This window comes from Uranotaenia lowii, chromosome 2 (genome assembly GCF_029784155.1).
Source record: "Uranotaenia lowii strain MFRU-FL chromosome 2, ASM2978415v1, whole genome shotgun sequence".
In the NCBI taxonomy this organism is placed as follows: Eukaryota; Metazoa; Arthropoda; class Insecta; order Diptera; family Culicidae; genus Uranotaenia; species Uranotaenia lowii.
This window is the reverse complement of record NC_073692.1, coordinates 37,081,390-37,225,568: the sequence shown is the minus strand read 5'-3', so window position 1 is coordinate 37,225,568 and position 144,179 is coordinate 37,081,390. Positions and strand designations below refer to the sequence as shown.

General features: G+C 36.3%; 4 protein-coding genes across 4 annotated transcripts; 3 read left to right on the top strand and 1 right to left on the bottom strand.

Annotated features, from left to right (window-relative positions):
- The first annotated feature begins 35,588 nt into the window (after window positions 1-35,588).
- On the top strand, window positions 35,589-36,564 carry LOC129749413 (dynein regulatory complex protein 9-like). The gene has a single exon (XM_055744389.1). It carries the CDS (start codon window positions 35,632-35,634, stop codon window positions 36,541-36,543), a length of 912 nt encoding a protein of 303 aa, XP_055600364.1. The 5' UTR covers window positions 35,589-35,631; the 3' UTR covers window positions 36,544-36,564.
- Window positions 36,565-42,572: 6,008 nt separating this feature from the next.
- On the top strand, window positions 42,573-76,415 carry LOC129745798 (uncharacterized). The gene is made up of 5 exons (XM_055739150.1): window positions 42,573-42,937; window positions 43,002-43,835; window positions 74,967-75,164; window positions 75,223-75,354; window positions 75,445-76,415. The coding sequence occupies exons 1-5, from the start codon at window positions 42,908-42,910 to the stop codon at window positions 75,640-75,642; spliced, it is 1,392 nt and encodes a 463-aa protein (XP_055595125.1). The 5' UTR covers window positions 42,573-42,907; the 3' UTR covers window positions 75,643-76,415.
- Window positions 76,416-77,017: 602 nt separating this feature from the next.
- LOC129748384 (microfibril-associated glycoprotein 4-like) lies at window positions 77,018-107,403 on the top strand. Its single transcript, XM_055742987.1, has 7 exons — window positions 77,018-77,129; window positions 77,188-77,246; window positions 77,320-77,392; window positions 105,826-105,981; window positions 106,042-106,176; window positions 106,243-106,866; window positions 106,941-107,403. The coding sequence occupies exons 4-7, from the start codon at window positions 105,827-105,829 to the stop codon at window positions 107,062-107,064; spliced, it is 1,038 nt and encodes a 345-aa protein (XP_055598962.1). The 5' UTR covers window positions 77,018-77,129; window positions 77,188-77,246; window positions 77,320-77,392; window position 105,826; the 3' UTR covers window positions 107,065-107,403.
- A 7,548-nt stretch (window positions 107,404-114,951) lies between these two features.
- Window positions 114,952-117,351, bottom strand: LOC129741287 (ficolin-2-like). The gene is made up of 4 exons (XM_055733012.1): window positions 117,209-117,351; window positions 116,965-117,150; window positions 116,316-116,906; window positions 114,952-116,250 (listed from the first exon to the last, which is right to left on the bottom strand). The coding sequence occupies exons 1-4, from the start codon at window positions 117,349-117,351 to the stop codon at window positions 116,130-116,132; spliced, it is 1,041 nt and encodes a 346-aa protein (XP_055588987.1). The 3' UTR covers window positions 114,952-116,129.
- Between the last annotated feature and the right edge of the window lie 26,828 nt (window positions 117,352-144,179).

The window sequence follows — 144,179 nt, the reverse complement described above, 5'->3', positions numbered from 1 at the left end:
TTCCAAAAATTCTTTTAAATTCTGTAAAATTTTTGGAATTCATTTCATTTTTGTTTAATCTGTAGATCTCATGAAATTGATGTAAATTTAAAAAAAAAATCTGTTCAGTTCTAAAAATTAAGGATAAAATCAGTTTAATTGTGAAAAATTCTAACAAATTCTGGAAAACTCTGTAAAAATCTGTGAAATTCTGTAAAATTCTGCGAAATTCTGTAATTACTGTAAAATTCTGTAAAATTCTGTCAAATTCTTTAAATTACTGAGAAATTCTGTAAAGTTCTGAAAAATTCCGTAAAGATCTGTATGTATTATGTAAAATTTTATTGTATTCTGTAAAATTCTGTAACATTCTGTAAAACTCTGTGAATTTCTTTAAAATTCTGTAAAACTTTATAAAATGCTGTTATATTCTGAAAAGTTCAAAAATAATTCTAAAAAGTTCTAAAAATGTTTGTTAAATTATGTGAAATTCTATAAAATTCTGTAAGCTTTTACAAATTGGGAAAAAATCTGTAAAATTTCGTCAAATTCTATTAAGTTCAGTTAAATTCTTTTGAATACTGTAAAACTCTGTAAAATTCTGAAACAATCTGTAAAAATTTGTAATATTTTGTAAAGTTTTGTGAAATCAGTAGAATTCAGAAAAATTCAGTAAAACTCTGTGAAATTCTGTAAAATTCTGTGAAAGTCTGCAAAATACATAAAATTCTAAAACATTCTTTAAAATTCTATAAAATTTTGAAAAATTCTGAAAAATTCTGAAAAATTCTGTAAAATTCTGTTAAATTCTGTCAATTCTGTAAATTCTGTTAATTATGTAAAGTTCTGAAATTTTTTTTAAAATTCTGTAAAATTAAGAAAAATTCCGTTTCATTATGTAGAGTTCTGTAAAATTCTGTACAATTTTGTTGATTTCTTCAAAATTCCGTAAAATTCTGTAAAATTCTGTAAATCTCAGTAAAAATATGTAAAAATCTGCAAATTTCTGTAAAATTTTGTGAAATTCTGTAAAATTCTGTAAAATTCTGTGAAATTCTGAAAAATTCTGTCAAATTCTGTAAAATTCTGTAAATTTCTGTGAAATTCTGTGAAATTCTGTAAAATTCCGTTTAATTCTGTAGAATTCTGTAGAATTCTGGTAAATTCAATAAAATTATGTCAAATTCTGTAAAATTTTGTGAAATTATGTAAAATTATGTAAAATTTTGTAAAATTCTGTAAAATTCTGTAAATTCTGTAAAATTCTATAACATTCCGTAAAATTCTGTTAAATTCTGTAAAATTCTGAAAAATTCTGTAAAATTCTGTAAAATTCTGTAGAATTCTGTAAAATTCTGTAAAATTCTGTAAAGTGCTGTAAAGTCTGTATAACTCTGTAAAATTCTGTAAAATTCTGTAAAATTCTGTAAAATTATGTGAAATTCTGTGAAATTCTGTAAAATTCTGTGAAATTCTGTAAAATTCTGTGAAATTCTGTGAAATTCTGTAAACTTCTGTAAAATTCTGTAAAATTCTGTAATATTCTGTCAAATTCTGTAAAATTCTGTGAAATTCTGTAAATTTCTGTAAAATTCTGTAAAATTCTGTAAAATTCTGTAAAATTCTGTAAAATTCTGTAAAATTCTGTAAAATTCTGTAAAATTCTGTAAAATTCTGTAAAATTCTGTAAAATTCTGTAAAATTCTGTTAAATTCTGTAAAATTCTGTAAAATTCTGTAATTTCTGTAAAATTCTGTAAAATTCTGTAAAATTCTGTAAAATTCTGTAAAATTCTGAAAAATTCTGTAATATTCTGTCAAATTCTGTAAAATTCTGTGAAATTCTGTAAAATTCTGTAAAATTCCGTTTAATTCTGTAGAGTTCTGTACAATTCTGTTAAATCCAATAAAATTATTTCAAGTTCTGTAAAATTTTGCAAAATTCTGTAAAATTCTGTGAAATTCTGTAAAATTCTGTAAAATTCTGTAAAATTCTGTAAAATTCTGTAAAATTCTGTAAAATTCTGTAAAATTCTGTAAAATTCTGTAAAATTCTGTAAAATTCTGAAAACTTCTGTTAAATTCTGTAAAATTCTGTAAAATTCTGTAAAATTCTGTAAAATTCTGTAAAATTCTGCAAATTTCTGTAAAATTTCGGGTGGATGTTCCAGCCAAACTTACATTTTATTCTTCCGACAAATTTACACGGCAATTTATTATTTCCTGGGCATTTGCAGCTGCGGCAAAAAACGAAAGTTTTCGTTACAAATCAGAGCGCATTCAGTAGCAAATTGACAGCATTCATTACTAAACATGTATTTTTTTTTTAAACTTTTGTTTGCTTCGCCTTCGAATAATGTAAAAATGAATTATTGCAGCTTAATATTGTCTGACAGTCATTTTTAAGTTAAGTTACGCTCAAAACTATATATTTTGTAAAAATCAGTTGAGAAACAAGAGAGATACAGTTTTAGTCAGCAGTGTCAAATTGACACTCCTATAACGCCAACGGGAAAAAATCTGGGACAGATGTGTGATAATAGTTTTTAAACGATTTTTTCTTGAATCATAAATATATTTTTTGTTTCTTCAACGTATTTGTAAAGCACAGTTAAAAAAAACTTCTAAAGAAACATTTGCTTAGAAAAGTCTCTTCCCTCCTCAGGGTGCTAAGCGCCTTGCCAGTATCGAACAATTTACATAAAATTGACTTCGATTAAATTACCACGTCCCATCATCATGCCCCAGCAGCAGAGAACCTTTTCAATGTCCTACGTCGGTCTTTTTCCTTCCAGGGTCGACAGTTGTTAGATGCTAGTAGGTAGTTGGTCTTTATGACTCTAAAACACTTCCAAGTGCCCGCTCAGTTTCCTGTCCGTTATTGACGGTTTTTATTATTCACCTCGGCCTTTTTTTTATCAATAAATCGAGCAATATGCTGTGAGTTAGGAAAAGGGAATGCAAAGAGCTTGAAAGTGATGCTTGCTAATCAAAGTGTCCTCCAGCTAAGACCACTTCCACTTGTCTTTGGGGTGTCTTCTGCATAGGCCTCATGGTGGACTTGAGAGGTTTGCAAAACGGGAGCCATCAGTTCGGTCTGAACGAGGCGGCGTGTCTAGCAATGAGACAGACACTTTGATACTTACGTTTCGAGCCCCCTCTGGACCGCTTCACCTTCTTGCAGTCAGGGTCCTCGCGGCAAAATACGCATCAACATATTGAGAGATGATGATCAGGCTCGGCCGGACCCGGGCCAGGAGAGCTTTGACAACCAGTCAGCTAGCGTTTTTTTTCCTTCTTTTCTCCTCTCAGCTACTGATATCACAGAAGAGTTCGATTCGATGGACAGTTGAACTTGCTACTGGACATGAGCGCGGCACCAGGCAAGGCCATAGGCAAAGTAGCCATCACTACCGAGAGCGTCAGGGGCAGAATGGCATTAAGAAGACGAAGAAAAAAGTCCGCCAAACACACTTGAAGATAACAGAACGGCACCGCGCATATGAACAGCCAGTTCAGGCCAGTTGTCGTCTTCGGGATCGATTCTTGGCTGCTGCTGTTGTTGCTCCAGGGGATTCATCGAAGATCGATGAGATGCGAGGAGGGCTGCGGCAGAAGAGGAAGAAGGGGTGCGACCGTAGACAGATTATGAATTTTAATGTGACAAGAGCTACTCGTGTTACGCACTGTCTCTCTTGATGGGTCCGTTCCTTGTGAGGAGACTTCAGTCGGTTGACTTTGAGACAGCGAAGTTGGAATGTGTTTCGGTGAAGCAGTATTGGAAACTAGACATTAAGATTGCAGTATGATTAATTTGTTCAGTAAAATTTTGGAAAACATAAACTGATATCTATATTTTTATTCAAATTTTTCAAATAGTAAAAAAAAAATTGTTTGTTTGCATCTCCAGACAGACAGACAGACAGACAGACAGACAGACAGACAGACAGACAGACAGACAGACAGACAGACAGACAGACAGACAGACAGACAGACAGACAGACAGACAGACAGACAGACAGACCGACAGACAGACAGACAGACAGACAGACAGACAGACAGACAGACAGACAGACAGACAGACAGACAGACAGACAGACAGACAGACAGACAGACAGACAGACAGACAGACAGACAGACAGACAGACAGACAGACAGACAGACAGACAGACAGACAGACAGACAGACAGACAGACAGACAGACAGACAGACAGACAGACAGACAGACAGACAGACAGACAGACAGACAGACAGACAGACAGACAGACAGACAGACAGACAGACAGACAGACAGACAGACAGACAGACAGACAGACAGACAGACAGACAGACAGACAGACAGACAGACAGACAGACAGACAGACAGACAGACAGACAGACAGACAGACAGACAGACAGACAGACAGACAGACAGACAGACAGACAGACAGACAGACAGACAGACAGACAGACAGACAGACAGACAGACAGACAGACAGACAGACAGACAGACAGACAGACAGACAGACAGACAGACAGACAGACAGACAGACAGACAGACAGACAGACAGACAGACAGACAGACAGACAGACAGACAGACAGACAGACAGACAGACAGACAGACAGACAGACAGACAGACAGACAGACAGACAGACAGACAGACAGACAGACAGACAGACAGACAGACAGACAGACAGACAGACAGACAGACAGACAGACAGACAGACAGACAGACAGACAGACAGACAGACAGACAGACAGACAGACAGACAGACAGACAGACAGACAGACAGACAGACAGACAGACAGACAGACAGACAGACAGACAGACAGACAGACAGACAGACAGACAGACAGACAGACAGACAGACAGACAGACAGACAGACAGACAGACAGACAGACAGACAGACAGACAGACAGACAGACAGACAGACAGACAGACAGACAGACAGACAGACAGACAGACAGACAGACAGACAGACAGACAGACAGACAGACAGACAGACAGACAGACAGACAGACAGACAGACAGACAGACAGACAGACAGACAGACAGACAGACAGACAGACAGACAGACAGACAGACAGACAGACAGACAGACAGACAGACAGACAGACAGACAGACAGACAGACAGACAGACAGACAGACAGACAGACAGACAGACAGACAGACAGACAGACAGACAGACAGACAGACAGACAGACAGACAGACAGACAGACAGACAGACAGACAGACAGACAGACAGACAGACAGACAGACAGACAGACAGACAGACAGACAGACAGACAGACAGACAGACAGACAGACAGACAGACAGACAGACAGACAGACAGACAGACAGACAGACAGACAGACAGACAGACAGACAGACAGACAGACAGACAGACAGACAGACAGACAGACAGACAGACAGACAGACAGACAGACAGACAGACAGACAGACAGACAGACAGACAGACAGACAGACAGACAGACAGACAGACAGACAGACAGACAGACAGACAGACAGACAGACAGACAGACAGACAGACAGACAGACAGACAGACAGACAGACAGACAGACAGACAGACAGACAGACAGACAGACAGACAGACAGACAGACAGACAGACAGACAGACAGACAGACAGACAGACAGACAGACAGACAGACAGACAGACAGACAGACAGACAGACAGACAGACAGACAGACAGACAGACAGACAGACAGACAGACAGACAGACAGACAGACAGACAGACAGACAGACAGACAGACAGACAGACAGACAGACAGACAGACAGACAGACAGACAGACAGACAGACAGACAGACAGACAGACAGACAGACAGACAGACAGACAGACAGACAGACAGACAGACAGACAGACAGACAGACAGACAGACAGACAGACAGACAGACAGACAGACAGACAGACAGACAGACAGACAGACAGACAGACAGACAGACAGACAGACAGACAGACAGACAGACAGACAGACAGACAGACAGACAGACAGACAGACAGACAGACAGACAGACAGACAGACAGACAGACAGACAGACAGACAGACAGACAGACAGACAGACAGACAGACCGTGGGGTAGCGGCACAAGAATACTATCCCTGGGTCACTGGCCCATGTCGTAAGAGGCGACTAAATCCAGCAACCCCCCTCTCGATGACGACAACGGCAAACGAAATTGGATTACCCTACCGGACCTATTGGAAAGAAACAACCCAATGTACCCAAGGTGTGCTGCTCATGGGAGCGCTAAAACGGTCCCATGCATAAGACCGTGCTTATGAGGTGGAAGGCTGGCGGGTTGTAAATGTGTCAGTCGATAACGGTAGCCTGTGGGGCACCGGGACAAACCCCACAGTATTGCAGTCCTTGCTGCGCTAAAGCAGGGCACTGGCGCAGTCGACCGTATATTTCCCTAGCTACTCGTGGGATTCACTAATGATTCAAAATACTAAAAATAATGATAAGAGGAAGAAGGAGGAGAGTGCGGAGACGGGTGCAAGCCCTAATCCGTTCGGTGGCAGGAGTCTAAGGCGATCTCCAGCTCGGCAGCTTGCTGTCCAACTGGTAGACAATCCAGAAGGCTCCATAGCGGAAGAAAGAGGAGAGTCTGTCAGCTCTCCAGAGAAGAAGGATGTTCCTATGCCAAAGGCAATGAAGGAAGCGATGACAGAAATGAAGGCTTAGACTAGCTTGGTTTTGAGCAAGCAAAACATTCATAAGGAGGTCAAGGACAAGCTTGTGAAGGCTATGGCTCTTTTTACAGAGGCAAACAAAGCAGTCCTAGAGATGGTTAGAGCGCTAAATGGCAGCGCTACTAGCAGAGGAACAGAGGCGGAGAAACCCTCTAAGGCGAATGTCAGTCGCCCGAAACGGATCGATGCCTTCGTTCAAACGGTGAGGAATGAGCTTATTACTCCAAGAAGCTCTCAGAGTGTAAAGAGGAAACGAGGGTCGCCCGGTGATCCAAGACCTGGCACCCTAAAGAAGAGGGCCCGAGACCCGATGGTTCGACAGAACCCTGGCCAACTGAAAGGCAAGAACGACAGACCCAATGAGGGAGCGTCCTCCGAATGGCAAACAGTGACGCGCAAACACCGTAAGGAGAAAGCTACGAAAGCAAACCCCAAGCCCAAAAAGCAGCGAAGCCGCGTAAGGGAAAAAGGTGAAGCTATCGTAGTTAAGGCGCCAGAGGGTACGTACGCGGACGTGCTTCGTCAGATGCGGACCGACGACAAGCTTGCTGGACTAGGTGAAAACGTGAGGAGGATCCGTCGTACTCGTTCCGGTGAGATGATCCTCGAGTTGAAACGAAGTTCAGCAACAAAGAGTGCATCCTTCAAGGTGCTGGCGGAGGAAGTTCTAGGCGAGAAGGCGGAGGTGCGTGCGCTATGTCACGAAGTTACCATCCGTATCAAAAACCTCGACGAAATAACGACAGAAGATGAAGTCAGGACAGCGCTAGTTGACCAGTGTAAGATCGGCGAAGATCAGATCTCTATCCGATTGAGACAGGGTCCTCCTAGATCCGGAACACAGGTTGCGATTGTGAGGCTTCCGGTGGTAGCAGCCAACGCAGCACTCGAATGCAGGCGGCTAAAAGTGGGATGGTCAGTTTGTCAGATAACCATCTCCCAGCAACCAGAGGTATGCTTTCGATGCATGGAGTACGGCCACAAGTCGTTTGACTGCAAGGGAGTTGACAGACGATGATTATGCTGGGGGTGCGGAGAATCCGGCCACATAGCGACTAGCTGCAGTAAGCCGGCGAAGTGTCTTATCTGCACTGGTGACCATGTAACTGGCAACCCAAGGTGCTCTGCCTACCAAAAGGCGCTAGCAGCGATACCAAGGGCTTGGAAGTAATCCAAATCAACCTCAACCACTGTCACGAAGCACAACAGCTTCTGCGACAGATGGCGGTGGAAGAGAAGCTAGACATTGCGTTAGTAGCAGACCCCTATTTAAGGGCCCTGAATGGCACAAATTGGGTGACCGATAGTGCCAAACTGGCCGCAATAGGGGTGACAGGAAAGTTTCCCATACAAGAAGTGGTCACATCAAATGAAGAAGGCTTTGTGATAGCCAAAGTCAATGGAATCTTCTTCTGTAGCTGCTACGCTCCACCGAGGTGGACCTTGGAGAAGTTTAGCGCTACGATGGATAGGATAGTCGATTTGCTCACAGGCCGAAGCCCCGTTATTATCGCGGGGGATTTCAATGCGTGGGCCCAGGAATGGGGTAGTTCCCATACGAACGCCAGAGGACAGAGTTTACTTGAAGCACTTGCAAGGCTGAATGTGGACCTGGCGAACGTAGGTAATACTAGAACCTACCATAGAGAGGGACGTGAATCGATTATAGATATCACATTTGCTAGTCCCAGATGGACAAGTAATTGGAGGGTGAGCGAAGACTACACTCATAGCGACCACTTTGCGATCCGTTATCGTGTGGGTGAAAGTGCACAGTCAGTCAGAAGAGAGGTAATGACAGGTGAACGACGCTGGAGGACACAACAATTTGACCGGAATGTCTTCGTCGAGGTTTTGAAGTGGGAGCAAAACCTGTCAAACTTGTCGGCGGAAAACCTGACGAAAGTACTCACACGTGCTTGTGACGCAGCAATGACGAGGAGAGTTAATCGTAGAAACCCACATCCACCAGTTTATTGGTGGACTGAGGAAATCGCGAATTTGCGTGCCACCTGCCTTCGCGCTAGACGAAACATGCAGAGAGCACGAACTCAAATGGAGAGAGACGAGCGTAGGCCGCTTTTCAAAAATGCTAAAAGAAACCTATGCAAGGCAATTAAAGAGAGTAAAAAGGCATGTTTAAGGAAACTTTGTCTTGATGCCAATGACTGACCATGGGGCGATGCCTACAGGATAGCAGGCTTCATTTTGCTCATCTTGCCCAAAAGGAGACAGTGAACTTTTTCGCTCCTAATAATTGTGAGGGGATTTTAAATGAGCATTTCATCATCTGCTGCTGAGAGAGCCAAGAGAAATTTTTTCTCTAACGAATGATCACTCTTCTACTGTCAGAGCACTGTTCGTTTGTGACTCTGAAAACATCTCATCAGCGCTACGTGTGATCAATGAAATGAATTGCTCAGTGAAGGCAAGGGCATAGTTTTACTATTCTCATCGCTTCTAAGAGAAAAAGATATGCAAATCGCATATGAAATTTGGCTGTTTCACCAAATCACGTGGACAGTTTTAATGTGTGATTGAACCGTCCTCTTTCTATATGAAATTATTCAACATTGGCCCCAGCAAGTGCTGAAATAAACCACAACCGAAGCGTCCATCTCTGTTCGGTCGTTGATTTCTCAGCCAGTAACTGAGAAGCTGATGAACATTTCTCCCTTCGAGAATGAAATTGGGTGACTGCGTTTTTGAAATGCTCTGTAACAAACGTGGGCTGCTTGATCGGTTTAAGTGTGATAAAGCATGTTTCTCTTAGGCGTTTGACAAGCAGATGAGAAAAAGTGAGCAAAAATCAAGAGAATCGAAGAAGCCTGCAGGATAGTCATGGCAAAAAACAAAAGCGGTAGCACACCACCTGAAATGTGCCCCAACAAACTGAGGGAAATAACGAGAGAGCTGTTTCCTCATCATATTATTAATAGCTGGCCGCAAGTCCCGTACGACTGGGATACGAGCGATGAGGAGTTAATATCGTTGGAGGAACTGCGGGACATCGCCAAATCCCTACGGCTGGAAAAGGCTCCGGGTCCAGATGGTATCCCGAACATTGCAGTTAAGACCGCGATTATGGAATTTCCCGAAATGTTCCGATCGTCACTGCAAATTTGTATAGAGGAAAGGATGTTTCCAGATATTTGGAAACGACAGAAGCTGGTTCTGCTGCCCAAACCAGGAAAGCCATTGGGGAACCCATCGGCATACAGGCCAATATGCCTACTGGATACGGTTGGAAAGATTCTGGAAAAGGTGATCTTGAATCGTATCCAGCGGTACACCGAGGGCGAAGGCGGATTGTCCAACAATCAATTCGGCTTTCGAAAAGGGCGATGCACAGTCGACGCCATTCGAACTGTCATCGAAACGGCTGATAAAGCCAGACTCAAGAAGAGAAGAGGGGACCGTTTCTGTGCGGTAGTAACATTGGACGTGCGTAACGCCTTCAATAGTGTCAGCTGGGCAGCGATTGCTTCTTCGCTTATAAAAATGAGGATACCGAAATATCTCTACAAATTAGTGGAAAGCTATTTCCAGAACCGCAAGCTTCTATACATGACGAGCGAAGGATTTCAGGAAATAAATGTTACAGCTGGAGTACCGCAAGGGTCGATACTGGGCCCGGTTCTGTGGAATATTACGTATGATGAGGTGCTGACATTGAGCCTGCCAGAGGGAGTAAAGTTGGTTGGTTTCGCGGACGTTGTCGTGCTACTAGCGACGGGTTACTCTACAGAAATCGTCCAGCTAAGAGCTTCAGAGGCTGTAGATGCGGTAGAGAGCTGGATGCACTCCAAAAGTTTGCAGTTGGCTCACCATAAAACCGAGATGGTCCTGATATCAAACCTGATTTCACCGCAAACAGGCAGGATTACAGTTGGATCATGCACCATCGAATCAAAGCGTGAGCTTAAATATTTGGGTGTGATGATTGACGACCAGCTCAGCTTTAAAAACAACGTTGAGTATGTGTGCAAGAAGGCGGCAACAGCAACGGCCGCACTCACGAGGATAATGGCGAACAACTCGGGGATCCGAAGTAGTCAGCGAAGGATAATTTCGAGTGTAGTTTCGTCAATCCTTCGATATGGAGGGGCGGCCTGGAAATTTGGTCTTAACATCCAGTGTAACCAGCAGAAGCTGAACAGTGTACAGAGGCGAATGAATTTGCGGGTCATCAGTGCATACCGCACCGTTTCGTCGGAGGCTGCATGCGTTGTAGCGGGAGTCATGCCCATCTCGGTTTTGTTGGTGGAGGACTCATATTGCTACGAAAATAGAGGCATGCAAAACGTGAGAACACGAGCCAGAGATAGCTCCATGGCCAACTGGCAGCAGCTGTGGGACAGCTCGGAAAAAGGGAGGTGGACCCATCTTTTGATCCCAAACATCAAAGAGTGGATGGAGAGAAAGCATGGCGAAGTGGATTTCTACATGACGCAATTCCTGACTGGTCATGGATGCTTCATGAAGTATCACCACAGGTTCGGACATGGGGCCTCGCCGGTCTGCCTAACATGCGGTGACGTGGACGAGACACCCGAACACGTGGTAGTCTATTGTCCAAGATTTGAAGAGGAACATGCCAACATATTCGCCGCCTGCGGACCAGAAACGACAGCGGACAACATGTTGCAGAAGATGTGTGATGACATTAACACATGGCAGGCAGTCAGTGATGGGCTCGCTCGGATAATGGCTGCTTTGCAAAGGAGTTGGAGACTGACGCAAATTGCAATTGACGAAGGATAACGTAGGTTAACTTTACTAAGCTTAAAGAGTCCGAAGCTATGGAATGAACTACGCAAAACAATCAGCGTAGCCGATGGGACGTGAAGATGATGTTGGGCGGTCAGGATGATATTTAATTAAAATATGAACTTCTTGGCGAGTGTTGCGAAAGTAGCGCTATGCGTGAATTAGACACCCCCTTACCGAAGTATTGCCTTAGGGCAGGTACCGGTTTGGGAATTAGTCTGACGCCCCAGGTGGAGTTTAGGGCATATGTATATACGGATGAGTGTATAACGAGTTGACCCATTGTTCCCATTTAGACACGGCACTCGACGTGCATTGGGAACAATTCGTAAAATTCCTTCTTCGAATTTACCACCTGGGTAACCAAAAAAAAAAAAAAAACAGACAGACAGACAGACAGACAGACAGACAGACAGACAGACAGACAGACAGACAGACAGACAGACAGACAGAAATTTTTTGTAATTTTTTTAATTCTAGTAATTTTTGTCATTTTTGTCATTTTTGTCATTTCTGTCATTTTTTTCATTTTTGTCATTTTTGTCATTTTTGTCATTTTTGTCATTTTTGTCATTTTTGTCATTTTTGTCATTTTTGTCATTTTTGTCATTTTTGTCATTTTTGTCATTTTTGTCATTTTTGTCATTTTTGTCATTTTTGTCATTTTTGTCATTTTTGTCATTTTTGTCATTTTTGTCATTTTTGTCATTTTTGTCATTTTTGTCATTTTTGTCATTTTTGTCATTTTTGTCATTTTTGTCATTTTTGTCATTTTTGTCATTTTTGTCATTTTTGTCATTTTTGTCATTTTTGTCATTTTTGTCATTTTTGTCATTTTTGTCATTTTTGTCATTTTTGTCATTTTTGTCATTTTTGTCATTTTTGTCATTTTTGTCATTTTTGTCATTTTTGTCATTTTTGTCATTTTTGTCATTTTTGTCATTTTTGTCATTTTTGTCATTTTTGTCATTTTTGTCATTTTTGTCATTTTTGTCATTTTTGTCATTTTTGTCATTTTTGTCATTTTTGTCATTTTTGTCATTTTTGTCATTTTTGTCATTTTTGTCATTTTTGTCATTTTTGTCATTTTTGTCATTTTTGTCATTTTTGTCATTTTTGTCATTTTTGTCATTTTTGTCATTTTTGTCATTTTTGTCATTTTTGTCATTTTTGTCATTTTTGTCATTTTTGTCATTTTTGTCATTTTTGTCATTTTTGTCATTTTTGTCATTTTTGTCATTTTTGTCATTTTTGTCATTTTTGTCATTTTTGTCATTTTTGTCATTTTTGTCATTTTTGTCATTTTTGTCATTTTTGTCATTTTTGTCATTTTTGTCATTTTTGTCATTTTTGTCATTTTTGTCATTTTTGTCATTTTTGTCATTTTTGTCATTTTTGTCATTTTTGTCATTTTTGTCATTTTTGTCATTTTTGTCATTTTTGTCATTTTTGTCATTTTTGTCATTTTTGTCATTTTTGTCATTTTTGTCATTTTTGTCATTTTTGTCATTTTTGTCATTTTTGTCATTTTTGTCATTTTTGTCATTTTTGTCATTTTTGTCATTTTTGTCATTTTTGTCATTTTTGTCATTTTTGTCTTTTTTGTCGTTTTTGTCATTTTTGTCATTTTTGTCATTTTTCTAAAATTTCAATAAATCTGGTAAAACCTTGAGGGAAGGAAAGGGTTAAATTTGAATAAATTTTTGTTTTTTTAGAAAATTATTTCAAGGTAGCCAGTAGCGTTAAACATTTTCGGATTTTTTTTATCAAATTGTCATACCAAATACACCTTAGAGACGTCTAAAACTTCGCGACCTATAAATCAAAAACACAGCAATTAAACTAGATTTTCCACATGGTGGTGGCGGCCCAATACTCAAAGTTGCAAGTTTAGCACACAGGGTTCGAGTTCGGGTTCTTTGGTCGTTGGCCGTTGATGTCGTCGCTCTAGCTGAACCACAAAATCCCTGGAGGTGATCTAAAATATCAATTACGGTTCAATAAATTGAAAATCGTTACAGCCGTTAAGGTTTCATTGGTGGAAAAAAAAAACTCTGTAGATATAGGACAGGGACTCCACCAGCCAAGGGATTCGGGCTTTGGGATTTCGGGGGCGCGAAAGGGTGCCAGGTGTAAATAAATCGCCAAGGCATTTGTCCACACACTCGTAAGCTGTCAATGTCACTTGGCGTGCAAAATGTGGGGACCTGAGCTGAACCTTCTAAGGCCTTTCGTCGTTGTCGTAGTCGCCTTCTTTGGGGGACCGGCTAGAAGACCTGTTGCCCGGCGATGTCGCGTTTTTCTGTTCAATAGGCCGCCAGGGCAGAGCAAACAATGCCATTATAAATTTAAAATCGCTCCAGTCAATGAGACTGGGGGGTAAAAAGGGGAGGCTGAAAACATAGGCCAACGCTATAACATATTCACATATTATTGATCGGAGCGGTGTGAAATTTATTGCGTGCATATGTTCGCGATATCCGCGGGATCAGAGTGCTAGGCAATTCTTCTCTCACTTTGAGCCCGTTTTATACCGTTTAATTCACCGGATAACATGTGCCAGTTTGTTCTCCGGGTGACACTTTTGCGTGGATCCATTATGGTCAAATGAAGCGGATAATGATTTCAAATTCATCCCATGCTCCGGGTCGGATTTATGAATAAGCGCGTGTCCAATAATTGAACCTTTCTCCCCGAACAGGTAGGTATCATTTGTGTGACAGCAGAAGAAGCGACATAAAAAAAACCCTCCAAATGAAATCGAATGAAATTCGAATAAATAATACACATCCGGTGTCGCTGTCCGATCATCCCCTGGAGCATTCCAGCTGAAGAGATCATGTAACAAAGAATCACACGCGAGAATCTGTGCGCTTCGTTTCGAGTGATCCGGCAGCTAGTATTTAAATGCAGTAAGACATGTCAGAGTCGGAGACCCCTCCCGGCCCGGCCATTGATGGCAGCCGAAGTCCCGTCATGGCCAAAGGAGATCCCTCTCTGCTGATGCTCCTTGTGTACGGATGATCCCGACAATTGTCAATGAACGAACGAACGAACGAACGAATGAATGAATGGGATCCAACCGTGTGGCTGTTCGCGTGTAAGGAACGGGAAATTCTGATTTGCGCTGAAGACGCACGACAAGTCAAAAACTCGGTGCCACTTGCTGTCTTCAGGCTTCGGGTTGGAGTACATATTTGCTTTTAGGGTGGAACTTTGCTGTTTTATCGACATACCTAATATGTTTTTTAAATTTAGCTCGAAAAAATTAGATTGGTTCATTACGAGCGTAATTCTGTATTCGATTTATAAGCTGAAACGGTCTCACGTTGCGCAAACTGCTACGTCCTTCATTTGGAGAAATTTGTGATACTAAATATGGCGAAAAGTACTTTCTACTGGTCAAGTCCTTTAAAAACAGCGCATCTGTTGATTTCCTCCGAGTTTCGAGTGACTCCAGTCCAACTAACATACACAAGGATCGGTATTCCGGCATTTCTTCTTGCCACCCGAGGTTCCTTAAGGCGTATTTCAGAAATCTTTTTTGAACCCTTTCAATCCTGTTTTTATGAACGTTATAATACGGCTGCCACACTATACTGGCGTATTCAATAGTGGTTCGGATAAGCCCAACATAAATAAAGACAATAGTGTAAGGATTGTCCAGCTCGTTACTAATCCTGCTTACCATTCCGTACATAGAGTTTGCTTTGGCTACGACTTGTTCAACATGTTTTGAGAAACTGAGTTCTTCATCCAACTCGACTCCCAGATCTTTCACGGAGGATTTTCTAGCTATGGCACAGCTGTTCTCGAAACGATATTCGTGCACAATATTACTCACTTTCCGGGAGAAGGTTATCACATTACACTTTGAGGCATTGATTTTCAATCCGAAATTGCTGCAACACTCTGAAAATCTATGAAGCGCATTTTGTAGGGTCAAACAATCCTTTGGGTGTCGCACAGGGAGGAACAGTTTTGGATCATCTGTGTATATCAACACAAACACGTCATGCAGCACTTCGGCAAACTCGTTCATAACAGTGACAAAAAGAAGGGGTAAAAGTGATTCCCTTGTGGTACGCCGCTGTTGACCGAGAATACCCTGGATCTCGCATTCCCTATCTTCACAAATAGGACTCTTTCTTTCAGGTACGAACGAATCCACTGAAGACAAACTCCGGTGATTCCATTTTTAAACAGCACTGACAGGAGAGCATTTAGGTAAATCACGTTAAAAGCCTTTGACATGTCGGTATATATAGCGTCGACTTGAAAACCCTGCATTATTCATTGTGAAGTTCGAGAGTCGAACTCTGCCAAGTTCGTAACCGTTTCGGTTTTGATTGAATACCTCTTTGAAGTTCATTCAAATAGGTGATACGTTTATCCAGCAGTTTTATCCGGGAACACTTTCTATTGCTAATAGCTCATTTACTAGTGATCGGACATTCAAATTTTTGACAGCATTTTGCTGTCTGTGAAAAGTACTTTAAGACCTATTGTTTCCAAAATTTTGAATTCTCACGTTTTTAAAATATTTACGGTGTTAGAAAAAAAAGAAAGAAAATGATTTTGCACAGTTTCTTTCAAAATCCTTCTCTATCAAATCGATAGCTGTCAAAACCGTTGAATATTCAAAAAATTACTGGATTGATGGAAAAGTATGCAAACACAGTCAAAAATGTAAAAAAAAAGTTCAAATCAAGCATTGGAGTGAAGCACATGATCGGCAACTACGGTTAAGGGTCATCAGGGAAGTCAAGTCTCACACCGGCATTTTTAATATTGAATAATCGAAAATCTAAGTGTAGATCGCTGAAATGTCCAAAAATATTTTCTCCGATAAGCTGAAAGTGTTGCCTTGTTATGAGTCATTCAAACAAAACTTCAAACAACACATTTTTGCTTGTTCCAGAGCTCGTAATCTATATTGCAGGTACCGAGGCTATGTGACAGATGATTCCTGATGAACGACAAAAATTATGAAAAACCCTTAACTTCGCCTATTTCAAACAAATTCCAGCGTTTGAATTCTGTACCAGGTCTGCTCGTGGCAAGGTCCCTAGCATATTATAGTAGGGGAGAGGCGGGCTATATGCGCATATTACGGAAACATCAATTTTCTCCCATATTCCAATAGATAGGAGCCTGAAAACTATATACACGTGAGTGGACATCTGTTTTATATATGTTAGAGCAATTTTCTGTTAAAATCTCTTACTGTGTTTGTGAAAATAATTTTATAGTAAAAGAAGTCAAAATAGCCGATTTCCGAAACTGGCGGGCTAAATGCGCATATTTATGTTTTCAGCTTTATTTCATTAACACTTGCAATATTTTGATATTATTTGATTCAAAATGGTAGAAACGGATGTTAAGCAAACGTCTAGGCTGAAATTTTGTTGAAATTTTAGACATCACTAGTTCTTTTGCATGAAACATAGTTAGGTATGCCATATGGCCATATTTCATGGTAATATTTTGTTAATATCGTATATTTAACGGATCAGTATGAAGATCTTCTTTCTTCGCTGTAAGATCTTGATTTGAGCGTAGACTAAATGTTTAAATGATAAAAAGTAAAAAATTCATAAGACCAATCTTTTTTTCTTGATAAGGCTATGATCATTTAGTATCCGGGCACTTTATTTCGGTGATAGCTTCGTTATTGGAGCTCGGATATGCAAAACTTTAGCAGCGTTGTGTTGGTTATGAAAAGGACTATCTTGCCATTTTTCCAGATTTTTAAGTTAATGTGTGTTTGAGATATTTACGATGCAAAAAGACATTGTAAAAACAATTTTTCACAAATTTGCGCCTTTTGCGCATTTTGCGCCTCGGAAATTCTTCATTGTCGACTTGAAAACTCATAAACTGTTGATTTTTTTCTGATTTGTTTTTGGACCGAATAGTTAAGAAGTATAAGGAGCCACTCTAGAATCCACACGAAGTTCAAAACAAGCATCGGAATAGAACCCTTGATCTTAAATATGGTAAAAAGTCTATGGTTATTGGGGATAACTAAATGCAGACCCCTCAAATAATGCAATTAATCCATTTCCGTCAGTCAAAAAGTGTTGTCTGACTAGTAGACACCAAGATAATGACTAATAGTGAACAGTTCCTTAGATTGCAATATGTGCAACCGGTTTTTACGCAATGTGACAGATGTGTCCTGATGAACGAAGAAATTTTTGCAGAATTTTTAAGTAACGTTTACATAAGTAAATTTTTTTGCTAAACGTTATTCAGCAAACGATTTTGAACATTTAGTACAATCTATCCGACTTATTTTATGAAAAGATTTACACATGTTCATTTTTAAGATTTTTTTTTTCAATAGGGACGAATGTCTCCTGTCGCGTTCAAATTCCTTAAAAAAATATTATTTTCAGTAAAAAAGTTTTTATTTTTTTCTTGATATTCTAATAATTTGTAGTTTCTTTAAAAAATCATACTTGCATCGCACTAGAAAGGAAGACGAAATACAATTGACTTAAAATAATATTTTTATAACTAGGCATTGAAAATGAGAACTCAAAATTGGAATGCAAATTATAATTCGAAATTCACCTACGGAATCGGAAGCAGCGGAAAAGATTAAAATCGGCTGATCAATGACCAAATCAGATGATGCTAAATAATTTGATAAATTGATTCTTTCGGAACCGTTGAAAGCCGACCATCTCGATGGCAGTCGGGCAGCCGGGGACACAATTCGATTCGCGTAAGCTCGATACCTATCAGCATCAATGACTTCCTTTTTTAAACGGGACTCACGAAAGAACAGCCAAATGCAATTCCAAGCAAAAAATCGAATCCCATTCATAAAACTGCGCGCGGCACTTGTTATTTCTTCGGGTCCGTTTGATGCCGATTTATTGGGTCCACCCCCTTGCTTCTTCAGCTGCCGATTTCCGCAGGTTCCTTCGGACAAATCAACGAAACCCACTGAACATCCTCGGTGGGAGCAACCTTTTTCCGCTTCATTAATTGAGGTAAAATACGCTGCTTTTGTTCCTACCCGAAGAAATGCCCTTTCGGGTTTCGGGATTTCTCTCCGTCTTTCGTCACCACCGTTTTCTTGCCGCCTTTTCCTGCGGGAATTCAGATTTTTACGCAACCGAAGTGCACTTCGGATTAATCCGTCTCGAATCGATTATTGTTTCGGGATATGTCCGAGGAGAGGCTCGTTTCGGTACACCCCTACGCTAAGCGACTTCAGGTACCCACATATGTATTTAGCGCTCGATTGTGACCGGAAGAATGTAGTTCATTACTGATTTTTGAGACAACGAAGCGTACGATGCATTTGTCTGATGGTTTACATTCACATGTACACAAGATATCTTGTTTTTTTTTGCTTTGTGTCTGATTGCTATCATATAGGGGAGAATGAGGATTAGGGTGTCCCAAAATTGCATAACTTCTGGGAATCTGGGGGCTCACCCTGAAAATGGTAGATTAGGATGTGCAAAACAAACTTTTGTATGGGGCCGACTGAAAAAAATTATGTTTGGAGGTTCCGCAAGCGCGATCTTTGAAAAAAGTCCACTTTCGAAAGATTTGATTTTAAATAAATTCTGGGTCCAAAAATTTTCAAAAAATGTTTATATTTTATATATTTTATATATTGATTTTAAAGTAGGTATTTATCAAGACAAATTTGATAAATCAAATAAAAAATATCCTAAATTGTGATTTTTATTAAGCATTGAACCGTAAATAGCTCTTCACACGATGATACAAACAACATGCTTTGTTCAGCAAAGTTTAAGTGCACAAAAATCCTCATGTTTTGATGGCATTGGTATCAAAAATATTTTACGCTTGGTACACATTTTGGTCAGTTGAATTCAAAATTTTTGGACCGAAAATTTTTTTTTCTTGGAAATAGCTTGCTTGTTTTACATTTTGTTACAAATTTGGTTCATTTTTCATTGTTTACGTGTAGTATTTAACTCGGACAAAATTAAAAAAAATATAAAATATATACATTTTTTGAAAATTTTTTGACCCAGAATTTATTTAAAATCAAATCTTTCGAAAGTGGCCTTTTTTCAAAGATCGCGCTTGCGGAACCTCCAAACATAATTTTTTTCAGTCGGCCCCATACAAAAGTTTGTTCTGCACATCCTAATCTACCATTTTCAGGGTGAGCCCCCAGATTCCCAGAAGTTATGCAATTTTGGGACACCCTAATGAGGATACTTGATCCCTGAGGATACTTGATTCCTTCGCTATATCTCGAAACAAGAATGTCTTACAAATATCAAATGTTCTAGAAGAGTGTACCAAATAGAATAAAATAGCAATGCTGTTATCTCAACAAATTTAAGATATTTTATTTTTCGAGTTAGGCCGGAACAAATTTCAAATCCTTCTTTTGTCACTCGGAGTTGGAACATCGCGAGGGGGGGGGGGGGACAATAAAAAATAATGCGAAAAACAAATAAATTTGAATAAATTGCATGAAATCTTGTATGGAACAAAATTACAAACTATATCATTGCACAAAACCTACAAATGAAGTAATTTTTTATCAAAAACTTCAATAAAATCAAAAATACAAACGATGAAGTAACTCTAATCTTTCAAAATTTAGTTTTTTTGTCTTGTAATCTTTCTGAATCTTGATTTTTTTTTTACGAAATTTACATAAAATACTTCAAACTTTATTTATTTCCCCCTTCGGGTTTTTGGAAATTTTGAAGGGGGGTGACAAAAGAAGAAATTGATATTTGTTCCAGCCTTATTGAACATTGTTTGAAAAATTTAACAAAATGTGATTTGAAGATCTTTTTTTGATTTTCCAGTAATTATCTGTTTAAATGACTGAAAATACAGAATTTAACTAAAAACTAGAAAATTGCGCCTTAAAGTATGCAATGATAATAGGGTAGTAGACAAACTTTTAGAATTCTCTTTGTCAGATACTTGCAAACTGTGAAATAAGAAATAATATGGCAAAAAATAATCATCGTACAATTTATCTTCGGATTTTACAAGATTTTCGCCTAGGGTTAGGGCACCTTGAATAAAGGATCAAGTCTCATTTAGTAAAGGATCAACTCTTCTGTAACTTTAAAATATCGCCTTTTTTTAAGTCTCACGAAAATGTTTCTAGTTCATCTACAAGTTGATATATCGTTCTAATATTTGGAGCATATAAACTTGAAGTTACACGCTGTTAGAAAATGCAAAAACGGCGAGTTGATAAGTTTTCCCAAAAAAATATGATGAAAATAAGAAAACGGGATCAAGTATCCCCATTCTTCCATACCTACTTATAAGATAGCTTCGAAATTATGGTATAAAAAATCCTCCAAAAAAAGAAATTTTTAGCCTTTAATAATTGCAAAACTCGTATAATATTTTTCAATGGTTGCAGACAAGGCTGGTAATTTTTAGTTCATAAGAAGCTAAATCAAAACTTTTAACAAACTTTTCCAAAAGTTCATCGGAATTTTAACCCTCCTAAGCTGTTCGAGTCAATATGACCCGAAGCGCACATTTCAAACATCTTTATCATCATTCCAACATACTGATGAACTTGATTTTGACAGACCACGTATGTTCTATGAAAATAATGATCAAGTTAACGCCAAAAAAATTAAAATTTGAGTTTTCAATATCGGTTCATTGGGAAATGAAATACAGCTTAGCAAAAATAGGATGTCGTGTTTTTAAAGTAAGTTTTTTTTCTACCGGAAGATCTGTCATAGCGGTAAAAACTTTCATTGGACCCCAACATATCTATACATTGTCGGAAAAATTGATTCTTGACAATTTCAAACATCAATGAAACAGTTAAATACAGAAAAGCTGTCAGAAGTTATGAGTATTTTTTAAATAACATTGATATTTTGGACTGAACCTTTCTTATAACCTGGTAATACACATCGACTTTATTTTGAAATGTTGAGTGATAAGAATAAATTTCCACACAATGAATATAATATCAAGAAAATCGGTTAACATTTACAGCCAGGAGAACGAAATCAAACTTCAACTCAAATTTCCCCGAAACGGATATTTTGCGAACGACTTTGGAAGGTAAAATAAACCATGTAAAATATAAAAATATAAATCAAAAATCCCAATTTAATAAACTTAACAGTGAATTGCAGCCTTTCTTAAGGTCTGTTAATTATATGTGAATACAAATTATACAAAATCATAAACAGATGGAAGTTTTCCTTTTATCAAGTTTTTTTAAAGGAAGTTTCTTTGATCTTCAAATAATAACTAAAGAATTTCTAATGCAGGTTATCCAAATCTTTTTGAAAATATTAAAATACAAAATTGTTTATTAGATCTATGTATTTGAAAATTATAATAACTTTCATATAAATAACTTTATTTGCTACTAATTGGTGATTTCTAAATTACTGGTTTCTGGAATATCCCGTATGATCCCGTTTCTATGATTTTTTTTGAACGTCCGGATTGACCTATGAAGTGAAGAAATCGAGTATATTGAAAATATAATTGGGTAAAATTACATTCACCGCCCACCGGATTAAAAAACGATTCAATTTTGTTTTCATTGAATTGAATTGAGAATTGAAAAATTTTAAATTTTAAATAAAACATCAAAAATTTACAAAATAAGCGAAACAGACAATTAGCCAAATAGTTAACATAATTAACAAATACGAAAAAAAAAAATTCAAAACCAACATGAATGATGATATAACTCCTTAATGCATGACTTTTTTTTTAAATAAAAATAACATTCAATGAAATTGATTCAGTGAAATAACATATTTTTGATTCGAATAATACAAATAAACAGGTTTGAAGTCGTTATTTTGAGTATTTTGAAAGTTTTGACCCTTCAAATTTGAAACATAATTTTTGAAATTCTTTAATCATTTCAATTTCTTCCAAACCTTGTGAATTGGGTGCACTGAGGTGTTTGTGATTGATTGGGATTAAAAAATTTGTTAGAATTTGCAAATCAGACGAAATAACAGCGATTTTCGAAAAACTACTTTTTTCAAAAAGATTAATAAATTTGATTTTCAACATCAAAATATCGCAATAAAAATTTCATAGGCTAATTTCTTGTTATCTCTAAAATATTTTTTTCTGATTACATCACTCAAAAATATCCACGCGTTTCCGAGATATTTGGATTTTGATTAGAGTTGTTTTAAAAGAACTCTCTGCATTAAAAGGATAAACCAAATTGACAAAATTAACATCAATGACAAAACTGACAAAAATGACGACATTGCACAGTGGTCCAGGACGGTACTTTTTCGTGACAAAATTTATTACGAAGATACTATAAGAGACAGACAAAAAGTGTCTTCAGCAAAAATGCTCATCAAACCACGTGTTTCACTGATCTGAAATCAAATATTAGGGTGTGTCATTTTTGCATGATTTACACTTTAAAACATTTTCCAGTGAACAGATAGAGCCAGACTGTCTTCTACAAAAGTTTTGCCAAAAGTTTTTGATGCTGTAACCTTTGTGAATGAATTCATACAATTAAAATATCTGCTAAGCATCAGTACGAAATAAAAAATCTCATTTTTTCTCTCAGAGCGCAAACTTGTATATGGAGGCGTTCATTAGATATAAGGGATTTTATAGCAAAAACTTGTGTTTTCTAACCTGTCATATCTTGGATTTGTGCAAACCCAAAAGAAAATATTTAACGACGGCATTATATAGTTCAAATATCAAATATTTGATTGTTAAGTTTTGGGAGATAGATTATTTTTTAAACTCGAGAAAAACAACTCCAAAATTTGATAATTTTCAATACAAATTCACACATTTGAAGACCCTGTGAAAGAGGTTCTCCCATAATTTAAAAATCAAATATTTGATATTTGAACTTAATAATGCCGTCGTGAAAAAATTTTTTGGTTTGCACAAATCCAAGATATGACAGTTTATAACTAACTAGCTGACCCGGTGTGCATTGCTACACCTTGCAAAAATAAATGTAATTTGTAAATATTTATTCAAATTTAGATTTTTGTAAGCATTTTTTTAAATCAAACCTCATAATGGTTTAGAACCAACAATTTTGAAATGAGAGCTGCAGCTGGAGTTCCGAATTGCAATTCAAAGATAGTATATATTATTTATTGAAGCTTGATCTCTAAACTTGTTTTTCAAGATCTGAAATTTGTACTCTGTTTTTAAAGCTTCATAATGACTCAAGTAATGTCAATATTTATGGATTTTTCACCTTTTTTCCCAAAGTGGGAAGTTTCGAACTCCCACAAAAACATTTGTCAAATCTATTTTTGAGTTATGCCAAATATCCGTACGCAAAAAAACCCTCTTTTAAAATATGGTCCCTTCTTTGAAAAGCTCTTTATCTTAAACTTACATGGGAGCTCCTCCATCTTTTCCAATTTAGTCCCCCATTGCTTGAAGAAGGTAGGCTGTTTTACCTGGCTCGAGTTTACATAAATTTCAAATTGTAAGAAAACGATTCTCATATTGGAATTTATTGCATATTGTACTTTATGGAAACAGAATTTTCAAAACCGATTAATAGCGTGAAAAAAAAAACTATGAAAAGGATTTTTAATAGACATTTTCAAACAGCCTTTTTCACCATCCTCGCCCTTCGAAGCGAAAGTCAAATATTCAAAATATTCTAAGTTAACATTTGTCCCGTATATTGGGGCAAGCAATGCAAAGCTTATTTTCAGATGCGTCAGATTTGATACGTATATCTGTTTTTTTTTATCAAGTTTCATTGATAATTTTGCAGTATTCCAGCAGTATAAAATTATGTTTGAACATTTAAGAATTTAAATTACCCGCTTCAGTTTCAACATTCGGAATACCTTTCCAACATATTGAATCATTTTGAGGATGAATTTCTTAAAAGTTCGACGTTTGCCCTTGCCCCACCTGTAAGTTGACAGGTGGGAATATTGTTTTGAACACTTTAAAAGTATACTAAAAATTTCTCATAAAAATTTTGCTTCCAGTTGAATATCAGTTCTAAAGTCTCACTTTTCAAAAAAGAAGCGGATCAAAAGTCTCTTTTATGCAGCCATGTAACACAAAAACACTTTTCATGTTAAGTACGCACTTGAATTGGTATGTAAGCAAAAAGTACGATGTTTTTTCAGTACTATTTAAAATAAATAGCTCCCATTTTCATTTCTAAATTCGTTTCAGTTGTGTATTTGGGCCGAAGTAACAATTTCTAGGAAACATTATTTTTTATTTTTTTGTAACAGAGAAAAGTTGAACATTTGAACATGCTCTAGTGTTCCTTGAATGAAAATTCTTTCGGAAAATGAATTCCCTCACTTTTGGTCAATAAAAATCAGTTTATTTCACTGATACCTTTCACTTATGCACACGACAGTCCTATCTTATCTAATTTAAAGAAAAGGCTCTTGATCAGTTCATGTGTCGGTTCGGATTTTTTATCTTCTTTTTCAGTTAAGTACATTTTTACATGTTCAACTAAATGTTTCCGATCTACCTCTGTAGAAAACATCTTATTCATATTTCTGTTATCAATATGATTCAAAAATAACCTTGTAGGCAAAATGGGTTAAATAATTGTATGTAAATTCTGTACTTTCAGTATTTTTTTTTCAATTGTCCGCAAAGTGTCATACCATTATTTCATTAGCATCAGAACTAAATTTATAATGCTATATGGACAACAAATATGGAAGTATTTTTGCAAATCTTTCAATTGCTTTTGATTCGATTGATAAAATACCAATCCGTGTCACATCTAGGCGTCATTTATTTCCACTTGTTGTGTACAATAAAGCAAGAAAAACCATATCTAGGTTGCATATCGCCCCCACGTGCATAAGAAATATAGGTATTTGGTTGAGAAAGAGGCGCCTAATTATTAAATTTTTCCAGCGATCAATGAACAGTATGCTTTGGTTACTATCTACTTGCGACGACGTTTGCTTGACCATAGAGACGAAAAACAAACCCTTCAAAGAAAAGAAAATCTCTACAAATGGATATCATGCCTTTTCAATTTCAGATTTTGGCAAAAAAATGTAGATGTTTCATTCGATCGGCAAAATATCAATCTGGGTCACATCTAGGCGTCATTCATAACCATGTGCTGTACAAATGAGGAATGAAGTAGAAAACAAATCACATCAAGGCTTCATATCGCCACCCTTTGCATTGAAAATATGTTTAGTTGAGAAATACGCGCCAAAAAATTCCCACTGACCAGTATGCTATGCCATGGTTACTATCCTCTTGCGACGTTGGCTCGCGACGCCTCGACCATGGAGACGAAAAACAAACCGCCCAAAGGAAAACAAAATCTCGAGAAAATGGATGTCATGACTTTGATTTGTTTCGAAAAACTACAAATTTTGTAAGGGACCCCTCCCTCACTTAAGTCGGATGGGGTTTTAACTATTATAGAAACCATCTCCGGCCCCAAAAACCCTGAGATGCCAATTTTGACGGTGATCGGTTCAGTAGTTTCCGAGTCTATAGGGAACAGACAAACAGACAAACATTCATTTTTATATATATAGAAGATGAACGTCTCCAGATACAAGTTTGCGATCTGTGAGAAAAATGTTCGAATTTTTATTTCATACAAATGCCTAGAAGGCATGTTTAATGTATCAATTCTTATTGCTGTTAAGCGGCTGTTAAATAGCACTCTAGTCGAACCAAGCGGTTCGGATCACATCGTTCAAATTGCAGTCCGAATTATCAACGACAGTTCTTCGATCTTCGTGTGTGCGATATATTTGTCACCAAATACTGCACTATGGATTTACGAACGACATGCTGCTTGCCTGCAAGAATTAAGTTTGCTAGTAAATGTACAAGACAAACTTAAATTGTTGCCGGGGACTAAATTTACCGAATTTGAGATGGCAATTTGATGAAGATGTATGCGCTTGCTTACCCACGAATCCTTCTAGTGAGCAAAAGCTTATTCTAGTCGAATTTGTGCTACGGTAGGATTACAACAAATGAATCATATCACAAATAACAACATGAGAATGCCTGATCTAGTTTTTTGAATGATCCTGTCAACATAAATATCTTCGTTCCTCCGAGGCCTCTACTCGATGTCGACTTACATCATCCTCCTGTTTTTCTAATGTTTATGTTTGAAGCTGAAATGCCACCACCAATGCTGGACGAATTGGTTATCGATTTCAAACGATGCGATTTCGGCTCTCTGAATGAGTCTTTAGCTACTGTTGATTGGCCATGTGTTTTATATGGTTCAATCGAGCATGTGGTAGAGGCTTTTTATGGAAAATTGAATGAAGTATTCCGAGATATTGTTCCTGTTAAACAAAACGGTGTTCACGTACTGGAGTAAGTCAACCTTGGCTGAACCCCAAACTTCGTAACCTTCGCAATCGTTTCAGGAAACCGAGAAAAAGATTCCGCAATGGCTATGATATGACTGAATTTCTTGAGGTACGTAACTTAGAGAGTGCCTACAACACATTACACGTGATAAGTTTCTGTGACTACATCAATCGCATTCAGGATAACGCTCGCACCAATCCCTTATCTTTTTGACCATACGTGCGTCAAAGAAAGGGAACTCAGAGTATACATCAAGTGACCACATACAACGATGAAACTGCCGAAACGCTAAATGCTGTTGCAATCCAATTCTAGACATTCTTCCAGAGTGTTCTTAGCACTAACTCACCACCTTTATGCGAACCATACATAAGTAGCTTGCCAAATCGTGACTTCAACCTTCCTCCGTCGAATTTCTGCTCGAACGACTTCTTCCGAAAGCTGTCTACGTTAGATGGAACAAAAGGACCTGGACCAGATGGCATTCCTCCAATTCTGTTTAAGAAATGCGCCGATCAGTTATCCGTAGGGGAGAGTGGGGATACTTGATCCCCTTTTCTTATTTTCACCATATCTTTTTGGAAAAATTTAGCAACTCGCCGTCTTTGACATTTTCCGACAGCTTGTAACTTCAAGTTTCTATGAACCAAAAATTAGAGCGATACTTGAACCCGTTGATGAACTAGAAGCATTTTCGTGGGAGTAAAAAAATTGCGATTTTTCTGAAGTTAGGGGAGACTTGATCCCCTATTGAAGATGACTTGATCTTTTATTCAGGAAGCCCTAATCCTTGTGTGAAAATCAAACAAAACCCCAAGATTTAATGTTAATTGACTATTTTGGTCATGTTTGTTCGCATTTCACAGCTTATAGCAGACATAAGAAGAAAATTCTCTAACTTTGGCTCAACGCTAAATACATTGCATACTTAAAGGCGCTTTTTTATAATTAAGAGAAAATTAATTATTTTTGCTCTTTTCTTCAGACAATTGTTTGATAAATATTAGTATTTGGATAAATATTAGTAGTTTCGTGATCAGCAATCATAACGATCAATTCAGAGGAAGAATATGCCGTTTGGAAGGGGGATCAATTGTACCCAACTCTAGGGGATCAATTATACCCATAATCAACATTTTAGAAAACTTTTTCTGAAAAAAGTTGAGAGTTTTCCATTGCTTTGAAAATATGGCATTATGAAGTTCATTTTACGCTCGAACGATTGATACATTGGAACAAATATTTTTTTCATAATTTTCCCATGTAACGAACATTTAAAAGTGATGAAAAAAGATCTTCAAGTTACATTTTGTGAAATTTTTCAAACAAAGTTCAATTACTCAAACAATAATTTTGTTAAAATTTTTTAAACTACAAGCAATGTTATTTTGCTCATTTTGGCACATTTTTCTAGAACATTTGATCTTTGTAAGACATTCCAGTTTCGAGATATAGCTAAGGAATCAAGTATCCCCAGGGATCAAGTATCCTCATTCTCCCCTACCAATTTCAATCATTTTTAACCAATCGTTAATGGAAGGTACTTTTCCCATCGCATGGAAAATCGCATCGATCACTCCAATCCGGCGACTCGCATCGAGTGGAAAACTATCTAGGGATTTCGATTCTAAGCTGTTTGCCTAAGGTATTCGAGAGGATTGCCCGATTGGCTTTGAAAATGGATCAACTATTATCTCGTAGACCGGACTGCTTACGTACTACTAAACAACGTGAACTCGACGCCTTTTCGAATCACTTTTGGAGTTCCACAAGGAAGTCATCTGGGACCTTTGATCTTCGTTCTTTTTATCAACGATCTATGCGCTATCATTGAATCGGAGAAGTTGTTGTACGCCGACAATCTAAACATTTTTTCGTACCATAGCTTCACTAGTTGACTCCTGTGCTCTTCTAAAAGACATCGATTCAATTCTAACGTGGTGTCATCAGAATGGTATGGCTGCTAATATTTCCAAATGTAGTGTCATATCTTTCACTCGTAAACATCAACCTTCGAACTTCGAGTACAAAATGTCACCGACTACCTTAAGCCGCTTCTCCATCGTCAAGGACCTTGGCATAATTTTGGACACCAAGCTAACTTTCTCGCAGCATATCTCGACTACAACAGCTAAGGGCTTTGCAGTTCTTGGCTTCATTCGACGAAACACGCAATTTTTCAACGACTTCTACAGCCTAAAAGCTGTAATTTTTATCATTTTTATCATTTTTGTCATTTTTGTCATTTTTGTAATTTTCGTCATTTTTGTCATTTTTGTCATTTTTGTCATTTTCGTCATTTTTGTCATTTTTGTCATTTTTGTCATTTTTGTCATTTTTGTCATTTTTGTCATTTTTGTCATTTTTGTCATTTTTGTCATTTTTGTCATTTTTGTCATTTTTGTCATTTTTGTCATTTTTGTCATTTTTGTCATTTTTGTCATTTTTGTCATTTTTGTCATTTTTGTCATTTTTGTCATTTTTGTCATTTTTGTCATTTTTGTCATTTTTGTCATTTTTGTCATTTTTGTCATTTTTGTCATTTTTGTCATTTTTGTCATTTTTGTCATTTTTGTCATTTTTGTCATTTTTGTCATTTTAGTCATTTTAGTCATTTTTGTCATTTTTGTCATTTTTGTCATTTTTGTCATTTTTGTCATTTTTGTCATTTTTGTCATTTTTGTCATTTTTGTCATTTCTGTGATATTAATTTCGGTTATTTTTTTTACATAAGTTTTTTTTTTATTAAGGATCACCTTTGGGGAAAATTAATGAATCTATCGATTGAAAAATTAGTTTTTAATTGTTTTGGAAACCAGATGGGTCAGATGAGTTAAACAAAATGGGTTATTTTTGTCCATTTTACAGAATATTCCTTGATCATTCCATAGTTATCTACGTTACTTACTTACTTACCCAAGTAACAATTTAAGTTTTATTCCAACCTTAACAGTTCGCTTAAGACTATTTCCTAAAGCTACTTTATAAGCCAAAGCGCATTCTACGCTATTAGCACAACTACTTTAAAGTTAACATATGGCCAAAAGGGACCATTTTGTTAACGTTTTTAAAGCTAATTCTATACGCTATAATAAAACATCCAACAGAATAGTTTTATTCGACCTTATAGACATAGCTTTAAGAAACCTTTCAGAACCCTCTTCAGACTATCCACAGCTCTTTTAAAACTACGTCGTGGAATCTGATAGGATTTTTACTGTGGGAGCTGTGAAATCTGATAGGAATTTTACTGTGGCAGCTGTGGAATCTAATAGAAATTTTACTGTGGGAGCTTTCTGTTCCGTTTTTTTCTCGTTTTATCACTTACTCTCCCAAGCATTTGATGATAGATAAAGATTCAATTTAAAATATTTTAAAAATATTCTCATTCTCATTTTTAATATATCTAAGCAAGAAACTTCCTGCAACCTCAGATTTCTGGTGAAGTATATACGAAATAGCATCAAAACTTAAGCGCGCCTCAAAGAAAATCAAGGTTGACCATATTTTAAGGATTTTTTCAATAAAAACATTATAATTAAAGGAAAATATAAATTGGCTCAAATGATGCAATTTTTGTTTTACATTGAAATTCATCACCTATACAACAAATAGTACCGCCAACATTGTCAAATTTGATGAAAATGTCTAGTTTTTAGTATTAAAGTATTATTTCCAGCAAAATGGCGTCAGTAATTTCGATTCAATTTCACAATCAACATGGCGTTCAGTAAATTAATATTGAAAATCTTAAGGCAGTTGTAAAACAGTGTTAAAATGGTTTTATGCCGGTTAGAAAAATGTGGTAATAAAACAATTTCAATAAACAGTTTTTAAATGGTTTTAAGAGACCTTGAATCACAGCTTCGTTTGACGTTTCTCTAAATGGAATACACGCTCATGATGGATTTATCCATTTTTGAGAAAGAGAAGTTTTTCGCAATAAATGAAAACATTTCGATTTGTTGCTTGGCAAAAAGCATTCATGCAACTTTTTGTTTTGTTTCCTTTTGACTATGAGGATGGTCAATTATCTTTAAATTACAAATAGGTATTGCCATCAAATAATCTCAAACTATTTTGGAATAGAACATTTTCTGTCATCAAAACCCTGGCCTCAAAGCTAAATAATAACCCGCATAAATGAGGATTATAACCAAATGATTTTTGAAGCGTAATAAAACGTTTAGCAAACGATTATTGAAATTGTAAAAACATTGCCTGAAGCGTGAATTCCGAAATGATTGAATTTTGAATTTGTAGTTAGGTTATGTGAAACAGTTAAAAACTGTTCAAACAGTTGTATGGGAAAACAATTGGAAGCGATAAAACAATTCTTTAAAACGTCCTTCGGATGTTTTGCTCAATATTACCAGAACTGCCTTACGCTTTAAATAAATCATTATTTTCAATGATTGGCCAATGCTAGTGGTCTTCATTCTGAATATATCATCTGAAACTTGTTGAGGCTGATTTAGAATGAGCATTTTCGATTGTGATGAAACTCAATTTCTCCGTCTTTGCTGAGTTGAAGCCGGTTTCTGCAGTCTTCTAGAAATTTTCAAGGACGGTTTATCTGAAAATAATTTTGTTAGCTTTGGATTGGATGACGTAAATAAAGATCAACTTCGCATTGAGAGACAGAGATGGATAAATAAAACAAGTAGTTTAATAGGCGTACTTGTTAATGAATTTTCTAATACATTTATTCTTATCGAATCACAAAAACCGTTTATTCACAGTGGGCTTTTATTCGAACCCTGAGAACTGAGCGAATAATGATGTGGACTGATTTGCGGTTGTTTTGAAATTTGAATGCGGATACAACAAAGTTGTTTTTATTTTTAAGATGAATTTAGCTGTGTTAATTTATATCATTTGATAGGACGTTTTTCTCAATTTTGAGTGATAATCCTTTCAAAACAGGTTATGCTATCTCAAAAAGAGGTAAAAAAGTTTAAGCGTGTATACGTTCTTCTCGATTGTCAAATCATCTGTCACTTAGTTTTATCATGCCTACATCCAATGTTCCAATAAATCAGATTTTCAACTTGGCTTGAACGCTAGTTTTAAAAGCGCATTGAGCGCATTATTAAAACTGGTACCAAAGCTCTAATAAAAACAGTAAAGTATGTGTTTTATTGAATCTTTAGCAATACTTTTGCAACTATTTTACAACACTCTTAAGATAGTGTTTTATTCAAGTTTTAGCAAAACTTTTAGGGCTCTTTTAAAACACACGATAAATGAAGCATTTCCTATGTTACAATAAAACCGTTTTAAAAATGGGATGCTATCGAAAAGTCTTCATAAAACAATATTAAAACTCAAAAAAGCCAATTGGCTTGATCTGTGTTACTTGGGTTACTTACATACTTACTTAATGATCCCGCGCCGATCCTCCGGTGCACAGGGCCGTGGTAAAAGACCTCCACTGTTGACGATCCGGAGCCAGCGTCTTCACCTGGTCCCAGTCAAGATTCTCGTCGACAGTTCAGATTTCAGCGGCTAGGCTTCGCCGCCACGAGTTTCTGGGTCTGCCTCTTCTTCGATGACCTTCTGGATTCCAATCTAGCGCCTCTCTGCAAATCTCGTTTTCATCTCTTCGCAGCGTGTGCCCAATCCATCTCCACTTACGTTCCCGAATCTCGATTTCTAGCGCCCTTTGATGACACCGGGCGATGTAGTTCCTCATTCGAGATCCAGTTGCCAGGCCACCAAGCGCGGATGATATTCCGCAGGCAGTGGTTTACAAATACTTGCAGTTTTCGCGTCGTAACCACATATGTGCACCAAGTTTCGCACCCGTACAGCAATACGGATTTGACGTTTGAGTTGAAGATTCGGATTTTTGTTCGTAGAGAGATCTGGCGTGACCACCAGATGTTTCGGAGACTCGCAAACGCAAATCGGGCCTTTCTGATCCGTGTTTCGATGTCTTTTCTGGTACCACCATCAGGCGTAATCTGGCTACCAAGATATTGGAAGCACTCCACTGTCTCAACTTGTTTCCCAGCTACCATGAAACTGGAGGGATTTCCTGTGTTGATCTCCATCGACTTGGTCTTTCCGACATTGACTTTGAGACCTGCTGCCTTGAAACTTTCGGTGAGGTCGTCGAGTTTGCTCTGCATATCCGGTTGCGTTTGGGCGAGCTAAACAATATCGTCAGCCAAGTCAAGGTCGTTCAGTTGCTCCATTGTTGAAGGATTCCACGGCAATCCTCGGTTCGGCACAGTCAATCGATCCAGTCAGAATCTCATCCATTACGATGAGAAAGAGTAGCGGTGATAAGATACATCCTTGTCTCACTCCAGCAGTTACCGGGATTGGTTCGGACAAGACATCGTCGTGCAAGACCTTGCACGAAAATGCCTCGTATTGTGTTTCGATGAGATGGACTAGTTTCTCTGGAACCCCTCGTCGCCTTAGAGCCGCCCAGATGTTTTCATGGTTAAGTCGGTCGAATGCTTTTTCGAAATCAACGAACACCAGCAGAAGAGAGTCCTGTAATTCGTTGATTTGTTCCAGTATGATTCGTAGCGTTGTGATGTGGTCCACACATGATCGTCCGGATCGGAATCCAGCTTGTTGCCGTCGAAGTGTAGCGTCGATTTTCTCCTGGATCCTGTTCAGGATCACTTTGCAGAGTACTTTGAGGGTTGTACAGATCAAAGTTATGCCACGCCAGTTACCGCACTCTGTCAGGTCTCCTTTCTTCGGGACCTTTACGAGGATGCCCTGCATCCAGTCGGCCGGGAATGTTGCAGATCCCAGATGTCAGCGAAAAGACGGTGCAACATTTGTGCTGACAGGGCAGGGTCGGCTTTCAGCATTTCAGCAGGGATGCAATCGATCCCAGATGCTTTGTTGGATTTCATGTTTTTGATTGCCGCTTCTATTTCAGCCAGCGAAGGCGCTTCCGAGTTGACGCCATTTATGCGACCAACTCTTGGCGCTTCAAGCTGCGGGTTCTGTTGGCCATCGCTATTCGTGACTCGGAAGAGTTGTTCGAAGTGCTCAGTCCATCGTTTGAGCTGATAACTGATCTGCTCGGTCTTTCAGCGGCATTCTTGCATTAGTCCTTGCACCACTGAGGCGGCGAGAAATGTCATATAGTAATCGGATATCTCCATTGGCGGCGACTCTTTCTCCCTCTTCGGCTAGGGAGTTTGTCCAGGCTCTCTTGTCTCGTCTACAAGCTCGTTTAACTGCCTTTTCCAGCTCCGCATATCGTAAGCGGGCGGCTGCTTTGGCTGACCCGGTACATGCCTGCTCAATTCCGACTTTCGCCTTTCTCCGATCATCGACCATCCTCCAAGTTTCATCCGACATCCATTCACTTCTTCTTCTACAAACTTTACCGAGAGTACCATGGCTCGTCGTGATAAAGGCCACTGTTCATCGACTGTTCCGTCTGTCGGCAGCTCCGAGTTTCGGGATTCTAGCTGTTCAAAGTATTCCCTTTTCACCTCTGGATTCTCCAACCGGCGGACGTCGTATCGACACACGACTTTCTCCTCGCATCGTTGGACACGCGCAACTCTCAGTCGTATCTCGCCAAGGACGAGGTGATGGTCAGATGCAATGTCTGCGCTTCGCTTGCTGCGGACATCAAGAAGGCTCCTTCTCCATTTTCGACTGATGCAGATGTGGTCAATTTGATTTTCTGTTTGGCCATCTCGGGATACCCAAGTGACCTTATGTGCTGGTCGATGGGGGAAGAGCGATCCACCGATCACCATGTTGTTGTAGCCACAAAATTCTACAAACAGCTCTCCGTTTTCGCTCATCTGTCCTAGACCATGGCGCCCCATGATGCGCTCAAGGTCGCCCAAATGGATTTGAAAGTCGCCCAAATGGATTTGAATGTCACCCTTCGGAATTTTCTCTACCACGCTGTTCGGTTGACTGTAAAACTGCTCTTTCTCCTGCAAGTCGGCAACGTTAGTTGGTGCATAACACTGGACCATTGTAAGGTTTCTAACCCGTGTTCTAAATCTGGCTACGATTATTCTTTCGTTTATCGGTTCCCATCTAATGAGGGCCGCGTAGGCCTGCGGGCTTAACACTCCACTCACTCCTCGTTCCCGAGTAGCATGTTTTCCTCGTATGCCAGAGTAAAGCAGGACTTGCCCGGACTGTGTCTTGTGTTCTCCAGTGTTAGGCCAACGGACTTCGCTCAGTCCCAGAATTTCAAGCTTGAGGCGGCTAGCTTCTCTAGCAAGCTGAGCCAGCTTGCCTTGTTGAGCAAGGGTTGAAACATTCCAGGTTCCAAAGTTCCAGATCGCTCATTTCTTTCGGATTCCGTAACAAGTTTATGAATCGGGAGCAGTAGGTTGTTAGCCTAAAGTTCCTATCCCGCGATGGGGCTGCCATCTTGGACTTAGCTGGCGGGAGCCGCATTTCATAAGTTCAGCCGCTTGCTGCAAGACAGACGCTGTTTGAGCCGCTCCTGACCTGGAGAACAGACGCTCGGTTGTTGTTGCACGCCGCCCCTGACCTGGGGAACAGACGCGTGCGGCCACCTTCCCAGTCTGCATGCGACCAAAGCATCCACCGGGGTTGGGTACCCGATCTCCGCTTAGGTTAGATAGGAGTTGTGAATAAGAGGTGATATGACCACTGTGGGGTCTCGTGTTGCACATTAAATATCCATCGTTTACCAGCCATAGTTATCTACCGGTATTTAAAAAAACATTTATGTCCCAAAAAAGTCGATTTTAGTTATATTTTCGAATTGTATATGGTCGGTTCTTGAAATTCGACATGAGCTTTTTGGCTGCCACCCTGATGATCATAATTGACATCATCGAAGTAATCCGTTTCTGTACACATACAAAAATGAAAACGATAGAATCCTGACTTCATAAATGGACTCTCTCAGTGCTCTTGAACAAAATGTCGTTAAACATTTGGTTAAAGGTGCGCTTACAAAATTATACTACCTCAAGCTGGTTCCGAAAAATGGGAGCACAAAGGACTCAACTGGAAGCTACAGTATTGGGCAGCTGCTGGGGCAGCGCATCGCCCTGTTGAAACAGCTCGCTGAAGGACGAACGAAAGAATTGTTGAACCTTTCCGAAGAGGAGCGAGTCGTATCGTTGCAATCTCGGGACTCCTTCGGTCACTGGTACTTTCTTGAATTGAGTTTCGAACTGGCAACTCTGGGCCAGAAATATCAGGAACTAGCGGATAAGCATGTCTCGATGCACCAAGAACTTCATCAGCGGCGGCAGCTGAACATTGCCAAGTACCGTTTCAACGCCAAATGGGAACAAGTTCGACAGGAACAGCAGGTACAGTTACTGTCCATTCCCTTGAAGGAGCATCGCAAAGAGTCGGATAAGCAACTGTATGAAGTTGAGAAAGGGTTGGAGGCTGCCCGAATCATTGATGGATTTCTGCGGGATCAGCTGGATAAAGTAGAAAGCGACATAGACGAGTGGATGGATCGTGTTGATCGGGAGAAGGAACAGGTTGAGAGTCAATTTCAGAAACTGCGAGCTCGCAAACGTTACTGGGACGAGCTGAAGGCCGAGGTCAAGCAACGGACAACCGAAATCGTGCAGCTCGAGGAGCTGGAACGCAAGTATGAGGAGGAACACGAACACAAGCTTCTGTGCAGGAGATACGCAACCAAGTTGCAAGCATGGTGGCGCGGAGTTATGGTTCGACGACATCTCGGAAGATTTGGTGATGCCAAGAAGAAGGGCAAGGGCAAAGGTAAAGGAAAAGGGAAAGGGAAAAAGGAAGGCAAGGGGAAAGGGAAAAAGAAAAAATGAACAAGGATAACAATATTAGTACTTAACGATTTTTTACAGTTTGAAGTGAATTTTGATATGCGTAAATAAAATAAATTTTAACAGTAGTGCATAGTTACATTTGATTTCATATGAATAATAAAAAGATTCTTGATTACTCAACTAACAAAGATTATGCTTGTTCAGGTTAAAATATGGTATTTTTGGTGCAGCTGGTTTATTTACTGTTTTTGTACAATTCTAAAAAATACCGGAATCTCAATTTTTCGGCCCGCTACATTTAACCCTTTTGTTTTAAATCACTTAACGCTATTTTTTAACTCAAAATTAAGTATGACCGGGGTTCAAAACATAATTTGATTCTATAAACTTAAAGTTAAGTTTCCTTTTTCCTCCTTGCGATGATTCAAAACGCAAACTGCAAACTCAAAACTTATCTCTTTTTTTCCTTCGGCGAGGGAGTAAAGCTGATCAACCACTTAGCAAAATTTTGTCGTTCCGGAACAATAACCGGAAGACTATAAAAGAACGTCATAATGGAATGTCCGCGTTGTCGGCTTTAAATTGTGTCCGTCATTGTTATCTATAGTGAGCGGATTGGAAAATCCGGAAATTTCCGAATGTTATTTACTTTCCACGGGAAGTATTTAACAGCCGAAAGTTTCCTTTGTAGTTTTGACCGGGAGTGTCAAAACATTCCACCGCTTTGTAATTACAATGCAATGTAACAAGCAACAGTAACATTCGGTTACCAAAAATCTTAACCATCCTTTTATTCCCTAGAAATTAACAGCCTTCGAATGAAAAGGATAAATGTGAGTTCAGCTGCCGAACTTAGTTTTGAGTATGCCTGTCAGAACTAAGTTTTGCGATTGCCAAGTCGAACTCAAATTTACCACTGAAGTGCTGTTTTGAAGCAAAACTACCTAATTTTAAGTTTAAAATAAGGAGCGTGTTCTAAAAGTTCTAAAAAGCAAAAACTAAATGTCTACATGTTTTGATTTTACTCTTTCATTGACCTGATCCATTTAAACTCCAAAAAAAAATTCTTTTTAGAGTGCTTCTTGCCTTTTTGCATGCTTCTGAGTACGCAGTACTTGATTTAAATAATTAAATCAAATCAGGACACGCTCATGTTTGATTTCACATTTTTGAGAAAGGCATCCTATTTTTACACATTTTTGAGAATGTTGCATTTGAGTTGCATGAAAAGTTTCACATTTGTTAAAAATACTTCTAATCACAGAAAGAGAAACAATGAGTAGAAGATACAATTTATTTTTAAATTATTTAACGGCTTTATCGGTGATGGTTAAAAAGTTGAAATGAAAGACGGATAGAAGTTCAGAGGAAAATTTTAACTCCTTATGATAGCACCTGTTTGCAACTTTAAACGAAAATCAGCGTTTGATCACTTCTTTTCGATAAGCCCCAATAAAATGAAGCCGGCAATTAAAGTGGGTCGTTCGCTTCCAGCTCGAATAATTTCACGCCCAATCCGTGTGCTCGCCATTTTCACGGGAAACGATTAAAATTAAACCATCCATAGGTCTAGGTCTTATAACGGGAGAGATGTGTCCGATTATAATTAGGTACCTGAGCGCACTGCTGCTGTTAAGTTGGTGACATTAAATTGTCGTCGTTAAAAGTGTTTAAAGGTTCTTCCAGATCGTTGATGTTTGTTTGCTCTAAAGTGCCTCCAGGATTGGGGTCTATTCTGTGAAATGATTTCGGAAGAAGTTATTACCACGCACTATGGATTCACAAAATCTCTTTTGCGCACAATGAGCTGTCACCATCATGATCCATTAGCCACACGACAGAGAGAGATAGGGACAAAATCAACAGGAAGTGGGAATTCTTACGCGACGTCAAACGATCATATGCGCTCATTGTGCCTTAAGGTTCACGGTAGTTTTGAAGAGATGAAAAATAAACTTCCCGAAAAAAAAACTCGGACACGCCAAATTGTCCACGGTAATTTGTTTCATAAACTCGACACACGCAGACTATTCGTTAGTTATCAGGTCCGTGTCAAAAGTGATGATCTTTCGAGATGCGGACAATTGAAGAAAAAAAATCATCCTCCAGCCACTTCGGTCCAGTCACCAGTTGACGTTTTCTTTAGGTTTTTTTCATTTATTTCGGTGGTCCCCTTGAGTGGACGCAAAAGTCCGAAACCGAAGCTCCATCCCGTAAAGCTGTGCGCCTATATCTAAACCGTCCAGTAATTACGGTAATTTCATTTCCGGTACGTGGAGCTATTTGAAAATTGGGTAGCCTCCGGAGGCATCAGTTGGATGAGGGGACCGAAACGGCTTGGCATTTATTGTGATTTGGAACGAACATTACACGTGAAAAAAACTAAGCAATAAGAAAACTCTGGAAACTGAAAACTCAACAATGTTCATAAGGGTTTTTTTTAATATGTCTTTATTTGAACCAATTCATATTACATTGTTACATTAAATTAGGTGTTCAGCTCAATAGTTAACTAGACTATTAAAAAAATATTTATAAGACTTAAATTTGCTGAGCGCAATCAAGTATTGATGTAGGAGAACATCCTATAATGTCAAAAATATTTTAAACCTTAAACTAAAAACTTTCCAAAAATAAAACTAATTATAATGAGAACGAATGCGTTGATTTTCCTCTGAAGTTAGATATGATTTTGTTGGTCATCTCATCGATCGATTCAATGCCCGCAATCCGATGAAGATCTTCGGTGCCGTGCCAAGGTGGAAGCCGCACAGCTTTGATTTCCTGTTGATGAGAGTGTTTAATGTATTCATTACATTTAGATTGAATATCTTCAATGTGATTTTTAAAAGTAAGATTCCGATCAAGTGTGAGTCCCAAGTACTTCACGTGATCAGACCATTCTAATGAAACCCCATTAAAAGTTATGAAATAATTTTCATTAGGTTTTAAAAAATTTGCTCTTGGCTTATGGGGAAATGAAAGCGTTGGGAGAAATTTTCCACATTTTCAAGTAATTCAAAAAGGAAGATTGCAAATTTTGTTGCAGTCTACTGCGTACCACCCGTAAATTCCGAACTTTGGCTGAAAGCAAAGTATCGTCAGCAAATAATCCTCTACCTTTTCCTTCTGGAACATCAGGAAGATCAGAAGTAAAAATATTGTATAAAATTGGCCCAAGTACACTGCCCTAAGGGACACCAGCTCTAATGGGTGTCCTTTCAGAGCATGAATTTTGATAGCTTACTTGTAAGTTTCGGCTAGTCAAATAATTTTGAATAATTTTGGTGAGATATACAGGAAAATCAAATCGAGCTAATTTAGCTACTAAACCTTTGTGAAAAACACTGTCAAAAGCTTTTTCAATATCTAGAAGAGCAACACCAGTTGAATAACCTTCAGATTTGCTAGTGTTAATCATATTAGTTACATTAGTTGATGTGTAGTAGAATGTCCATGACGAAACCCAAATTGTTCATCAGGGAAAATAGAATTCTGATAAATGTGAATCATCATTCTATTCAAAATAACTCTCTCAAATAGTTTACTTAAAGAAGGAAGCAAACTAATTGGTTGATAACTTGAAGGCTCTGAAGCACTTTTAATTTTCAAAATTGAAGTTACTTTGGCATGTTTCCATTGATTGAGAAAATAAGCCAAGTGAAAACATTTATTGAAGATTTTAACTTAAAAATTCAAACTGCTTTCAGACAACTTTTTTATAAGAATATAGAAAATCTCATCCTCCCCCGGAAAAACAAAATTGGATAATGATTTGTCCCCCAGTAGAGCCTCGTCACTTTTCTGGAACCTAGAGAAATCTGGTCAGAAAATCAATTTTTTTGTTTGCTTTGTTTGCTATCTTCCCTCATCTCAAAAATGCATAATGTCTTCGGAGGAAATGATCATAGAGCATACATCTTTAAAACAGGGTTTTTGGAATTTTTTTCCGTGTTTGCTGTTATTTTTATTCAGCTGATAGATTTTTTTATTATTCGTTTTTTCATTTCATTCATTTATTTAGTTTCTAAGTTTTTAATAATTATTATCTATCTATCATGTGGGTCGACGGGCTGCCTTATCCAATTTTGTATTACGAGTCGGCCAAAGGGGTCGTTCATATTACCTTATCACTGTTTTTTTTTTGCTGTTCCACATCAGGATTTTAAGAAACGTTTAAGTGAATGGACGTAAAAATTAGCACACGGGGTTTTTGAGGGAAGACGAATCGATCCGTAATGTCAAATTATGAGTTAAAAGTTAATGCATAGGATCTATGAGGAAAATTTGTGCACAGTTATTTATTGAGAATTGAGGGTATACAAATTCTGATAGTCATGTAACGAAAAAGCGTCATTCTCATAAACCAGCAATAGCTTTCGCGACATTTTTGTGGGAATTATACGGTAGACATACGAATTAAAGAACGGGTTTTAGAAAGAAACAAATTCGTTGCAATTGTGAGGGTTTTCCATCTTTTTAATAAAAATGCTCTTACTGAATAGTTTTTGTTTATTCAGTGTAGGGAATTTCATACTAAGTTGGAAAAACACAATTTTATTTAATCACATTTTTATAATTGCTTGCGAAACGAAGTTCGCACGGGATCAGAATAAAAAAAAATTAATAATAAATGTAAAATAAAACCCTCCGAAAACAGTTTTTTTAGTTATGCTCAAATTTTTAAGTTTTGCCAAGAAAAAAAACTGCTTGTGCATAAATCTAAATATCTCGGACTACATAGCATAAATTTGAAATTTACATTTTTTATAAGGTATGTATTTATTTTCTCATAGTTTTTTTGAAAGCCTTAACTTTCTTGAACTACTTAAAACAAAAAAAAATCATTATTTTATATTAATTGTTTATTGATTCTTGTCTATATGATAGGTAAGACATTCTTTCATGGCCTTTGATAAGTGGAAAAATAGTTTTTGCTTTTTTTTTTGCAATTTCCAAATTTTATAAGCTTTTTTTGCACATATGAACGTTTGGTTTCATGAATAACCTGAAAATACAATTAAATGTTTGAAGAAAACTTCATTAAGGTCTATAGAGATACTTTTCTTTTGGTGAGAGGAAGAATGGCCATGTTGGTTAAAATCTTCTCTAAATAAACAAATTAGACAATTTGAATCTCTTTGGATTCTATCTCCAAATTATTCCGATCTTTTGTACATTTACTTCTTATACATTCTTGCTAATTTGTTATTTCATTTTTTAAAATATTTTAATTTAATGATTAATGGCATTTCGGTGAATTATACATTCTAATAGGAAGAATTTCAAATGAAATTAATGAAAATTATAGACGGATAGATTAGATTAGGAAGCATGAAAGGTGTTGAAAATGAGCCAAGAGCGTGATTTGAGAAAACTTCTTGCCGCACAAGACCATTTGTCCCGTATTCCGATCGGGGTACGAAAAACACGTGCTTCGATCCATCCATGTATCATTGTATAGATCAATGCAAAGTCAGCCTATCGACTTTGCTTCTAGACAATAATACGATGTGGGACAAATGGTCTTGTGCGGCAAGAAGTTTTCTCAAATCACGCTCTTGGCTCATTTTCAACACCTTTCATGCTTCCTAATCTAATCTATCCGTCTATAATTTTCATTAATTTCATTTGAAATTCTTCCTATTAGTATGTATAATTCACCGAAATGCCATTAATCATTAAATTAAAATCATAAACCAGCGGTGATAAACTGTTAACACAAAATCAATTTTTTTAAATATATATATTATTTTTTTTACTTTGTATTTTTTTCATGGACAATTATCTTATTTCAGGAATTTGGCAATAGTATTTTTTTGTTTTTTAATTTTTGTTTTATTGCTTTTTTGACGAGAGCAAGAGAGAGTAACCACGAGTAACATTCAAAGAGAAAGGCTGCTCGCACATTTTGATGCCAGTTTATCAGAGCCGCGTTCACAAGTGAATTAACGCAACAGCAACAACAGCAAAACCAAAACAAATCGAGGGGAAGCATTGAGCAGCCAGAATGTTGCTGTTGACGTTGTTGTTGTTGTTGTTGATAAATAGTGTATCCGATACAAAAAAAAACCAAAACAGGAACAAGGGAAAGGAACCACAATTCGGTATCGGCCTCGCTCGGTTGCAGTTATGTTTCTTTTTTGATTATGCTGTTCGGTGGGGGATTCCATAGAGGAGGTGATGAAATGAAGCTTCTCAGGAGAGTGAGGGAAGTTCCTCGATGAGGGTAACGTAGCTTAGGGACGATGAATGAAACCAGAGGCACGGCCGTTCGTTTATTTTAGAAATCAGATGGTCGAACGAGGGGATCGCAGTTGGCGAGGCGTACGGTACGCGATAAACAGTCAGTATTGGTGTCGTGTTGTGATGTATGGTTTAGTTTCACTGGTGCTGTTCAGTTATGACCGAAATACAAAATCTGCCGGTTGAGGTGAGTATTGTGCTTGTTTAAAGGTTGACCAATTTGAATTCTTACATGAATCTAACCTCAACAGATCATGTGCTGCGTGTTTGACAAGCTTTCGGCCCATGAAAGACGCCCTCTGCATCTGGTGTGTCGAAATTGGTATGAAATGTTGACCACCAAGCACTATCTTCTACAAAGGCGCCTTCGAGTGGATCCCGACAATGTGGACGCTATCGTTGAAGACTGGCTGGCCAAGTTTCCTTGCATTACAATTCGCGACGTTGACGCTAGCCCCAAGTCGCTTATTCGAAAAAACTTTCTAAATTCTTTAAGAAAGATAGTGTTCAAAGCCGACGTCATTCCTCAGATAGAAGAGTTAAGTCTGGAAAGCGTACAAAGTGACCTGCTTATAGAATTATTCGGGGAAACATGTGAAACAACTCGATTTCCAAATCTCACAAGACTCTCCATTGATTGCATAGAATATGGCCACTTATCGAACAATGTTTGGAACTTTCCTGAAAACCTCATTCATCTAACAATACACCTTAGTAGAAAGGAAGAAATTACATTAGTAGAAGCGCTCGCCAAACAGCTGCATGAATTAAAAATCGAATGTACGAATCTTCCAATCTTGCTACAGTGCTGTGACATTCCCGATTTTCATCGCCTGCACACCCTCAAGCTAGCTTCGGACACTTTTTTCCCGGAGCGATTTTCCCCTAGCCAACAGCTAGGGGACAATTTCGTTCGAACTTTGCGCAGGCTACGGTCTCTGGCACTTGTCTTTCGTCACAACGATTTCTTGCATGGATATACGGCCGTGCTGCAGAACTGCCAGAAGCTGAAGGCGTTATCGATTTTTGGAGCGGACTTGAACCTGGAAGCGTGCAATAGGATAGCTGAAATAGCAAATTTGAAGGTAGGCTATTGCATAAAATTCATATCGGGTGTTCAATTTTGTTCCACTTGAATTAAATATCGCTGTTTTAAAGGAAATTTGAATATGCTCATTAAAATATTCCATTTTTCTCTTTAATCGTTAATTTTTTTTTACTCACATTTTCATCGAAATATGGAAACTTTATGTAAGTTTGAACGTCTGAATATTTAAAAATGGATTTATGTCTGTCATTTCCCTATAAACTCGGATGACGGAAACATCTGAATTCATCTGTGTAAAACTTGACAAAGTAAGGTGTCAGATTCCAGCAAAGGATTCTATTATTGTTATTATATGTATGTATGTATGTATGTATGTATGTATGTATGGTAGCCACCTTGGGTGCGCGGTTGTACCGCAGTTGTGGCTAAGGCTTGATCAACAAGTCACCGTAAGTTACCATATATCCAGTTAATAACAGCTGGATGAGACGTTCAAGGGAATGGATTCGTAAGTAGAGTAACTAACGATATCCGAAGGGTTAGGATCGATTGGTCTCGAGATGTTATTGCCGAATATACAAATAACACATTCTTTTATTGTTATTATATCATAGGATATTACACCTTTCAAAAACAAATGATATTTTCAAAAATTATTCAAATTTTTATGTTTTTTATTGGCATTATTTTAAATCAAATTATAACATGATACGTAAGCAACCACTGGAGTTTCGAATTGCAACACAAATGTGTAATTAAGGTCTGATAATTTTAATCTGTCTGGAGGGTCTCAAATTAATCGTACGCAAATAATATGGTTGATTTTGCTTCATATGTTCTGGATTTATGCTAAAAACTGATAGGAGAGCCCCTCCCCCTGTCCTTCCCTTTATCCCCTGCTGAATGGAGGTCGTGATCTTTAATAATCATACCCAATTTATTTTCGTTCCCAAAAATCCTCTTATATCAAATATAGTTCCATTGGTTGATAAGTTTTAAAGCTTTACCACAAAATATATATGTATATGGAACCCCTCCTTTCTTCTCCCCTCTACACTGTAAAGCGTAAGGGTCTATAACAATCGTAGAAACATATCTCGTAACCAAGTACCTTTCCATGCCATTTTTGTTTCCATTTGTTGGCTTCGTTAGCATAAATTGAAAACTTATGCTAACAAAATTGTATTGGGCTCACCTCCCTCCTTCTATGTACCTTCTCACTGAAAGGAGGATGATGTATTAAATAATCATAGACTAATACCAATTCATAATTCAATTTATAATAAAATCATTTGTCGTATCCAAATTTTCTCACATGCAAAATATGGTTCAATTCGCTCGATCAACTCTCCAGTTGTACTGAAAATTGTAAGGGAGACCTCTCCTACCCCTTTTCATCCACCTCTTTGAAGGAGTGAGGGATACCAAGTATTAATGGAAGCATTTCTCGTACCCAAATATTGTTCCATGCTAAATTTGGTTCCATTTGCTGTTGTAGTTCTTGAGTTATGCAGTCAAAATTGTATGGAACTCCCCTCCCTCTTTCTTTTCTCCACGCTGGAAAAAGGAAGGGGTCTCAAACAATCATTAGATCATGTCACGTTTCCAAATACCCTCCCATGCTAAATTTGGTTCCATTTGCTTTATTAGTTTTTCAGTTATGTAAAAAAAATATGAAAGAGGCCCCCTCCCCTTTCTACTGGAAAGAGGGAGTCTCAAATTATCAGTGAAATATTTTTCGTATCCAAATACCTTCCCGTGCCAAATTTGGTTCCAATATTTTGATAAGTCTTCAATTTATATGAAAAATTGTAAGGTGGCTCCCCTGCCCCTTTCCTATCACCCCATTGAGAGGAGGGAGGGGTACCTAATATTCAAAAAAATATTCCTCGTTCCCAAATATCACCCCATGCCAAATTTTATACCATTTGTTTGATGGGTTCTCGAGTTATGCAAAAAATTGTCTTTTTTGAGAGGCCCCTCTCCCCCTTCATGAAAGAGGGAGGGGTCTCAAACCATAATAGGATCCTTCCTGTGCTTTCAATACCCCCACCTGTCAATTTCCGCGCAAATCGGTTCAGTAATTTCCGAGTCTATAGGGAACAGACAGAAATCGTTATCTAATATTATTATTATTATTATAATTTATTTGAGACCTTTTAACCACCCGGGTCATTCGGGTCTATTCTTTTTTGTTTTCACAATTTTTACAATTTGTATTTTCATAGAGCCCTATTACATAAGACGAATCGAGTAACTCGACTCGACTCCAGTCACTGTCAAGTCGAGCAAAATATCGTATTACGGTAGTCGAGTGAAACAGCTGAGTCACGAACTTTCAAGCAGTCGACTCAGTCGAGGTACTCGACTGAAATTCGACTCGACTCGACTTCTGTAATACCAAAATAGCTCACTCGAGTAAAATGACTCGTGACTCGTCTTATGTAATAGGGCCCATAATTGATGAATCAGTCTTGTTTGTTTGAGAAAGGAGATTAATCTGTCTTCATTTTCGGCGGTATTTGAGAGAACTTCGCTGATATCTCCATTGATGAGTAGGCTTGCTCTGGCGTCTTCGTATTTCCGGCAATCAAGAAGTATATGTTCAGTAGATAAAGCAATCCCGCAAACCTCGCAGGTTGCTCTGCATCTTTCTCTGCTAAATAGTCCAGAGTGTGTTAATCGTGTGTGTCCAATTCTGAGTCGACTTAGAGCGCGGGTTTCTTCTCGGTTCGTTCTGTCTTTCCAGGAAAACGTTGTGCTTTTTATTTTACGAAGGAATTTTTCCTGTTCCTCTATCCATTCGTCCTCCCATACATTTCGGATACTCAATTTAGTTTTTCTGGTTGCATCTGCGGCAGGTATTTTCATGTCATTCATTTCTTTAGATCTACCAGCATTAGCGAGTAGGTCGGCTTTTTCATTACCGGAGATTCCGGTGTGTCCAGGGATCCAACAGAAGACCACGTTTTTCTGTCTAGATTCAATTTCAATGGCTTGAATCCAAGGATGTTTCGAGGATCCGTTTTCGATCGCGGTGATGCAGCTGGCTGAATCGGAGAAAATGATTGTTGGTGTGTTGGGTGATGCTATCATTTTTACTGCGTTCAAAACTCCCCACGCTTCGGCTGAAAATATTGAGCATCCGTTTGGCAGTCGTTTGCTTAGTTCGAAAGATTCGGACCATATTCCTGAACCAACTTGATTTCCAGTAACTGACCCATCTGTAAATATTTGTTGGAAATGCTCATATTTCCGAACTACGTGTTCCTTGAAGACTTGGGTTGCTATAGCCGAAGATACGCCAGCTTTAAGAGATTTTTTGAATGTCCAGTCGATTTTCGGGGAACGCAAGTACCAGGGGCGATGACCATGTTGCAGCACTAACTCGATGGGAGTTATAGTCCCTAAGTGGAGAGTTTCTAGCATTTTATTTGTACGATCAATCAAAGGGTGGCCAAAAAAATCATTATCTTCGTGGGTCTTTGTCCTCTGATACAGTTGAATCGCTTTAAAGCTGAGCTGTTCGATGTATGTATGTCGAAATGGTAGAAGGCCTGATTCAGCATATATGGATAAAACTGGACTGGATTTGAATGCACCTGTTATGCTTCGAATGATGGAGTTGTATGCTGGCTCTAAGGTTTTTAAGATTCTCTCACCACCAAGGCTGTACATTCCGACACCATAAAACATTTTTGGTATTGTTAAGCTACGGTGTAGTTTCATCATAGTGCGTCTGTTAGCTCCAGTCACGCGATTTCCGATCATTTCTAAAAGTCTGCTGGTAGTACCCAAAGCTTTTTTACAATCTCTGGCATGCGCCCCAAAGCGGAGGCGTCGATCAATTGTTAAACCAAGGATTTTAGCTGCTTGTACTTCTTCTATTCGTTGTTCATCGATTATAATACTAGGGACATCTATATGTTTATTTTTGCGGCAGACGTGAAGTATTTGGGACTTCGTAGAAGACAGCGTGAAACCCACTTCTTTTGCCCAGCAATTAGTAATTTCAACAGCATGTTGAATTTTCGCTCGTAATTCTTTTTGATCTTTTCCTTTGGCAGCAAGAAGGATATCGTCTGCGTATATTAAAGATTTTACGTTTACTGGAATTCTGCAGATTAAAGAGTTCATGGCTATTAGAAACAAGGTCACTGATATAACAGCGCCTTGGGGTACTCCATTTTCTTGAGTTTTAGATTCCGATTCCTTTCCATTCACCGAAACCACAAAAGTTCGGTTTTTTAAAAAGCATTCAATGTATTTTCCCATCTGTCCTTTCACCCCCCACTTGTGCAAAGTGGACAGGATTAAGTACCTCCATGCTTGGTCGTATGCCTTACTAATATCCAAAAGAGCCATGTCGCAATGAGTACTTTCCTTCAATACTGGGTGGAGTAAAAGTTCTAGGTCCCCGAAGTAGGCATTAGTCCCTTTACCCGATAGGAAGGCGTATTGTTCTTTCTTGAGAAGATTGTTTTTGAAAAGGAAATTAGTTAGTCTTCTGTTCACCATTCTCTCCATCACTTTTCCGACACAATTTAACAAGGTAATGGGTCGGTTGTTATCTGGTATTCTGTGATTTTTACCTGGCTTAGGAATGGGAATAACGATCCCGTGTTTCCATTCAGGTGGTAGCTGCCCGGAATTCCATATACCATTGAATGTTTTAAGGAGGGCCAGTTTTGCAATGTACGGTAGGTGTTTTAAAATTGGGTAACTAATCGTGTCGGATCCAGCAGATTTACCATTACTTCTATCTAAGGCCCATAGGAGCTCTTCGATTCTAAATTCAGTGTTAAACTCAAGATTTTCGCCTCCCTCGAAAGACAACCAATTTCTTTCGGCTTCACGTTTACGTGCTTGGAAATCTTCGGTGTAATTTTCGGTTGCAGAAACTCGGGCGAATTGATTTGCAAAAATATTGGCAACTTCCGAAAGATTCTCGATTATGTTTCCATTGATAAGTAATGAGGGTTGGTGCCGCCTACGTTGACCTCTCAATGTATTGACTCTTCTCCAGATGTCCTGTGTGGGTGTACTTGGGTTAATCCCTTCCACGAACCGTTCCCATGACGATATTTTAGCTTGTCGAATTGCAGATCGTGTGAGGTTTCGGATGGTTTGAAATTCGTTGGGGGTTCGGGGTCGTTGATTGATAGTTTTCTAAGCACTCTTAACTTTTTACGTCGATCTTTTATAAGCGTAGCTACATTTGGATTCCACCAAGGTAGAGATTTTTTACCGACGCGTCCGGATGTTCTTGAAATACTTTCGTGAGCGGCCTTTTTAATAATTTTGAGTAGTTCACCATTGTTAAAATCTGAATCTAGTGATATAGCTTCCTGAATGCTTAACTCAAATTGTGCCCAGTCAGCTTCCTCTAATTTCCAGCGGGTTCGAATGCTTATGGATTGGAATTCTGCGAGTATCGATAACTTTACTGGAAAGTGGTCACTACCTCTACAGTCCTCGTCTACGCTCCAGATAAATGTATTCACCAAACAATTGGATGTTAATGTTAAATCCAGTGGAGCCGTTGATCCAGAAACTGGGTCGAGACGTGTATGTTCCCCAGTATTCAGAAGGGTGAGGTTGTGTTCGGCGATAAACTGTTCAATCATTTCTCCCATAGTATTTGATTTAGAGCTGCCCCATATGGGACTGTGAGCGTTGAAATCTCCCATCAACACGATAGGTGGAGGAAGTGCTTCCATCACAGCCTGGAGGTTGGTGAGTAATTGATAGGGAGAACCGTTAGGCGATAGGTATATTGAAACAAACGTTGCTTTAACATGATGATCTAAAGACGCTGCCACTAGCTGCAATTCGGTCTGTACGTCTAGAAACGAGTGGGGTATGTCGAACCGAATGCCTAGCGCTACCCCCTGCTGGGAGGCACTCGAGGAGCCAGTCTTGAGTTTCCAGAAGTAATCTTTTTTAAGGTTGCATGCAGGGAAGTCGTTGGCACTGCATTTTGTTTCTTGTAGGGCTATGATAACGGGGTTATCGTTCAGGATGAGGTTTTGTAGTTCCGCAAGACGTCCTCTTAGGCCACATATGTTCCAGTGAACAGCCATAACTCGCGGTTTCCGATTGTTGTCGATCTCACGGTTACTGGTGGACGATTGATCCAGCGAACGATGCTGACTGGTCTGTTGAACGATGTTGGGTGGTGCTGATGTTGAGGTGTTGCTAATTGCTATTGTAGCTGGTGGTGGGAAGTGTCTCGTGCTGGTGCCTTCGCCGGGGTCCCAGTTAGGTGACAGTGTCCTCAGACGATGGTTGTTGGTCGATGTACTGAGAGCATTGAATCTGTAAAGGTCAACAGCGTTGGGATCTGTTCGTTTGGAATGAGGATCGGTACTTACGAGTGCCCCCAAGTTACCAGCCTCATGGAGGGTGTAACTTGGGGTGGAAATGGGTTGAAGCGTTTCATGGTGTGATTCTCGTGGATCAGGATTTGTTGGAGCGATTTGTAGCATGTCCGGTGTCAGGCAGTATGTTGAAGGTAGACATTGTGTTCCATTCCGGGTTTTTCTTAGTTTGTTGTTGATTTTCTGGGCAGATGAATGGGGTTGGATGTGTTCAGGTCTTGTGAACGTGGGGTCGTTATTCACGTTCAAGTCGAAATAAACTATTTTCGCTTGAGCTTCTCCCTATGGTTATATTTCCAGCAGTTCCGGGTGTTTCGGGTATTTCATAGTCGGAAGAGTCGCTATTTGATTGAATCATGATTGAGTCGCAGCTTTCCTTATTGCTTGCATCACTGATGAATTTTTTTGGCTCTGTGTCCAGGGGGGAACGGTTACCGCGTTTGCCTTTGCTGATGTTAGAGGTTTGGTCGGTTTTGGGTATGGTAATGTTGGCCGATCTTGTTTTACTCTTAGAGCGCGTGTTAAGAGCGATTTCCGGTGCAGATATGATTGCAGTTTTTTTAGTGGATTGAGAAAGAGGCTTCTTACACATATTTGACTCATTGATTTCAGATCGTAGAGCGTTACACTCTGTAACTCTCCTTTCGTTACGCCCGCTCAGTCACAAGAGATTCCCCAAAATTCCCAGGGTCGGCTCAAGCTTGCCGTAATTAGGATAGTGATAAGAGGAGGTAGAAATCACACTTTAGTTACCGAATTTCTGGATTTATTCGGCACTTCGATCCCTATCGTTCCCTAACGTCCCTAGCTAAGATTTTACATTGAAACTTACGTTTTTAAGTGTATGATGTCAGTGTAGGGGCCCGCCGCTGCCGATGACTTACTAGTATTTCCTCGAGGATCCGATTCGCCGATCGGGAAGATTATGTCCGCTTAGGTTAGCTCGGATTCGCACCTGAATCCTTCGGATGGAATCACCACCATGAGGCCGTCGGGATATTGGTTTTACCTTTGCAGGGTTGCTGTTGTTGTCGGTTGGGCCACCGATGGAGGATTACACACCAGTCTTTGGTCAGTCCGACCGCGAGTCTGCAGGAGCGTATGTTGATAGACGCTCTTTCGGAATATCCGGAAAATGAGGTATGCCACCTCAGCCTTCTTCGGGACCAGACAGTTCACCAAGGCTTATCCTGGTAGAAATTGGCGCTACCCACGGATTAAGCCAAAGGTTTTGGTCAACGATGTCACTCAACACGGATAGACACTTCCGGAAATAGTTGAGGGACGATTTCGATGTTAACTTTTTCAACACTTTTTGGTAACGTTAAGTGTTTCTTCTTTGCTGGTCCGAAACGAAGTGGAAGATCAGCGGAAGTCTCACTTTTTCCAACTCCGTTTTTCCCTTTTTTGATGAACTTTTACCATAGGGCAATATTATACCACTTTGGTGAAGTTCTATGGTGTTTTGTGGAGAGTGTGGTGTTGTTGCTGCTGTATACAAACCTAGCAGTGTACTGTGTTTTCAAATTTGAAAAGAACGTTGTGCCGCAACCTACTCTTTTCTTTTTCTTTAATTGGACTTTGATTTTATTTTATTTGTTTTATTTTTAGTGGATTTTTGAATGCATTTTTAGTTTTTTGGTTGGCTTTTTATTCTTAAAACTACCCTATTTATCTTACTCGGTAGAAGTGTGATTTCACCTTATATTTAAAAATAATAATTTTAAGAAAATTGAGGAATTTCAAATAAACGAGTGATCGTTCAAATATGGACGGTTACACTACCCCACGGCGAAGGAGAAAAAAATTGTGGAAGCAATTTTTTTCATAGGGAGACTTTCAAATTTCCACCGTAGTACCGCACCTGTACCACTCTATTAGAAACCTCCAATCAATCTTCAAACAACACTTCACTTCAAGTTTAGCAAAGCCAGTTATTTTTTTGTGGCTAGATATTAATTAAACTAATTCAAATAAATAAACGAAGAAGAACAACTATATACAGCTCTAAGACAAAAAGAAACTGTACGTAACTGCACATAAATAAATAATGAGACTCGATAATCATATAGTAAACAAATGAAGAAATATTTGAAAAACGTAAATAAATAACAAAAGAATAATGTTTTTTTTCACCATTGATCAGATGGTTGAAAATTTCAAAACGAAAATCTAAAGAAAAATCGCGCGAGGTGCATTTAAGTATTGAAGGGTATACTCCATTTTGTTTTTGCTTCCAATATTTTTTTTTTTTATTAGAAGAGATTTTGTTTTTTTTTTCAGAAACATCATAAATATCGATTCGATCTTCAAATAAACCCAATTACTTCGAGGGAAATAAGACAGTATCATTTTTTTTAAAGTTGGCCAAATGATCATTAATGTTCATTTATTGTCATTATTTTTCAATTCATTCGGCATCATAAAGCAAGCAAATCAAATAAACACCGGTTTCAGCTAAGTGACGTCATTTTATATATTTTTCATATTCAAAGATGGAACAAAGAACAAAACTGCTCGAATTTTTGTTTAACCGCGTTCATAATACAAAATGTGTTTTTAACTATATTATGTTCAGCAAAATGATGAATAAGAAGAACAAAAGCATTGTTTTGTATGGAAAATAATAAATGTGTAAATATGTTTTCTTTTTCAAAGGTACCTTTAGTAAACTGCAATCTATCTGCACATGCACGTCTGCATTGCTTGCACATCTCGATCAAGAGGAAACTGCTCGAATACGAAGAGATAATTGGTATTGAGAAACGGTTTTGAACAATGCCAAAACTCTGTCGGAGTTTCACATTTAGATCAACGATGCACTTTTCGATCCCTTTTCGAAATTGAACTAAGCCCGGAGGTCTCCTGCAGAAAACACTCCCAGACTTTTCCCTTTTTCGTCTCCCACCTCGTACGCACATGTCCCTTTTTTCGCGATTATAACACACGGCTCGTACACTTCACCCAACTTGGCATTGAAATTTCCCGCAGCAGACGATTGTTTGAACGTTCGTTTAAACACTCGCTGGCCAACTGAGAAGGTTGGAGCATATCGCTTATGACGCAGGTCATACCTACGCTTAGTACTCTCGTGAGCTTTCTGTAAGAATTCGGTAACCCTATCGTATACTTTCCGGTTTACTACACGCATTCTAGTAATTCTCTCTTCTTCTGAAAGAGTATCTCGATCTTGGAAACGATGTTCACTACCTGCTGTTAGTATCTCATGACCGAATATCACATAATAGGGAGTATATTTAGTAGTTGTGTGAACAGTATTGTTCAACACAAACTCTACTTCGGAGATTCGAGAATCCCACACTCGCTGGTTTTCCCTAACGTAACTCCTAATCATCGCGTTTATTGTGCGATTCAGTCGCTCTGTTGGGTTCGCTTGTGAACGATGTCTGGCACTTGCCCAGTGTTTTACCTCGTACTTAGCGAGGAACTGTTGGAATTCCTTCGATTGGAAAATGGAGGCGTTGTCCGATATCAGAAATTGGGGAACCGAAAGACGTCGAAACCAAAACTGTTCCAGAAGCTCACAAACGCTACTCGAAGAAATTTTTCGTACAGGAATCAAGTGACAATATTTGGAAAATACATCCATTAAAACCAATAAATGTGCATTGCCTTTGGAACTTCTTGGTAGTGATTGAATGTAGTCGATTGTGAGTATCTGAAACGGTTTTGTTGTGACTCTTTGGTTTCCCATTTCTGGAACGACAGATATGGTGGAATGTTTGATTCTTTTACAGGTTTCACAGTTCAAAACGTGCTTTTTAATGTCAGACGCCATGCGAGGCCAGTAGAAGCGCTTTTTGATATTTTCTACGGTTTTTTCGTACCCCACATGAAACGAGTTATCGTGTTCTTGTGCAAGGATTTCCATTCGCTTTTCCGTTGGCACGCATAACTTCCATTCAAAAGCATAGTCGAGAACGTCGGACTGGGCCGATACAAATTTATATAAAAGATTGTTATCGATCTTAAAGTCAGGAAATTTTTCCGGGTTTTCTTTCACCGAGGCAAACAATTTCGAATGCCAGTCCTGATTTTCGACAAGTTCCGAGACTTCCATAGACCTGGACAAAGCGTCCGGAACTATGTTATCCTTTCCTTTTCTGTGTTTGATGAGCATGTCATACTGTTGCAGTTGTATGCTCCATCGAGATAATCGGGATGAGGTTCGCCATTTAGATCTCATTATAAAGGTAAGAGCGGAAGAGTCAGTCACTAAGGTGAATCGAGTCCCTTCGATGTAACATCTGAACTTATCGATACACCTCAGTGCTGCTAATCCCTCTTTCTCGGCGGCATGATAATGAAGCTCTGCACCTTTGAGCTTCTCAGAGTGATAGGCTATAACCTTTTCATCCCCATTATGCACTTGGGTCAATACTCCTGCAACAGCATGATCGCTGGCATCTGTCTGTACCGTAAATGGCAAACTATAGTCGGGATTTGCCATCACTGGTGCGCTGATAAGCCTTTCTTTTATGCGCCGAAATGCCTGATCCGCTTCAGCCGACCACTCTACCTTCTTAGGGCGGTTCCTAAGAAGGTCCGTTAGTGGTGCGGTAAGTGCACTAAATTGAGCAATAAATCGCCGGTAATAATTGCACATACCGATAAATCTTCTTAATGCACGAACAGATTTGGGTACCTCATAAGTCACGATCGCATTAATACGATCTGGGTTAGGTCTCAAACCGTCTGTTGATAGGATATACCCTAAGTAGGGCAATTCAGGTACACAAAATCTAGACTTTTCTAAGTTTATTCTAAGATTGGCCCTTTTGAGTCTTTTTGCTAGCTCTCGTAACATATTTGCATGCTCTTCGAACGTTCGACACACGACAACTATGTCGTCCAAATATACAAATATGTGGGGCTCGAGCTCCCCGAACCCTAGCGTGATGTCCATGAGCTTAGAGAGACTAGAAGGACTGTTTGAAAGACCGAAAGGAAGGCAAGTGTATTGATACAGTCCTCTCCCAGGGACGGAAAAAGCTGTATACTGACGTGATTTGGGGTTGAGTGGGATCTGTAAAAAAGCTTGGCTGAGATCGACCGTTGAGATGTAGCGAAATGAGCCGAGACGACTGAGGATCCGGTCTTGATGGGGAAGCGGGTACGCGTCGCGTTTAGTTCGTTCGTTGAGCTTCCTCGCATCAAGACACAGACGAATAGCATCTACGTCTCGTTTTGCCACAGGAACAACTGGCAGTGCCCACGAAGATTGTGAGCGCTCAACAATGCCATCGCGAATCATATCGTCTAACGCTGTGTTTATTTTTCGCTGCGTGTCTGGACTCCACGGGTATGGATTCTTGCGGATTGGAGGCAGACTTTGAAACTCATCGGCTATCTCTATTGTATGGGTGAGCAGGCTAGTGCGACCTATATCACCAGGTTTTGGAGTTAAGAATAGATTTTTAATGTCTTCCAGTTCGGACAGTTCTTCGGGACTCAATTTGAGCTCTACATCCATCGGCTCGACCGAGTCATCCATTGTTTCGATGAATGTTTCGCGAAGCGATGGGTAGATCCCAAATTGATCCCAGAAGGACATGCCGAGATAACACTGTCTGTTAAGTGACGGTGCAACAACGAAACTTACGAGTTTAGTTGTTCCGTTGAAATAAACGGGTATTTCAACTTCTCCTAATACCTGAACTGGGCTACCTCCTGCTGTAATTAAAGTCAAATCAGTAGATGACAAGTTGATGTTAAGATTGGAAATTATTTTATGGGCGCCTTTTCCTAGAATGTTTTTATTTGAACCGCTGTCTAATAAGGCAATGAGCTTGATCCCGAGCAACTCGATTTTCACATAAGGTCTGTTGTCATAACGCTGTGGGTGGAGAAAAATTGTATTAACCTCCTGCTCACGTTGTGGATGGCAACAGACTTCATGGTAACCAAGTTGGCTTAGGATAGCTGTTGTGTGTTCGATTTCTGATTGAGGACTTTCGAGAAGTGACACTTGACCACCCCGCCTCATTGGGTAGTCTTGGTCACGTTTTTTGTTGGACAATAGGGACAATCTGTTCCGAAAAAGCCGGGAAAACCACATGCTTCGCAAAACGTCAATCGTTTTTCCTTACACTGATTGTGATTGTGACCGTAATTATGACAATTCAGACAAGTACCTTCCTTCGGTGGGAGGTAACTTTTCACGATTCGTTCCAGAGGAGTCAAAACTCGACTGGGCCCTGGCTTCGGGTTATCAGATTTCCCAATATGGTCTGATCTGTTATCAGGTTGGATGGTTTTAGTAAACTGAGGTTTGTGTTTCGGCTGATGGTCGTTGGAGCTGTTCCTCGGATTTGGGTACCGTTCTGAGTTCCTGAACTCTCTTTGAGATTTCTCCCCTGATTTCCACTGTCTATTGTTAGTGGACCTACTATTAGAGACGATTTCGTTAACCTGCCGATCGGAGACTCGATCGCGTTCCGGCCTCACATACCACTGCCAGTTGATGGAATCAAAGCTCTTCCCGAATTCCCTCATACTGTTTACTGTAGTGATATTTGCGGATAGCATGGCGCTCTTGTACTCCGAGCGGAGGTTACGGAATAGAATCTGGAACTTTTTGTGCTCGTCGAGCTGGATAGACATATTTCGGAATATGCGAGACATTTCCAAGTAGTAATCTTGGAAACGCTCTTTTGAGCCTTGTTTACGTAAGTGTGCCTGTCTCTCATATTGGTAGTCAAGATCAGCTGGTAAAAATTCCCTCTTGAGTTCTGAAACAACTGCTGACCAGGATTGCAACTCGTTATGGGCATTGACCTCCATATACCAGGTACGAGCTTTGCCTGTGAAAAAGTGATACGCGGAAAAATAAAGTTCGTTATCGGAAAATCCCTCAGATCGAGCGGTAAACTCTACCTCTCTAAGGAATTCGTTAAGACGTCGGCCATTGTCATTACCGTCGTATTTAATATTCCATTTATGAATCGGATATCTTTTTCCCGAGGGTTCGCGAATCTGTGAATTGTGGCTTAAATAATCATCTACTTTAGCGGATTTCACCACATCTATATTCTGGTTAGTACTCTTTTGATTTTTCGAATCATCCCGGTTAAGTGTATTCAAATTATTCGAAGCATATTCTTTTTCTAACCAACCTAAAATTTCTTTATAATTGGACTTAGGCCCAGTTGGGCTAGATAAACTAGACTCCTGTATCGATTCTGTGGGGTTTTTACGATTTTGTGTGGAAATTTGTTTTTCATTATTTAAAGCGACAATTGGTTTTTGAACACGATCTGCTTCGAGACGTTCCATACGCGATAATACATTTTCGAGCAGTGCTTTTAGTTTCGAATTCTCTGTACGTAATCGGTGCATTTCTTGATCAACAGACGGATCAAAGGAACCACCAACTGCTCCGCCCACTTCTTCTTCTTCCTCGCAGTGAGATGGAGTTTGTTCTACATGATCTTCTTCTCGCTCATCATTATTTTCTTCTAGGATTTCTGAACAATTTGTGGGATTTTGAGTATCAATGGGTTCGTTTTGATTAATTGAATTCGAAGATTCATTACGCATGCGGATTAAAGTGTCATTTATGCTGTCGTTCTCGGCTCTTCGAACTGCCGGAAAAGGTGAAACTAATGAAAAATAATTGTTTAACAGTTTAACGCAAAGACTTGCTGTTTCGGAAATATTAGACAGCTCGAATTCATCTCCCGTATGCGGTTTCAATCTCAAAACTCGAAAAAGATAATGCAGAAGACGCGATTTGTATTTCTGATCAGGAACTTTTTTGTTCCGTCCCGGTTCTAGAAAATTTGTGATTTCTGTGATTTTCGAGTCGCACAATTGCAACTCTTCTTGAACTGAGTTCCAACACGCTACATATTCGATATCGGATTGACCGTCTATTTTTTCTTGTTTTAATGCATTTCTGCAGTTTCGCTCTTGCGAAGATCGAGAGTCACCTACAAAAGCGATGCGGCGAATGATCAACTCGTGGATCAATTCATCGTCGCTGAGATGTGCTACATTCATAGTGAAATACTGTGGGATGATGTTTTCCATTGTGGATTTTTTTTTATGGACGGTAAAAAGATGCTTTTGAAAACTGAATCTAATAATTTGGAAAATAAATAATTTGCTGATTTAATTTAGAAAAATTTGATTTGCTTGTTGATTATATTGATCTTGATCTATTTTTTGTTGATTTTTGCACCATATAATCGAACGCGAGATCGAATCGTTGAACTATAATAGAAGTTTTTCTTCGAAGGTGAGGTTAACTTTTACCTCGTGTTTTTACATTTAACACAAAAAACTTTCCATTACATGAAGTTCACGTCAAGATTTTTGGTAACTAAACATGGATTTCTCAGAAACACCGATGAAAACGATGGTCTTAATCGTTCTCCCCCCTCAGTTATCTTAAAAACAGGGAAGCTGTTTTTCACGTTAGTCGCCAAAATGTAACTCTCCTTTCGTTACGCCCGCTCAGTCACAAGAGATTCCCCAAAATTCCCAGGGTCGGCTCAAGCTTGCCGTAATTAGGATAGTGATAAGAGGAGGTAGAAATCACACTTTAGTTACCGAATTTCTGGATTTATTCGGCACTTCGATCCCTATCGTTCCCTAACGTCCCTAGCTAAGATTTTACATTGAAACTTACGTTTTTAAGTGTATGATGTCAGTGTAGGGGCCCGCCGCTGCCGATGACTTACTAGTATTTCCTCGAGGATCCGATTCGCCGATCGGGAAGATTATGTCCGCTTAGGTTAGCTCGGATTCGCACCTGAATCCTTCGGATGGAATCACCACCATGAGGCCGTCGGGATATTGGTTTTACCTTTGCAGGGTTGCTGTTGTTGTCGGTTGGGCCACCGATGGAGGATTACACACCAGTCTTTGGTCAGTCCGACCGCGAGTCTGCAGGAGCGTATGTTGATAGACGCTCTTTCGGAATATCCGGAAAATGAGGTATGCCACCTCAGCCTTCTTCGGGACCAGACAGTTCACCAAGGCTTATCCTGGTAGAAATTGGCGCTACCCACGGATTAAGCCAAAGGTTTTGGTCAACGATGTCACTCAACACGGATAGACACTTCCGGAAATAGTTGAGGGACGATTTCGATGTTAACTTTTTCAACACTTTTTGGTAACGTTAAGTGTTTCTTCTTTGCTGGTCCGAAACGAAGTGGAAGATCAGCGGAAGTCTCACTTTTTCCAACTCCGTTTTTCCCTTTTTTGATGAACTTTTACCATAGGGCAATATTATACCACTTTGGTGAAGTTCTATGGTGTTTTGTGGAGAGTGTGGTGTTGTTGCTGCTGTATACAAACCTAGCAGTGTACTGTGTTTTCAAATTTGAAAAGAACGTTGTGCCGCAACCTACTCTTTTCTTTTTCTTTAATTGGACTTTGATTTTATTTTATTTGTTTTATTTTTAGTGGATTTTTGAATGCATTTTTAGTTTTTTGGTTGGCTTTTTATTCTTAAAACTACCCTATTTATCTTACTCGGTAGAAGTGTGATTTCACCTTATATTTAAAAATAATAATTTTAAGAAAATTGAGGAATTTCAAATAAACGAGTGATCGTTCAAATATGGACGGTTACAACTCATTGCACTTACGTTCATACATCTGTTTAAGTTGGTCGAACTTGGCTTCAAGATTGTCAAATACGGTTTGCAATTGAGTTAGTTTTTCAATCTTTTTTGTCAATTCTGCGATTTCTGCGTCCTTACGAGCAATATTAGCCACGGCCGCTCCGACCACTGTAGTAGCATAGGATGGTTTGTTGGACATCTTCTATATATATAAAAAGCAATTTCTGTATGTTTGTTTGTTTGTTTGTCCTCTATAGACTCTGTCGTCTTAAGAGCTAGAGGTCTGAAATTTGGCATGGATGCTCATTAGGACCAGGAATGATGAAAAATGTTTTTAGATTTTCGGATGACCTCTTCTGAAGGGGGTCGTCCATAGAAGACAAATATTGTTTTCGCGATATTGACGTTACTTTTCGTCGGATCGTGTTGAAAATTTGCACATGAGTGTTTTGAAAAACGAGAAATCGATTGTAGATGTCAAATTTTGTGTAAGCGGTCGGCCAAAGGGGTCGTCCATATTAACTTTTCGCTATTTTTGCGATATTGACGTTATTATACATCGTATTCAGATGAAAATTGGTACACGATAGTTTTGAGTGACGTGCAATCGATTTGAGGTATCCAATTTAGTGTAAGGGGCTGGCAAAAGGGGTCGTCCATATTAAGTTTTCAGTATTTTAGCGATATTGACGTTTTTATACATCGGATTAGGATGGAAATTTGCACAAAGGAGTTATTAGGGACAAACAATTGATTTCACTTATCCAAACTAAAATCAAGGGTCGGCCAAAGGGGTCGTCCATATTTACTATTCACTGTTGATACGATATTGTAGTTATTAAACATAGGATTCAGACGAAAATTGGTACACGGGAGTTTTGAGAGACGAGTAACAGTTTTTCAGGTATGAAATTCTGTGTAAGGGGCCGGCAAAGGGGGTCGTCCATATTAACCTTTCAATAAACCTATATCGTCGCTATTATATATCGGATTGGGATGAAAAATTACACAAGATAGTTTTCAGGGACGGGCAATCGATTTCAGATGTCAAATATTTTGCCAGGGGTCGATAAAGGGGTCGTCCATATAGATTTCTTTTTCACTGTTTTTAGCTATTTGGCGTTATTATACAATGGATTGCTTTGAAAATTGGCACACGTGAGTTTTGAGGGAAGGAAAATCGATTTCAGATATCAAAAATTGTATAAGAGGCCACCGAAAGGGTTTTTATATTTTTGGCAATAACTGCGTTGTTATGCAACGATTGAGTCGAAATTTATACACAAGGTTTTTTGGCACATTCAATTGATTCCTGATTTCAAATTTAGTAGCAGACAACAGACAAAGTGATCGTCCAATATGATGTCCAATGATTACTTAACAATCAATTCAAAAGTGCATCTGAAAAATGCTTGGCAATTGACTTTTAAACAAGTTGAAAGTGAAACGGAGTTCGTATGGGATCAGCTAGTACTTGAATAAATTCGCTTTCGTGCTTCAGACCAGGTTAAGGATTCGTCTGTTTTCAAGCGGATGATGACTTCCTCTTCCCGGAACTTGGGGCATTTTCTGCTGATTGCAGAGTGATCGCTTAGAGCCTCTGGGCAGTGTGGGCAGTTGAACGGGAGTTGGCATGGGTTATCGAGATCAATAGGGTGGTCTTTAGCACAACGGAAACATTTGGCTTTGTTCGTGCATCTCTTTTTTGTATGTCTATATTCGAGACAGTTTTTGCACACCATCGGAGATTCGTAGTATGTACGAACTGGAACTCTTGTCCAACCAAAATACACTTCTGTCGGTAATCGTGTGCCCGAAAAAGAAAGGACGATCAGTGGAGTGTTGACGACATTGCCGTTTTCTCTGCGTGTGATTCTACGAACAGCTAAGACGCCCTGAGGTTGAAGTTCGTTTAAAAGTTCATCAGGTGATAGGTCTGTTGTTTCCGCCTGATAACACATTCCCTGAACCTTGTTCAGAGTCGGGTGGTCGACCACCTAGACAACGGTGTTAAGATCCAAACGGGTTATTGTTTTCAAGAGCTCGAACAATTCCACGTTGTACGTGGAAATGGAAAAGCTCTTTCCGCCGTTTTCCATGTTGAGTTGAAGTTCTTTTCTGAGTGATCCCTTTTTTAGTTGGTTTTCGATCGCGCTGGCTACGAAGAATGGATTTTTGGGTAGATCAGCAGGGTCAACTCCTGGTCTGCGTATTTGAAGCCATCGTTTCTTCCCATCAAAATCTGATGTCCGCATGTAGTGGGGAATAGGTGAACTATCCACTTCTGGAACGTTCCCCCCACCCCCGGGGGGTGCATCTGTCATGGTCCACCAGGACCAATGTTTTGGTTGATACTATCGCAGAGAGTTTATGATAACTGATATGTGATTTAATCACAAACAGATGAGCGCGTGTGTACGTTTGTTAGGTTAACCAAAACAAAAGAAAATTCTAATCCGAAACATTCGATAAAAATAGTTTAACGCTTTTGTTTCTCCTTTTTTTCTATCGCAGAAACGCCACGGCGGCTTTATCCCCGGATATAATCCACTTTGAGTAGATAAAACTCCCTTTAAACGTTCAGAAACCGATTATTTTCCACGACAAGATAGCCGCACATTAGCTTCCAATGAAGGTTACTTTTTGACTGAAATTGTTATCTATGTATATAGATAACAATAAACCTTTTTTTTAAACATACAAAAATAATTGAAATAAATGTTTGGACTCGTCTAACGATGTATTCAACTAAAAACAAGTAAATTTATAAGGAAAAAAATGATTATGAATGAAAATAATTATTGGTCAAAAATTAATCTCGTTATCGATTTGAATTTCCAGAAATCAAACAACATCCGCTGATGAAGAGAATTCCCTTCTCTGAACAAATCTATTGCGCATTGTGTTGAGGAAACATCTGAGAGCTAATACAGTTTATTCTTGGTACGTTCACGAGAAAAGGCGCTGCTCTCCGAACCAAGAGGTGCCAGAGGTTTTCTGATTTTACAAGATTTGTTCTGACTCTCGAGAAACCGTCCTGATTTTTCAAAAACTGTCCAGATTTTTGAAAATAAATCTTAATTACAGTTGAATTTGTAAGAAAACAGTTTAACCTCACCGATGGAAATCTTCGTTTCAGGTGATATTTAAATGGCTTTATTTCGATATACACTACAAGCCAGCATACTTCTAATCTTTTCTGTTGCGTAAATTAAGACGTACCGTAAACTGGAGGGACTTTGATCAACATGAAATTTTTGCAGATAATCATCATTAACTAAGTCTGAAGTTAACACTATTTTCTATGTTTGAAAACCCTATAAATTAAGTTTCAAATTGGCTTAATTCGGTTTGTAGTTGGAGATATTTTTCTATTACTCAAAATGTAGTTTTAAAGTTTTAAAATATCTGTATTTTCGAAGACTCACAAACAAACACCTCTCCTGATGAAATAATAGCATTTAGAAGCAAATGGGTTGTTTTATATGAAAGTTTAACATTTTTGCTTTGTATAGGTATAGTTTTAGAGCTATTTTTATGGTCATAATATGATAATTTTTGTATAAGAAAAAAACATTGAATAAATGGCTAAAAACCCTATCAAATGGTTAAGTTATAAAAGAAAAATGAACATAGCAACAATGGGAGAACTTAGGGAATGACATGATGGTAAAATTTCATCTGTTTTTGAGTCCAAAAAATATTGATAAATGTTTGTAATTTATGCCTCTAAATGAATGCAGCAAAATTGTCCATCTTTTGAGAATATTTGTCTTTGAAAGAAAACGTTGAAAATTCAATTGAGTCCAAACAAAAAATTACTGTGATTGATATTTTGAGTCTTCTATGCTAATTTCATCAAAAATAATAATTTTGAAGATGTTGAGATACGTTAAAACCATAGTGATCAAAGTTATCACGAAACATGAAATCTGTTTTTGTAATAAACATTTAGTTATAGCCACTTTTTTCGTTTGAATATTCTGCTATTAATGATCATACGTTATACTTATTCTTTACCTTAGTGAGTATTTAAAAAAAAAAATTGTATTACAAAAAAGCAATCCCATCCAAAATATTCGAAAATGATTAAAAAAAGAGATTAATGCTCCCCCAGTTTTCGGTATACATCACCGTTATTTCGCCTTAATTTATGCAATCAAAGAAGAGCTACATTTGATTTCCACCAATCTAATGGCAAAGATACCGTCACTTCAAGATAAAGAAGTGGGCTTTGCCGCGAACATTGATTCTTCTATACTAGGGTTACCATATCCTTCAACGCCAAAAAGAGTACGTTGAAATTATATTTAAAAATATTTAGGAGAAACGGGAGAAACCAGGACATTTAAGGCCATTCAAATAGTTGAAAAAAGTTGCTTGTTATGTGACTTACCTGGCAGTTGTGATTTTTCAAAAAAAAATACAATTTGAAAGTTATTGTTTTTAGTTTTTGTCCATTTTCTTGCAGATTTCTAGTGAAAAGCCCTTTGGTCGTTGGATTATTCGAAGAGATAGAGATCAGAACATCGCAAACATGAGAAAATGTTGCATTTCAAAAAGAGTTTAAATTGCTGTTGTGCTCTTCACCAACTGTTTGGGCGCTAATTGCATATTCAAAGGCGCTGATTGCCTGCACAGTTTATATCGACGCCTGAAAGAAGCTTTTCTCAAAAGCGGTTTAAAACTATCGAATTTGTTGAAATTTACTTATAGAGAAGTACTAATGATAAATAAAAAACTTGTTTTTAACAAAAAAAAAATAAGATTTTAATCGATTTGTGATGCTTTCCATTTAAATTCATCGTTTGAAAAACTAATATCGTGCCATGATTGCATAAAGTGTTGCATTTCTTTCGGACTTCTTGAACATATAGGAACACAAACTTAAGAACTGGAAGAAATAAGTTCGTTTCTCTGATAAAATGTATTTCAACAAAAAAAGAGTACAAACCGCAAGATTTCACAAAAAGAAGAGTACGCTCATTTCTTGATCGAAAAAGAGTACATGTACTCTTAAAAGAGTACGTATGGTAACCCTATTCTATACGGACTTTCGATGTTCGCAACGCCACCTTAAGAGTTCGGGCAACAAGATTCATGCATCAAGCCATGGTAACCAATGTGTGTCTTGGAAAAAACAAATCTGCTTTAAAAGTATATCTGTTGGAAGTGCCATCTCCAATGCTTTAAATGGTAACAAAAAATATATTTTGGTTGACCTTTTGGACGAATTATTAACCATATATTGCCATTCGGCGTCAGTTTACTCACAGCCTTCGTATAGAACGCATCGTTATTTGAGTCTATAATCGTGTGATAAAACTTTCGGAATGTCGAAGCCGGCCAAGCGTATCTCGGCCATTAAGTTGTCTAACAAAATCATCGAAAAATTTGGTCCTGAGTATTTAAAAGCTGTTTCTCTGTCCAAGCGCAAAGTTAAAGTGCTTATGGGCAATCGTATGGCGGCGAATGCTTTAATTTCTATGGAAATTGGAAATGTGAAGTTTTCTATCCCACAAAGGCTTACTGAATGTCTGGGAATAGCTTACATGGACATTGAAATTACTGACGAAGAATTAATGTTGGCCCGTTCCTTCAACAAACAAAGCTTGGTTCAATCCAATAATCCAGAGATTCTCGAAGTGCGTCGTATGACAAAAAAAATTGATGAAATTGACAATCCGCTATGGACAGTCGTCTTCACATTCGAAGGCACTGTTCTGCCATCCCACGTGGAGTTTGGAAATGTTTTGTACTCTGTGAAACAGTATGTGTACCCAATACGGCAGTGTCGTAACTGCTGGAAATTGGGTCATGTTGCTCAAAATTGTAAAAGTGAAAATTCGGTGATCAAGGGTGCAAACTGCGCAGGTCCTCACCAATCGGATGATAAGAGCTGCCCGCAAATAATAAAGCGTAAAGCTGAAGAAAAATCGCGCCAAACAACCTTCTCACAAGGAACAACCGACTGGTTCACTGCGTTGGCTGCTGTGGACGCGGTCGAAACTACAACACCTCCAACTCTTGACATAGACATTTCTTAAAATATGATACACCGGATCAGCTAGTAACGTAGTAAAAAAGTTTGTGTTATGTTGTGAAATGTTTGACTATGGATTTTGAAAATTAGATAGATGACAAAATTATTCAAAATATACCACCGACATAGAAAAAAATAACACACTGTTGTGATTCCTGGTATAATCTGCAAATTATGTTTGATATTTAAATGTGAAGATTAATTATAATAATATTTAGACAATATTAAAAGTGAAAAACGGTAAACATTTCTTTAAATAAAAAAAACACAAAAACGAAATGGCAAAAGTCGATTCAATACTATTGTTTCTAGTTAACAGCTTAAACGCAATTAAATAATATATTTTGTCGCTCTCTAAACAAATCATTATGCCAAGTAAAATTAAAAAAATGATTAAATGTAAACATTATTTTTCTTTTTTTTTCAAATAATCACACCGTGGTAGCTAGATACAAATACTTAAATAAATGTAAAAGTGTTGAGAACGTGTAATAAAAATTACTCCATTTGGTATAATAATATTGAACCATAAACTCATAAAAATGAAAAAGAAATAATTCGGCAGTGCTGTAATTATAAGTTATGTCATAAAATATACAAAAGTGTGCTTAAATTATAGTGATAGTGTTCGAAAAACTATACATTTTCTAATAATTGAGATGCTGTAAATGTTGATCCTTTCTGTTATCTTTGGTCTTAGTATGCTGAAATCAGATGCTGAAACCAATGTCAGATAGATGTTAATAAATACACTCAATTTTTCCTTGTTTTGCACACAGTGAGGCCTTTTTGCGACTCGAAGCTTTACACTTCATTTCTTCATTCGGGCCACTGCCACCGGTATCTGAAAATCGAATCACATTAGATACATACATATGTCTTAAGGGTCCCATACATTAGTCACACCTTAAGCACAAACAGAAGAAAACATCTAGAAAATCACGTTCTAGCATACCAATCTCCACATGTTCATCTCGCTTCTTACACCTCACGCATACTGCCAACTTACTGGACGCGTTCAAACATCTATATGTGTTGTTTTATGATAATGTATGAAAATTTAAAAAATAGATAGATATAATATACTTATACGACTACCGATATGATGAAATTTAATTTAACTTCATTATAACGATCATGAAAGTAGGCGAAATATGCAATACAATGAGTTTGAAAGATTTCAATGCATAAAATAATACAAAAAGCTGTGATTTCTGCGATGATCTGTTAGCAGTACGTAATAATTGATATTTATGAACCCTGAAAGTGAAGATTTATTATATACATATTTATACTATGTTATGGAATAAGTAAAACGTCTTGATTGATGTGAATAATACTCATCCTTCAATTAAGATAAATAAGTTTAAAGAAGTTTTTTGATAAGGAAAGCACTTCTTACCTGTAAACCACTAATGATAAACTGAAAAATGATAAACAGAAATTAAAAAATATGGAATTTTGCAAATAATGGACAACGGAAATCTTGTATCGTCAAAGCGTAATTTAAAATTAAATTGATTAAAAGGATCAGAGAAAAAAGAGTGAATTCATAGAAGAATTGCAGAACGTAAAATGTAAGTAATATAACAATGGTTTTTTCAGTAATCAGTCGAAATTTATACAATAGGTTCATTCATTTTAGTATTGTTTTAGTTCTGAAATTAAATATACTTATATACTTTGTTGCCGACTTTGCTTAAAGCTAAAAACTAGAACCGAGATAAGTAAAAAAATAACCAGTAAAACAACAAATGACATATTACAACGAAATCAGAAATTATTAGTCATGTGTAAAATCTAAAAAACAAACGATTCACATTTTACCAAACTCATCCTTGTCAACCGTACTCACTGTGTAAAGCTACTATGAACACCACACTTCAGCTCACTCCCTCCGAAAACCAACACTCACTCACCATCTCGCCCGCATCTCAATTGAGGACAGTCTCGATTCAAGAGAACGATTTACGCTCTCACTCTCTTCCACGATTGGGAACACACGCACACACATTCACTGTTTCGCACCATAAGGACTTCCTTCTACTTAACTACTTAATATCAATACACTAATCTGATCAATCAACCCGCCGCCCGCTTCCAGCCATCGATCTCGCTACACCAGCTGTGGACTACAAGAAACATCCCCCCGGCCTAACAAAAGGCAAACTGATAAGCGTGCCAAAGCCATTCCGACAGCCTCAGAAATTGCGCACCGAGACCAACACTTCCATCACTCAGAGCCAAAACCAACGTTGCACACAGGAGTATTTTACCCCAAATCCTGGCCAAAACCTCAAAATTAAAATTAAAATAAAATCTATTTTTTAATGTTTTTCGGTTGTTAGATAGTTGTTGTATATTAGTTTTGTTGATTTTAAACCATCGATTTAGTGAGTTCGTAAAGGCAGAACTCGAAACATTGATGTACCAAAATTATAAATTTTATCTTCCAAAATTTGGTGTAAACACGTACAATTACAGGCTGCGTAACTCGCACAATAATGGGACTATTAAAATAAAATTCTTCTACAAATCTTCTGTTTTATTATGACCAATGAATTGTGGTTGAAATTGCGATCATTTTTTGATAAACACATGTAGTAGAGAGGCTAAACAAAATAGTGCAATGTTTTTTGAACAAACTTATATTGTTTTTTTACAAATTAGTGTTTAAGTTTATCTTCCGGGCTCCGCCGGGAAAAAATTCACATATCACACGAATGCTTCTAACTTCCTTAAACATGTCCAAAAGAAAAATCGTGCGCATACTTGCGATCTCGAGCTATTTTCAATTTGGAAATCTATAAATTTGAGCGATTTTTGTCCCTTATTTTGTTTCAGATAGCGAGCATGCCATGCATTAATTTTGTGTTACACAAGCGTTTTTTATTGCGTTTGGTTTGTTGGTTTAAAAAATTGTATTTTTCAAAATTTCGGCTGGTTTGCTTCGAACTTGCTTGAAAACAAACATTTTATAAAAGTGCAGCGAGTGACCCAAAAAGACCAAAATTAAGAAATTTGAAATTTTGGTTAAAAATCAGTTGTGTATACTTGAAAACAACGAAAAAAAGATTTTTAAACATTTTAAATAGAAAACCAGGTTTTGGCCAACTTTTTCTATAGAGTACTCCTATGTGCGTTGTCAGGGCCACATCAAATTTAAAAAAAAAACAATCTATTGAATAATGAAACCAGCGCAAGGTTATTTTAAAATCCATTTCACCGCTAATCAAAAATACCTCTGTCTCTAGCATAATTTTTTTCACCTTCATGCCATGTTCTAAGGCTGATGTCATGCTGAAGCAACTAGCAACGCAACGCAACGCAACGTTCCAATAAGATTGCGTTGCAACGCATTGGTATGTCATGCTGGCGCGACCTGTCACTTTGAAATTCCCTACAAATCATCACTTCTCTATATCTGATAATGCTTTGAATCGTCTCCTTTCTTTCGGGAGCCATCAAAAACTCATCAAATCACGACCCGGATTGCAAGAATGCCGAAAATTGAACAAAAAAAATTCCTTGTTTTTTGCCGGAACTAAGAATTCATGAAAATTTTCTCGCCGATTAAGATATTTTTTAGTTTATTATCACAAGTTCGGACAGATCTTCGTACTATTGTGCTTAAAACCCGGAATCACTGCTTCAAATCGAGAAAAAACAATATTCCTATTGGATTTCCTACTAGTCGCGCTACAAAACACATTGGCATCAGATTGGTCGCGCTATACAAAGCGACCAGTATGACAGGTCTGTGCGATTTCCATGGAGATCAAATGAGTGCTGGTTAGTCGTGTGAACGTTGCGTTGTAGGTCGCGTTGCTAGTTGCTTCAGCATGACATCAGCCTAATCCTGCATGCCTTCACTGGCGAAGCCCTTTCGCTCTCTTTTCTCTCCCCCCAATCAATTCACCACGCAGGCATCACTCTCACTATCACACTCGCTCACCCCCTTCGACTGCACACCATCTCACTAATTCACTCGGCGTGTTCCAGAATGTGAAAAATGCACCTCTCACATCAAATATAGAATCCTCTTTTGAAACCTGACGCCATTTCCCAACTTTTTCGTTCGAAAAAGCTGCAACTTGTGGACCTTATTTGTATCCATAATTAACTTCAGCACACAGCCCGCATGACACTTAACATTTGAAGATGTTTTGGACATGTTTAAACCACTCTTTCTCCGAATAAACATCCCGAAAAATACGCGCAAGAGAACAACGACCCGAACCGCTCGACAACCCGCGTGAACTGACATCTACGATCAAATGCAAGAGTGTGCAAAAACCGTTATTTCATCTCGGGTCAGAAAGTACCTGAGTAAGCGGTTATAATAATCTGCATCGGGCTCTCCGGGAAATGGGAATCCCTTGAAATTCTTGCAGTGGAATTGTCGAGGGGCCCTGAGAAAAAAATCAGAACTCATCAACTTAATTACAACTCACGACTTAGAAATTGCCCTTCTATCCGAAACACATTTCGATGAATCAGTTCGTTTTGATATTCCTAACCACTTCACCTTCAGAGCAGACAGAAGTCGTAGTCGGAGGAGTAGCAATCGTAATCAACAAAAATCTGAAACCCAAAATAAAACGAATAAATAGTCCGCCAGAAATTCAAACAGTAGCTTGTGAGGTGCAATTCCTAGATAGTCTAACTACAATCGTGTCCTTGTACATAAATCCACAGTGCAGAGTATCCAAGCATGCATCCGAATACTTCCTAGAAAGCATACCTTCCCCGTGTGTGATTGCGGCAGATTGGAATGCACGTAATCCTTTGTGGGGTGACTGCACCACTAACAATTTGGGAAATTCTTTGGCTGAAGCTCTTAATGAAACTGAATTAGTAGTCATAAACAACGGCCATTTCACAAGATTCGATAGCAACCGTACTCTAACTGCTATCGATTTAACTATAGTGTCACCAGAATTAAGTTTATCCGCTGTTTGGGAGACGTTAGGTTGTCCACATCTAAGCGACCATCTTCGAATATTGTTTAATTTCAACTGTCGTCGAACAGAAACAGCCGCATCAAAGCTAAATATAAACCGTGTTAACTGGCAGCAATATAACGACTATTGGGAAGAAATGACTAGTAGAAACAGCAATATGTCGTACGACGAATTCACCCAAACTCTCTGGGCAGCAACAACACAGACCTCGACGAGAACAAAAAGTCTCACAGCCTTTTTGGGATCATGAGCTCACCGAGGCTGTGGAACCCAAATCTGCACACTTCAAAGCATGGAAACGTGGACACTTTGAGTAAGTTTAAACAACTACTTAGAGAAAAGAAGAGACAAAGCTGGCAATCTTTTTGCGATTCTCTGGACAGTCAAACATCAGTTACGACACTCTGGAATATGGCGAAACGATACAAAGGAAGCAGAAAAACATCGACTCAACTAAGAGATCAAGAGGTGTTGGAAGGCTTTTTGGATCGCTTAGCTCCGAAATCATGTCCGGAGAAAGAAATCACTACACCTTACTTCGAACGAGCAGATAGGATTGACAAGCCGAATATAACAATCTTCGATCTTCAGGCTGTCTTGGGGGGAGTTTCGAATTCATCTCCTGGAACAGACCTTGTTCCGTATGTTGCGATAAAAAATCTACCGTTGAACGCGAAGCTATGCTTAACGAGAATTTATAACCAGATTTTGGAAATCAAGCTCATACCCCAAGAGTGGAAAACATTTCAAATTTTTCCTATCTTGAAACCGGGTAAATCACCGTCTGAGGTGTTGTCTTACCGCCCTATTACGCTGGCATCGTGCTTCCGAAAACTGTTGGAGATCATCATCAAAAATAAGGTCGAGTGATTTTTAGTCATCAAGCTCGTTCCCACAGGAGATGTTCGGATTTCGGAAAAACCGCGGAACTGTTGATGCACTGCATGTTGTAGTCCGTAAAGCTCAACATGCAATTAATCAAGCAGAGTATACCGTGATGTGTAATTTGGATATCGAGGGTGCATATGATAACGTCAACATTCATCTCTTGGTTGAAGAAATGAAAATGCTAGGCGTAGATATGTATTGGATACGTGCTGTGTATATGCTGTTTCGGGAGAGAAATATTTGCATATGTATGGATGGTCAAAATCTTACTCAGAGAACAACGTGGCGTGGTCTACTTCAAGGTTCCCCGCTTAGCCCCTTGTGTTTTAACATCTACTTAACACGAGCTATTCGGGAAGCTAAATCTACAGTAATGTTGGTGGGATATGCAGACGACATATCATTGTTGTGTCGAAACAAAGACGGAAACACAGCTGTAGCTCGCGTTCAAGCAGGAATAAACATCATCTCTAGCAGTATGTTTCAATTAGGACTTTCGTTATCACCGACGAAATGTAACGCAATCGTGTTTACCATACGTTGGATCAACAGGTTGGATAGACTACAAATAGAAGAAGTGGAAATTCCTTTCGACAAGCGAATTAGATTACTCGGTTTACACATGACACCGAAGCTGTCTTGGAGCCCGTATGTGAATGAAATCAAACGTAAAGCTTTACCATACATTAATTTGATGAAAAGTGTTGCTTCTCAAGGTTGGGGGGCACATCCATCGTCATTGTTGACCATTTACAAATCGTGTATTCGTCCAATAATGGAATACGCAGGAATATTTTTCGCTGACGGCGCACAAAGTGTACTCATTCAGTTAGAACGCTTACAATGGAGATGCCTAAGAATTTGTGTTGGTGCAACTAAAACTTGCCACACAGGATCACTCGAGGTTCTCTGTGGGATTATGACGATGAACATAAGAAGAACGATGGTCACTGAAAAATATGTGAATCGCAAAATTGCTCTTCGAAGTTGGTTTGATCTCTATGCAGCTGGTCTACAACAACAAATTTAGAAAAATGCATAGCTAGGCTCTCTCTATATGCCCCTTTTACAAACCAGTACAGTGTTTTGCCATATTTCAAGTACCCGTTAGAAATACAACATGGATCAATTGATTTTGATCTTTCAGTGGCAACTGAGTTACAACTAAACCGATTGTTAACTGCAGCTGATTGTGTACAACAAATCATCGACCGGAAATATCGGAATTCAAACATTTTGGCTACGGATGGATCGAAAACTCAAGAAGGCGTGGGATATGCTGTAGTTTCGGCTGTCGATTCTATGGTTTCCAGGAAAAAACTCCCTACTGAATGTTCTGTCTACATGGCGGAAATGTTTGCGTTGCTCGAAGCTACAAACGCTATCCGCACCATGCCCCAAGGAGCATACTTAGTCCTAACAGACAGCAGAAGTGTCCTAGAGAGTTTACTCAACATCAAACCCCGATCCGTTTTACCTGAAAGTTGGTTTAAAATATGTGAAAACCTGCAAATTTTAAAAACAACAAGCTACACCGTCGTTTTTATGTGGGTTCCAGCGCACAAAAATGTTTTTTGGAATGAGGAAGCTGATAGGCATGCCAAACAATCAACAGTGTATGGTGAAGAAATTAACTTTCAGCTTACATACCACGACATCGTCTATCCCAGCAAACAGCGAGCTATACAAAACTGGCAACAGCAATGGAACGACGGTACCATGGGCCGGTACTGCTACTACTTGATCCCACAGGTCAACCCGGTTGCCTGGTTCAGTACATCTAATCTAAACAGACGTGAAATTGTGATACTAAGCAAACTGTTCAGCAACCACTCCAGACTTCCATCGCATCTTCATCGGAACAGAATCATACAGTCACCAGCATGTGAATGTGGTTACCCTGTGGCAGATCCTAACCACATATTCTTCACGTGCCCTCGTTTTGAAGAAACCAGAAATGAACTTATAGCTTACGTGACCAGAAAAAGACTTCCATTGGATATTACAACAGTGTTACATAACAGAAACATAGTGATCTTGAAAAAACTTTGTAGCTTTATAATGTTCAATAATATTGATATTTAACATATATTTTCTCACGAAGCTTGGCGAATAGGGCAATAGCAAAAGGCCAAATAAATTTAGATACGAAAAAAAAAAATATATTGCCATTCGGAAAAAAAATTGATTTGAATTTGAATTAAACCGGAACTCTGCTTTTCTAATTTTACTCGACATCACTGCTAGGTGCCTAGCGAAGACTACTTTTCATGCAATACTTTACAAGGCACAAGCAGTGATTTCAATTGTTTTTCAATTCCAAAAGACATGCACCTGTTAAACAGCTAATAACTTTTATGCCTAATAAGATACGAAGTTTAGGTCTTCCACAAAGTTGCTCAGCGGAAAATTTCCTTTAGAGAATTTATAAATTGGCACAACAACCAGTAGCAGGATAGGTTCCACAGAAGAAGCGAAATTGATGTTGATTTTTCAGAAAAAAAAAATTTAATTTTTCTTTACAAACCTAGAAGCTCAAATTAACTCATGTAAACGTTGATAATAAATTCTGCTACAAATCATGGATGCGTTTTGAATCAAAACGAAGCTTTTTAGACCCCAGGGTTTGAGAATTTCAAAAATGACCCCAAATCGAACCAGTCTAATGTCTCAGGTCAGTGACATAATAGCAAATTCTGTTCAGCTTTCTGGCATGTTCTTAACATTTAGTTCAAAATAAATCAACTTCTTAAGTCAAATCATGCATGTGGACCTAATTTTACGAACATCGCTTGAATTGTTTGAGTTGTGTCTGTGGGGCTCGTTCCGGAGGCTACCGGAGAACCGGTAGGACGATCTCGATTCATTTGCCCAGTTCATGCAAATTGTGTTATTGTGGGCTTCGCGGTAAAAGTGCACTACCGTTGGGATGCACGAGAGACGGACGACTGGCGAATTGATTGAGCCAGTGGCAAAGCCCGTTGGCGAGAAGGAGAAGGTTGGAGAGAGAGAGATATCAATCGTGACGGGTTTGACAATGCTGGCAAATAGTGCTGCTAGTTGTATTGTTTAACTTATTGCAACATACGTCATGGTTGATTCGCTCATATCTCACAGTGTCCAATGTGAGTTATTTTGTATGGAAGTCCCCACTTTGATGAAATGTGAATGTCCTGAAATTGATTGTAGTATTCAATCTATCCAATGTTTATAAATTTATTAACTTTTATCTACATATTTTTACCCAGGAATTGTTGAAAGAGTGAGTGTTTATAGGTTTGTTATTTATTTTATTCTCAGAGACTGGAACTGCTGATCCGTATCGAAAAGGATCAACAACTGAACTTATGGAATCTGGAGAAACTACGCAGCCTTCACACGTACGTCCGAAGCTTAGCGCCAATTGGAGAAAATCTTCCGTCGCTGCACACAATTCGGATCTCAAACCATACAATTCGCGAGGGTAGGTTCGGTGTTAAGACACTAGAACGTAATTTTGTAAGTTTGATTTATTTGAAAGTTGAAATTGAAATTTACTACTCTAACTATCTCTTAGATTGAGCGCTACTTCAGCCATTTTGAATCGATCGAAAAGCTGATCCTGTACGACGTCTACCTCGAGGAAGATCTGCTGCTCCAGTTTCCGAAGATGAAAGTTCGAGAAATGATTCTGCGCTGCGTTCGCACGGTATTGGATCCCATATTGTAGTTATCGGGAAATTTTCCATAATCAATATTTTTGTGTTTCGCCCTTTTTCGGTCTGCTTTCTTTCTGCAGAGCTCCCTGGTCCTGGACATAATTCACGAACGAGCGCCCGAAATTTTGGATGTCTACTTCTGGGATTGCTGCTTTCTGGTCAGCCCCCGGGCCAAAATTCCGTCCTTCGAAGCGCTTGGCCGTCTGTTGCCCAGGGTTCGAATTTCGCATTCCAGTAGCAAGATCATCGCCTTGGAATATGGCCAGATCCTTTCCTGAAGTTTTTTTTGTCTACCAGTGATGCTCGATTTTCCCCCGAAAGCAATGAATAATAATAACTGCCGCAATGATCGAATATCATCGCTCGAAAAAGTGGTTCCAATGAAGGCTGGATTTGGACAAACAGAAAGGTAAAATACGACGAACCCATCAAAGTACAGTTATTTGCCAGAATCCGAAACTGCCACCGTTTTGTCCGGAGCAAGCCAAAAGTCCATCGGAAAAGACAACACCTTATAGATATCTTGATGCTGAGTTCCTCGCCGTCCGTCCATCTCCATATACATATGTAGTAAAAGCATAAAAAACATTAGCCAAAGCTGAAAATTACTGCGATCACGATCGATTGATTGGCTACCGAAATGCGCCCGTCCAAAAGAATCCGACCGAAGAACGAGACGAGAGCTGTGAGCTGTGTGTGAAAAGCCGGGGAGGAGATTAATAAAAAAATATAAAACACTGTGCTCCAGAAAGCAGAAAACGGCCAAGAAATGTGTGTGTATGATATTAATGGGGATTTTGTTGCTGCCATCGTCGTTGAGTAGCATTATCAGAAATTAGAAAATCAATCAGTACCTTTTAGGCGTTTTTCGACTGATTGAGTCTAATTTAAATATTTATGAGGTGTTTTGTGGTTTGGATGTGAATACCTAGCTAGCAGCTATTAGGGATTTGTTCAGTAAGCTGAAACATTTTGAAAAGAGTTTTGAACCATCAATATTGACAATGATTACTATGCAGATAATGCTTTTGAAATTTTTCAATAGATCTTCTGAAAACATGTCTTAAATAAATGTGAAAGAAATCCTTTAATTCTTCCCTCGATTCCACTCTATTGTTTGATCATTAATACCCAGGAAGACAGTTTTGAAACACTTTTAGCACCGAAGAGCGTTGTTGAGTACAGTGGCCAAAACAACCGAATAACGACCTATCGTTGTTGCACAGTTATTCACAGGTCACAAGAGGTCTTTCTTTGAAAATCACTGTAAAAAATGTACTAAAATTAAACATCTTTCGTTCTTTAACTTTAGTTTGAAATCAATATATCTATTTTAAAAACATGAAAAACCTCATGGGAAAATAAGGGTTAATTCTGTAACATTTGTATGTGCTGTGAAGGTTTCAGATAAACATATAAAATTTAAAAAAATGATATTTTTTCAACATTTATTCAAAAGACCTAGCTTTTGTTATGTTGGAAAAATCGTATTTTATTTTCATATTTTTTATATAGGTACACATAACTTTCACCTGTGTTAGGAGCGCCACTAAATCAGCAAGCCCCATTTCTCCTACATCGGTCTGTCAAAGTATCGATATCTATACATCAGCGGGAAAAGAAGAAGAGACAACGAAAATGAACTCGAAAGCGGTTTAGGAAATCGATCTAGTTTGAAACGCGTGTTAGAGATTCTACACTGTTCCTCAGTTTAAATTTGTGGCCTGGTTATATTCATTATAAGTTTAATTGTAAACCATCTGAGGTAAATTTAGCATTATTTACAAGCTAGGGGAAGTTTATCTATTCTCCTTCAAATCTAGGTGGCATTTGCAGCCGTATAGCCCGGGAACACAACGAATGCTTATCCCGATCGACTAGGGTATGTCACAAAGTGAAGCATAATTTAGCAATTTAGCAAGTGAAGCAAACTGTACTTATCCAATATTTTATAGATCTTTAATCCTAATTCCGTATTTACCGTTTGTTGGCCATTGCTCCCGAAAACTAAAATCATCGATATCTCAGGTGAGTCGCTTAGAAGAAATTTCCAAGTCACTAAACTTACCTAACCTTAAAAACTAAACATCTTAGGTCAGGGCCGTAGGAAGAACCGACTCATGGGGGGGGTTTTGGAGATTGAATTTTACCTATGATTTTTTGCCCAACATTGCACGAATACCAAAAAAAAATTAAAACTAATTATGTTTGTTACTATATAATTATTATGTTTAAGTACTTTGACATTAAGAGTTTTCGTATTAAATCGTAACTTTAGGAAATTGGTCCTAAATCTCAAATGTGAGCAAAATTTTCTTTCATCGATGGTAAAAATCTTTGAATTTGTTAAAGAGTCTAATAGACCAAACTGAGTTGATTTGGCATAAAATTGGCTTTTTAAAGAGAATTCAATTTCTTAAGAAAAACTTATTCTATACTCAAATTAAAAAAGCCCAATCTTCCAAACTATTTTTCAAATTTAAAGATTTTAACCTTTGATGAAAATATAACAAATTTTCAAAAAAAATGTAAAAGATAAAAATCGTCAGTTTTTCGGATCAAATTTTTTTTTTGGTGCCAATTTGTACCAAAACAATGATTAAGTATGAAATTTGGCTTTTAAAAAACTGCATTGCGAAACAAATACGAGTTATTTTTTTTTTTTTGCAAGCTGGTAGTTTGCAAAAAGCGAAGTTCAAATGTTATGAATTGTTTTTAAAATGCCAAATTTTGGTGTTCTTAATGTATTAATAATGACAATACACTAGGAAAATATAAAATTTTGTGCAGATTTTTTAGGCGAAGATTTTTCTTGAAAAGTTTTTTTTTTGTCATAAAGAATCAATTCCATAAAAAAAAATCCTGTGGATAAATTTAATTCAATGAAATTTGTTTTTTTTTGCAGATAATACAAACAACTTAAATTTTACCTTTTATTTGTGATTTTCAACTGAATTTTGTTTACAAACTAATTTTGTTTTAAAAATTGGAATCTGTATGTTTCATTGATAAACAATTTTAACACATGAAGGACCGCGAAGAAACCTATGACAAGAAACACCGAAATTCGCATTCTATATCTCGGACACCACATGAAATAATTTTCACAATTTTAGCATTTTCAAGTAACGGAAAATGTTGTGTTCAATTTTGTCGAATAAAGTTTAGCACTCAAATTCAGTCCATTAGAAGTTAAGCACACTGTTGGTAAGCGGTTGCGCTTTAAAATTGTATACAAATTTCCATACTATTTCTGAAATATACAAAAAAAATGTTTTGCGGAGCTTTTTCCAGATCAGAATTTCATGAGCCAAGTTATAGAACCCTCATTCATGAGGCTTTTTATTAAAATTCTGTATTTCAGATTTAATCTAAATTCACTATTAACATTATTTATTTTTTATCTGTATTGTGAATCAAAATAAATATAAATTTACAAAGATCTTAATCTTACTTTTCAATTGCCATTTCAAAGCTTTAATTTTTTAATTTTTTGTAAGAATTAAGTTCAAAAAATTCAAATTTGCATATAAAATAAAATTTCTCTTTGTTATATATTCGGAAAACTATTATTAAAATATTGAAAATGCATATGATCTCGAAAAACATGATTAAAATTTGATATGAAATGAAAAAAACACATTTGAACCAGCATTCCAAAGCAGCTTTTCATTTCTATATTCTTATTTAAATACGAAAATAGGAATACAATTTTGATTATGGGATGTACGGTATCAGAACCTCCGAAATGGGTTTAATTGAATTCGAAATTTTATATTCCGACCTGAATTTCGATGACCAAGTAAGAAAACTTTGAAAAAGTGTAGCAGAATTTTGGACTTGAGGGTGTGTTGGTTTTGGCATTATTTTTTAGTCTAGATTTTTACTCTTGATTAACCTTACTCTTTTATCATAATTTGGTTGTGAATTTGAAATTTTGAGTGTAGAGTAGAATATCTCGCTTGCTGTTTTGGATCCTCATGGGGGGGGTTTAACCCCCAAAACCCCCCCCGTTCCTACGGCCATGTCTTAGGTTTGAATGTCATTCTACCAGCCAATCTATAATCCTTGTGCAAGGCAAGAAATCACTAAAAGTAAGTTGTAGATATTTCTTCCTAATTCTTCTATTTAATAAGCTTACTCTATTGTAGGAATTTTGTAATAAACAAACAAGTGGTTTATTCACAAACTCGTCGATTTCTTACTGCCTCGCAACAACCTGTTTAAAATAGTTTTTGAGGAAAAATAAAAAATCATGAAACGAAAGGTTAAAGGTGAATGATGCCGACTGCACGATGGAAAAATTTGGGCAGAAGGATAACTATGGCAAGCTATTCATAGCTGTGGTCTGCGGACAAATATTTTCTTCACAAAATGTACAATAAATACTCAGATTTGCAAAATGAATGCTTGGAAAAAAGATTGCTGCCCCTCTAGAAAAAGCATCCCTCTCTTCTATCCGGATTTTGCATCTGAACAAAAATGACAAAAATGACAAAAATGACAAAAATGACAAAAATGACAAAAATGACAAAAATGACAAAAATGACAAAAATGACAGAAATGACAAAAATGACAAAAATGACAAAAATGACAAAAATGACAAAAATGACAAAAATGACAAAAATGACAAAAATGACAAAAATGACAAAAATGACAAAAATGACAGAAATGACAAAAATGACAAAAATGACAAAAATGACAAAAATGACAAAAATGACAAAAATGACAAAAATGACAAAAATGACAAAAATGACAAAAATGACAAAAATGACAAAAATGACAAAAATGACAAAAATGACAAAAATGACAAAAATGACAAAAATGACAAAAATGACAAAAATGACAAAAATGACAAAAATGACAAAAATGACAAAAATGACAAAAATGACAAAAATGACAAAAATGACAAAAATGACAAAAATGACAAAAATGACAAAAATGACAAAAATGACAAAAATGACAAAAATGACAAAAATGACAAAAATGACAAAAATGACAAAAATGACAAAAATGACAAAAATGACAAAAATGACAAAAATGACAAAAATGACAAAAATGACAAAAATGACAAAAATGACAAAAATGACAAAAATGACAAAAATGACAAAAATGACAAAAATGACAAAAATGACAAAAATGACAAAAATGACAAAAATGACAAAAATGACAAAAATGACAAAAATGACAAAAATGACAAAAATGACAAAAATGACAAAAATGACAAAAATGACAAAAATGACAAAAATGACAAAAATGACAAAAATGACAAAAATGACAAAAATGACAAAAATGACAAAAATGACAAAAATGACAAAAATGACAAAAATGACAAAAATGACAAAAATGACAAAAATGACAAAAATGACAAAAATGACAAAAATGACAAAAATGACAAAAATGACAAAAATGACAAAAATGACAAAAATGACAAAAATGACAAAAATGACAAAAATGACAAAAATGACAAAAATGACAAAAATGACAAAAATGACAAAAATGACAAAAATGACAAAAATGACAAAAATGACAAAAATGACAAAAATGACAAAAATGACAAAAATGACAAAAATGACAAAAATGACAAAAATGACAAAAATGACAAAAATGACAAAAATGACAAAAATGACAAAAATGACAAAAATGACAAAAATGACAAAAATGACAAAAATGACAAAAATGACAAAAATGACAAAAATGACAAAAATGACAAAAATGACAAAAATGACAAAAATGACAAAAATGACAAAAATGACAAAAATGACAAAAATGACAAAAATGACAAAAATGACAAAAATGACAAAAATGACAAAAATGACAAAAATGACAAAAATGACAAAAATGACAAAAATGACAAAAATGACAAAAATGACAAAAATGACAAAAATGACAAAAATGACAAAAATGACAAAAATGACAAAAATGACAAAAATGACAAAAATGACAAAAATGACAAAAATGACAAAAATGACAAAAATGACAAAAATGACAAAAATGACAAAAATGACAAAAATGACAAAAATGACAAAAATGACAAAAATGACAAAAATGACAAAAATGACAAAAATGACAAAAATGACAAAAATGACAAAAATGACAAAAATGACAAAAATGACAAAAATGACAAAAATGACAAAAATGACAAAAATGACAAAAATGACAAAAATGACAAAAATGACAAAAATGACAAAAATGACAAAAATGACAAAAATGACAAAAATGACAAAAATGACAAAAATGACAAAAATGACAAAAATGACAAAAATGACAAAAATGACAAAAATGACAAAAATGACAAAAATGACAAAAATGACAAAAATGACAAAAATGACAAAAATGACAAAAATGACAAAAATGACAAAAATGACAAAAATGACAAAAATGACAAAAATGACAAAAATGACAAAAATGACAAAAATGACAAAAATGACAAAAATGACAAAAATGACAAAAATGACAAAAATGACAAAAATGACAAAAATGACAAAAATGACAAAAATGACAAAAATGACAAAAATGACAAAAATGACAAAAATGACAAAAATGACAAAAATGACAAAAATGACAAAAATGACAAAAATGACAAAAATGACAAAAATGACAAAAATGACAAAAATGACAAAAATGACAAAAATGACAAAAATGACAAAAATGACAAAAATGACAAAAATGACAAAAATGACAAAAATGACAAAAATGACAAAAATGACAAAAATGACAAAAATGACAAAAATGACAAAAATGACAAAAATGACAAAAATGACAAAAATGACAAAAATGACAAAAATGACAAAAATGACAAAAATGACAAAAATGACAAAAATGACAAAAATGACAAAAATGACAAAAATGACAAAAATGACAAAAATGACAAAAATGACAAAAATGACAAAAATGACAAAAATGACAAAAATGACAAAAATGACAAAAATGACAAAAATGACAAAAATGACAAAAATGACAAAAATGACAAAAATGACAAAAATGACAAAAATGACAAAAATGACAAAAATGACAAAAATGACAAAAATGACAAAAATGACAAAAATGACAAAAATGACAAAAATGACAAAAATGACAAAAATGACAAAAATGACAAAAATGACAAAAATGACAAAAATGACAAAAATGACAAAAATGACAAAAATGACAAAAATGACAAAAATGACAAAAATGACAAAAATGACAAAAATGACAAAAATGACAAAAATGACAAAAATGACAAAAATGACAAAAATGACAAAAATGACAAAAATGACAAAAATGACAAAAATGACAAAAATGACAAAAATGACAAAAATGACAAAAATGACAAAAATGACAAAAATGACAAAAATGACAAAAATGACAAAAATGACAAAAATGACAAAAATGACAAAAATGACAAAAATGACAAAAATGACAAAAATGACAAAAATGACAAAAATGACAAAAATGACAAAAATGACAAAAATGACAAAAATGACAAAAATGACAAAAATGACAAAAATGACAAAAATGACAAAAATGACAAAAATGACAAAAATGACAAAAATGACAAAAATGACAAAAATGACAAAAATGACAAAAATGACAAAAATGACAAAAATGACAAAAATGACAAAAATGACAAAAATGACAAAAATGACAAAAATGACAAAAATGACAAAAATGACAAAAATGACAAAAATGACAAAAATGACAAAAATGACAAAAATGACAAAAATGACAAAAATGACAAAAATGACAAAAATGACAAAAATGACAAAAATGACAAAAATGACAAAAATGACAAAAATGACAAAAATGACAAAAATGACAAAAATGACAAAAATGACAAAAATGACAAAAATGACAAAAATGACAAAAATGACAAAAATGACAAAAATGACAAAAATGACAAAAATGACAAAAATGACAAAAATGACAAAAATGACAAAAATGACAAAAATGACAAAAATGACAAAAATGACAAAAATGACAAAAATGACAAAAATGACAAAAATGACAAAAATGACAAAAATGACAAAAATGACAAAAATGACAAAAATGACAAAAATGACAAAAATGACAAAAATGACAAAAATGACAAAAATGACAAAAATGACAAAAATGACAAAAATGACAAAAATGACAAAAATGACAAAAATGACAAAAATGACAAAAATGACAAAAATGACAAAAATGACAAAAATGACAAAAATGACAAAAATGACAAAAATGACAAAAATGACAAAAATGACAAAAATGACAAAAATGACAAAAATGACAAAAATGACAAAAATGACAAAAATGACAAAAATGACAAAAATGACAAAAATGACAAAAATGACAAAAATGACAAAAATGACAAAAATGACAAAAATGACAAAAATGACAAAAATGACAAAAATGACAAAAATGACAAAAATGACAAAAATGACAAAAATGACAAAAATGACAAAAATGACAAAAATGACAAAAATGACAAAAATGACAAAAATGACAAAAATGACAAAAATGACAAAAATGACAAAAATGACAAAAATGACAAAAATGACAAAAATGACAAAAATGACAAAAATGACAAAAATGACAAAAATGACAAAAATGACAAAAATGACAAAAATGACAAAAATGACAAAAATGACAAAAATGACAAAAATGACAAAAATGACAAAAATGACAAAAATGACAAAAATGACAAAAATGACAAAAATGACAAAAATGACAAAAATGACAAAAATGACAAAAATGACAAAAATGACAAAAATGACAAAAATGACAAAAATGACAAAAATGACAAAAATGACAAAAATGACAAAAATGACAAAAATGACAAAAATGACAAAAATGACAAAAATGACAAAAATGACAAAAATGACAAAAATGACAAAAATGACAAAAATGACAAAAATGACAAAAATGACAAAAATGACAAAAATGACAAAAATGACAAAAATGACAAAAATGACAAAAATGACAAAAATGACAAAAATGACAAAAATGACAAAAATGACAAAAATGACAAAAATGACAAAAATGACAAAAATGACAAAAATGACAAAAATGACAAAAATGACAAAAATGACAAAAATGACAAAAATGACAAAAATGACAAAAATGACAAAAATGACAAAAATGACAAAAATGACAAAAATGACAAAAATGACAAAAATGACAAAAATGACAAAAATGACAAAAATGACAAAAATGACAAAAATGACAAAAATGACAAAAATGACAAAAATGACAAAAATGACAAAAATGACAAAAATGACAAAAATGACAAAAATGACAAAAATGACAAAAATGACAAAAATGACAAAAATGACAAAAATGACAAAAATGACAAAAATGACAAAAATGACAAAAATGACAAAAATGACAAAAATGACAAAAATGACAAAAATGACAAAAATGACAAAAATGACAAAAATGACAAAAATGACAAAAATGACAAAAATGACAAAAATGACAAAAATGACAAAAATGACAAAAATGACAAAAATGACAAAAATGACAAAAATGACAAAAATGACAAAAATGACAAAAATGACAAAAATGACAAAAATGACAAAAATGACAAAAATGACAAAAATGACAAAAATGACAAAAATGACAAAAATGACAAAAATGACAAAAATGACAAAAATGACAAAAATGACAAAAATGACAAAAATGACAAAAATGACAAAAATGACAAAAATGACAAAAATGACAAAAATGACAAAAATGACAAAAATGACAAAAATGACAAAAATGACAAAAATGACAAAAATGACAAAAATGACAAAAATGACAAAAATGACAAAAATGACAAAAATGACAAAAATGACAAAAATGACAAAAATGACAAAAATGACAAAAATGACAAAAATGACAAAAATGACAAAAATGACAAAAATGACAAAAATGACAAAAATGACAAAAATGACAAAAATGACAAAAATGACAAAAATGACAAAAATGACAAAAATGACAAAAATGACAAAAATGACAAAAATGACAAAAATGACAAAAATGACAAAAATGACAAAAATGACAAAAATGACAAAAATGACAAAAATGACAAAAATGACAAAAATGACAAAAATGACAAAAATGACAAAAATGACAAAAATGACAAAAATGACAAAAATGACAAAAATGACAAAAATGACAAAAATGACAAAAATGACAAAAATGACAAAAATGACAAAAATGACAAAAATGACAAAAATGACAAAAATGACAAAAATGACAAAAATGACAAAAATGACAAAAATGACAAAAATGACAAAAATGACAAAAATGACAAAAATGACAAAAATGACAAAAATGACAAAAATGACAAAAATGACAAAAATGACAAAAATGACAAAAATGACAAAAATGACAAAAATGACAAAAATGACAAAAATGACAAAAATGACAAAAATGACAAAAATGACAAAAATGACAAAAATGACAAAAATGACAAAAATGACAAAAATGACAAAAATGACAAAAATGACAAAAATGACAAAAATGACAAAAATGACAAAAATGACAAAAATGACAAAAATGACAAAAATGACAAAAATGACAAAAATGACAAAAATGACAAAAATGACAAAAATGACAAAAATGACAAAAATGACAAAAATGACAAAAATGACAAAAATGACAAAAATGACAAAAATGACAAAAATGACAAAAATGACAAAAATGACAAAAATGACAAAAATGACAAAAATGACAAAAATGACAAAAATGACAAAAATGACAAAAATGACAAAAATGACAAAAATGACAAAAATGACAAAAATGACAAAAATGACAAAAATGACAAAAATGACAAAAATGACAAAAATGACAAAAATGACAAAAATGACAAAAATGACAAAAATGACAAAAATGACAAAAATGACAAAAATGACAAAAATGACAAAAATGACAAAAATGACAAAAATGACAAAAATGACAAAAATGACAAAAATGACAAAAATGACAAAAATGACAAAAATGACAAAAATGACAAAAATGACAAAAATGACAAAAATGACAAAAATGACAAAAATGACAAAAATGACAAAAATGACAAAAATGACAAAAATGACAAAAATGACAAAAATGACAAAAATGACAAAAATGACAAAAATGACAAAAATGACAAAAATGACAAAAATGACAAAAATGACAAAAATGACAAAAATGACAAAAATGACAAAAATGACAAAAATGACAAAAATGACAAAAATGACAAAAATGACAAAAATGACAAAAATGACAAAAATGACAAAAATGACAAAAATGACAAAAATGACAAAAATGACAAAAATGACAAAAATGACAAAAATGACAAAAATGACAAAAATGACAAAAATGACAAAAATGACAAAAATGACAAAAATGACAAAAATGACAAAAATGACAAAAATGACAAAAATGACAAAAATGACAAAAATGACAAAAATGACAAAAATGACAAAAATGACAAAAATGACAAAAATGACAAAAATGACAAAAATGACAAAAATGACAAAAATGACAAAAATGACAAAAATGACAAAAATGACAAAAATGACAAAAATGACAAAAATGACAAAAATGACAAAAATGACAAAAATGACAAAAATGACAAAAATGACAAAAATGACAAAAATGACAAAAATGACAAAAATGACAAAAATGACAAAAATGACAAAAATGACAAAAATGACAAAAATGACAAAAATGACAAAAATGACAAAAATGACAAAAATGACAAAAATGACAAAAATGACAAAAATGACAAAAATGACAAAAATGACAAAAATGACAAAAATGACAAAAATGACAAAAATGACAAAAATGACAAAAATGACAAAAATGACAAAAATGACAAAAATGACAAAAATGACAAAAATGACAAAAATGACAAAAAGACAAAATGACAAAAATGACAAAAATGACAAAAATGACAAAAATGACAAAAATGACAAAAATGACAAAAATGACAAAATGACAAAAATGACAAAAATGACAAAAATGACAAAAATGACAAAAATGACAAAAATGACAAAAATGACAAAAATGACAAAAATGACAAAAATGACAAAAATGACAAAAATGACAAAAATGACAAAAATGACAAAAATGACAAAAATGACAAAAATGACAAAAATGACAAAAATGACAAAAATGACAAAAATGACAAAAATGACAAAAATGACAAAAATGACAAAAATGACAAAAATGACAAAAATGACAAAAATGACAAAAATGACAAAAATGACAAAAATGACAAAAATGACAAAATGACAAAAATGACAAAAATGACAAAAATGACAAAAATGACAAAAATGACAAAAATGACAAAAATGACAAAATGACAAAAATGACAAAAATGACAAAAATGACAAAAATGACAAAAATGACAAAAATGACAAAAATGACAAAAATGACAAAAATGACAAAAATGACAAAATGACAAAAATGACAAAAATGACAAAAATGACAAAAATGACAAAAATGACAAAAATGACAAAAATGACAAAAATGACAAAAATGACAAAAATGACAAAAATGACAAAAATGACAAAATGACAAAAATGACAAAAATGACAAAAATGACAAAAATGACAAAAATGACAAAAATGACAAAAATGACAAAAATGACAAAAATGACAAAAATGACAAAATGACAAAAATGACAAAAATGACAAAAATGACAAAAATGACAAAAATGACAAAAATGACAAAAATGACAAAAATGACAAAAATGACAAAATGACAAAAATGACAAAAATGACAAAAATGACAAAATGACAAAAATGACAAAAATGACAAAAATGACAAAAATGACAAAAATGACAAAAATGACAAAAATGACAAAAATGACAAAAATGACAAAAATGACAAAAATGACAAAAATGACAAAAATGACAAAAATGACAAAAATGACAAAAATGACAAAAATGACAAAAATGACAAAAATGACAAAAATGACAAAAATGACAAAAATGACAAAATGACAAAAATGACAAAAATGACAAAAATGACAAAAATGACAAAAATGACAAAAATGACAAAAATGACAAAAATGACAAAAATGACAAAAATGACAAAAATGACAAAAATGACAAAAATGACAAAAATGACAAAAATGACAAAAATGACAAAAATGACAAAAATGACAAAAATGACAAAAATGACAAAAATGACAAAAATGACAAAAATGACAAAAATGACAAAAATGACAAAAATGACAAAAATGACAAAAATGACAAAAATGACAAAAATGACAAAAATGACAAAAATGACAAAAATGACAAAAATGACAAAAATGACAAAAATGACAAAAATGACAAAAATGACAAAAATGACAAAAATGACAAAAATGACAAAAATGACAAAAATGACAAAAATGACAAAAATGACAAAAATGACAAAAATGACAAAAATGACAAAAATGACAAAAATGACAAAAATGACAAAAATGACAAAAATGACAAAAATGACAAAAATGACAAAAATGACAAAAATGACAAAAATGACAAAAATGACAAAAATGACAAAAATGACAAAAATGACAAAAATGACAAAAATGACAAAAATGACAAAAATGACAAAAATGACAAAAATGACAAAAATGACAAAAATGACAAAAATGACAAAAATGACAAAAATGACAAAAATGACAAAAATGACAAAAATGACAAAAATGACAAAATGACAAAAATGACAAAAATGACAAAAATGACAAAAATGACAAAAATGACAAAAATGACAAAAATGACAAAATGACAAAAATGACAAAAATGACAAAAATGACAAAAATGACAAAAATGACAAAAATGACAAAAATGACAAAAATGACAAAAATGACAAAAATGACAAAAATGACAAAATGACAAAAATGACAAAAATGACAAAAATGACAAAAATGACAAAAATGACAAAAATGACAAAAATGACAAAAATGACAAAAATGACAAAAATGACAAAAATGACAAAAATGACAAAAATGACAAAAATGACAAAAATGACAAAAATGACAAAAATGACAAAAATGACAAAAATGACAAAAATGACAAAAATGACAAAAATGACAAAAATGACAAAAATGACAAAAATGACAAAATGACAAAAATGACAAAAATGACAAAAATGACAAAAATGACAAAAATGACAAAAATGACAAAAATGACAAAAATGACAAAAATGACAAAAATGACAAAAATGACAAAAATGACAAAAATGACAAAAATGACAAAAATGACAAAAATGACAAAAATGACAAAATGACAAAAATGACAAAAATGACAAAAATGACAAAAATGACAAAAATGACAAAAATGACAAAAATGACAAAAATGACAAAATGACAAAAATGACAAAAATGACAAAAATGACAAAAATGACAAAAATGACAAAAATGACAAAAATAACAAAAATGACAAAAATGACAAAAATGACAAAAATGACAAAATGACAAAATGACAAAAATGACAAAAATGACAAAAATGACAAAAATGACAAAAATGACAAAAATGACAAAAATGACAAAAATGACAAAAATGACAAAAATGACAAAAATGACAAAAATGACAAAAATGACAAAAATGACAAAAATGACAAAAATGACAAAAATGACAAAAATGACAAAAATGACAAAAATGACAAAAATGACAAAAATGACAAAAATGACAAAAATGACAAAAATGACAAAAATGACAAAAATGACAAAAATGACAAAAATGACAAAAATGACAAAAATGACAAAAATGACAAAAATGACAAAAATGACAAAAATGACAAAAATGACAAAAATGACAAAAATGACAAAAATGACAAAAATGACAAAAATGACAAAAATGACAAAAATGACAAAAATGACAAAAATGACAAAAATGACAAAAATGACAAAAATGACAAAAATGACAAAAATGACAAAAATGACAAAAATGACAAAAATGACAAAAATGACAAAAATGACAAAAATGACAAAAATGACAAAAATGACAAAAATGACAAAAATGACAAAAATGACAAAAATGACAAAAATGACAAAAATGACAAAAATGACAAAAATGACAAAAATGACAAAAATGACAAAAATGACAAAAATGACAAAAATGACAAAAATGACAAAAATGACAAAAATGACAAAAATGACAAAAATGACAAAAATGACAAAAATGACAAAAATGACAAAAATGACAAAAATGACAAAAATGACAAAAATGACAAAAATGACAAAAATGACAAAAATGACAAAAATGACAAAAATGACAAAAATGACAAAAATGACAAAAATGACAAAAATGACAAAAATGACAAAAATGACAAAAATGACAAAAATGACAAAAATGACAAAAATGACAAAAATGACAAAAATGACAAAAATGACAAAAATGACAAAAATGACAAAAATGACAAAAATGACAAAAATGACAAAAATGACAAAAATGACAAAAATGACAAAAATGACAAAAATGACAAAAATGACAAAAATGACAAAAATGACAAAAATGACAAAAATGACAAAAATGACAAAAATGACAAAAATGACAAAAATGACAAAAATGACAAAAATGACAAAAATGACAAAAATGACAAAAATGACAAAAATGACAAAAATGACAAAAATGACAAAAATGACAAAAATGACAAAAATGACAAAAATGACAAAAATGACAAAAATGACAAAAATGACAAAAATGACAAAAATGACAAAAAAGACAAAAATGACAAAAATGACAAAAATGACAAAAATGACAAAAATGACAAAAATGACAAAAATGACAAAAATGACAAAAATGACAAAAATGACAAAAATGACAAAAATGACAAAAATGACAAAAATGACAAAAATGACAAAAATGACAAAAATGACAAAAATGACAAAAATGACAAAAATGACAAAAATGACAAAAATGACAAAAATGGCAAAAAAAAAAAATTACTCTAATATTTGATGTAAAATAAATTTTCACGTGCTTTCCGCTACTCTAAAATTTTAAACGATACTGTCAAAATATTAATTATCAGAGACTTCGAAGAATTTTTCAATTTGTTTCCGTCATCCAGATAACCAAAAAAAGTGAATTGAAGCTTCCAGACTCGTGAATTGAAAAATGCTACCGAAATACGCAACAGTCAAGTTATGAATGCTGATTACGCTTCGCGCAGCTTCATCGCCAGCAAAAGTAAATTCTTAACTCACTTTCGAAGCAAACCCACCCATTTGACTAATGACCCCATGTTGGAATACTTGAAGACCCTTTTCAGTTGCAGAGGACACAAAATTAAAATCTCAAACCCCGGGACGAAGGAAAGCTCCGAATTGGTCCTTCTGTCAAAATGCCCCAAACTTTGAACTTGCACTTGTAGGAAGGCTTGGTGGACATTAATCTCGTTGCTTTCTGGTCAAGTCCGTCCTCTTCTGATGGGTTCAGCTCCATATGACTAACAGCTCAGCAGACACAGGAAATTATTATGATCTAATATGGGCGATGGGACGTTCGAGTCTGAAAAAGCTGTCTGGCTGGAATCTCTTCTCTGTCTGTCATATTTATCGGAACAATTTTGCCAACCGATCGGCTACTGGTTTTTCCTCCGTTTTTCCATCACGAGCCTTGGTCCGTTTAATCTTTTTTTTCTTCTTTCATCATTCAATATTTGAATGAAACCTGTCCGTCGACTAGTCTACGGTAGCCACTTTGACCGGCTGGTGGACTAGCGATAATTAAGTCATCTAAAAGTGAGGATTGGATTTTTCACATTAGGAAAAATGATACCTTGAAAGGGGTTTTGATTCGACTGATTCATCAGAATATTAAAGATTGCAAATTTGAGTCCTATGGTTAGAGATTTTTTTTTCATTTTCGTTTTTACCACGCGAACGATGATCAAGAAATTTGAAGATCTCATTGAAATTTCATCGGCCAATAATGACCCTTACAATTTTCAAAGTTCTTCAAACAGTTAGTTGAAATAAAAAAAAACAATAACAGTTCATTCTTGAGATACCTCAATTTGACTGATGTTGTGCTATTTGGGTTCCTTGAAGCCGCCGTCCTGCCAAATAAGTAACCGAAAAAACAACCGACGCCGGCTCCAACTTTGTTGATAATTTATGCACGTATCAATCATTCGCAATATCTAACGAAGGGCAAACTTTTAAGAAGTAGGTATAATAATTGTTTTCGGAGGGTTTGTGTTGATGCTGACGAGGACATGAACCATGTTTATATGAGCCAATGTGCGTAACTTGGAAGCATGTAGGTTTGTTTGATTATAGTTCATATTGGAAGAAACTTAAGGTTTTTGATATTTCACTGAAAATTTTAAAGGAAAACAGGACCCGAATAACACTGTAAGTTTTTCGAAAATGATTTTATCTCAAAATTTTGCAATAAAATTGGTTCAAGTATGAAGAAATGTCATAACTTAGAGCAAGTTCACTGGTGTTGGGAAAAAGTGGTAGAAATTCTGACGTTTTGAAAATTTTACCATGCAAAAATGTTTTCAAGATCTTGGGGTGTTGTATTTTTTTTACAACACTGTTTCTATTTCAGCCGTAGGTGATAGAAATTGAGCTATTTTTGCATCACAGCATGCGAAAATACAACACGTGTTGTAAAAAAAACTAGAAGGCAACAAATCTTGAAAATGTTTTTGCATGGCAAAATTTTCAAAATGTGCTGTAAGTGTCGAAATTTCTACCACTTTTTCCCAACACCAGTGAACTTGCTCTTAGCTGGTAGAAGTGTTTTAGAAACATTTGAAGTAAACACGGCTTTGATGGAGATCGAAGTAGTCATCGACCGACGAATGACGTGTTTTTTGTCCAAGCGCTGATTTTTTTATTTATTTCAAAAGTGAATTTTTAATACATAAATATCAAGAGTAATCATAATCTTTGATAAAGACCTGAAATGGGACAAGCAATGAATTTCGGTGGGTTCTCCAGAGTCATCAGGATCGGCCAACCGGGGATGTCGTCATTCAAACGGAATTAATCAAGGGGCGTTTAGTGGTGCCTTTCCAGCAGAACTTAGTCTAGCGGAACATAGGTGATGGATACTGCATAGGTCTAATCAGCATTCGATGGATACGCGAACGAATATTCAAACCTGAAGCACAATATATTTGTTATTCAACAGCAGAAATCTCAAAGCTAAGTATTCGCTTTTATTTTAACTTCTCCGTTAAAAATTAGCACAAATAACTTGCAACAAGTTCTTCCGTCATCTCAATTTTTAGTTCTAGATTATTGAGCATTTTCATATTTTTGGTTTTAATACTTCTTAAGAACAGCGAATGCTTGGAAAACTAAGAGTTGGTGATGAAATGAGAATCTTGTCCGAAATACAGACAAATATTAATCTTTTTCCAAGTTTAACTTCCTGGTGCAATCACTTCCTCTGTTCAATTTAAAACGGGCAGTTGGTCTCTCAGGCAACCAAATACTCAGAACAGTGGTCCGGATTTCAGTTGAGTTTTCTTAAATTCGGTCAAAACGCTGAAAGTTTTTCTCAAAACAACATATTTTCTGATTTTTTCCTTATTTTTTTTTATTTTTAGAACTTCTAAATATTATCTTGATTACTACTGAAACTTATTTTGAAATATCAAGGATAGGTAGGAAGTTGTGCTAAAAACTTCCAAATAGATAGCAAATGAAAAAAACAATGAATAATGACTTCAAAACTCCAAGTATAATTCTGTTAATGTACATACTTGTTCTACCAGTTTCTCAAAAGTGAGAAACTCTAGAACAGTGGTTTTTAAAGTGGTCCCTACCGACCCCTTGGGGTGATGAGAGCTTCCAGGGGGGCGGTGAGCTCAATGTTGAAATTTGGGGGGCGTTGGAAAGGCTCAGGGAGGGGTGGTAAGGTCGTTATCCACATTTACCCAAGTAACACAGATTAATTTGTAAGACTCTTTAAGCCTCTTATGAAACCTAAACTTGATCCAGTAGTCTGCAATAAAACTTGAAATGTTGCTTGGATTACACAAATCAGGAAACAACATGATTTGGAATAACAACGAGTAAGTTCGATGCAAAAAATGAAATTACGTTACAAAACTAGACATCAGGTTGAAGACTAAAATATTTATAATTTCACAGAGAAGGCAATTTTTTTGTTCCAGTATCTCAATAATTATTTTTTAATGTAACTAAAAGATTTTTTTTAAATTGTCACTGATTTTGTATACGCTCTACATGTTGATCTTGTTTGGTTAGAATATTTTGGTTTATACTAAAACAAGAATAATTTTAGATGGCCATGCTTGATAGTCTTTAAAATGTATTGTCTTCAAAAATAATATAAACAGAAAATACCTTTGAAAAAATCTGTATTCAAACGCGTTCACGGTGTCTCTGGTGGAACGATTTTATTTATCGAAAATTAGCATCGCTAATTTTTGCACCATTCGAAAGCTGGGACTTTCCCCTTTCATTTGAGCCCAAATTTGAAATAATCCACCGGGGGGTCTAGAACATTTTATTTTTTTTGAAGATTTTTTAACCTTTTTAACGGTTTTTTTAAAGTCAAAATCGTACTAATCACTGTGAAAATTTGAATTAATTGCTATTTTAAATCCCCCCTTCTCTCCTACTCGCGATGTTTCAACTCCTAATGACAAAAGATAGATTTTAAATTTGTTCTGGCCATATAAAAAAAGTCACCTGCTTGACTAAGATTAGGTTATTCATTTCATACTTTAAGCAAAGTTACATTTTGAATAAGTTCCTTATCTGGGCAAATATATGTAGAAAAATTATTTTAAGCATTTTAAGCCACTGCTTCAAATACTGTTTATGACAAAAAATCTGATGACTTCAGATCTGAAAACTTAAAGTGAATTGAGAGAATATTTTCAGATAATAGTATTACATCAAATCAACCTTTTAAAATTGTTGAAAACAAAGTTGATGTTGAGATTTTGTAATCTTTTTTTCCTTTTTATAAAAAAAAAATCAATGAAAGGTAATGAAAGATTAGGTTCAGTTCATGTACGTTTGAGAAAAATGAACAATCTCGAATTTTTGCTTGAAAACTTACATAAACTCGACCACATTCTTACATACACGAGTGCGAGTGGTTCCAAAAACACTAATTTTTGCAATCAAACATAAAGAATAGATTGAGTTTTTTTTTTAATTTTATATATGACACTTTATCATGCTTGTGATACCCTTGTTTAAGGTTTAACAATCAATCAAAAGTAAAAAGTATGAAAACCTTCAGAAATCATCAAAAAGATTGAAAGATTTTCAACCAAGATGTTTGATTTTGAAATTCAGGTGAATTATTTGAAATTTGGGCTTAACTGTAAGAATTAAATCTGATTTGTCTCCTAGTCCCAAATGTTTGTTTAAAAAGTGTTCGATCTAACTTAGCTCAGAACATAAATAACTAAATTTTCAAGATAGGTGGGAGACCCTAGAAATGCTCATAACTTCAGATAATACTGATCAATTTCATGTAAAAGATTGATTTTTCAATTTAAATAAACCGTTTTGAACATTGATACACTCAACAATCAATAACTAAGCTCGTTGAATACTTTTTCTGGTCTTAGTACAATCAGTGGTGAGAAGTTTTATTAGATTTTTCAAATGAAATAATAATCACTCTGTTTGTGACAGTCCAACTCTTTTCTCTCAATTTGTATCACTTTGATGTCTTCTACAAAATTGTAGCCAGGGAAATTTCCTATTAAATCATGTTACTGACATATGATGTTGGATTAGCTCTAAGGGAAAGACAATCGTTTTCACAGTGATTAGTATGATTTTGACTTTGAAAAAACCGGTAGAAAGGTTAAAAAATCTTCAAAAAAATAAAATGTTCTAGACCCCCCGGTGGATTATTTCAAATTTGGGCTTAAATGAAAGGGAAAAGTTCCAGCTTTCAAATGGTGCAAAAATTAGCGATGCTAATTTTCGAAAAATAAAGTTTTCTCCCAGAGACACCGTGCGTTATCTGTGATTTAGTGATGGATTTTTTTAAAGAAATTGTGTAAGATTTTTTTTTATTAGTCTGGATTTACTTATTAGAATCTTTTTTAATCTTTAAGACCCGTGAATGCGGCATAGCTTTGAACAGGATTCAGATATCGAGAAGTAATACTATTCTCACGTTATTTTACCGGCTTTACAGTATTTGTATTCAATAACGCAAATAAGTTTTCAACACTAATTCAAATTAATGGTAAATAGAAAATTTTGTTTACCAAAATTTAAGATATATGATTTGATATCAAACTCATTAATCAGTTTAAGTAAGTGTCCAGGAAACTTTACATAGAATTAAGTATTTACTGGAGGTTTGAAGCAATATGAGGCCCTTGGAACCAGATTGCCCGGATATTTATTGAAAAAAATCGTCAAAAGTCCGGTCCGGCCCGGTTGCCCGGAATTATTCATTTCATTTGCCAAAACAAACTAAATAAAATCAGATTGTGTTTTTGAAATTTTTATTTATGCTTCCAAAAAGAATTTTTTCGGACAAATTTTAAAGAAATAATCATGAAAAGTTTTTTGAATGTCTGAATAAAAACTGCTGATAAATTATGACTAAAAAATTTTTTCAAGTTTTTTTTTCTTGATTTTTTGTTAAGAAATTATTGATGGGTTTTGAAAAAATTTGCCTGGATATTATCCGGGTTTTGGTCGACAATTTTGAAATCAAATGCCCGGATTTTGACAGGTTCTTAGATAAAATATCTCGGATGTGTCCGGCTCGGGTACGTGCTAAAAGCGAATAAAAGCAAATTTCGAGTAAACACGCTTTTAATTTGTTATGTTTGGTAATTTTCCATATATTTTTCAAAAAAAAAGCTCTTTTCTTTCGAATCAAATAGTATGCAAATAAAATTCTAAAAATCTGAAAAATAATGAAATATAGTTCAAAATATAAGAATCGATTGACATTATTAAATCAAAATTGACCATTTTCACACTAATAATACTACCCTTTTGGCTCTGAGGGCCTCATATAAATTTAAACGAATTTTGAGTTAAGCCTTACAACAACATCAAGTCAAAAGCTAATGGCTGTTTAACTATCCCAATTTTTATTTTTTCAATAGATTTTCTGAAAATTTGCTCAGGGAGCCGTTGAGATCAAAAATTTTGCAAAAGGGGGCTGTAAGTGAAAAAAGTTTGAAAACCACGGCTCTAGAAGATTACCCAGATTCGGAAACGGAGTTAGCAGGGTATGTAAAATCAAATGGGTGTATGCGCCTGAGCGTGTAGAATCGAAACAGCGCATGCACTGATAAATCATTTTACACATTTTACAAAAAAATTTCACACATTATCGGAAAATATATGTAGCTGTCAAAATGGTTTGTGATTTTTACACACCATGCAAATTTGAAATTACACATAATCCGGATCCATCTGGATAAGAAAAAAAGTGTTTGAAAAACCCCTTGTTGTTTTCCTCTATCAATTCGGTGACAGTTGGACGAAATTTTTAAAGTCAAAATATTTACTCTTTTCAAAAACCATCCTTTGCGAGTTAACTTCAATTTGTTTTGAGTTGAAGTTTCAATATAAATAATACATTTCAACAATTTCCAAGCTCCAAAAAACGATTGATTTGTTATATGCCCTATTGTGATATTCGTTCACATTTCATATTCATGAAAAGGCGGACATGCCTCAAAAAAGGCTATTTGAGGAACCTTTTTGAACTTCGAGTCCAAAGACGGCTACTTGAGGCTCTATTTGCAACTTTAATACTAAGTGATGCGATTGCCGTGTCACAAAAAGGCAATTTGAGGAACCTTTTGTAACGTTCATGCTCACATTCGAGAAAATTGAAACGCTCTTGGCATAATGTGTGAAACACACACATTTCTTTTCCTTAAAGGGTGTTTTACATTATTGTGCAGCAGTACCTTCACACTTTTAATGTGGTGGTCTACTTATTTCCGGAATATGTGAAATTTCACACACTAATGTGTGAGATGTTTAGTCAGTGTGAGCGTAGCTAGGAGAAAGCAGTTTTTTCGTTAGTGAGATGAACAATCAACTTTATGCTACGGAAATGATTTTTTTTGGCTTGATTTGAGAGGTTTTCAGCCACAGACTGGTTCGCCTCTACGGAAATGATTAATATATAGAATTTTTCAGCATTTAATTATTCGTCAGAATTACTGCACTGTTGTTTCTAGCATAGCATAGGGTGACTACACACATCTTGCATTGGCTGATACACGAGGTACAACTGATAATCAAGAGCAACGCAAGATGCCAAAATAAGTATCTGGATTCAATATTCATTCCAAGTGCTGCTCTTGAAAATCATTGTGGTACCATGATGCACACCGTGACAAGTCAATGTAATCATAGAAAGGATTATCTGAAACAGCAAAAATAACTCTTTAGGTGCAGAGAACTCATACGACCCATAAAGCTGTTTCAGAAAGGAATAAGAAGGGATGTTTAAGTGGGAAATCCTATATGGAAAATAGGATTAACGAAATATGTATAAATAAAATTAAAATAAAATGAAACAATCTCACCAAAGTCCATTGATAGGCGATGAGGGAAGGAGACAGCATGGGTTGAATTGTATTAGATGGACCTGTTGAACTAATGGTGACCATCCTTGTACCTTCAAGTCACTGTTTCATGATAATCCAGCAAGTGCTTATGTATCATTTTCGTGATTTGAGTGCTTCTTTTCTTCTGATGATATTTTATTTAACACGTCACTCTTATCCTTACACATATTTTGAAGAAAAAAAGCTTCAAAACAGATAAAAACTAATGTATTTTCACGAAAACAAATGAGAAAATTTCCAGGTCGGAAAAAACACGTCATTCCTCTAGCAGGGCTTGCTGTGATCCCGAATTACTGCACTGTTGTTTCTTCTTAAAAGAAAACACCACAACTACAGTACATTAAAAAAAATAAATTTGGTCGAATATACCCGAAAAATATTCGATCAACTAATGGATAATAATAATTTTGAAAATTTATATGGACGCTAAGAAAAAGAGTAAGGATTTTTTCTTTATTAGTGACACTTTACAAGTAAGGAATGTGTAAATAATTTTTACAAATATTCCTCAATTTTATTCAGAGCCTCAAAATTTTTTAGTCTGCTTGTAAAGATTTTTCAAGAAAGATTTTATGTTTGTATAAACAAATTTATTATATAGCACTAAAATATCTATGCATTTGACAAAATTTAAATCATTTAAAATAATAAAAGATATTTGTTCCCAATGCAACGGGAGGCAGTTGGGGCGTGGGAGTAATCTGGGTGTTAAGCGGATGATTTATATGCGCCACTCCGTAGAGATCATCCTCCTGTTTGATGCGTGCCCGGCTAAGAGACCCATCAATAGGGTGGGTATATTATGTATGGCCCTTGATCACCAATCACCCCACCGTTCCTCGACCTGTTGACCCTCAAACAAAATCCCCGAACAAATTCGCAGGAAAACAACCTGGATAAAAGATAAGTTCTCCGGTTGGCTACCAAACTCAAACTTAAAGAGAAAAGAGATTCTCAAAAGAAATCTTCACAGGGCCCACTTTCCCCGACCGAAATTCCCCAGATTTGCTTAGGAGGTTAGAAAGGGGGCTGAAAACGACGAGTCAAAAGAACGGAAGTCAACCCAGACTTCCAGTAAAAGCGGAAACCGAAAAAAAAACGTGACCTTTAACTCTCAAATAAAAGCTACATCAAAATACTTCAAAAGACGTCTTCTATTCGCCAAAAATAAAGTGGTGTTAAAGGGATTTTACAAATTCATTTTCCGAATTTTCCTAGCTGCCTGCTTACATTCTCTATCGGGAGATTTTCCCGCTAACTATCAGCGCTCGCAAGCGCTGCCTGGCTGGCTTACTTTTTCCCTCTGAAATCTATCTTAGATGGAGTGCATTTGCTTCAAATTAAATGGCCATGTGTGGAATTTTTCCTAGGAAATTATTCTTTCTCTCAGTGCGATTTAAGGGTTTGGGTTTGGGTGCTTGTGTGTAATTAATTACCCATCGGATATGCTCAAGCAATCATTCGGAAGTGCTGCCGTAGTGTGGCACTTACAAAAATAAAATTGTATCTTCCACAAGATTCGAACTCACAACCTCGGGGGTAACGCCATAATTCTCTGTGCACCGCCCGAACCAACCAAGCTATTGCTGTAGGCTTGGTGAGTGCCGCTCAATTGAGGATCTGGATAAGAACGGAAGAATGTCGATGGGGATGTCAATTAGGTATGTATTCACTCGGGTTGGATAGGTGCTCAAACCTGGTTTTACACCGGAAGCGGAAAAGTCTCCGGAAAATCGCCGTGCGTCGTCTGCGGGATGCCACTCGTAGAACCAAAGGGACAGTTGCCGCCTCGCGTATGCCGTTTCGCCTGCGGTGTCTTCTGTTGGTCGAAACGTACCACGTGATGGAAATAAGATTCGGTTGACGATCGCTCGGTGCGTTGGGTTCACTTTCCCTGGCTGGATGATAGCGGATTGCAGGTGGATCGGCTCCTCCGAGAATCTGTTTAATATAATTTTTCTCATATCCAAACGCACTTTTGTGTATAATCAAAATATCTATTACCCTTTTCCAATATTCTTATCGCACTAGTAAAACTATTTGCACACTAATTGCACTCGGAGGGAAAACTGAGGGAATAAAATGTAACTTTTAAAAGATAATTTAAGACCACGTTTAATTTTTTGTAGTACCTTTGTGTACTATGTACGCGCGAAACACAATTTTTTTCCGATCTGGCCTACTTCACAGTCCAGAGAAAAGTGGACGAGAAAAAGCATTAGCCCTCAGAACAAAGAAAGTTATTGGTTTCGTAACCGGAACTTCGTAATTATTAGCGAACTGATAATCACGAAGTTCTCCGAAGAAAATTTCTTCTTATCAAGACCTTTTCATCTCATCCGAGGTTTTGATCTCCGATCTCGGGTCTAAGTTCGGGTGGAGCGAAATCAACAACCCCGGTTACCACTACATTCATACTAGTCTAGAGATGGGGTTAATAACCGGACGCATATCAACCAGCTGGTGACGACAGGCTTCAAATAAACCAAACGCAAAGCTATTACTCCAGTTGCAATCATATCTCATTTAAATAAGGGGATTCCTTCGTGACGTCAAATCTGGAGTGCTCTTGGGCGGTGGGGTTCGACGTCATTGAGTGCCTCGATTAAAGAGCACTCTCGTGAGTTCCAGTTACTGCTGGGAGTCTGGGAGTACTATCCCTGAGTGGCTTAGGGTTTGAAGCCAGAGAATGCTCTGGGAAGAAGCATTCTAAAAATAACTTTTAGGGATGCACAAGCAAAACTAGTAAATTATCGATACTGTAACACCAAGCCTCACTGTTAGAGCTAGGAGATTCAGTAGGAATCTTCAGGGGCAGAGGAGGTGTTGAACCAAATCATCACCCGCAGTGCTGGCCTAGCATCTCCAAGGGTTTACGTTCCCCTACACCCTTCCCTTTCCCTCACAGCCGCAGGGTTCGGCCAGGGCACCTTCAACATTCTGTGGAGGCTGATTTTTTAGTTTAAGGGGGGGGGGGGGTAGGGTCTAACGGGTATAAATAAACACCATTTTCACGATTTTTTTCTAGAGCTATCGTTCAAACAAATGTATTCAAATTTTTTGCATTATACAAAGCATTGTTAAAAGAACATTTAGTAATTTTTTCGCAGAAAAATATTGAAAAATGAGCCGGTGACGGAGCATTTTCGAGGATGCCTTTTAGAAAACAGGATTTGCGGTGGACACTGTATCTCAGCACAGAATCATCTGAATTCAAAAAATCAGAGCAAAATATTTTTAATAGATGTTTTTCTGGACCCCAACGTTTTTATTTAACTTAAAAATATTTTTATGAAATTTTTGTGGCTGTTTGAAGTAAAAACTACGATTTTTCACTTAAAAATCCGCCATTTTTCACCTATAAAATCTCCCCAAAGTAAAAAAAAATCAAAAAAGAAAAACGTTGGGGTCTGGTATTTTATATGTAGAAACTATGTTCCAAATTTGAAAAGAATCGGATAAGTAGTTTTCAAATGACGATGTCCACGGACTTTAAAAATGTGCTTTCGAGAAAAACGCGTTTGAAGTTTCTGCTCTTGCTTTCTTGCAGTATTAGATAGGAGGAGATAAAGGCCTATAACTTCTACAGTTTTGCTTCAATTGACTTGAAAATTTGACACAACATTCTTGAAATGTTTTACAATAAGAAAATAAAAATATAAAAAAATCGATTTTTTGAAAGTGTTAGACCCTACCCCCCCCCCCCCCCCCCTCCCTTAAGTGGATCAATGATCTGAAGCAACTGAAATACTTCAGCTTCTGTTGAAACTATTGATCAGAAAGTGTAACATCATCTCAAAAGAGAAGATGGTACAATTTCAATAAACCTGATTTTCATAAAACGGAAAATTGCTGAGAAACGCCAACCGAAGTTTTAGACCGCTCTTTTATTCATACGAACGCGAATGCGAATTTGGAATCAGCACGTCTTGATTCAAACGATTCTTAACTGCAGAAAATCATAAAAACATATTTGCAGCGTTTAATGCTTTAAATTGAAATAGTGTAATAATAAAAACGCGATTTATTTTTTAAAAATATTTTAAGGAAAAAACGGTATCCCTAAACTTTTTCCACATGGTGAAGGATACTCATCTCTCCAATGCAATATTCACACAAAAAAACCAAGGGGTCAAGGGACAAAATACACGTCACACGTGTGAGTTTTTAAGACATTCACGTATGATTATTCCTAAAAAAAAATTCAAACCTAACATTTCCCAAGTAACAATTAAAGTTTTATTCCAACCTTAACAGTTCGCTTAAGACTATTTCTTAAAGCTACTTTATAAGCCAAAGCGCATTCTACGCTTTAGCACAACTACTTTAAAGCTAACATATGGCCAAAAGGGCCCATTTTGTTAACGTTTTTAAAGCTGATTCTATACGCTATTATAAAACATCCAACAGAATAGTTTTATTCGACCTTATAGACATAGCTTTAAGAAACCTTTCAAAGCCCTCTTCAGACTATCCACAGCTCTTTTAAAACTACGTCGTGGAATCTGATAGGAATTTTACTGTGGGAGCTGTGAAATCTGATAGGAATTTTACTGTGGCAGCTGTGGAATCTAATAGAAATTTTAATGTGGTAGCTTTCTGTTCCGTGTTTTTTCTCATTTTATCACTTACTCTCCCAAGCATTTGATGATAGGTAAAGATTCCATTTAAAATATTTTAAAAATATTCTCATTCTCATTTTCAATATATCTAAGCAAGAAACTTCCTGCAACCTCAGATTTCTGGTGAAGTATATATGAAATAGCATCAAAACTTAAGCGCGCCTCAAAGAAAATCAAGGTTGACCATATTTTAAGCATTTTTTAAATAAAAAAATTATAATTAAAGGAAAAAAATAAATTGGCTCAAAAGATGCAACTTTTGTTTTGCGTTGAAATAAAGAGTACCGCCAACATTGTCAAATTTGATGAAAATGTCTAGGTTTTAGTATTAAAGTATTATTTCCAGCAACATGGCGTCAGTAATTTCGAATCAATTTCACAATCAACATGGCGTTCAGTAAATTAATATTGAAAATCTTAAGGCAGTTGTAAAACAGTGTTAAAATGGTTTTATGCCGGTTTGAAAAATGTGGTAATAAAACAATTTCAATAAACAGTTTTTAAATGGTTTTAAGAGACCTTGAATCACAACTTCGTTTGACGTTTCTCTTAATGGAATACACGCTGATGATGGATTTATCCATTTTTGAGAGAGAGAAGTTTTTCGCAATAAATGAGAACATTTCGATTTGTTGCTTGGCAAAAGGCATTCATGCAGCTTTTTGTTTTGTTTCCTTTTAACTATGAATAGAGGATGGTCAATTATCTTTAAATAAAAAGTAGGTATTGCTATCAAATAATCTCAAACTGTTTTGGAATAGAACATTTTCTGTCATCAAAAACCTTTCCTCAAAGCTAAATAATAACCCGCATAAATGAGGATTATAATCAAATGATTTTTGAAGCGTGATAAAACGTTTAGCAAACGATTATTGAAATTGTAAAAACATTGCCTGAATCGAGAATTCCGAAATGATTGAATTTTGAATGTGTAGTTAGGTTATGTAAAACAGTTAAAAACTGTTACAACAGTTGTATGGGAAAACAATTGGAAGCGATAAAACGATTCTTTGAAACGTCCTTCGGATGTTTTGCTTACTATTACCAGAACTGCATTACGCTTTAAATAAATCGTTATTTTCAATGATCGGCCAATGCTAGTGGTCTTCATTCTGAATAAATCATCTGAAACTTGTTAAGGCTGATTTAGAATGAGCATTTTCGCTTGTGATGAAACTCAATTTCTCCGTCTTTGCTGAGTTGAAGCCGGTTTCTGCAGTCTTCTAGAAATATTCAAGGACGGTTGATCAGAAAATAATTTTGTTAGTTCTGGATTGGATGACGTAAATAAAGATCAACTTCGCATTGAGAGACAGAGATGGATAAATAAAACAAGTAGTTTAATAGGCATACTTGTAAATGAATTTTCTAATACAGTTATTCTTATCGAATCACAAAAACCGTTTATTCACAGTAGGCTTTTATTCGAATTGAGCGAATAATGATGTGGACTGATTTGCGGTTGTTTTGAAATATGAATGCGGATACAACAAAGTTGTTTTTATTTTTCAGATGAATTAGACTGTGTTAATTTATATCATTTTGATAGCACGCTTTTCTCAATTTTGAGTGATAATCCTTTCAAAACAGGTTATGCTATCTCAAAAAGAGGTAAAAAAGTTTAAGCGTGTATACGTTCTTCTCGATTGTCAAATAATCTGTCACTTAGTTTTATCATGCCTACATCCAATGTTCAAATAAAACAGTTTTTCAACTTGGCTTGAACGCTAGTTTTTAAAGCGCATTGAGCGCATTATTAAAACTGGTACCAAAGCTCTAATAAAAACAGGAAAATATGTGTTTTATTGAATCTTTAGCAATACTTTTGCAACTTTTTTACAACACTCTTAAGATAGTGTTTTATTCAAGTTTTAGCAAAACTTTCAGGGCTCTTTTAAAACACACGATAAATGAAGCATTTCCTATGTTACAATAAAACCGTTTTAAAAATTGGATGCCATCGAACAGTCTTCATACAACAATATTAAAACTCAAAAAAGCCAATTGGCTTGATCTGTGTTACTTGGGTTTTATACTAAAATATTTTGAAAATCCTTAAAAAATCAACATTATGTTCAAAATACAATTAAAAAATCTGCAATGCATGTAACATGAGATAAATGATAAATATTTTTTGAAAACGGACTTACCATTACTAAACAATATGCCGGAGATATATTTTTTCTCACGCGATAAAAAAAAATCTTCCGCATAACTCTGCGGTACATTTTTGTCTTCGTCGCAATCCCACGGGCGGTGGTTTACCCAATTTCGATTGCCCTGAGTATAAAAGATGCGCCGAAAACCACACTTTATAGTCAGTTTCTTGGGAATCTCTTCCAGAATGCTCCTTTCAATAGTGGGTATGACGATCATTCTGGGAACCGTTCGTTGTCACGGTTCCTCGAACGATTCTCAAGCCGTTGCCACCAGTATCGTCAACAACAATGGGATGGGATACGAGCTCGTTCAAGCTGGATTGGATGCAATCAATTTTAAGTATGTAATGAATTTGGATATTCAATCGGTATAGTTGATTTAAAAAAAAAAAAATTCTAGAATTCAGCAAGAGTTTATGCGTTCCATGGAGTATCAGCAGAGGCTGGAAGCAGAGATTGAGGATCTACGTAGAACCGTTTTGCGATCAGAATCTTCTGTTACAAGAGATGTTGCCATGCTGCTCAACGACACAAGGTAAATATGTAACGATTTGGAATTTAACTTACTGTTAAATTAACACATTCATGGTTTTTTTTTCAGAAATATTAGAAGAAAGCAGAACATTCAACCGACTACGCAAATTTTGAAAGATTTCGTTCTTCAACTTTTGACTGAACGTCCACCGGGGATAAATCATACCAGCTCTATGGAACTGTTGGAGAGTGAAGAATTTCCCAAGACCTGTTCTGACGTCGGCGTAAAATCAGGCGGGGTGTACCGTATCAAACCGCAATCGAAGCCATTTGATGTTTATTGTGAAACGGAAGGCTGGACGGTGATTCAACGACGATTCAATGGATCCGTGGATTTCTATCGTGGCTGGAAGGACTACGAGAATGGATTCGGCGATTTTAATGGCGAAATGTGGCTTGGGTTGAGCAAAATTTACCAACTTGTCAGCTTGAAGCCTCACGAGCTGCACATTAGGCTGATGGATTTCGATGGGAAGACCGTTGTGGCTCATTACGATAATTTCCAGGTGGCCGGTCCCGGAGACAAATACCGACTGATAAATCTCGGTAAATACAAAGGCGATGCAGGGGACTCACTGGTTTTCAGTAATAATATGACTTTCACCACGTTGGACCAAGATAACGATGAATGGGACCGAAACTGTGCAGTCGAATATCATGGCGGTTGGTGGTTCAAAAATTGTCACCATGGGTAAGAAGAACTTTGAAGTTGAATAATCGATATGTTCTTATGATTTGTTTTGTTTTTTTTTTTTTTTTTTAAAGGAATCTTAACGGAGAGTACCTTTTGAAGGGAGATGGCTGGAAAGGAGTTTATTGGAACACATTCCGAGGGTTGAACTATTCTTTGAAAGAGTCGCGGATTATGATACGTGCTAGAAATCTATGAATGGTTTTTGATTCTTCAATATTATTATTAAGTTTATTAGAGACACTTTACCACTCCTGGGATATTTGTGTCTTTTAAAATTGGTTTACAAAGATGTACTAACAAACTAAATAAGTTCGAACAATTTTGCCTCTTTTACAAATTTATCAGATTTTGTTTTCTTTCTCCGTATCGTTGATCAAAACTTCGTAAATAGTTCATGTTATGTTGAACTTTTTCCGAATTTCCTGGTAACCTTTACAGTTGATGAGAATATGTTGAACATTTGAAGAGACACCACAATAAGAGCATGTTGGCGGGGTCAAGGGAAAACGCGTGTTAATCGGTGAAATCGTTTATTTAAAAAATCAAATTAAATTTCTTTTTCAAGTTTAATAAGTTTAAAATTCAGGAAAAATATTCAGTTAGGCTTTCGCTTTTCCAAATCCGAATTACCGGGCCTTACGCTTAACCCCTGCCATCAGATTTTGTACAGCCACCTTGTCCACCTTCTTAGCCGCAGAAAACCAGTCTCCCTTGAACTGCTGCTCGTCCTTAGCAGTTTTTTTGGTCTTCTTTAGGTTCCGCTTGACAATAGCCCAGTATTTCTCAATTGGGCGGAGCTCTGGCGTGTTGGGAAAGTTCTTGTCCTTGAGAACCACCTGCACGTTGTTGGCGACGAACCACTCCATGGCCTTTTTACCGTAATGGCAAGATGCCAAATCCGGCCAAAACAGTACTGAACAACCGTGTTTCTTCAGGAAAGGCAGCAGACGTTTATTCAAACACTCTTTCATGTAAATTGCTTGGTTGACAGTCCCGGAAGCTATGAAAATGCTGCTTTTCAAGCCACAGGTACAGATGGCTTGATTAACCAGATATTTTTTCGAGGACTTTGACAGTTTCATGTACTTGAAAATATCTGCTACCTTTCCCCTTCCTTTTGCCGTAAAAACTCCTGTCCCGGAAGCTGCTGGTAGTCGGCTTTGATGTAGGTTTCGTCGTCCATTACCACGCAGTCAAACTTCGTCAGCATCGTCGTGTACAGCCTTCAGAATCGCGCTTTGGCCGTCGTATTTTGTTTATCATCGCGATTTGGAGTCACTACCTTCTCGTAAGTCGATAGTCCGGCTCGTTTTTTGGCTCGATGCACGGTTGTAGACGATAAACCCAGCTTATTTGCAGCATCTCGGAGAGAGAGGTTAGGGTTTCGCTTGAAACTACCGGCAAATCCCCTGCAAACATTTATGAAGGTATAACACAGGAACAACAGAATTATTCAATCAAACATACCAGATGAAAAGATTGTAGAAAACTTACCAAAATAGCATATAGCTACAAAATTGGAGGCGATATATCTACAATGACAAGATTCCAACGATTCGATTTTCCTACAAAAAAAAAAACAAAATAAACCGAAAAAAAATATCCCCGACCGAGATTTGAACTCCATCCCTCCGAGTTGGCTGTCCGATATCTTACCACGATACCAACTCATCAACTGATATTATCTACGCTATAGCTCTATGAGTGAGATTCTTTTGTTATGAGAGGAGACCGGAAAGAGTGTTAATTGAAGGACCGCCCATTTATCGTAAATCAGTTTACTCAAATCGTAAATGTTGAATTAGCATATTCTCAACGTTTTGGAGACATATTTACGAATTGAAAGTTTCTTAGATACACTAGGTTCTCCGACTTTCACAGTAAGTAGGCGAGGAGTGAGCGGGGCTCTCAATGAGTTTGTTTATTTTTTGCTCAGCTTTTCTGGGGTTTGTTGGTAAACAAACTTCATGAGTTCCGTATAGTTGCATAGCCTACATAGCCAAAATGGCTGAATCGGGAATTCGTTATTCGGGAACACCTCCTGAATATATACCCACCTTGGAATAAGCTGCTTTCCGATTCAACTTTTTTCAGGCAAAGCTTGTCGTAGGAGAATGATGGAAAATCACTCAATACCAACGTGTTTACGATGGTAATTGAAAATGTCTTAATATTCGATTTGGATTATCATTTCTATTACGATTTCATGTTAACTGGGTCTCTTTGTCGTCTCAGTGACTTCCGGTTTTCGATTTCCCCCCGATCCAGACTTCCTGGCTGTCGACAAACGTTCCCCAAACACTTTAATTACATTTGTAACGGCTGATTTGGCAACTTTTAGCGATTTTGCAAGCTTTGCGTACGAGTAGCTCGGATTTTCGCGATGCGCGAGCAAAATTTTGATACGCTGCTTGTGTAGCCAGGGATGCCAACTGTTTTTCAGAAATGTCTGGAAGATTTTGAACAAAAATTCTGGAAAAGTCTGGATGGCTAATTTTATAGTTGACGACCTTTTTTTTTTTTTTTGGGCGCCAGATCTAAAAATATTGTTTGTAGTCTAGGGATCAATATTCTTTACATGAAAATAATTAATCAATGTCTGAGTCTACGTGATCGAAAGGTTAAACAACCGAAAGCTTTGACCCATTCAGTTGTCAAAATAACATCTGTATTTTGATTCACAGTAAATTGAGTGTTGAGCTATTGGGTATCAACAGAATTTTTTTTATATTAAAACGTTGAGCTTATTGAAATTTCTGGACAAATCTGGATAATCTATGAAAAGTCTGGACCAGACAACATGAGGTCAGTATTTCTGGATGACACATAAAAATCTGGAAGATTCCAGAAAAATCTGGAAGGTTGGCAACGCTGTGTGTAGCCGATAGTTGCGAGAGCGACAGGCTCTCGGGCGATATGCCTTTCCAAGTCGGTTATCTCCCTCCATCGTACTGTATAAAAGCACACACACACATACGACGGCTAAGCTGTCGTGTAGTGTCGTGATCCGTCTTCTCGCCACGGCAGTCTACCAACGATCTAGAGTGAGGATGGGTGCGTGTCTCCCGTTCAGTCGACACAGAGCGAGCCATAAGTTACACAATGGCGATCCTGCCAGGAGAAAACTAATTCGGCTGAACGGGAGGCGCGCGTTTTTTTGTTTTTCGTCAAGTGTTAAAGCTGAAAAAAAAATTGGTCCGTTGGTACGAAGTGAAAAATTAAGTTTTTTAAAGTAAATATTATTAGTGACCTTTTATTATCGTTATGGTATTTGTGTCGAGGAAAAATAAAGTGTACCAGGACCAAGGACTAATTCGGTGAGTAAATGATGTAGAATGTAAATGTATTAGAATAAGGAAGAAAAATTGTGGAATAAATTTTTCGCGTTGTTTTTATAACCGTTTGTTTGCTTTTCACCGGGAAGTGGCAAGGAATCTGATCAGCTGCAAAAAAACTCCTGTGGTTCGACCTTTCTTTTTTGGGAAATGTCAGTGTTTATAAATTCCTTTTTAAAACTGTTGATTTAAACAGCGAAAAATCAGTTGGAAGTGGAAGAAGGACTGAATTTTGACTTTGTATTCCTCTTCCACGCCCACCAAATGCAAATGCATCGAATAGAGAATGCGTTCAATTTTTTTAAGTGGGTTTTGGTGGGGTTTCTATTGTTTTCTAGTGAGAAATAAAAAAACTATTCGCGTGTTATGATTTGGAAGAAATTTGAGCCGTTGATAACTAGCACACATAAGATACTTAAACCCAAACTTTTCAGCAATTTCCATCTAATGCGTCTGAACTTACTGTCGTCGAAGCAACATTGCTGTTGCAATAACAAGCCAAGCTCGTTATGCGTAAGTTATGTGTATGTTTGAAGATGGATTTGAAGTAAAAAAGGATCCAGAAAAAAAAACTAATTCATCGGAGCGGGATGAAAAATTTGCATTGAGCATTTAGAAATTCACTGTGTTGAGATTAATATTGATTGGAGGTGGGGTTTCTAGCAAATCAAATGCATTTCAGAAATTTTAAGAATGTTTTGTTAATAACGCCGTTTAATATCGTAGCGTTGAATGCATCGATGAATGATGGTTGAATACGCAAAGAGAGTTTTCTTTTTTATTTTCACACTTTACGTAATATTGACAAATCTAAAGTTATTTATGGGAAACAGGGATGTGGACAGTTCAAAACTTGGTATTTCCAGTCGTGATGAGATATCCGGCTGAAGATTTATTGTCTCAGGAGTTCCAATCTAAAGCTTAAGTTTTCAGTGTAAGAAATGGAGCAAAATCTAATAATCGTTGAGACGGAAGGTCTGCTACATAGTAATTGTTGGATCGGGAGGACCAACATGAAGAGTGTTCTGAAAGTTCACTTTATGAATTATCGTTGGATCGGAAAAGCCAACGTGAAGAGTGTTCTGAAGGTTCACTTTATGAATTCCGTTGGATCGAGAGGACCAACATGAAGAGTGTTCTGAAGGTTCACTTTATGAATTATCGTTGGATCGGAAGGGCCAACATGAAGAGTGTTCTGAAGGTTCACTTTATGAATTTCGTTGGATTGGGAAGACCAACACCCTTGTCAGATGACAGCTCCAGCTTTATAGACTGTAGTTTTTGAGCTCACAATCGGAACTTTCAATCGATAGAGTTGTCATGCAGAATTTGTTTAAGTTTGGAAGGGAAATTAAAATTTGACTGCTATAATTCTTTATCTTTGAACGTTATACAGCATGGTTCGTGAAAGTTGAGCGATTTTCGGAACATTGCTTCTTGTTTTCGTTCTGTTTTTGGTGTAGAGGGGAGATGTGTAACGATAGTTGTGAGAGCGACATGCTCTCGGGCGATATGCCATAAGTTACACACTGCTCTTCTTTCTTGGACGGCATTTTGACAACTGAAGTGTGAATTCCAAAATAAAAATGGAGGCAACATTCTACACACACACACACACGTTCAAAATGAGGGGTGTTCAGGTTTTTTAAATGAAAAATTGAAAGAAATACGTCAGGTTGATATTGACCAAATTTTGACCGTATCACCCTTTAAGCTAAGGTATGCTCAGCTAGATGAAAGAGATAAGTTCCTGAAAATTAAAACTCTTCTTCAAAATCCCGTTGTTCAATAACAGCAATGTAATTGAGTTGAATAAAAAAGATATTCTCAAAAAGACACACAAAACTAAAGAGTACCTATTACGACCGGTAGGGGATTTCGGAAACTCACGAATGTAGTTGATATTTATAACTGTTGTGATATCAAATAAAATGCGATACTATTTGTATCGGAAACTGATACTATAATCATATTTATTCTCGTCAAGTCATGTAAAATTGTCAGTAGACTGCCGCAAATTTGTACGGGAAATTTAAAACCTGTGGAATGATCTGCGTTGCAGGCTCAAATTGATCCTAGGCCTAGTACAAGATCTCATGCCAAATTTGGGCCAGATCGGATCACGGGAAGGGGTCGCTCAACGAGCCTGAAGTTTGTATGGGATTTTGAGACATTTTGTTCGGGAGAAACATGAAAACCAGTTTTTCATAAATAGCTTTGCCACCCTTGAAAAAGTTATCCTATTTTTGAAGCCTTATAACTTCCTTATCTTAATTCGCATCCAAAAGCAATCGTCGGATGAAATACTTGTCATAATTTAGGCTTTAAGAAAATCCGTTTTCAAAAGAAATCAGCCAAAGGGGACCAAAGCTATTTATGGAAAACTGGTTTTTAATGTTTATCCCGAACAAAATGTCTCAAAATCCCCTGCAAACTTCAGGCCCGTTGAGCGAACCTTCCCGTGATACGATCTGGCCCAAACTTGGCAAGAGATCTTGTACTAGGCCTAGGATTAATTGAAGCCTCGGGTCATTTGGGGCATTTGGGTCCATCCGTAATATTGGCATCACTTCCCTAATGATTACCTTTCTGTTCAACTGGTAACACTTCAAGTGAACACTACGAAATCACTCTTCGTCGAATCAAAAACAATAGCAAATTGACGTTCTCTCTCACTTGCGGCTCTCTGTTATTGTTTACATTTCTTCAACTGGCACAGATAGAACACATGGCAAAGTTGTGCAACTTGCAGGACGAGTTAGAATATTTGTTTTTTATAACTTTTTAGTTTACCTACTTGCTTAACAGGTTGAAAGATAAAATTCAGTTCCTTAAGTAGCTACTCTCAATTTAAGCCCCTGGTGTCAGACCTTCTTACGGCTTTAAGCCTGTGTGCTAACGAAGTCGATTTTGGGATATTTTCGACCATGATTTTTGAAGAATTTTGAAGAAAGGAATAATGAGGATACCTGATTCCACAACTATGTCTTGAATCGGAAATGTCTTACATACACAGAAAAAAAATTTGAATCCTTAACAACACTGAAATTGAAAAACCTTTAATATTACATGACGTTGAACGCAATTTATTGATGTAAATTTATAGATTGAAAAAAGTTGAAGCTATAATAGCACTGAATTCGAATGACACGAATTTTACTTGACACGGAACGCGATTATTTGATGTAAATTTACATCACATATGATGTAAATAAAAAGAAGCATCACATATGACGGAATTTTCAGTGCGAATTAAATATTACATGTCTTAAATATTTACATGTCTTTCAAATTTTACACGTCTTTTGAAATTCATAGACGTGTGATATTCAACTCGCTCTGAAAATTCCATAATATGTGTTACTTCTTTTTCGTTACATCATATGTGATGTAATTTTACAAATGTTTTTGGTCGCACACAATTCTTAACAACACTGAATAAGAAGTTTATTAAAATTACACGTCATGGAATGTGATAACGACATTGAATTAGTGTTTAATCAATATTACATATCCTGTACATGATAATGTCATGTAAAATTATAAACTGTCATGAACAGGACTATAGAAAAAAGTAAACAAAGTGTCAAGTCAAGTTGTGCACCAAAGTATTTGTTTTAAGCAGTTTTCCCGCGAGTGAGGTTCCCGGAGATCTTCGTGAAGCAGGGATGCGGTTCCGTAAGCGGCTCCACGTTACTGAACTTAGGATCCGGGGAAGAAAATGAAAGGGTGAAGTGAATCCTAATAAAAAAAAATTGCGTGCTAATGCTTAACAAATTTTTGTCGCTAAATAAAATAAATTAAATTAGTTATAAAAAGGTTTAATTTTTATGAAGAGATGAGAAAATTTTATTATTGAATCATATAAACAAAAATAAAACAAAATAAATTCCAATTGGAAAGTTTCTCTTCCAATATTCAGTGAGATTATAATTTACATCATTTTTATTTTACACGTTGCAAAATTTTACATCTTTTCTATTTTACACGTTGCAAAATTTCACTGGCGTGTAATTTCCAACTAGCACTGAAAATTCCGTCATATATGATGCTTCTTTTTATTTACATCACATGTGATGTGATTTTACAGATTTTTTTCGTTGTGTGTAGATCAAATGTTCTAGGAAAATTTGCCAAATAGAACAAAACAACAAACCTATCATCTCAAAAAAAGTTCAATTTTTGTTTTGAGTTATTATTATTTGTTTAAAAATTTTAACAAAAAGTTACTTGAAGATCTTCTTTATCACTATGTCAAATGATTCCCACTCGAAAAAGTTATAATAAAAATATTTATTTCAATATGGCAATCGTTAGAATATGATATGAACTTCTCAATACCATATTTTCAAAGCAATAGTAAACTCGAATTTTTTTTTAAAGAAAAAGTTTTCCAAAATGTATGTTATGATAGAAAAGATAAAAAGATATTATTTTCTTCTGAAATGATGTTGATCATTGCTTAGCACGAAATTATCAATACCTTTCCAATAAGGCTGGAACAAATATCAATTTCTTCCTTTGTCACTCTCCCCTCCTTTGGAATTTCCAAAAAAACCCCGAAGAAGAGAATAAACAAAAATTTGAAGTATTTTATGTAAATTTTAAAAAAAAAAGTCAAATATTCCAAAGATTACAAGACCAAAAAACATATTTTGGGAAATAGAAGTTATTTCACTTTTTGTATTCTTGATTAGATTGAATTTTTCGATAAAAAATTAATTGGTTTATAGTTTTTGTGCAATGATACTGTATGCAATTCTGTTGCATGCAAGCTTTCGTACAATTTATTACAATTTTTGTAATAATGTTTTCGCATTATTTTTTATTGTCCCCCCACACCTTTCGTGATGATCCAACGCCGAGTGACAAAAGAAGGATTTTAAGTTTGTTCCGGCCTAATTTCGTGATAAAAAGAACTCAAAACAGTGCATTTTCTAAAAATAAGAAAATTGCGCCTTCAAATATGCAAGGACTCCAGGGTAGTAAACAAACTCTTAGAATTCTTTTTGTCCGACACTTATAAACTGTGAAATCTAGCGTAACATTTCAAAAAGGCGAAACTAGCAGTTTGCTCGAAACGAGAAAAACGCGTTTGAAAATTCGGAACACCTATTCAAATCCTATTTAAAAAATCGACCACTTTTTGTTCAACAATATTAAAAAATGTGCATTACATTCCCTTTCAAGAACTTTAACTTTTTTCGCTTAATTTCAGAGATTTTCGAGTTTCGCCCTTTTATTGTTTTCGATTCCAGTTACGCTTTTTTTAAATTTTGCCAGTTACGCTTGCAAGTTTCGCCCAATTGATCGGCCGTTTTTGTTTTGGTTTTGAAGTTTCGCCCATTCGCCCTACACGCAAAAACTAATTAGGCCGTTTTGTCACACACGGTCAACTCAGTTACGCCTATTGGCCCTACACGAATAGAAAAATTCACTCCATTTTGAATAGGCGTAACTTCACGTTCCAACGAAAATGCATCAACAGGAAGTTTCACCCAATTGAATTTTTATCAATTTTTTGAAAGTTTTCAGTAATTTCAGTAATTTCAGCGTTAAAAAGGTAAAGTGCAACCGCGTGCATGCGGAATGACCGTTAACTCGATTTGTTTACATTTGGCAGTTTCGCCCTTTTTAAATGTTACGCTAGAAATGAAAACTAATGTGATTAGTGCTAGTATAACCAAGAAAGTCAACGGAAGTTTTAACTCTAGTAGACTCAGTCTACTTTGCATATTGTTAACTGGTCATATTTCCAAATCATTTGTAAAAATGCGCAAGCGAGAGCCTCGTGGGACTTAATCATAAATTTTTCATATTCTATGTAGGTATCTATCTATCGTTCAGGAATTTAGGTTACAAGAGGTTGTTTGTTTGTAACGTACTACGATTTATCTTAACTTAGAGTGGTTTTAATAGTTTCTATCAGTTTTTAGCACGTATCATAATTTCAGACTCTTTCAAAGAATAGTCCACCCCTCTAAACGCATGCCAGTAAACGCCCCTCCAGCCATTTCCCTTTAAAAGGTACTCTCCGTTAAGATTCCTGCGAAATGGAAGAAAAAAATTCTTTAGAACACCATCAATTACTCACCTTCAAACAATTTTTACCCATGATGACAATCTTTGAACCACCAGCCGCCATGATATTTAACCGCACAGTTTTGGACCCACCCGTCGTTATCCTGGTCCAGCGTTGTGAAACTCATATCTTTACTGAATTCAAGCGAGTCCCCCGCGTCGCCTTGGTATTTCCCAAGATTTATCAGTCGGTATTTATCCTCCGGACCACTCACTTCGAAATTATCGTACTGAGCAACAACTTCCTTCCCTTCGAAATCCATCAGCCTAATGTGCAGCTCGTGAGGCTTCAAGCTGACAAGTTGGTAAATTTTGTCCAACCCAAGCCACATTTCGCCATTCGAATCGCCGAATCCGTTCTCGTAGTCCTTCCAGCGACGATAGAAATCCACGGATCCATTGAATCGTCGTTGAATCACCGTCCAGCCTTCCGTTTCACAATAAACATCAAATGGCTTCGATTGAGGTTTGATACGATACGTTCCCCGGTTTTCTCCGACGTCAGAACAAGTTTTAGGATATTCTTCACTATCTAATAGTGGACGTTCCGCAAAAAGTTGAAGAATGAAATCTTTCAAAATTTGCGTAGTCGGTTGAATATTTTGCTTTTTTCTGATACTCCTGAAATAGCACGAATTTGTTAACTATGTAGTAAGCATAATTTAAAATTATTACATACCTTGTATCGTTCAGCAGCATGGTGACATCTCTTCTAATATCAGTCAAATCTTTGCGTATTCCTCCCATTTCATTTGTCTGCTCAGAAACCAACGTCTCTGATCGCAAAAATGTTCTACGTAGATCCTGGATCTCAGCTTCCAGCCTCTGTTGATACTCCATGGAACGCATAAACTCTTGCTTGATTCTAAAGAAAAAAAATCCAAAATTACTTATCCAGTAAACTATCCACTTCCATTACATACCTAAAATTGATGATATCCAATCCAGCTTGAACGGGTTCGTTCCTCAATCCATTATTGATAACAACGGGTTGAGAATCGTTCAAAGATCCATGACAAGGAACCGTTCCCAGAACCGTCGTCAAAACCAAAAATAAAAGCGACATTCTGGTACAGATTCCACAAGAAACTGAATAAAAAGTGTGAACCTCTACGCATCTTTTATACCCAGCGCAATCGAAATTGGGTAAATCACCGCAGAATGCAAATTCAAACTTTGTGCCGAAAATAACGAATAACCGCAAAATTAGGCAGCACATTTTATCGCGTGGGATAAATTTGATTATGATAACAGCGTTAGTTCGTTCTTGAAGAACTTGAAAAAAAAAGTTTCTAATGAATTTTGAGTTCTGAAGATGAACACCATAGAATTAATGAAGTTGTATACTTCACTATTAGATTAATTTGTTTAGAAATGGAAGTAATCAAAACTTGTCTACAATCTTGGTTGGTCGATATCTTACCACGATGCCTACTCATCAGTTGATATGATCCTTGCTATAGCACTATCAGAGTGATTTTCTTTTTATGTACCGGTCGAAGAAAGAAAAGAAGAGACCGGCTAGAGTGTCAATTGAAGGACCGTCCATGATTCGTAAATCATTTTACTTTTAGATAGCTCCAATCGTTAATGACATCTGGTAATGTTAATGTAAACTGTTATCCGATTCAACTTTTTTGGGCAACGCGTGTCGTAAATGAATGACAGAAAATCACTCAATACCAACGTGTTTACGATCATTTTTATTACGATTTTATTTTATCCGGTAAAACATGATATTTGTTGTGTTTGGAAAATATATCTGGGCACACTGTGCACTGTAAGAAAGAGAGAAACAGAATAAATAAGTAACTAGAGTAAACAACTCGAGCGCGTGTTTCACTGGGTTAAATCCGATAATAAAGGGTGATACGGTCAAAATTTGGTCAATATCAACTTGACGTATTTCTTTCAATTTTGCATTTAAAAAAAAACCTGAACACCCCTCACTTTGAAGGTGTGTGTGTGTAGAATGTTGCTCCTACTTTGATTTTGGAATTCACACTTCAGTTGTCAAAATGCCGTCCAAGGAAGAAGAGCAGCGTATAAAAATTTTGCTCGCAAAGCTGGCAAAATCGCTAAAAGTTGCCAAATCAACCGTTACGAATTTAATTAAAGTGTTTGGGGAACGTTTATCGACTGCCAGGAAGTCTGGATCGGGGGAAATCGAAAAACCGGAAGCCGTTGAGACGACAAAGAGAGTTGCCGGTAGTTTCAAGCGAAACCCTAACCTCTCTCTCCGAGATGCCGCCAAAAAGCTAGGTGTATCGTCTACAACCGTGCATCGAGCCGAAAAACGAGCCGGACTATCGACTTACAAGAAGGTAGTGACTCCAAATCGCGATGATAAACAAAATACGACGGCCAAAGCGAGATCCCGGAGGCTGTACACGACGATGCTGACGAAGTTTGACTGCGTGGTAATGGACGACGAAACCTACGACAAAGCCGACTACAAGCAGCTTCCGGAACAGGAACTTTGTACGGCAAAAGGAAGGGGAAAGGTAGCAGATATTTTCAAGCACATGAAACTGTCAAAGTTCGCGAAGAAATATCTGGTTTGGCAAGCCATCTGTATCTGTGGCTTGAAAAGCAGCATTTTCATAGCTTCCGGGACTGTCAACCAAGAAATTTACGTGAAAGAGTGTTTGAATAAACGTCTGCTGTCTTTCCTGAAGAAACACGGTTGTTCCGTACTGTTTTGACCGGATTTGGCATTTTGCCATTACGGTAAAAAGGCCATGGAGTGGTACGCCGCCAACAACGTGCTGGTTGTTCCCAAGGACAAGAACCCTCCCAACACGCCAGAGCTCCGCCCAATTGAGAAATACTGGTCTATTGTCAAGCGGAACCTAAAGAAGACCAAAAAACTGCTAAGGACGAGCAGCAGTTCAAGGCAAACTGGCTTTCTGCGGCGAAGAAGGTGGACAAGGTGGCTGTACAAAATCTGATGGCAGGGGTTAAGCGTAAGGCCCGGCAATTCGGATTTGAAAAAGCGGAAGCCTAACTGAATATTTTTTCCTGAATTTTATACTAATTAAACTTAAAAAAGAAATTTAATTTGATTTTTTAAATAAACGATTTCACCGATTTACACGCGTTTTCCCTTGAGCAAACTTTGAATTTTGACCGCGTAACCCTCTAATATAAATCAAGAAAAAAGTTTCTAAATCTTCCAAACCAATTATTGGGTTTGAAAACAGATTTATAGCATTTAAAAATTAACAAAAAAAAAACAGATTATAACCAACGAAAAAACCAATAAAAAACGTTTGGCATCCCAGCTTATGCAAATGGCTGGAATCGGCCACATGTGAAAAGCATTTATCAACCAAATAAAATGTAATAAGGAAATATCAAAATTTTTCCTTTTAAATGAAAGCGGCGGTTTGTAGCTTCTATCCTAACGGTTGAACTTTTTTATTTCAATTTAAAAAAAACACATTTTAATGATTTTTTATGCATTTCAAAGATTTTGTTTTCTCAAGAGAACCAAAGCCGGTTTTCTTCCTTTAATCTTTTTCAAATATTATCATGACTCGTGTGATGTTTGAAATTCTCTATGGAAAATTTCTGAAGTAGAAAACATGATCGTTTCACCAAAAAATAGGATATGATTCATACCAGCCTATCTAATGTCTGATAAATTCACTAAAAGAGCGAACACGAAATTATTGCGACATATTTAAAAGGCCATAACTTTTTACCATTGGGTAAAAATCAACCAAATTTTGCACACTTTCTCATTGATGTGTATTGTTTACATTAGAGATGTACCGAATATTCGGTCGGCCGAATATTCGGCGCCGAATACCGCCAAAAAACCGAATAGTTGAGCTAAGTATTCGGCCGAATAGGCCGAATATCTACTACAGACTTGTAAAATTTTTCAAATGATTTTGGATATTTAATAAAATATTCAATAGTTATGCTGTATTTGCTCTACATCTAAAGTGTATCCGCGTATCTTTCACTGCAGATCGTACAGGAGAATGCTGAGAAGTATCGATTTATAATTTTATTACAGTTTATTCCAGATTTTCTGGATATATTCACGCTTGTCCATAAATCCAGCAAAGATTCCAGATAAGTCAAATTTGGCCGGGATGCCCTGATGTTGTTTAAATTTTCCCGAATTGTGTCAGATTATTTAGTAAATCATCTAAAAAACTCATTTTTTTTAACTTTTGGATTTTGTATTCAATAACAATTTTTCAAAAATTTAAAAGTAAACATAAATTTTGCCCTTTTTTAATATTTTTTTTCAAAAACCGTCCTGAATGCCTGACCGTGTGGATACGTGTGGTTGATAGTACGGTATACTTAAGTTTAAAAATCGTCCTTTTTTTAACAAATATTTTAAAGATATCTTGCTCAAATTCGACCTCTTCATCTAATTCAATATCAAAGAAGCAAATTCAAATTGCTTGGCACTTGTTTCGACATGTTTTGTCCCAGATTTCACAGGAATTCGATCTTTTTGGGGATAAACGCCCTAGAAGCGACTTTTCATCTGATGTCTGTTCAGTCATTGGTGACATTTGAAATGAGGAAGACCCCTACTTAAAAAATATCTTGTAATACATCATCCGCTATATCATTTGTTTGAATATAATCGACTATAATCATGAGGGGCGTTCATATGGAGGAAACAGAAAGCATTGAAATAATCGGTAATTTTGTTTTTTTCATTAAAAACTCAATAGATAATTTGACCAAATATTCGGCCGAATAGTTGAAAAGGTCATTATTCGGTATTCGGCCGTTCGCCGAATACCACTATTCGGTACATCTCTAGTTTACATGCTGTCAAACTCGAAGTCGTGTTTTTGATTCAACGAAAATGAAAGGGAACAAACGCAAGTCGAGAAAACAATTTCTTTCCAAACACCTGGAATTTTCTGACCTGTCGCACCGGCAGTTGGGAAAAATATTGAACATTCACCATTCAACCGTCTCCAGAGTCTTGAAGCGGTTCCAGGAGCAGTTGACGTTGAACCACAGCAAAGGAGCTGGAAGAAAACCGGGACCGGAGAACAAAAAGACAGTGGGAAAGGTGAAGCGGATGATTAAAGCAAATTCAAACGTCTCAATCCGTGATTTGTCTGAAAAGATCGGCATGTCGCAGAGCTACGTCCAGAATGCAAAGAAGAGAGTTGGACTACATACATACAAAGTAGAGAACTCCCAAATTGCGATGAGCGGCAACAATCGACGGCTAAAACTCGGGCACGGAAGCTCCACGAGAAGATGCTGACAAAATATGGCTGCTGTGTGATGGACGACGAAACGTATATAAAAGCCGATTTTAAGCAAATTCCGGGGTTGAAGTTTTTTGACCGGCAAGAGTATACTTGCTCGCGATGTGGACGACAAATTTAAGAAGAAGAAAATGTCGGAGTTCGCCTCCAAATATCTCGTTTGGTAGGCCATCTGCTCTTGCGAACTGAAGAGTGAGCCTTTCGTGAGAAAAGGCACAGTTAATGGCGAGATCTACAAATCTGAGTGCCCCGAGAAGCGCCTTTTTCCGTTCTTGCAGCAGCACGATGAAGTTCCGCTATTTTGGCCAGATTTGGCATCATGTCACTATTCTAAAATTGTGCTGGAGAGGTATGAGGCCCACTCTGTCCATTTTGTTCTTAAGGACATGAACCTGTCAAACGGTCCGGAACTGTGGCCGGAGTAACCGTTCTGGGCAAGAATATAGAGGGAACTTCGGAAGAGCATGAAAACATTCAAAGACGAGAAGAACATGTTAAGAAAATGAAAAAAAGACTGAAAAACTAGTACCGGATGACACTGTAAAGACTTTGATGGAGGGCATCGAGCGAAAATGCGTTCAACTTTGCACTTAAGGCTCCATCGCCCTTTTTTTCTTTTAATTTTTGAAGTAAATGTATGTATAAAACTACCCTGAAATTTTGGTTTGATTCTAAACATTATTAGAAAATTGGTATGACATTTTTGGTGACGCCATAATTTTGTGTTAGCCCTTTATGGTGATTTTACAACCGATCGAGAAGAAAACACTTTCCCATAAATTTTATTAAAAAAATCAATCAAGTTCTTAATTGGAAGATCAAGTTGAAGGACAAGTGGCGACTTTAAACACTGTTGAATGTTTTACCCAATATTGTCGAAAAAATGCATCGGAGTCAATATTCTAAACTCATTTTGACGTATTTAAGATTAAATATGAAAAAAAGTCAGTCAGGGATCAGCAAGTAAAAAAAATTATGAAGCATTTCTGAAGCAGTCTAGTTTTGCTATTTTATGTTCATTTTATAACTATAGAAACGTATCAGTTGAACCTGAAAACTGTCATTTATTTTTTGTCAACATGTCATTCTTCACTTAAGATCTCATGATCCACGACCTTTCTAGGCTTTCGTGCCCTAGCGGAAGTTTCGTGAGCTGTAGTTACGCGACACATTTGGTGGAGGAAAATTAGCAAAAATTTGCTCCAAATAAACCCCGATTTAAAACGCGATCGGCCATCAATCGTGCAAACTCGTAACAATGTTTTTCGCTAATGATTTTTCGTGCCCCGAAAAATAAATGTATACCCCTCACCATTCATTTTTATATCATTATAACAACTTCAATTCTCGACGACTCACCAAAACCTCAGCAAAGACTGCGTGTGGATTTGTTGCGATTTTAATGGTAGGTACAAATTTTGCTGGAGCGTTATAATCAGGCACAGTCAGCCAGCCGGGTCTTCGCGTTGATCCCTCGGGGCTCAAATGAACACATGAACGATCCAAGAGGGGAGAGAGAAAAATACGCCAAACTCCTCAATGAACGGGTGCCAGGCAGACTTATGGGTTAATCTACGGTTTCGGCCCAAAATTACGCCAAACATGAATGGACAACTACCACACAGCAACAGACAAAACTCCAAACAGCGGCAGCCTTGCGGCGTTTTCGAGTTGTTCGTTTTAAATTATATTACAATTATAATTAAAATACCATCTACGAAAACGCTCGCGAGAAAAACGAAATCCAGAACAACCTGGTTGAAAAAAGTTCATCATCTCATCTGGCACCGAGGTGCGACTTAAGATTGTCTTCTATCAGAGATGGGAAGTATCTGACCCTTTACTTAATACCAAAAATCGCTGGTCTCTTTTCAAGAAATACCGAACAATTCCGCATGCTTCATTCGCTGGATTGTCCAGTGCGTGACTCTTCTTGCCCTAGTATGGCCATGGGCATGTCCGATTTGATGGGTCCGGTTCTGTTCCTCACATCCTGGAGCAGGGTAATAATTTAGAATGAACTTAGCTTAATAAAAATAATTCAATTCGTATTTGATCTGAATTTTCAACTCTTTGAAATATTAACAAAAAATCAAACAAACAAATTTTTAAAAATCCTTATCTTGAATTGCTGAAAAATTTTGAAAGAACTTTGAAAAGCATGAATAACAACCCTTATCCTTCTGCAAACTGAATGAAAAGAGATAATCCATAATATAGCATTATCCTTAACCGTACAGTATCGTACATACACTAATTATACATTGGAAAACTCCAAATTTGCATTCAACGAAAACGAGCAAATCATCGCAAGTGCAGCGTATTGCGTTTCCCGATGGCAACAAAAGAACCAATGAACTCGTTCTAAGCTACAGAACTGAACGCTGTGTTATTATGGATCCAGAAATCATAACTTAAAAAAAAAATGGCCAGTAGCAATAAAGCACCGACCGTCTGGAAGCTCGCTGCCCCATTAATGGTTAAGCTTCTGTAAACCACAACACGATTCTGCGGTTTGTTCGCTGTATAAGTAACTTTATGGTTCAATGAATGCACTCGCGAACGATTTCATTGATTCCATTGAGTTCGAGAACGAAGCCATCCCTGCTAATTTAGGCCGCTGCTGCCTGTTGTTCCGTCCGATGATGATTATGGCTTTCCGTAATCGCGAAATCGTGATATGCGCACGCTTTTCTCTTGAGGGTTAGGACCGAGTGCTGCTAATTTGGGTGATTTCAAGTATAACATACGGGAGGTTAGAATCTGAAAGAATGAATAAACTATCCTTCATTATTAGGCCTTTTCGTACAAAGAAGTAAGTTTGTTTAGAAATTTTGGTACCAATTTTTGCATGTAATTTTACACAACCTTTTTGTTCGTGTATACAAATATAAAAACATTTGCGCCTGGGTTGTTGTTCAAATATGTTAATGGTTTCAGAGTAGAACAGATGTAGATTCAACCCAACCACTCAGGCCAGCTTTTTGTTAAAATTTTAGGGAAAAAATAAAATAATTTTTTTTTTAATTTTTGGTCGAATTAATTTTTGCACTTTATTATAATAAACCGAATCAATAACTTTTCCACAATTTTGCAATATCAGATCATGTTTTGAGTACTTTGCCTCCTTTTTTCAATTGACTCTTGGCTCTTGCCCAATATCTTTTGATGGGACGAAACTGTGGGCAGTTTGGTGGAATACTTTTATCAAAAACATCAATAATATTCTTCTGCCATTCCAATACATCCCGGGATAGATCGCAAGTAACACAGATAAAGTCAACTAGCATTTCAAAGTTTTATTATGGATCTATTATGGCTAATTGTATGCAGCTAGTTTTCTACCTGTTTTATTATGGTCATGAAAAATTCTTAGACTCTTGATTCAACCATTTCTTTTCAATTAGTTCTGAAAATGCTGATAAAGTTTTTACTTAATATACTGTTTAAATGGCTTAGAAAGAGTTCTGAATGCTCTATTACAACTCAAATAAAACCTAAACCCAAATTAAGATTTAAAATTTTTTTTAAGCTTTTTGGCATGTTTTATAAAGACACGCAGACTGTAAACCCTAATAAAATAAGGTGACAGTTTTCGATCAAGATGTTAAAAAAGGAAAGATTGCACAAATTTGTAATTGGAACTCCCATTTTTACACATTTTAGATAAGTCATGAGTGGTATTTTTCAGAAAAATAAAATAAAAAAAATAGAATTCTTTGAAATACTTCAAATCACCGAAATTGGTATGAATATCTCTACAATATGAGTATTTAGTGAAAGGTATAACGAGAAAAAAAAATTTCGCTTGACGCCATCATTAATCAAAGCTAGCGGCTTCCACTTTTCTTTTCAAAGCTGTAAATTACTAAAAATCTTATATAACATCCACAATATGGGTATTAGATGAAAGGGCTAAACGAGTAGAAGTTGAATTACACTGTCCGACGCTATCTTGAAATCCAAGATGGTTTCATCCGCTAAACTTGAAAATGCTGTAAATGGATATTACCCCCGGAATATGGATATTACTTGAAAGGGCTCAACGAGTACAAGTCGAATTTCGACACCATATTGAAAACTTTTTTTTTCAAACCTTTAAATTACTGATAATAACTAAATAGGCTAAACAAGACGAAGTCGAATTGGCGACTTCCGCATAAGTTCAAAATGCTGTAAATCACTGAAAATCAAATAAAAGCCCCACAATATGAGTATTGGGTGAAATAGCAATACAAAAAGAAGTCGAATTTGGTATTCTGACGCTATCTTGAAATCCAAGATGGCGACTTCGGGTTTTCTTTTAAAACATGTATATAATTGATAATCGCTTGATGGGTAGAAGTTGAAAGAGCTTAACTAGAAGAAGTCAAATTTTGGAATCTGAAGCCGTTTTAAAATCCAATATGGTGGCTTCCGCTGCACTTAAAAGTGCTGTTAATCACTGAAAATCGATGGAACTCCCACTGTACAGATATTGGGTGAAAAGGCTAAACGAGTAGAAGTCGAATTTCGCTTTCTGACGCCGTCTTGAAATCAAAGAGAGTGGCATCCGCTTATCTGGATTTTTTTTATTATTTTACACTTAATTTATTAGGCATATCACTTTATACAAAGTTTTTGTTTGCCGATGGTCAATAAAGCAATTCTATTTTTAAAATCTAAATTTGGGTTTATTTGGATTGGAGAACGGGAAAGTGTTAGGTTTGGGCTTCCTATGATGGGAATCAGTGGTTGATTAACACTGATTCACATAAGTGATGATGGGGGGTTTTCTGATATTGCTCTGATCACTATTAACATCCATTTCTGGATCAGCGGAAGGACAGCTAGTGTGTTTTGGATCATTCCTTTTCTTCGGTGAAGAATCCGTTTGCACATTTGCAATGGTTTGTTCAGCTTGTTACTGATAGATGAGCAGCGGCTAGACCAGCCAAGGCAAGGTACTCTAAGAGTACGGAACCTCAGGGCCGGCTGGCTACTGGGTAACCAAGGACTTTACGGATAAAATACACAAATCTGGAAATTTCATGTTAATTGTGGTTTTTATTGATGTTTTTATGTGGCGTGTTGTCTGTGTGTATAAAACAATGTTCGGTGTAATTTGTGGCGTGTAAATTCTCACTAACCGTGGTTGTGCTGCTAGTGGTCTTGCGTCGCGACGTCGTAGTTCCGGAAATCCAGTTCCGGAAGCAGGAGGGCCGTCGATATATAGGCGGATCGACGGAGTGCCGAAACTGTCGGCGCCAGCGGGCGTTGCTGGACTCAGTTAATGCAGGCGTCTTCCTTCTTTGGCGTTTAATCGGCCTGCCCACGAGAGTGCCCCGTATCCGGACAGGCCGAGAAGGGAAGTCCTCCTTGGAAGTTAGGGTTCCTCAGAACCCGAGGACGATGATGATGGTCTTTTACGGTTAGGCGCGAGACCACAAGGGATCTGCGGGCCGAGCCGTGAGGAAGCCAACCGGTGTTTCCGGGCGAATTCCGTGGAATTTCACGAACACTAAACACAACACGGACTTTACTCACGGACGCCTGGTACAGAAGAGAGCTCGAAATATGGAAGCAAGCTTCCTTTTCGACTTTTTTCATTCCATTTTCCTTTTGATCCTCCTTTCCTCCTCTGTTAGTTGACAGCAGCCAGCAGCAAAATGTAGCCTACTGTGGTGCTATCTTGTTGTGAGACTGGACAAGGAACATGAATTTTCTAGATCTAAACAAACAAAACTACAAAATTAAAACAAAAATCAAACGATTTGTAACCAACCGGTTACAAGCTGGTGTTGATAGAGTCGGCTTCTGGTGGCTTCGTTTTGAATTTAAGCTGGAATGTTGCTTCTGTTGTTGGACTTCTTTTTCAAACTGGAATGTTGCTTCTGTTGTTGGACTTCTTTTTCAAACTGGAATGTTGCTTCTGTTGTTGGACTTCTTTTGGGTTGATGCTGGAGGCCTTCGGGTATGGTTTGTTATCTGACTTTTATAGTTGTCATTTAGCTATTTTTTCCTTGCTTCTATCACGAAGATATATTGTCAAGTTAGAGTAAAAATACTTGGGTTTTCTAGATTTTACAGCAGTCGAGTAGAGAAAAGAAAACAACCGAATTAGATCAAGGCTGAAAAGGAACTCGTTTATCTTGAAAATCGCATGAAATTAGATTTTCGATCATAAAAAACATTTTGAAGATCGGCTAAAGTCACCATATTGGGTGGCGTCAGATAGCGAAATTTGACTTCTTCTTGTTCAGCCCCCAATATCCAATACCCATATTTTGGGGGTTCCATGTGGTTTTTAGTCGTTTACAGCATTTTAAAGTTAATCGGGAGCCGCCATCTTGAATTGCATGATGGCGTCAGAAGTGAAATTCAAGTTTTTCTAGTTTAGCCCTTTTACCACTACCAATATTGTAGGGGTTTCAAGGGATTTTCAGTGGTTAACAGCATTTTAATCTGAAGCGGAAGCCATAATCTTGGATTTCAAGATGGCATCAAAAATTGTAATTCAACTTCTTCTAGTTTGGCCGTTCTACCCAATACCCATACTGTGCAGCTTTCATGATATTTTCAGTGATTAACAGCATTTTAAAGTTCATTGGAAGCAGCCATCTTGGATTTAAAGATGACTTCAGATAGCGAATTTCGACCTTTTCTAAAAGTTTATCTTTTTCACCCAATACCCATGTATTTTAATCAGGGTAGGCTAAAATCTGGAGTTGTGATGGAACTTTTTGTATTTTAATTTTTTTCTTGATTATTGGTCATCAATTTTAAAACCAAATGCCCGGATTTTACAGGTTTTTGTATAAAATTGCCCGGATTTGTCCGGCTCAGACCGACCGTGCTGAAAAAAATCTGGCAACCTTAAACTAGCCTATAAATTTTTGGCTTGAAAATAAAAATGCATACATAATGAATAGTAAAAAAAGTTAAACTTAAAAGAGTATCACATTATTCGTTCTTAAATATTATTTGTTATTAATTTAAAATCCTTATATAGTAAGATTCCAATTTTTTTTAAGCTTTAAAAAATAAATGAAAGCTTCATTTAAAAGAAAAACTTTGGTGATAATGTATCACAAATATAGGAATAAAAGTAAAAGCACAAATTTGGGATTTAAATCAAATTAATTTTCAACTTTTGAAAACTCGATATATTTGAAAACTCGAAAAATTAATTTTATTTTTGTTTGAAACACATCAGCCAGTTCATTTGGATAATATTTGCTCAAAAAAATGTTTGGGACGCAAAATACACAATTCTGATTACACAATTTGAATTTGTCTTTGATTTTGCAAATGAAGTGAAAACCTTTGGACAAAATCTGGGCAATCTGGCAATCTAAATGAGTCTTAGCTTATTGAAAATTGGATATTCGGGACTAAGGACTGTTCTTATTACAGTTTGAGACTCCTCCCTTTTGCTGAAAAGGGAGAAGGGTCTCCACAGCAAAATCGAAATATTTGCGAAACTTGAGAACCATTCAAGCAAATGGTACCAAATTTGGCATGGGAAGGGTTTTGGCTACAAGAAATATTTCTATGAATGTTTGGTACCCCTTTTTTCCAGAGGGGAAATAGAAAGGAGGGAGCGGGGCTCTTTTACAACTTTTAACAAAACTCCAGAATTAGTCAATCAGATGGCTCCAGATTTGGCATGTGAAGGTTTTTGGATACGAGAAATGTTTCAATGATTATTTGAGACCCCTCCCTTGTTCCAGTCGAGAGATTGAAAGGGGGAGAGAGGTTTCCTTACAATTTTAATGTAATATCCGATAACTATTCGAGCAAATGGAACCAAACTGGCTAGGGGGGAGATTTTGATATGAGAAAAGATTCTCTGATTGTTTGAAACTCCTCCCAATTTGCATTGGGAGGATAGGAAGAGGGGGTTCATTCCAATTTTTGCAATACTCGATAACAGATCAAGCAAGGATAATCCAATTTTATGTTAACGAAATGTTCCCAAGATGGTTTGAAGTTCTTCCCACCTTTCATTAGAGGACCATACAATTTTAGCAGAGTTGGTGAAATAATCGTCAAATGAAACTAAATTTGGCATTGGAGGATATTTGGATACAGAAAAAGACTCAAAAAAGCCCCCTGATCCCAGCAAACACATACGAAGAGAAGAGGGAGTCACCACAGTATTTTTTAAATGTCGAGAGTTAATCACCTAAGTAACCAAAAGTCCCCTAAAACAGGTACAAAAACGCTTACTTAGCCCCATCATTGATATGAAGTACGTTCTTTGCAGCTCAAAATTTAAGTTCTTATTGATGTCTTCAAGTTCCAAAACAAGTTTTATTGATCTTCTATTCAGCTTCCAGCGGCCTTTTAATACAGCTTCCAAAAATTCGCAAAATGAGCAAAAAACTCTCTAACTACATCCTCGGCTTCTGTTCATATAACCTTCGCTTGATTATTTACTATGTTCTGTACCAAATTACTTATTAAAAAAAACTTTCCCGGCTTAGGGATCGAACCCCGACCTTCGTGGTGAGAATCGAACACACTACCACAAGACCACGCCTAGATGTTGTTCTAGCTGAAACTAAAACTCGAAGTGGTGAATTGATTTTGAAAGCACATTAATGCACTTTTTGTGACTTACCAAATCCCGTTTTGAGCACTTTTGTGCCCTTTATGTGACTTAAGTCCCGTATGACGTACGAATAAATTACTTTTGCAACTTTCAAGTTCGTTAATGAGTACATTTAGTTCACTCATGTGAATTTGGCAAAACAAGTCACATATAACGTACATATTGATAACTTTTGAAACTTTCAAGTTCATTAATAAGAACATCAAATTCACTGAAGGGAATTGGGCAGTTGATTCTCTTTGTTAGCCAATATGTAACTTTCAATGCCTGCATTCAAGTAAATATGTGACTTTTGGTTGCTTGGGCAGTCGAATAGCACCGTATTTGGTATGGGATAGTATTTTGATACGAGTTATGTTTCTTTACTTATTTGGGACCCTTCCCTTCTTCCATTGAGTGAGAAAGGAAAAAGAGACGGGAGTCTCCAACACGTTTGTGGCATATCTATAGAATAAGTCATACGAAAGACACCAACTTTAGTAGGGAAGGGTTTTTGGGATGAAGAAATATTTCTATGGTTATTCGGGAGCCTTCCAGTGGGGGGATGAAAAGGGTAGAAGGGGACTCTCATACATGTTTTGTCTAACTGGATAACATTTTAAGCAAATGGGGTGAAATTTGTCATAGAAAAGTATATGGAAATAAAAATGAAAGACTTCTTCTTTCCTTTCAGTGGGGGACTTGAAAAGGGAGAGGGGTGCACCCATACTTTTTTTTCTAATAACTAGAGAAATGATCGAGTAAATTTTACATAGTAGGGATTGGGGTACGAGAAACCTTTTCTTGATTATTAAACAGGGAGGCTCTCATAATTTTTTATTTATAATGACTTTGAAAGTGATCAAGCAAATGAAACCCATATGGGCTTGTCAGAGGAATTTTATATAAGGGGATTTTTTTTTATTATCTGACAATTTGCGCCGGGGGTTTTCAGATTTTCCCAAAAATTGAAAATTTGGTTCATTTTTGCGACTTAAAAACACATGTATTTTTTCAGATTTCTAACATTTTTCTTTTTTTGAGTTAGCTTCGGTTAGATTTTTTTGTCAATAAAAAATAACCATTTTTCAAAGCTACATAACTCTGTTATTTTTCAACGGAAATTATAAAATAGCACATCAAAATGCATTGAAATTTTATCAGCTTTCCAAATAGAATAGTTTTAAAAAAATAAATAAAGACCTTCAATATGAAAAGTTGTAAATAAACTTTAAATGGCGTCTAAAAGTACCGTCTGCACCACCGAATATTTTGCAAAAAATACCATTGAATAGCTCAATTTATGATGCAACTGTCATCTGAAGACACCAAAGTGGGCCATCAACTCCTTGAAGAGTTATGAAAGAAATAATGACAACAAATCTCTATTTTTGCATCGGAAACAAACAATGGTCGAACAACTGCACTTACATATGGGGGTAGAGCGCACTTCTAACAACATGGAAACATAAGAACTTTCCAAAGTAGGTAAAAAACACTACTTTTTCGTGCTGTGTAGAGTGTTTGCAGCATAACTGACTTTAAATTTTAACCAAAATTCTTAGTATCGTATTGTTAATGTGATATAACAAATAATGGAAATGTTCCCAGACAACCATTTGGTGGGTATATCAAATTTTCAACACAAATATACGCTCAAATATACGTGTTAACATATCGTATATAATGCAGCAAAACCAGTATATACGTATAATTTCGGAGGCCATATAGGTACATTAGCACACATATTCTTGATTTGGATCGTTTTGTCGTAATAAAATCATGCAATGTATTTAAATACGATAAAGAATATGCATGGGACGCACATTGTAGGGACATATATACGAATTGTCGTAATAAAAACATTCAATGCATTTAAATACGATAAAGGATATGCATGGGCCGCACATTGTAGGTGCAGATATACGAAAATGAGTTAAAATATCATTCATACGATATAATCTGTAAAATAATACACGACTTCTGGTTGTCTGGGTTGCTTTTACAACCTGGTCATATGCTATATAACTTATTAACTTTTCGATCAAAGATCATTGCAAAGCATTTTCAATGCCAATAGTAGAAGGTTCAGTCCCTGTGTTTGGGATCACAAAAATGTGATTAAAAAAAATGAAATATAGACGTGCTTTACATAGTTTTTATATTGGGAGCTAAGTACTGGACATTGAAATCCTTTCCCATTGATCAAAAACAAAGAGTGTGGCACAAATGTAGAAATAATCGAAAAGCTCAGTATGGCCAGCCCAGGCTGTAAAAAGCATCATTCCCATTGTAGGTAATATGACATTTAAAAGATGATACTTTTACCGTATTCGTTCTCTCCATTTGCCCAGTTTGAGATTTACCATACTAGAACGAATATAATTCGTCGTCAGTGTTTTGATACCTCGATCGCTCACAAACGAATCTACAGTGTTCCACCGTCCGTTTTATCTCCATCAAATCTGGAGAGTTACGGATGCAAAACTGAGCACATAAACTTCTAAAAATGACAGCAAAATTTGCAAAACTTGTTGTGACCTGGTGCAAAACTGGGTATAAACAAATACGTTATTAGATTTTTGGATATAACATGAAATCAGTTTAGCTGCAACACTCTACCGCCCCTACTTTAATAACAGTCCCATATGCAAAAACAAGCAAGCGAGAAAATCAGCTTTTCCTGTTTTGGAATACATTCTTAAATTGTGATCACCACTTTCGGCATAAACGAAATTGGGTTATTGGTAAGGTCGAGAGCACCATTTTTATTCATTATGGGGCTGTTAATCGACCATATTTTCAAATCTACTCGCATAACAGTCCCGTACAGAATATTTTTTTCTCACCAAGCTACTTTATAAGACTTAAATTTGACCATTTTTGAACTTCTAAATGCAATTTTCAGAAAAAGAAACATACAAAATATCGTAATCTGGGGATCTGATACCTAATACCTTACCTTACCAGTAGGCTTAACCGTCGGATGTAAACTAGTCAAGCTGTGGCTCTATAATTTAGTTGACTTCTTCGAGTTGAATTTGCTGCTAGATTCTACAGGAAAAATGCTCATCGTGTCCCGACCAATGGTGCTCTATTCGCCTCGAGTCAACAAGTTAAACTAAATATGCATTTCAAAACTGTTCATAGTGAAAAATGAAAGGTGAAACTTGAGGAACAATGTGTACATCATGTTGCAGTGCTACTTCATAGATCAAGATGATTTTACGATCAAATGTGCTTATTTTCCGGTGCTCAAAAATTATAATATTTTCGTCACCGAGAACTGAATCAAATCAATCGAAAGATTACTTTTAATTCAACTACGCTAAATGAAAAGTTCTTATACCGGTATTTCGATACCAACTTACTACCTTCTTCAGTGAGCATTTTCGATTGATATCAATCGAAAACGCTCACCGAGGAAGGTAGTAAGCTGGTATCGAAATACCGGTATAAGAACTTTTCATTTACCGTGGTTGAATTAAAAAGAATCTTTCGATTGCTTTGATTCAGTTGAATCATTCAACCAAGTAGGTTCACAACACAACAGAGTCACCGAGAAGCTAGTTGACTTTTTTAATATTTCCGTAAAGATGATAAGGAGATTTCTTTTATGATGAAAAATTATTACTATATTAAAACTATAGGAACTACAAATCTATTCCTCGAGTAAATTTATTTGAGAAAATACGAATTTCCTTAGGAAAGAAGAGTGCGTACTTGGCCCCGGGTACTCGTTATGCCCCTACTCTCAATTTAAAAAAAATTAACTTAATTTTTTCAAATATTTTTATTTTAATTCTGGGCATAGTGTAACGTGTTATAAAATCAGTTGAAATAGCTGAAAAATGCTTCAAGTTCGAATGTTCAACATTTAATGTTTAAATAATCATAAAGTACCATCCGTTGAAGGTCTCATCCCATGTTAGGTGTTCCTCATTCGCCTGATTATGACTGCAGGGAACCAGACCCGCGCTTCCGGTCCCTGGGCAGTTTGTAGCCTAACAATCAGCCAGCAGCACTTTGCTTGCATCAACAACGAACGAGTGCCTAATTTTACGGTAGGTACTGCATATCAATGAACAACGCTCTACACTTATGAATGTGTATGTGCATTTGTAGCGAAGCCATAAGGCGTTGGCCAGGCCAGCATCTTCTCGAAACGGGTTGCCGGGGTCCAGATTTCAACTCAAGGACCTCTCTCTCTTTTTTTTTACTGCACCCAACAATATGGTGGGGTAATATTTACAAACGTCATTTGATCGTTTACTGTATTATTAGTTTGTTTTAAAGTAAGATGCCCCTAGGCCATCGGAGCGCAGATACTCATTCAGTTTATGTTCCTATGTATGTAGGATGTCGGTTTGTAGAGAGAGTGATAAAAAAAATGGACACGGGAATTGAAGGCAGCTCTCGCTGCGTCCTGCCATCATCGGTAGTTAGACCTAACTTAAGAGAGTCCGGTAGCAACTTCCAACTTCCAACAACATCCAGCAGCAGCATTATGCACAGAACTGCCGGGTACGTTTATACGATGTGCCAAGATTACGGCCCTTTTGGGTTCGGTTTGGTTCTTTCTTCCTTAAGGTTTTGGTTTTGCTTCCTCGCAAATGGCTTGAAATGGCTAAGTAATGACGAGATGCTCGGAGGAAAAACGAAAACAAGAGGCGAGGAAAGAAATCACTACTGTTCTGCATTTTAATAAGTTTTTCCGTTGCATCCTACTTGCTGTATAGTTTGGTTTGACCATTTTTCAAGAACCATCCAGAACTGATCGCCCCGACCAACGAATGTGGTTCGGTGTAGTTAAGAGAAGTAGGGTGGTTGTTGGTTCTGAAGATCCGATTTCCATCTGGATCCCAACGATTTGCACGCATTGGTGGAGGTGTTTGTACTGTTATAACGGGAAAGAGTGTTGCGGTGAAATTTTTCATTGGAGTCATCAGTTTCCCAGTAGGCGCTTAGCAAACGTATGACTTCAATTGGTCTAACTTTCTAATTTTTATTTTTAACATAGTTCACAAAACATATTCAATCGTTATATACAACAAATGTTGATGCCTCATGAAATCATTTTTTAATTAAGTTTCGGGTAACGGAATGTTCCTCATACTATTTTTTTTGTGTTTCAAAAACGGAAGAAAATCATCAATAGGAAACAGTACAAAATATCCGAGTTCGAAGTAGGCCTTGGTTCAAATAGCAGCTAAAAATTTTTCTTTTCTGCCAAAATTCCTGAAATTTTTTCATGATTTGTGATAAAATAAGAAAAGTTGAATGATCCTGTAAAGTGCACATTAGAAGAAACCTGCCTTCCATCAGTTTTAAAAACGATCCAGATATGTGAAAATCGAAGGAGGAAGCCGAAAAGGATATTTTCGCACTTCCGATGGATACCACTAGATCTTCCGGCATTTAGAAAATATATCAATAGCTTAAAGCTGAGGAAAATCAATCATGAGCTAAGTATTTTTAAATCTTTTTAAACTTTGATGTTTGTCGGTTGACGAACAGTTCGTTTCTTGTTCTGTTACGTTTCGGCCACATGACTTTCTTTCTAAAATGCTGCTCTAAAATGTTACCTTATATTTTTTACGTCAGACGATTAGTGAAAAGAGGTGAATGAGAATGTTATTTGAGAATGGACTAGGTATTTCACTAAGTGGTGGGTGAAAAATATAAATAGTTTATTAATTTTCCAACTTTTCTTTGCGGTTACTGATTTTTTTTGTAAGAATTCGTATAAATATTTGAAAAGATTGGGACCGTTTAACTTAAGAACCAAGCTTGTTAAGTTGATGATAGTTGAGTAATACTGTTTTTGAAGAATTAAACGGCAATTTAAATTAAATAAACAAATAAACAAATTTGATTCAGTTCTTGAAATATATTAAAACAATTTATTATGGCATCATTCAAAACGCATATTCCTAATCAATATTTGAAGTCAGGTAGAAAATGATCTTTGAAAAGAGGAGTCAAAGAAAGCTGATTGATGAATTTGTGATATAATTAAAAGCTTTAACTTTCCAGTAAGTCTTAAATCAGTTTAAAAAATGACATTAGTTTTAAAAAAAATCATTTCATTTGAAGAGTTTCAATACGAAATCACAGAAGCTAAGGAGAATAGTATTTTAACCCAGATTGCATAACACTAGTCAAAAGTGTTTCCTGATCATATCCTTTTACCCAATCCACACAAAAATTGTTTTGCTAGGATACAGAGGTGACCTCGGTCCTAAAGCGTGAATTATTATTCTTTCAATCCTTTTTCTCTATTTTCCTTCTATCCATTGACTACTAGGACGTGGCCGGCGCCGTTTTTGATGTGTAAAGAGAGAGCATTAGTTTTGTTCATTGTGAATGTGCTGTCAATACCAGATACCATTCTTTTGACCTCTGGACAAAATTAATGGACTCGGTCAATCACGGAGTAGCAACCATGCATTGGCGATGTGGAATTCGTTCTACTGAGCCACGCTTGCGATCACGGAATTTTAAATGCGTGTGTTTTAATATCGATAAAAAAATTAAAAAGTTGACGAAGCTTATAAGGAACAATTGATTTAGAATATTTTTCATGTTGCATTTCAAGATCAATGATTGAAGGTGGATGTGAGTAGTCAATCAAGCTAAGCTAAGCTAAAAAATATCCTAATAGAACTTCATTTTAAGAATAAAAAGCTTATACTTACTTACTTACTTAATGATCCCGCGCCGATGCACCGGTGCATAGGGCCGTTGTAAAGACCTCCACTGTTGACGATCCGGAGCCAGCGTCTTCACCTGGTCCCAGTCAAGATTCTCGTCGACAGTTCGGATTTCAGCGGCTAGGCTTCGCCGCCACGAGTTTCTGGGTCTGCCTCTTCTTCGATGACCTTCTGGATTCCAATCTAGCGCCTCTCTGCAAATCTCGTTTTCATCTTTTCGCAGTGTGTGCCCAATCCATCTCCACTTACGTTCCCGAATCTCGATTTCTAGCGCCCTTTGATGACACCGGCGATGATGTTCCTCATTTGAGATCCAGTTGCCAGGCCACCAAGCGCGGATGATATTCCGCAGGCAGCGATTTACAAAAACTTGCAGTTTTCACGTCGTTACCGCATATGTGCACCAAGTTTCGCACCCGTACAGCAATACGGATTTGACGTTTGAGTTGAAGATTCGGATTTTTGTTCGTAGAGAGATCTGGCGTGACCGCCAGATGTTTCGGAGACTCGCAAACGCAAATCGGGCCTTTCTGATCCGGGTTTCGATGTCTTTCCTGGTACCACCATCAGGCGTTATGTGGCTACCAAGATACTGGAAGCACTCCACTTTCTCCACTTGTTGCCCAGCTACCATGAAACTGGAGGGATATGCTGTGTTAATCTCCATCAACTTGGTCTTTCCGACATTGACTTTGAGACCTGCTGCCTTGGAACTTTCGGTGAGGTCGTCGAGTTTGCTCTGCATATCCGGTTGTGTTTGGGCGAGCAAAACAATATCGTCAGCCAGGTCAAGGTTGTTCAGTTGCTCCATTGTTGTAGGATTCCACGGCAATCCTCGGTTCGGTGCACAGTCGATCGATCCAGTCAGAATCTCATCCATTACGATGAGAAAAAGTACACAGCAAACATTAAATCAATCAAATTTACATCGAAAGCGATGCAAATTATTGGACCATCGCTTAAGACACAAAATTATGTTTCATTTTAAAATTACATCCTAGCATGTGAAATCACAATCGTTTTATTAAATCGTTCGATGTAAATACACGTCGGTCAATGTAATGATCGACACTCAATTTTACATCCAAGTTGATTTAAATTTAAGCTAGGAGCATGTTTCGTTGATTTACATATTGAAATTAGGAATTTCATTCAAAAATGTTCGCAACAAGAAAACAAGAATATTGTCCAATACGTCGAACTTCATAACCACTATTTAACTTTCAATTTTTGAATAATTTATTTGATCACATACATTTTCAGTATACCATAAACCTTAAGAAATGAAATGAAATTTGAAAGCTCATGATAGCTTAAACAATTACTATTTTAATGCATTTTTAAATCAAATTATCAGTAATCAAGTTATCAAATCTCTATCCATCATAACAATCCAATTACCTCCGCGTTCTTATACTGTTCATATTCATTCGCTATCTCAGGGTATTAAACATACAATATGAGGGCCCCATGATCAAAGAGGTGCAGGTTCCAAAATCAGCAATATTGAGTTACAAACTATTCTCCACACTTCAGAGTCACACACAGAAGTCACGAACAGGCAAATAGAACTCTGATTTTAAAATACCTTTATAATTTAAGTTATAAACGAACATAACCATTATTTTCTGCACCATCATTTTAATCTGCAATACGACTAATGGAACTTTTACTCTGAATGCTGAAGGTACTGAAATGTATTGATCCTTTAATTATATTAATTAAATGTTTCAGAATCAATATTTTCATGCATTTCAGTGTTGTTATTATTTGTAGTTTCTGTTTTATTTAACATATCAGCATTTCTTCAACCTTTACTGAAACTAATCTTATTTATTTTCAGCCTCGAGAAAGCAGTATAGCATTTGGAGAAAACTATCCTTTAATATCTGTTTCTCTTTCACTTGAAGGAACATTTTTATAATAATTTTTAAATAATTCCTATTGAATTTTTATGGTTTTTCTACATTCACAGGTTTGCAAAATAATATATTCCTAATTGATGATGTCAATTATTTTATTCTTTTATATTAAATTATATTTTTTATCTATGTTTTATTATATTACTTTTTATTATATTTTATTAAATTATACTGTATTATATTTATTATATTATTTCATTTAAAGACCTTGTACTGATTTCATATTTTAATAACAAGGGCAGGGGCATCTGGGTATCCTCGTTTTACAAAAAGAGCGGGTTACCGTGTATGCTAGTACCGTATTGAATACTAGACGTTCCTCAATTTATGTCAAGGGAATTTGGCAAGGTTGAGAAAAATAAAGTATTTGATTACTTTTTGTAAAATAAGGACGCACTCTTTTTTCGGAAGCCTTGGCGGCGGGATTATAATTTGCATGCTATCTTGATTAGTCAACAACATGGTTATAGCTTCTCGAGACTTTTCCCCTTTTCACCCTGGATACCGTTAGTGCCTCTGCTTGCGATTCCATCCCATTAGAAGTCTCATTGGGGGGTTATTATTGTGTTGCGTGGTAGCCAAGATGGGCGTGTGGATTTTTTTTTTTTTGCCACAACCGCGGCGCTGCCGTAAACCCAAGGTGGATACAATACATACATACATACATACAAACTATTCTCCACACTTCAATTTTTATCTTGTGCGAATGTCAGAGAACATATGGAAAGTTTTTTGCTAATTTTTCGGAAAGTTTCAATTGGAAACTTGTACCACTCTAATTCTAAAAGCTTCATATTGATACTAACGTAAAGTTTACTGCATTAAAAAAATCGCTCCCTTCTTTTAGCTGAACTTTAAAATTTTATGGCTTGTCTCTTTTTCGTCAAGAACAAGTTTTTTTTTATTTTATGTTTATATTTGTTTTATGTTTTATCTATGTTTTATGTTTCACCTTCTATTTTTTTATCTCTAATTTTCTTCACTTGAGCTCAGAGCCGGATTGGAAACGTTTTCTCGCGGTTCATTCATGTCAGGTCAAATTTTTCTCTTAGCCACGCATTGGATGTAACGTTGGATCACCTTTGGCAGCTGAGCATTCAGAATACAACATTTGTATAAGTTTTGTTGATCTATTGGGGGTAGGTAATTGATCAGTGGACTGAAAAAATGATTTCATTTTAAACTTACCTGGTAATTTACACGATTTTTTTTTTTGTAGAAACACATATTTGACCAAAAAAGGGATTGAATTGTACCAATCGGGACGATATTTTAAAAACTCCAACATCTTCTGTACTGCGCCGGATTTTTTGCCATTCGTTCGAAGAAAGCCTTTGAACTTCTTCGTTTCAAGGTTATTTGGGGAAAATTAAAGGCATTTACATAGTGATATCCGTTCATTAACTGGATCTGCTAAGCCAACGGAGCATAAATTTTATGATGAAATCGCCAAGATCGGATAAGGGTTCCTAGGTACCGCTTCCAGATTATAAGTTCTGCTTCTGTCATCCATTGACCGAAGACTTCGAAATCGGTTCCAGGTCAAGAAGTCACGCACACGTTAGAACCGGTTGATTGTGTATGGAATTATATTCTGGACAAACCTGCGAATCTTTGCTGAATAGGTTCCACTGAACTTTGAATGCACTGCAAGGGTGCAATCCGGAAAACTGCAATCTGTTGTCGTGATCGGGTACATTTCTCACACTGTCACTTCGAAACAATTGGGATTATTTTTGCACTGGTTTTTTGATATTTCTAAATATCTACAGCAAATCTTCGACTTTTTTTCCAAATTTCACGTCTGCACTTTTTGTTTTTGTTTTGCTTTTTAGCCTCAGTGAACAGAGACAATTTGCCCACTAATTGTCTAGTCGTTTCATTATCGCTACCTATACTAAAGTCCGAAAGGCTTTCGCCGGTGTTTGTTATTTGCCATAACTAAATTGAATTCAATTGAACAATTATGATCCGATAAAAAAAAATTTGGGACATGTACACTAGCGAGTGGTGCGGTTGTAATAGATTCACATCAACTAGATGTAAATTTAATGTTTCTTCGAATAATTTTACATCGCGGCCTTTGAAATGGAGTTGTTATACACTGAAATGTAAATGCTGTCCAATTGGAATGTTATTAGGTGGTTTTCAATATAAAATTAACTGTCCTCTCATCTCGCCTTCTGATTTCAAGTTGTTCTTTCAACTCTCTTGAAATTTCTATCGATACGTTCAGGCTGTCCTCTCAACTCGTCTTGAAATTTCAAACTGTTTTCTCAACTCGCTTGAAATTTGTTTCAATGATCTTAGACTGTCCTCTCAACTCGCCTTAAAATTTGAAACTGTCCTCTCAACTCGCTTGAAGTTTCTAACGATACTTTTAGGCTGTCCTCTCAACTCGCCTTCCAATTCCAAACTATCCTCTCAACTCGCTTGAAATTTCTATCGATTTTTTCAAGCTATCCTCTCTTTTTGCCTTTCAATTTGAAACTGTCCTCCCTACTCGCTTGAAATTTCTATCGATACCTTCAGGCTGTCCTTTCAACTCACCCTTCAATTTCAAACTGTCCTCTCAACTCGTTTGAATTTTTTTTAAATACTTTCAGGCTGTCTTTTCAACTCGCCATTCAATTTCAAACTCTCCTCTCAACTCGCTTGAAATTTCTATCGATACTTTCAATCTGTCCTCTTAACTCGTCTTTCAATTTCAAGCTGTCTTCTTAACTCGCTTGAAATTTTTATCGATACCTTCAGGCTGTCCTCTCAACTCGCCTTCCAATTTCATACTGTCCTCTCAACTTGCTTAAACGATAGTTTAAGGCTGTTCCCTTAACTCGCCTTAAAATTTCAAACTGTCCTCTCTACTCGCTTGAAGTTTCTAAGGATACTTTCAGGCTATTTTCTCTACTCGCCTTTCTATTTCTAGCTGTTCCCTCAACCTGCTTGAAAGTTCTATCGATACTTTCAGGCTATCCTCTCAACTCGCCTTTCAATTTCAAGCTGGCCTCTCAACTCGCTTGAAATTTCAATCGATACTTACAGCCTGTCCTCTCAATTTGCTTTTCAATTTCAAACTGTCCTCACAACTCGCTTGAAATTCCTATCAATACCTTCGAGCCGTCCACTCAACTCGCTTGAAATTTCTATCGATACATTCAGGCTGTCCTCTCAATTTGCTTTTCGATTTCAAGCTGTCCTCTCAACTCGCTTGAAATTTCTATCGATACTTTTAGGCTGTCCGATCAATTTGTCTCTCAATTTCAAACTGTCCTCTCAACTCGCTTGAAATTTCCATCGATATCGTACTCTTAACTTGCTTTTCAGTTTTAAACTGTCCTCTCAACTCGCTTCAAGTTTTAATTTTTCAATACCTTAAGGCTGTCATTTCAACTCGTCCATCAACTTTAAGCTGTCCTCTCAACTCGCATGAAATTTCTATCGATACCTTCAGGCTGTCCGCTCAACTCGCCTTTCAATTTCAAATTATCCTCTCAACTGCCTTGAAATTTCTATCAATTTCAAGATTTCCTCGCAACTCGCTTGAAATTTTTATCGATACTTTCAGGCTGTCTTCTCAATTTGCCTTTTAATTTCAAGCTGTCCTCTCAGCTCGCTTGAACGATACTTTAAGGCTGTCCTCTTCACTCTCCTTGAAATTTCAAACTGTCCTCTCAACTTGCTTGAAATTTCAATCGATACTTTTAGGCTGTTCTCTCAACTCGCTTGAAATTTCTATCGATACCTTTCGGCTGTCCTCGGAACTTGCTCTAAATTTCTATCGATACTTTCAGGCTGTCCACTCAATTTGCTTGAACTTGCTTACATGGTAAATTATTCTTTGTGGCTTGCTTAAAATATCATTTTTATTCTTGTTTCGGCTGAATTTTTTTTTTTATCGATTACTACCCGCTCATTTTAATTAACGGCGCCTCTGCTTTCATTCGCATCTACAGAAAATATGAAAAAAATACAACTACCAACCCGAAAGGAGGCGCTGGCCGTTTACTTCCATGTACCGATCTGCGAAGAATATCCTTGGGGCGATGGCTTTTCGCTGAATTTAGAAGCCCACAGGAAATGTTTAAATTATTCATAAATGTTCGGCTTTAAACGATTTCCTCTCGCTCTCGATATTTTTGCATCTCATCCCAGCTTACTCAATTCTGACTCAAGTTGTTCTGCTTACCTCGCGCGCGATCGTCCATCGTTTTCGGCATGTCCGAGGTAATTACGGGGAAGCTGCGTGGTCCTTATTGCGCCATTCTGCCAGCCGTCTAACGCACGAGGACGATGCTGTCATGGTTGTTATTTTGTGTGACCACTTGGTCATTCCGGATGTGCTGCCGGTATTCTGAGAAGTTTGAAGGGCTTTTTGGCTGCTGCATGATTGGCTCAATGACTGGCTGACACACGTTTCAAACAGATTATCTGTCTTTTTGTTGAGAAGAGGTTGAATTCTTTGTACCGATTAGTAGGGAAAAATAAGAAGGCTACGGTTCTGAAACGTTGCCTCGAGTTACAATTTTATTTTTTTTACAATCAAAAGGCTTTTTAAAAACTAATCTATAAAACTAACTTCTTGAAAAGCCAAATCGCTATTAGTTCTATAAAAAAGATTGCTTACAATATTTCAGGACATGAATTGACTATTCAAGTTGCTTCAATTAAACTTATTTTAAGTATTTTCCCATTTCGACGGTCGATAACGAGGATCCTCAGAAGGATTTTGCCGGGCTCTCAGAGAATCGAAACAATTTTCCCGTCGACGATATATGTATGTAGGTATGACGATGCTCCATATGCTTCCTCCACTTGCACTCATTGGGCATCGAATCGAACTCCATAAATATCTTCAAAGGCGGCTTATTCCGTCGTCGGCGCATTATTGAGCCGAAAAGCGCAGAAAAAAAACGGCCAGAACCATACGGGCAGAGAGGCCTTCAAAGAGATCCGCCCCCGATAAAATCAATATTCGACCATTGCGGCTGCAGCGGCCCAACTTTTGCACCCGATGAATGTAAGCTTATGTTGTGTTCTGCAAGTAAGTATCCCAGCCGATAAATATACCTACATGTAGGACCAATAGCGATCTCTTCCAGGTTGCTTCCACAAGTAAGCCCAGTAGGAAAAACAACAATGGCTGCGTCCGTTCACCAGATTTGGATTTAAGGTGTTTTTTTTTAGCTTGGTAGCAGAATTCTTTAACAAAATTACGGAAAGTATCTCTACGGGAAGATTTACGCTGAGCTTCTTACTGCAGAAAACTAAAAACAAAACGTTGTTAAGTACCGCTGATAAGAACTGGGCAAATGTTTTTCTTTAAAGCGGGCATTTCTGTTGAGTTTCCGATCCCATCACATTTACATGTTTGGATCGCGAGAAAGTTGGACATATGCAATGAACTTCAATCAGACTGATTCTAA

Coding starts and splice junctions, on each gene's coding strand:
- LOC129748384 (XM_055742987.1), top strand. CDS start 105,827: ATGCTCCTTTCAATAGTGGGTATGACGATCATTCTGGGAACCGTTCGT. Junction 106,177..106,242: donor ATGCTGCTCAACGACACAAG/GTAAATATGTAA, acceptor TTTTTTTTTCAG/AAATATTAGAAGAAAGCAGA. Junction 106,867..106,940: donor TTCAAAAATTGTCACCATGG/GTAAGAAGAACT, acceptor TTTTTTTTAAAG/GAATCTTAACGGAGAGTACC.
- LOC129745798 (XM_055739150.1), top strand. CDS start 42,908: ATGACCGAAATACAAAATCTGCCGGTTGAG. Junction 42,938..43,001: donor TACAAAATCTGCCGGTTGAG/GTGAGTATTGTG, acceptor TAACCTCAACAG/ATCATGTGCTGCGTGTTTGA. Junction 43,836..74,966: donor CTGAAATAGCAAATTTGAAG/GTAGGCTATTGC, acceptor TTTTATTCTCAG/AGACTGGAACTGCTGATCCG.
- LOC129749413 (XM_055744389.1), top strand. CDS start 35,632: ATGGACTCTCTCAGTGCTCTTGAACAAAATGTCGTTAAACATTTGGTT.
- LOC129741287 (XM_055733012.1), bottom strand. CDS start 117,351: ATGTCGCTTTTATTTTTGGTTTTGACGACGGTTCTGGGAACGGTTCCT. Junction 116,907..116,964: donor ATGCTGCTGAACGATACAAG/GTATGTAATAAT, acceptor GTGCTATTTCAG/GAGTATCAGAAAAAAGCAAA. Junction 116,251..116,315: donor TTCAAAGATTGTCATCATGG/GTAAAAATTGTT, acceptor TCCATTTCGCAG/GAATCTTAACGGAGAGTACC.